Source organism: Heterodontus francisci, chromosome 22, assembly GCF_036365525.1.
Source record: "Heterodontus francisci isolate sHetFra1 chromosome 22, sHetFra1.hap1, whole genome shotgun sequence".
In the NCBI taxonomy this organism is placed as follows: domain Eukaryota; kingdom Metazoa; phylum Chordata; class Chondrichthyes; order Heterodontiformes; family Heterodontidae; genus Heterodontus; species Heterodontus francisci.
Window position 1 is genome coordinate 29,332,174 of NC_090392.1, and position 144,179 is coordinate 29,476,352.

The following is a 144,179-nucleotide window of genomic DNA, read 5'->3' on the forward strand; positions in this document are numbered from 1 at the left end:
CTCCACTGTCTCTCTCTACCTGTCATTCTCTTTGTTTCTGTATATCTGTCTCACTCACTCGCTCTCTCTCTTTCTCTCTCTCTCTCCCTGTCTCTATCCCTCTCCCTGTCTCTATCCATTTGTCACTGTCTCTTCTGCTCTTTGTATCCCTCTCCTCAAATGCTGTCTAGAATAAAAGTCCTCCCTCTGGGGCTGGTGAATTATATATTAAAGGTGAGATGGATAGATTTTTGGACTGTGAGGGAATCGAGTGATATGTGGACAGTGCGGACAGGTGGAGTTGACGTCAAAGATCATCCATAATCTTTTCGAATGGTGGTGCATGGCCAACTGTTGCTCCAATTTTAATTTATTCAGTAATTTTTTATAATTTTATAATTCAAAACAATGGTTAATTGTGATTTTAATGGAGCAACATTGCAGGCTGCAGACATTTTATTTGTAATGAATATTCAAGTTGGGAACTTACTGGATAACAGCAGAGCTGTCAATGTTTCAGGAATATTTTCTTGCAGCCAAAGCACACAACGCGAACTGTGTGATCATGAATCCTAAAGGCGAAACAATGATAAAAGGGCTGAACCTCCAGGTGGGTTGGAACCACCAACCTTTCAGTTAATAGCCAAACGTATGAACCAGTTGCATCACAAGCACTGCCACAGGCTGGTACTGCATGGTGTGAGTGAGTTAAAGCTTCAGATTGCTGTGTCCAGACTGGCAATTGTCTTCCATCCATTTTACCTTGACTGCCTCTGGTCAATTAGGCAGCTCACCCTAAATCCTCCTGATTTTGTTTCCCAAAGAATTTCTAAAGATACACAAAGCTGGAGACTGGGTTTTCTTTTTTGAGTCCTTTCAATTTTTCCCGCTTCCAAGTAGCAATATTTTCCAAAACCTCGTCACAATCCTTCACCTTGTATCATATCCAGGAATGAGGAAACTCAGTACTGTGGAGAGTCGATAGAACCTGGGATTGTTATCTTTGGAGCAAAGAATGTAAACGGAGATTTAATAGAGATGATCAAAATTTTAGACAGCAGAGCGGCTTGATAGAGCAGAGGGAGAAACTGTTGCCATTAACAAGAGGGTCGGTAACCAGAAGATAATTAATAAGAAAATTTAAAAAGCCGAGGTGGAGGACGTGCCGTGAGGAGTTTTTTTATTCAGCAAGTTGTGATCTGGAATGAACTGCTTGAAAGGGCAGTGAAAGCAGATTCAACAGTAAATTTCAACAGGAAGGTGTAAGATCATAATATTGCAAGGCAATGTGGAAAGAGCAGCCGAGTGAGATTAATTGGATAGCTATTTCAAAAGAGCTGACATAGACACTAAGGGCCGAATGGCTTCCTCCTGTGCTGTGTAATTCTATAATTCTACCTTCCATCCATGACAGCAACCCCACCCACTGGAAGCATTTCTCCACCTCATCCCCTACCCACTGGAAGCATTTCTCCACCTCAACCCCAACCCACTGGAAGCATTTCTCGACCTCAACCTCTACCCACTGGAAGCATTTCTCCACTTCAGCCCCTACCCACTGGAAACATTTCTCCACCTCAACCCCTACCCACTGGAAGCATTTCTCCACTTCAACCCCAACCCACTGGAAGTGTTTCCCCACCTCCCCCATGTCCTACCGTTGCCTCAATGACAATAACCTCGGCCTCATCCTCTGGAACACTCACACAGTCCAGGATGCTGGAAGTGCAACTAGAAAAAACCATTATAGAACTCAATGGGATTTTCAGCAATAATCGAGACAGTGATGCAGACTTTGAATGAAGTCAAATACAATCGAAAACCTTTATATAAAAAGGAGAAAAGGAAAGATAACATAAGGAACCCAAGGCCTTATGGAGTTAAGATACAAATCAGCCATGATCTAATTGAATGGTGGGACTCTCTCAATGGCCTGAATAGTCTACTCCTATCCTCCTAACAACAACAATAACTTGGATTTATATATTGCCTTGAACTTAGTAAAGGTCCCAAGATCCCTCGCAGAAGCGTTATTCGACCAAATTTGAGACTGAGCCATATAATGAGATATTCGGGCAAATGACCAAAAGCTTGGTCTAAGAGACAGGTTTTAAGGAGGAAAGAGAGGAGAGTTTTAGGGAGCCACAGCTTGTGTTCCAATTGAACCTCACTGACCATTTCCTATTCATGCCGGCCACACTCGGTGCTGTGACTGGCTGAGCAGGTTTTGTGTGTTCTAACTAAACTGCCATCTTGTAAATGAAACTTGCCTGTTGCTAACTTGCACTGACATGTCGTGGATTCCCTGGTGGTCCAGTGGTTTGGGCTCACCAGCCTCAGTACCTCAGGACAGGTTTGATGCCCGCTCAGGGAGTGAAACTGCCTCGCTGCTGTATGAACTGTCAGAGCTAACGTGACTGCCTTGCTAAATGAGCAGAAAATACAACCTATTATCGTGAAGAATGCTTGCTTGGCTGTGTCCTTCTCTTTGAAGTTATGACACTGAGCAAATTCAGCGAGAAATTTTCTTGTCATTTCTATTATGAGATTTGGAACTGAACTGAAACTGCTGAATGAAATTTTAAATAAGCCAATATTTAACTATAGCTCATGGTGTCAGAACAGTCATTGTTATCATCAGCCTATTTGTTTGTTCCTGCATTATATCAGTTTAGCAACATTAACTTATTGTAGCCAGAGAGAAAATATGCACAATTTAAAAGCTAAAAGTCTTCTATAAGCATCTAAATAGCAAAAGGGTGGTAAAAGGAGGAATGAGTCAGATTAGGGACTTAAAAGGAGATTTACACATGGAGGCAGAGGGCATGGCTGAGGTACCAAATGAGTGCTTTGTAACTCTCTATACCAAGGAAGAAGATACTGCCCAAGTCATTGTGAAAGAGGAAGTAGTTGAGACACTGGATGTGCTAAAAATTGATAGAGGAGGTATTAGATAGGTTGCCGATACTTAAAGTTGATAAGTCACCCGGACCAGATAGGATGTCTCCAAGGATACTGAAGGAAGTCAGGGAGGAAATTGTGGAAACACTGACCATAATCTTCCAATCCTCCTTAGATACAGAGGTCATGTCAGAGGACTGGAGAATTGCAGAAGTTACATCCTTCTTCAAAAAAGGGTTTAAGGACAAGCTGAACAATTACTGGCCAATCAGTTTAACCTCAGTGGTGGGAAAGCATTTAGAAACAATAATTCAGGACAAACTTGGAGAAATGTGAATTAATTAAGGAAAGCCAGCAGGGATTTTCTAAGGGCCAATCGTGTTTAACCAACTTGCTTGAGTTTTTGATGAGGTAATAGAGAGGGTTGATGAGGGTAAATGCTGTTGATGTGGTGTACATGGATTTCCAAAAGACATTTGATAAATGCCACATAACAGGCTTGTCAGCAGAGTTAGAGCCTATGGAATAAATGGGACAGTAGCAGCATGGATACGTAATTAGCTGAGTGACAGGAAACAGTTGAGAATGGTCGTTTATCAGACTGGAGGAAGATACTGAGTGGAATTCCCCAAGGGTCAGTATTGGGACCCCTGTTTTTCTTGATACATATTAATGACCTAAACTTGTGTCTACAGGGCACAATTTTAAAATTTGTAGATGACACTAAACTTGGAAATGTTGTGAACTGTGAGGAGGATAGTGATAAACTTCAAGAGAACATAGATAGGCTGGTTGAATGGCCAGACAAGTGGCAGATGATGTGTACATGGACTTCCAAAAGGCATTTGATGAAGTGCCGCATAACAAATTTGTCAGCAAAGGTAGAGCCCATGGAGTAAAGAGGTTAGTAGCAGCATGGATACAAAATTAGCTAGTGTCAGGAACCAGAGAGTAGTGGTGAATGATGTTTTCCAGACTGGAGGAAGGTGACGACTGCAGCCTCATTCAGTCTGTTCCTGCCCATCCCTGGGATGCAAGATACTGTAATGTGGGTCAAACCTCCCCATAGACTGAGCACAGGCTCAGGAAAACACAGACAGATTATATCCCGCTCACTAAACCTCCAAGCAGCATTTACAAAATACCCAAGTGAGTGAAACTTTTGTTGAGTTTCAATGGAGAAAAGTTCTGGGAACTTGCTCCTCATAAACATTTCTTCTCGTGCAAAAGAGGCGAAAATCCTTTTAAATTTAACAACAGCAGAAGAAGATTCTTTGCGTCTGAAGCACCTTTATAACCCAGCTCTTAAAATACAGATCGCAATATAAGGGGTAAAAGTTCATGACATGCAGAGCAGAAAAACGTATTGAGCTTGTAACTGTCACTCACAGACATATTAGCATTTTTTCATCACTAACAGAAATTCATGTGTCTATTAGAGTCATAGAGAGAGAGATACAGCACTGGAACAGGCCCTTCGGCCCACCGGGTCTGTGCCGACCAACAACTACCCATTTATACTAATCCTACACTAATCCCATATTCCTACCACATCCCCACCTGTCCCTACCACCTACCTATACTAGGGGCAATTTTTATAATGGCCAATTTGCCTATCAACCTGCAAGTCTTTGGCTGTGGGAGGAAACCGGAGCACCCGGCGGAAACCCACACGGTCACAGGGAGAACTTGCAAACTTCGCACAGGCAGTACACAGAATCGAGCCCAGGTCCCTGGAGCTGTGAGGCTGCGGTGCTAACCACTGCGCCACTGTTTATTGATGCAGATGAACATAATTATTCACCATCTCACAGAGTGGCTCAGAGTAATATGGGTCCCTTAAAAACAGACACAGGCAATACTGTAATTGAAGCTAATGAAATGGAAGACATGCTAAATAATCACTTTGTATCGTTCTTCATTGTAGAGAAACAGGAAAAACTAACGAGATGATGAAAACGCGATGCACTGCAGGTCTGGTCAACGTCAAACCGCTGCTTTCATATTCAATGGAGGAGGAAGAGACATGAGTGGGATTTAGGCACCGGAATGCTTCATAACTAGAACAAAGGAAAACTCAAATACCATTAACACCTGCCAAATCGATTTACTGTAAGATTCTTTCATTTTATTTAAAAGCTGTGAATCGGAAAATGAGCACCATGACATTTGTGTTACGAACTGACTTGTTTTCCTTTGTGTGTCCATCAGGTTTGTAATTCAATTTGTGTTGGATATTGACGAGAATCTCATTTCAAAATGAGAGCACAATTATTAAAATATTACTATTAAATATTGAATCCTGGAATAAATCCTGAGTAAAATGGATAGCAATGTTTGGAGGGAGGTGCAGCTAAGAACTGGAAGAAGGGAATTGTTATTGATGATTGAGTGAATGCATTGCACACTTGGGCTTTGTTGGGCGATTTCCTTCAACACCTTGAAATTCAGAAGAAGGTGAGACACCAGGTGGAAAGCAACAGTTGACTCGCTGTAATAAGACATGACCTGATAATCATGTATATCCTTTATAAAGTGCCATGTCCAGAACTATGCACAGTATTCCAGTAAACAGGACTTTGTATAGCTGTCGCAAAACTGCACGTCCTTTATATAATAGCCTCTGTAACAGATTGTACAAGGAGGGGAATTAGATTTTATGCAGTGACTCAGCAAAATAAGGACTTGTTTGGTCAGAAGAAATATTTTAAAATACTCGAATTTGAATGTATTAGAGGTATAAATATTTGGGGAAAATGCAGAACTGTCCAAGAATCCCAAGTCCAACTCTTGGTGTCATTGGGTCAGGGAATCTTTGTCAATGATCACACACTGTGCATCGACACTGCAGAAGCTCCTGCACCTCTTTCAATATTATCTTTCCTAAATCATGGTTCTGAAAAGGGATTTGGATAATTGCTTGAAAGGAAAAATTGCAGGGCTACGGACAAAGATTAGGGAAGTGGGACTACTTGGACAGGTCTTTGACAAAGCTGGTATAGGAACAATGGGCTGAATGGCCTCCTTCTGTGCTAAATTTCTATGATTCCGTTGCTGGATCAATTTCTCTAGAGCTTCTAAAATATAACACCGGAATTCTATTTCTGAAAATCAAACTCCTGAAGTGCAGCATGACTGCACAGTTTAACATTCTCGGCTGGCTCCTTTGAGCTTTCACAGTACAACATTTCGGTAGTGTAGTGGTTGTCACATTTGCCTCACCCACGAAAGGTCCCCATTTTGAAAGCAGGTTGAAACATTGACAAAACTTGTTCAATTAAGTATGAAAAAGAATTCACATTTGCTATTAAATGTCAGCTAATAAATAACTAACCGGTGGGTGAGGCTCCATGAACAGCCCCATTCTCAATGATGGGTGGAGCCCAGCAGCTCAGTCTGGAAGACCAGGATGAAGCATTTGCAACGATCTTCAGCCTGAAGTGCCAAGTGGATGATCCATCTTGTCCTCCTTCTGAGCACCCCAACATCTCAGATATCAGACTTCAGAAAAATGTATTCATTCCACGTGATATAAAAAAACAGCTGAAAGCTCTCTTTCATTCCCTTAGCAAATTATGTATCTGCGCTGCCACTGGTCCTTTAATTCCATCCACTTTAATTTTTCTAACAAGTTGATTATGCGATACTTCACCAGATATCTTTGAAAAGCCCCCACACACAACATCAATCACACTACCACTACCCTCATCAACTTTCCCCATTACTTCATCAAAGAACACATTTCATAGGTTTGCAGGATATTTCAAACATATAAGCCTGGAAGGCAAAGGTCGATTGAGTTTGACGACCACAGTTAAAATGAACTGGTTAGCTCAGTTGGTCAGAGTGTGGTGTTAATAATGCCAAGGTTCTGGGTTTGCTCCCTGCAGTCAGAATTTAGGGAGCTAGGCATAAAATTAGCAAGCAGGATCTCAAGAGTAGTAATCTCTGGATTGCTCCCAGTGCCACACGCATGGTAAGTACAGGAGTAGGAGGATAATACAGATGAATGCATGGCTGGAAAGTTAGTGCAGGAGGGAAGGCTTTAGATTGTTGGGGCATTGGGACCAGCTCTGGGGGAGATGGGATCTGTACAGGCCAGACGGGTTGCACCTGAACAGAGCCAGGACCGAGTTCCTTGGGGGAAGTTTTGCTAGTGTTTTGGGGAAGTTGGGAACTTGTTTGGCAGCGGGATGGGGTCCTGAGGGTTGGGACTCAGCTGGGACAAAATCAGAAATGAAAATAGAAGTTAGAGAATTAATGGATGAGGCTGAAAGACAGAGGAAAGGAAGGTTGGAAAATTTAAAAAAAGAGTTTGGCAGTGCTCAAGGGTATCTATTTCAATGCAAGGAGTATAGCAAATAAAGCAGATGAGCTGAGGGCACAGATAGATACGTGGCAGTATGATATCATAGCTATTACAGAAACATGGCTTAAGGAGTACAGGAATGGCGGCTCAATGTTCCTGGTTACAGGATTTTCAGACGCATTGGAGAGGGGGATGAGAAAGGAGGGGGAGTGGCAATTTTGGTCAAAGAAACAGTTACAGCTGTGAGGAAGGATGATATGTTGGAATCTTCAACAAATGAGGCCATATGGATTGAGCTAAGGAACAAAAAAGGGGAAATCACACTGCTGGGAGTGTACTATAGACACCCAAACAGTCAGAGGGAGATAGAAGAGCAAATATGTAGGTAAATCTCTGACACAAAAACAATTCAGCAGTAATAGTAGGGGATTTTAACTAACTGTGATAGTTTTAACGTGAAAGGAATTGAGGGAGCAGAATTCTTGAGGTGCATTCTGCAGAACTTTTTTGCCCAGTATGTAGCAAGTCCAATAAGAGAGGCTGCAGTTTTGGACTTAGTCTTGGAAATGAAGATGGGCAGAAGGAGTGGCAGTGGGAGAGCATTTTGGTGGTAGTGATCATAATTCAGTTAGTTTTAACATTATTATGGAAAAGGACAAGGATAGAACAGGAGCTAGAGTTCTTAGTTGAGGAAGGTCAATTTTACTAAGCAGAGGAGTAATTTAGCGAAAGTGGACTGGAAACAACTACTTGAAGGTAAATCAGTGTCAGAGCAGTGGGAGGCATTCAAAGCGGGGATTCAAGGTGTTCAGAGTAAACCCGTTCCCACAAAGAAAAAGGGTGGGACGGCCAAACATGGAGCCCCAGGGATGTCAAGGAGCTTACAGGGCGAGATAAGGCAGAAAAGGAAAGCTTTTGTCCAATACCGAGAACTCAATACTACAGAAAGCCGAGATGGGTATAGAAAGTGGAGAGATGAGATCAAAAAGGAAATTAGGAAAGCAAAGAGAGGGCATGAAAGAATATTGGCAAGCAAAATCAAGGTGAACCCAAAGATGTTTTATCAATACATTAGGAGTAAGAGGATAACTAAGGAAAGAGTAGGGCCCATAAAAGACCAAAAAGATATGTTTAGTTTAGTTTAGAGATACAGCACTAAAACAGGCCCTTCGGCCCACCGAGTCTGTGCCGACCATCAACCACCCATTTATACTAATCCTACACTAATTCCATATTCCAACCACATCCCCACCTGTCCCTATATTTCCCTACCATCTACCGAAACTAGGGGCAATTTATAATGGCCAATTTACCTACCAACCTGCAAATCTTTTGGCTTGTGGGAGGAAACCGGAGCACCCGGAGAAAACCCACGCAGACACAGGGAGAACTTGCAAACTCCACACAGGCAGTACCCAGAATTGAACCCGGGTCGCTGGAGCTGTGAGGCTGCGGTGCTAACCACTGCGCCACTGTGCCGCCCGTGTAGGGGAAGAAAATTTTGATTTGGCTCTTAAAGAATACTTTATGTTATCTTCTCAGAAAAGAGGGGGTAATGCAGACATTGTAGTTAAGGAGGAGGAGTGTGAAGTTTTGGATGTGATAAACATAGGGAGAGAGGAGGTATTAATGGGATTAGCATTCTTGAAAATTGATAAACCACCAGGGCCAGATGAAATGTACCTCAGGCTGTTAAAAGAAGCCAAGGAGGAAATAGCAGATACTCTGACCATCATTTTCTACTTCTCACTGGATACAGATGTGGTGCCGAGGATTGGAAGACTGCTAATGTTGTACCTCTGTTTAAAAAGGGAGCAAGTAATAGACCGAACAATTACAGGCCAATCAGTCTAACCTCAGTAGTGGGCAAATTATTGGAATCAATTCTGAGAAAAGAATAAACTGTCACTTAGAAGGGCACATATTAATCAAGGATAGTCAGCATGGATTTGTGAAGGGAAGATCATGTCTAACTTAGCGTCATAGATAGAGTCATACAGTTATACAGCACAGAAACAGGCCCTTTGGCCCATCGTGTCTGTGCCAGCCGTCAAGCACCTAACTATTCTAATCCCATTTTCTAGCACTTGGCATGTAGCCTTGTATGCTATGATGTTTCAAGTGCTCATTTAAATACTTCTTAAATGTTGTGAGGGTTCCTGCCTCTACCATCTCTTCAGGCAGAGCATTCCAGATTCCAACCACCCTCTCGGTGAAAAACTTTTCCTCAAATCCCCGCTAAACCTCCTGCTCCTTATCTTAAATCTATGCCCCTGGTTATTGACCCCTCTGTCAAGGGAAAAAGTTTCTTCCTATCTAACCTATCAATGCCCCTCATAATTTTGTATACCTCAATCATATCCCCCCCCTCAGCCTTTTCTGCTCCAAGGAAAACAACCCCAGCCTTTTCAGTCTCTCTTCATAACTGAAATGCTCCAGCCCAGGCAACATCCTGGTGAATCTCCTCTGCAACCTCTCCAGTGCAATCACATCCTTCCAATAGTGGCCCAGAACTGTACACAGTACTCCAGCTGTGGCCTAACTAGCATTTTATACAGCTCCAACATAAACTCCTTGCTCTTATATTCTATGCCTCGGCTAATAAAGGCAAGTATCCCATATGCTTTCCTAACCACCTTATCTATCAGTGCTGCTGTCTTCAGTGATCTATGGACAAGTACACCAAGGTCCCTCTGACCTTCTGTACTTCCTAGGGTCCTATCATCCATTGTATATTCCCTTGCCTTGTTAGTCCTCCCAAAATGCATCACCTCACACTTCTCAGAATTAAATTCCATTTGCCACAGCTCCGCCCATCTTACAGCCCATCTATATTGTCCTGTAATCTAAGGCTTTCCTCCTCACTATTTATGACACCACCAATTTTTGTGTCATCTGCGAACGTACTGATCATACCTCCTATATTCACGTCTAAATCATTAATGTACACTACAAACAGCAACGGTCCCAGCACCGATCCCTGCGGTACACCACTGGTCACAGGCTTCCACTAGCAAAAACAACCCTCGACCATTACCCTCTGCCTCCTGGCACTAAGCCAATGTTGGATCCAATTTGCCAAATTGCCCTGGATCCCATGGGCTGTTACCTTCTTAACCAATCTCCCATGTGGGACCTTATCAAAAGCCTTACTGAAGTCCATATAGACTACATCTACTGCTTTACCCTCATCTACACATTTCGTCACCACCTCAAAAAATTCGATCAAGTTAGTGAGACACGATCTCCCCCTGACACAGCTATGCTGACTATCCCTGATTAATCCCTGCCTCTCCAAGTGGATATTAATTCTGTCCCTCAGAAATGTTTCCAATAGTTTCCCTACCACTGATGTTAGACTCACCGGCCTGTAATTACCTGGTTTGTCCCTGCTACCCTTCTTAATAATGGTACCACATTCGCTGTCCTCTAATCCTCTGGTACCGCTCCTGTGGCCAGAGAGGATTTGAAAATTTGTGTCAGAGGCCCCGCAATCTCCTCCCTTGCCTCACATAGCAGCCTGGGATACATCTCATCTGGGCCTGGGGATTTATCTACTAAAACAGCTAATACTTCCTCCCTTTCAATGCTCATATGTTCAAGTATATCACAATCCCCCTCCCTGATCTCTACACCTACATCGTCCTTCTCCATAGTGAACACAGATGAAAAGTAATCATTTAAAACCTCACCTTTGTCCTCCAGCTCCACACACACACATTGCCACTTTGGTCCCTACTCTTTCCCTGGTTATCCTCTTGCCCTTAATATACTTATAAAACGCCTTAGGATTTTCCGTTATCTTGCCCGCCAGTGTTTTTTCATGTCCCCTCTACGCTCCTCTAATTACTTTTTTAAATACCCCCCTACACTTTCTATACTCCTCTAGTGCCTCCACTGTTTTCAGCACTCTGAATCTGCCATAAGCCTCCTTTTTTTACCTTATTCAGTCCTCTTTTTCCTTTGACATCCAGGGTTCCCTGGACTTGTTGGTCCTACCCTTCACCTTAATGGGTACATGTTGGCTCTGAACACTCACAATTTCCTCTTTGAATGACTCCCACTGATCTGATGTCGACTTTCCTACAAGTAGCTGCTCCCAGTCCGTAGAGTCATAGAGATACAGGCCCTTCAGCCCACCGAGTCTATGCTGACCATAAACCACCCATTTATACTAATCCTACATTAATCCCATATTCTCTACCACATCCCGACCTTCCCTCAATTCTCCTACCACCTACCTACACTAGGGGCAATTTACAGTGGCCAATTTGCCTATCAACCTGCAAGTTTTTGACTGTGGGAGGAAACTGGAGCACCCAGCGGAAACCCACGCGGTCACAGGGAGAACTTGCAAACTCCGCACAGGCAGTACCCAGAACCGAACCTGGGTCGCTGGAGCTGTGAGGCTGCAGTGCTAACCAGTGCGCCACTGTGCCGCCCACTCTTTTTCATCCCCTCCTGTGCAGCAGAGCCATCCGTGGTGCCACGATCTTGGCTGTTGCTGCTTTCTCCTGGGAGGCGATCTCCCCCAACAGTATCCAAAACGGTATATCTGTTTGAGAGAGGGATGGCCACAGTGGACTCCTGCACTACCTGCCTGCGCCTACTACTCCTGGTGGTCACCTATCTGCCTCTGCAGCCATTACCTGCGGTGTGACCACCTCGCTAAACGTGCTATCCACGACGTCCTCAGCATTGCGGATGCTCCACAGTGAGTTCATCCGCAGCTCCAGCTGTGCAATGCAATCAGCTAGTAGCTGCAGCTGGACACACTTCCTGCACACATGGTCGCCAGGGACGTTGGAAGTGTCCCTGATTTCTCACATAGTGCAGGAGGAGCATGCCACGGGGCTGAGCTCTCCTGCCATGACTTAGCCTTAGATTAAGCTCCTTAGTTACTCCCTTTAATTTAGAGTACTAATTACGATAGGGTCCTCATTCTACTCCAAACAGTACCTACTTCAATCTAAAGTTCCTACCTTTACTTTTACTTCGGCTATTGAAAGTAGTAAAAAAGGGTAGAAATACTCACCCATTCCTACTCACCAATCAGCTGCTTCCCCTTGCAACACATCACTTTCTGAACTGTGACATCAGTCCTGAAACCCGCTGTTCCTGTGAGAGTGTGTGAGAGTATGCCTCTTTTAAGCTGCTGGAACTCCCGCTTGCCGGTACCTGTCTCATCACAGGTCCACTCGGCCTGGCTCTTGATCAGATTTTTTGAAGATGTAACAAGGAGGACTGATAAGGGTAGTTGCTATGGTCTACATGGATTTTAGAAAGGCTTTTGACAAGGTCCCACATGGCAGACTGGTTAAAAAAAAGCCCATGGAATCCAAGGAAATGTAGCAAGCTGAATAGAAAATTGGCTCAGTGGCAGAAAACAAAGGGTAATTATTGACGGGTGTGTTTGCGACTTGAGGGTTGTTTCCGTGGCGTTCTGCAAGGCTTCGTACTTTTTGTGGTATATACTGATGATTTGGACATAAAATTAGGTGGCATGATCAAGAAGTTTGCAGACAACACAAAACTTGGCCATGTGGTTGATAGCGAGGATAGCTGTAGACTGCAGGAAGTTATCAATGGACTGGTCAGGTGGGCAAATCGAATTCAACTCGGAGAAGTGTGGAGTGATGCATTTGGGGGGGTCAAACAAGGCAAAGAAATACACAATTAAGGGAGAATGCCAAGAGGTGTAGAGGTTCAGGATGATATAGATGGGCTGGGAAGATGGGTGGAGCTGTGGAAAATGGGATTTAATTTTGAGAAGCGTGAGGTGATGCATTTTGGGAGGACTAACAAGGCAAGGGAATTTACAATGGATGGTAGGATCCTAGGAAGTACAGAAGGTCAGAGGGACCTTGGTGTACTTGTCCATAGATCACTAAAGGCAGCAGCATAGGTAGATAAGGTGGTTTGGAAGGCATATGGGATACTTGCCTTTATTAGCCGAAGCATAGAATATAAGAGCAAGGAGGTTATGATGGGGCTGTATAAAATGCTCATTCGGCTGGAGTACTGTGTACAGTTCTGGGCACCACACTATAGGAAGGATGTGATTGCACTGGAGAGGGTGCAGTGGAGATTCACCAGGATGTTGCCTAGGATGGAGCATTTCAGCTATGAAGCGAGACTGGAAAGGCTAGGGTTGTTTTCCTTGGAGCAGAGAAGGCTGAGGGGGGACCTGATTGAGGTATACAAAATTATGAGGGGCATTGATAAGTTAGATAGGAAGAAACTTTTTCCCTTAGCGGAGGGGTCAATAACCAGGGGCAATAGATTTAAGGTAAGGGACAGGAGGTTTAGAGGGGATTTGAGGAAAAATAATTTCGCCCAGACGGTGGTTGGAATCTGGAACACACTGCCTGAAGGGGTGGTGGAGGCAGGAACCCTCACAACATTTAAGAAGTATTTAGATGAGCACTTGATGGGCCGAAGGGCTTGTTTCTGTGCTGTATGACTCTCTGACTCGAAGTGAGGGACCTTGGTGTGAATGCCCACAGATCCCTGAAGGTAGCAGGACAGGTTGATAAGGTGGTGAAGAAGGCATATGGAATCCTTTCTTTTATTATCCGAGCTATAGAATACAAGAGCAGGAAGGTTATGCTGGAACTGTATAACTCATTGGTTAGGCCACAGCTTGAGTACTGTGTGCAGTTCTGGTCACCTCATTACAGAAAGGATGTAATTGCACTAGAGAGGGTACAGAGGAGATTTACAAACATGTTGCCAGGACTAGAAAATTGCAGCTATGAGGAAAGATTGGATAGGCTGGGGATGTTCTCCTTGGAACAGAGAAGGCTGAGGGGAGATCTGATTGAGATGTACAAAATTTTGAGGGGCCTGGATAGAGTGGAGGCAAAGGGACTATTCAGCTTAGCAGAGAGGTCAGTCACTAGGCAGCATAGATTTAAAGTGATTGGTAGAAGGATAAGAGGGGAGTTGAGGAAAGGATTTTGCACCCAGAAGGTGGTGGAGGTCTGTAACTCACTGGCTGACAGAGTAGTAGAGGCAGAAACCCTCAACTCATTTAAAAGGCAAATGGATATGCACCTCAAGTACCATAATCTGCAGGGCTATGGACCAAATGCTGGAAAGAGGGATTAGGCTGGGTGGGTCACTTTTTGGCCGGCGCAGACACGATGGGCCAAGTGGCCTCTTTCTGTGCCTTAAACTCTCCATGATCCTTTCTATGATTCTATGTGCCAATCCTTTTCTTAAAGATGATGTTAGTTTCATGTCCTCTGGTATTACCTGTGAAGAGCCTCAAAAAAGTTTGGAAAGGAACTCACAATATTTTGAATTTCTGCTGTCGAACTTCAGTTCTCATGAGCTTATTGACCCAAAATGTTATCCTTGTGTTTGTCTCTCCACAAGTGTTTCTGGGTCTGTGGAGTGTTTCCAGCATTTTTCCAATAATTCCATATACAGCACCAGCTGTAGTTTGCTTTTTATTTAATTGCAGTGTATCAAAATGGATAGACATGCGTTCGATTCCTGACCAATGCTAATTGCATATTCTAATAAAGCATCTCAAAAAAACAACATACCTGAAATTACATAAAACTTTTAAGTACAAGCTGTCAGTAATTTAAATAACAAATTCAAGCCCACGCCTAGTCGGAGAGTGGAGCCTTAATCCCGCACCTTTGACCGCTTGGCAACGCTGCAAGGGAATGTAATAAGGTCTAAATTAGGTTTACTATGCATGCATGTAAATGTGCAGAGTGTGGTAAATAAAGTTGATGAGCAGCAGGCACAGAATCCACTGCCTTAAACCTTGTGATACTGATGACTGGTAATTGAAAGTGAGCTTTCTTGCTGTGTGCTCTCTGAGTCCAGGGCTTCGAAATTAGAATGAAGGAAATAAGAAAGCTTTATGAGTTGTGTTTCCGGGACGATGTAGCCGAGAGGTTAAGTTGGCGAATCACCAATCCATTACACCCTGCACACATGGTTTTGAATTCTATCCTCATCGTCATTGAGTTTATGACTCAATGTGTTTTTCCTTTTATCAACGCACTGAAGAGTCCTGCATCTGAGTCCCATCCTTCCCCAAGTCGCAGTGGAGGTGTTATGCATTGCTGCTTTAATCTGTTTGCTCAAATTTGCACAGCTATAATTTCCACCTAAACTGTTCCTTGCACAGAGGTGCGGAGAGTGTAAGATCTGAGCCACATGAAGTATCAAAGTGGATAACTGCATCCTGGTGAAAGGAATATATCTCCATAGATGCTGCCTGACCTGCTGACTGTTTCCAGCATTGTCTGTTTTTAATTTTATGCTTTCACGATAACAGTTTTTTTTTACTTGCCTCAAGGGCGCAGCTCCAGGCACAACCTTTTTTGTGCTCTTCTCACACTCAAGTTTGCTCTTTATTTTCCTGCACATGCTGTAAAGTCAGCGTTTCTGCACACATCAGCCTGCGCCATGGCTTTCAAAAACTTTTTCTCACGGTTTCAAGGCGTCTAAGCATTTCTTAGTGAATTCGCAAGGGCACGGGGATCACAGAGGCTGTGAGGGAATATAAGGGGTTAATATGTTATCCAGTGGATTTGAAGGTGGTAAGCAGTGAGAGTAAGAGATTCTCAGTGTATATCGAAGAAATAGAGACAGAGCATATTAGAAAAGATCATGAGCTTGAAGAGAATCAAAGCATCTACGGATGTATCAGATAGGATAAGGAATGCTCAGAATGTATTAGACATGATAAAGAATGCTCAAGATGTATCAGAAACTGATATTGACCAAAAACTGAACAGGACCAACCACATAAATACTGTGGCGATTAGAGGTCAGGGGCTGGGTATTTTGTGGCAAGTAACTCACCTCCTGTCCATCATCTACAAGGCACAAGTCAGGAGTGTGATGGAATACTGTCCACTTGCCTGGATGGGTGCAGCTCCAACAACACTTAAGACGCTCGACACCATCCAAGACAAAGCAGCCCACTTGATTGGTACCCCATCCATCACCTTCAACATTCACTCCCTCTACCACCGATGCACAATGGCAGCAGTGTGCACCATCTACAAGATGCACTGCAGCAACGCACCAAGGCTCCTTAGACAGCACCATCCAAACCCGCAACTTCTAACACCAAGAAGTACAAGGGCAGCAAATGCAGGGGAACACCACCACCTGCAAGTTCCCCTCCAAGTCACACACCATCCTGACTTGGAACTATATCACCATTCCTTTGCTGTCACTGGATCAAAAGCCTAGAACTCCCTTCCTAACAGCACTGTGGGTGTACCTACACCCCAAGGACTGCAGCAGTTCAAGAAGGCAGCTTACCACCACCTTCTCAAGGGCAATTAGGGAGGGGCAATAATTGCTGGCCTAGCCAATGATGCCCACATCCCATGAACGAATAAAAAAAAGAGGATAAGAACGCTCACGATGTAGCAGAGGAGTAAGGAATAGTCAGGATGTATCAGAGAGGTAAGGGATGATCAGAATGTGTCAGACAGAGTACATTATGCTCAGGATATATCAGAGAATGTAAAGGATGCTGACATACCCGAATACTTAGCTCAGTCCCTTTGATACAGAACCTTCATTGAGGCATTTAAGATTTAATGGATTGATTGGATTGGTCGAGTGAAACTATCTGATTGTGGAGTTCTGAACAAGTGGGAATAACTGGAAATAATAAAGTGCTCTACATTTGAACAATATAGGAAAAATCAGGATAGGGAGAAGGCATGCACAGGATAAACTGACAGGTAATGGCAGCAATGGCATGCTTGCCTTCATCGGCCGAGGCATTGAGTACAAGAGTTGGGACGTCATGTTACAGTTGTACATGACGTTGGTTAGGCCGCATTTAGAGTACTGTGTGCAGTTCTGGTCGCCGCACTACAGGAAAGATGTGATTAAGCTAGAGAGGGTGCAGAAAAGATTCACAAGGATGTTGCCTAGTTTGGAGGGCTTGAGTTATAAAGAGAGATTGGATAGGCTGGGTCTGTTTTCCCTGGAGTGAAGGAGGCTGAGAGGGGACATGATAAAGACATGAAAATTATGAGAGGCATAAATAGGGTAGATAGCCAGAGTCTGTTTCCCATGGTAGGGGTGACTAAAACTAGAGGGCATAGATTTAAGGTGAGAGGGAGGAGGTTTAAAGGGGATCAAAGGGGTAAATTTGTCACACAAAGAATAGTGGGAATCTGGAATGAGCTGCCTGAGGAGGTGGTGGAGGCAGGAACAGTAGCGACATTTAAGAGGCATCTGAACAGGTACTTGAATGAGCAAGGCATAGAGGGATATGGAATTAATGTAGGCAGGTGGGATTAGTATAGATAGGCATTATGGTCAGCATGGACGCGGTGGGCCGAAGTGCCTGTTTCTATGCTTTACGACTCTATGACTCTATGACACTAACAGGGTGGACATGACATTAGAAGACGAGATCAGCAAAGAAATGAAGGCATTGAAGATAAAAAGGGAGAGTTTGTTGACAATTCAATAAAGTAGAGAAGATAAAACCTCTGTGCTCGATGGTGTAAGGGAGACGATGTCAGAGGCACGATATCGCGAGAGAGAGAGAGAGACTTGCATTTACATAGCGTCTTTTATGACATCAGGACATCCTAAGATGCTTTACAGCAAATTAAGTACTTTTAAATGTTGTAAATTAAGAAAAGTGACAGCCAACTTACGCACAGCAGGATCCCACAAACGGCAATGTGATAATGACCAGATAATCTGTTTCCTTTTTAAATGATGCTGATTAAGAGATAAATGACAAACTGTCACTTCTCACCATTTCTACAGGAGACAGACAATTAGACCAGTTTTACAAACCGGGCTGGACAGGTAGATCACAGATTTTGAAATATTTCACTTTGATAACTCAGAATTGACCAACTCCTTTTTCTGTTCAGTAAAGAGAGACCGGCAGGGGGCTCCCAGACACAGTTCAGGCCGGGACCGGCAGCTCTCCACTGGTAGTGGCTGGATTAGGGAGTAGGGATCCTGAGCTGTAGTTGAGGTGGTTTGGCTGCTGCTGCTTCCACCTCTCACTCCGAGAGCCCCGGCGGTGATCTGTACCGATCTCACTCCCAGGGTTGGGTTTTATCTTCTCAGTGTGGACCTCATGGTGCAGCAGTAGCGTGTCTCACTCCGGACAGAAACCATGTGTTAAAGTCACGTTAGGTGGGGGGGGTCACAGAGTTTCCACAGGGACTGGTTCCTGGATTCAGTGCCAGACATCAGTTGAGCACTAACTGAACCACTGAGAAAGGAACGGATTTATTGATGTGCCCAAAGGGGACCTGACTCATATTATAGCAATGGTGGATTCAAAACCACACGCATTGCAGAACAGCTTGCATTCTGCAGGGTGGAAAACCCATGGTATTTGGATTGAAGAACCTATCTCCAGCGCAAGCGAACTATTCCAATATAGAGCAGGAGACGTTAGCTTTAGTATTTGATATAACACGATTTCATACATATCTGTTTGGAAAGAAATTCATTATGGAAACAGACCAGAAATCCCTTGAAATGATATGGTGAAAAACCATTGGCGAGTTCACTGCCTAGATTGCGATGATTGTTGATCAGAATTCAAGGATACAATGGCAATGTTTTCTCCAAGCCAGGCAACTTGATGGTTACTTCAGATACCTTGAGCAGGTTGCAGAATCCAACAAAGAATGAGGATGTTTCATTGGATCTGCAAATTGATTCACTAGCTACAGAAGTCAAAGGTGTTATAAGTCAATCTGGTGAATTTTGGACAACACAAATGTCAACAATTGCAGGAAGAGACATTCAAAGACCCAGTATTCCAGGCACTATGGAAAACCATTATCGAAGGTTGGCCTGATGCACTACAAGAAGTCCAGGAAACCTTAAGACCATTTTGAGCCCAGCGAGAAATATTCGGAATATCCAGAGACGTTATATTCCAGGGTAGACAGGTTCTAATATATGAGTCACTCCAGTCAGACATTCTGATGCAATTACACCAGGCTCACATGGGCATTGAGTTCACTAGATGTCTGGTGAGGGAAACCATATACTGGCCAGGGATCAGCAGTGATATAGAGAAGACTGTGAGAATGTGTGAGGAGTGTCAGGCACACCAGCCACGCCAGCACAAGGAGCCATTGATACCTCACGAGATTTCATCACATCAGTGGACCATAAATGTAATAGACCTATTTCGTGTTCGTAGTGACGATTTTCTACCAGTGACAGACTATTTTTCCAAGTTTCTGATATTTCAACAATTACACAATACTCAGTGCTGCCATTGCCAGTACACTGAGTGCCATTTTCAGTTTGTTTGGGACACCACAAAAAGTTCTCTCAGACAACGGTCCTCAGTACACAGGCAAGCCATTTCGAGATGTGTGAAAAATAGGGTATTGATCACGTTGTCACCACATTATCCTTGATCAAAAGGCCTAGCAGAGCGTTTGGTTCATATGATAAGTCCTTGATTATTAAATGCTGGGAAACAAAGCAGGATTTCCAGGCCACAATGCTACATCTAAGGACAACAGCATTGAGTGTAAGTTTACCCTCACCTGCTGAGCTCATGTTTGGAAGGCAAGTTTGAACGACTCTTCCAAGTCACCATCTATTAAAGTTTACAGTTGCACGAGATGAGTTACTGGAAAACAGGGGAGGATGAAGGATATACATGACGAGCATGCAGGTAAATAATTGCCAAGTTTGACCACAGGACAAAAAGTTCAGGTTCTACATCCGACAGAGGGAACCGGGTTTCCGATGAAATAGCTCAGGTATGTCGAGAGCGGAAATTGTATGAAGTGGAAACATCAAATGGAGCGACATTACACAGAAATCAATGCCAACTCAGAGAGATGTCAAATTGTGCAACAACCAGCAGTCCTATCGCAAATAGAATACAGTTATAGGTGAGAGCTGAACACAGCACTGTGGAAAATCACGAAGACAACCAATCTAATGTCATTTTACAAGAAAGTGTAACAGCTACGAATCAAGACCACTGTGATAACAGTCAGATCTCAAAGAAGTTTCACTATGACCAGATCGGTTTGTATAAGCAAACCATCTTTGAACTTCAGAGACTTGTAAACTCGTAAAGTTCTGAACTCACAATGCACGAAAGTTTTACTGTAAATAGTGTTATCACATCTTTGTTAGTATCTGCTTAGTTATTATAGGTGTGTAATCTCAACATTAATAAAAAGGGCAATGTTGTAGTATGTCTTGAAGTGGCTATGTCCATAATCTGCATTCTTTCACAGGATATGATGTCATCTGTCACATGATAGTAGGGGCGTGGAACGCACTGCCTGCAACAGTAGTAGACTCGCCAACTTTAAGGGCATTTAAGTGGTCATTGGATAGACATATGGATGAAAATGGAATAGTTTAGGTCAGATGGTTTCACAGGTCGGCGCAACATCGAAGGCTGAAGGGCCTGTACTGCACTGTAATGTTCTATGTTCTATGATACAGTAGTTAGAACGTGTTAGTTTTTTTATTCATTCATGGGATGTGGGCGTCGCGGGCCCACATTTGTTGACCATCCCTAATTGCCCTTGAGAAGGTGGTGTAAATCTGAGTTCTTTTTGCCTTCAGTCTGGTTCAGTAAATATACCGAGTCGGATGTGTAGGTAAAATCAATTACTTTATTTGCGCAGTCGCCAGCGGACTTACTCTGAGAACAGCGGCACTGACTCCACCAGAGTCTGTCGGGTCCCCCCCCCCCAGAGTAAGTGAAGTTTGTGATACAGGTACTACTGTTTATACATTAAGATTCATGCTACACCTCCTTGTTTAACCAATCAGTGCGGTACAATTCGACTTCACCCACGTGGTGACATGCAGTACATCTGTTACTGAGGTTACAATACACTCCATTCTCAATACATACTTGTTACTAATAAAATATTGTTTTGTATCAGCAAGATTAAAAGAAAACAGACATTAAGACAATTAGCAAAGGAAGAGGAGTTAGACTGCTTTTGCTTCCCACAATTGTCATAAGTCCTGGGATCCTGTAATCTCTATCAAGTCACATCATGAAGTAACACCAAGCAGCAACAGTATACAGTGATAGTGTGGCCTTTCATTCCTTATCATCACTCACACAGGGATGGCCAGCATCTCTCACAGGAATCCATTTGTTCCAAACCACAAGGAGTTACACAATCAAGTCATGAATGAACAAATGTCCTTGCAATTACCAGTGCCTGTAAGTTTATACGATCTCACACTCTCAGCCTTTACTTTTAACTATTTCATTGCAGTTTCTCAAGCTTTAAATCATTTCATCAGAGCTCAGCAAAGTGACTACTTCTAACTTGGCTATATTTCCCATCTAGCATAGTGCCATGCCTTTCTGCTCACTTCCACATTCCCCCCTTTTATCATTCTATGATAACCTTCTCTCTCCTGATCAACTTATATATGATGATATATTTTCACTAGGATTATATGGATCTATTTACTCAAATAACATTTAAACAGTATAATATAAAAGCAAATATAAAAAACTCAGCAACTGCTGAATCTGAAGGGTAGGCTGAGCCACCCTCTAACAAGGGGGCGTGTATTAGCCTGGTCGGTATGTTTTTCATTCTAGCCTTTCCCTAGGATTGTCATGTCTGGGTGATAAGAAGAGTGCTGTTGAAGTACAATGTCTCTCTCTCTCGCTGTACCAGCTGCAAGGCCAAGTTGCCTCTGCAGCCCTGAAGTTATGAAGTCATTTCTGATAAGCTGTCCCTCCCTACAGCACTGAAGCTAGCTTGTTAGAAATACATGACTGATTAATTGTTTCATCTTAAATGTTCCCATGTAATTCTGTTCTTAAAAATTCTAAAATCTAAATTCTGTTCTTACAGTCCCCCCTTCGATTCTTCAAAACATTTTTAAAAGTCAATCCCTTGATCCCACCTAGGTGCCTTTAATGGTCTCTATTTGTCTAGAAACAGCCTTCAACACCCAGAGGGGTCGCACTCAATACGTTGCCTGCTTGTGCCATAAGAGGGGCCTGCGGGAACTCTGTAAAGGCATAAGTTTTGCAGGGGCTTCAACTACTTTCTTACAACATAAAAGGTGATACACTTGTACAATTACAATTTCATTTGCAAAGCAAAAGCATAAGCAGTGTAATATTGAAGAAAGCACAATTTAAACATCACTATTACATAATCAATCAATTGTGCGAACATAATACAGTCGCAATTTCATTCTTAGAGTATACTGATCTTTCACTAATTAATTTTCACAATATATGAATAGGTTATACATTTACCCTTGTGCGGCATAACTAATTGCCTATCCATTTATAGAGTAAGTTCGAATACAGATTGCTTTTTCGGGTAGCTGTCCAACCTGTGTTCATACATCCTCTTACAGCGCCTAATTAATTTCTAAAGTTGCCAATTTAAGTAGGTCACATATAACACCATGATACCCAAAACCACTATCAGGACATGGGAGATAATTCTAAACCAGGGGTGTATCTGCACGTCTGACCCCCAGTTCCATAAGTCCTCCTGCCATCCTGCCAGGTAGAATCATTTATCTTGTCAATCTCATCTTGTTGCATCTTCGACTGTTGTTCCAAATTGTATTACACTACAGCAATGACTTCTAGCTGCTGTCTCTCTTTACCCAAGCGTGTGGGCAATGGCTGAATAGTCAAATCCTCCTGAATACTTTCTGTCACAGTTATTGTTTCTGTCTTTTGCTTATGTATCTGTACCAACTCCATCTTCCCTACTCGGGTTGGTATTTGTGGGTTGAACCAAAATGTACTGTTGCTCACCGGACAAGTCCGTTTATGTCCATACTGGTACTCCTTCGCTGTGGTGGTTAAGCAATATCTCCCCTTTCCCATATAGGCCACATGGGTTAGCTCTGACAATGCTTTCCTAGTCTCCATGGTGTAATTTACAGTGGCATTAAACCCACATTTTGATTCTGCCATTTTATCTATAGGATGAGGACATATGACCACCTGGTTTTTCAGACTACACTCAGACAATGGACAATGTTGCTCCAATTACCTCTTTTCCAATTTCCATAACATAGGGTAAAATATCATTGTATTTTATGTAATCTTTCCCCTTATCACTCCTGTATTTTCTACTTTGTATAATTGCATCCCTAACTTATCTCTCAGAATTACAGGTATTCCCAACACTACTCCAATACTCATAGATCCTGTATTTACACATTCCTGATCTTTCCATACTTTAAATTTTCTGATTTGGCACCTGGTAATTTTATCATTTGTGTGACTAGTTAAGTATTCCAACTGGGTGTCATTGATCCAAACTGGCACCTGTCTTGCATCAATTTGCCTCGAATTTTCTCGAATTTGTTCTAACATTCACAAACTGTATGTACTACAAACACTCTCATTATTTGAAATGTCACTGTTCACTAATATTATATGTTACTGGTTACTAAAATAATATTTCTAGATAGACAAATTGTCTCCCTTGCCTTTGCTCTGGTTTTCATCCTCCTTCGCTGCACATAGCGCCTGTATGAATGGCAAGCTAGTATGCCCCATATTATGGCCAGTATTAACTGTATTTTACTATGGAGGCACCGGTATTGAATCTGGTAAGAGGAAGAACAAAGACCCGGTAATGGATGCACAATGGATTAATGAAAGGAGTATTAATATGGACTATATGAACTATGGGGCATTGCACAACATGTTGGATGGGAAGTGTGTACGGTGTTCCACAGATGACCGTGCTAACTGCGTGACCAGACAGAAAGGGGAAGGGGTAACTGAGAGCTGTGTCTTTGGAATTATTTGTGCCCCTCCCATTGGGCAACAGATCATAAGGAAAGTTGAAAGGAACATGGATGTGTGTGGGTACATCGAGCCCAGGGGAAGTGTTGTACGATAATGTTAAACATGCGATTGTGCCTGTCCTGGTCAATATCTCAAATGCCGGGATATTGTACGGAACAGGCAAGAAATATGTATAGTGTATTAAGTAAGATTGTAATTCAGCAGGCTGCCGATGCCATGGGTGCAACTAGATTTAGAGGCCAGGATCAGCTTTACAGAACAAAGAGGGGGATAGTTAATGACGTTGCTACCAGATTCAATACCGGTGCCTCCATTGTAAACTCATTAGATATACTTGAAAAGATGGAACACCTTAAAGGAGTAATGAAGGGACTCTTAAAGAGAGCAGAGAAAAATCAGGAAGATCAGACCAATCTGGGAGAAGAGGGCACGGAGATACAATTAGACGGAATTACGATATTAGAGGCACATGCCAGAACCGTCAACCACCTCATAGATAGAGAAAAGGAAGATGCCGCAAAGCTAAGGCAGGGACAACTCAGTCACGCTTATGGCTTGTGGATGGTGGGACAGACACAACACAACCTCGATCAGATCCAAAGGGGGGAGGTGCCCGATTGGATAGATACCCCACATCTGGCTCGGCTAGCCGGGAGAAAAGGGACACTGGACAATTGTACTCCGAAAGGACCCACCAGAGTATACCCAGTGATCCCAGATTGTGAAATGGGCAAAGCTTACCAGTTGGAAAATATTGGGGTCCTACGGGGTAATACCTCCCTCCGCTACTATTTAACTGAAACCTCTGCCATCCCTCATGGGATGCAAGCAGAGGGGAGACATTATCGAACCGACGGTTGTGTCATAGAGATCATACCTGCCCCAAAGCATTTTGCAAGAACAGGCTACGGAGGTAAAGGGAAATACTGCGTTTCCACCACAGGAAGTTCCTACCGCTACAATAATCTACAATGCCCTATCCCATTTTCTAATTTTTGCTTTACGCCCTTACGGCCAGTCAATATAGGACAAGCCCGAATTATCCAGGTTCGGCGTAGAGGTACCAAGATCATTAACGTCACTGATCATCTCCATGACCACCTACAGGATTACAAGGAACCAGAACCAGTCCACATCCCACACCTGGCCGAAGTGCTAAGGGAATTAAGGCTCAGGGTGAGCCAATCCGTAAAACTCTACTACCAACTGCAGACAAAAATCAACAAGCTAGAGAAAGATACGGACACAGAATTGCAGGACCGGAGTTGGTAGGAGAAGATTTGGGATTGGGGGATGAATGTGAATATCCACCCCTAGATTCGGATAGTTTCTCATGTGCTAGTCGGAGTACAGTTGATACTGGCCTGCCAATCATACAGGCGATATGTGCAGCGAAGGAGGGTGAAAACTAGAGCAAAAGCAAGACAGACAATTTGTCTATCCAGGGGAATAAGTCACATTAATTGGATCACATTAATGTTAAAAAAAAACAACAATAATAAATAGTGTCGGTTGGGAAAACTAGGGTTAGTCTCCTACCGAAAGGGGGGATTGTTGTAGGGTATTCCCAAGCGCAGAGGCACCTGCAGTAAGTATCATACTGTTTAAATATTATTTGAATAACCAGTAACATATAATATTAGTGAACAGTGACATTTCAAATAATGAGAGTGTTTGTAGTACATACAGTTTGTGAATGTTAGAACAAATTCGAGAAAATTCGAGGCAAATTGATGCAAGACAGGTGCCAGTTTGGATCAATGACGCCCAGTTGGAATACTTAACTGATATTTTACCCTATGTTATGGAAATTGGAAAAGAGGTAATTGGAACAATATTGTCCATTGTCTGAGTGTAGTCTGGAAAACCAGGTGGTCATACGTCCTCATCCTAAATATAAAACGGCAGAATCAAAATGTGGGTTTAATGCCACTGTAAATTACACCATGGAGACTAGGAAAGCATTGTCAGAGCTAACCCATGTGGCCTATATGGGAAAGGGGAGATATTGCTTAACCACCACAGCGAAGGAGTACCAGTATGGACATAAACGGACTTGTCCGGTGAGCAACAGTACATTTTGGTTCAATCCACAAATACCAACCCGAGTAGGGAAGATGGAGTTGGTACAGATACATAAGCAAAAGACAGAAACAATAACTGTGACAGAAAGTATTAAGGAGGATTTGACTATTCAGCCATTGCCCACAGGCTTGGGTAAAGAGAGACAGCAGCTAGACGTCATTGCTGTAGTGTAATACAATTTGGAACAACAGTCGAAGAGGCAACAAGATGAGATTGATGAGATAAATGATTCTACTTGGCAGGAGGACTTATGGAACTGGGGGTCAGACGTGCAGATACACCCCTGGTTTAGAATTATCTCCCATGTCCTGATAGTGGTTTTGGGTATCATGGTGTTATATGTGACCTACTTAAATTGGCAACTTTAGAAATTAATTAGGCGCTGTAAGAGGATGTATGAACACAGGTTGGACAGCTACCCGAAAAAGCAATCTGTATTCGAACTTACTCTATAAATGGATAGGCAATTAGTTATGCCACACAAGGGTAAATGTATAACCAATTCATATATTGTTAAAATGAATTAGTTGAAAGATCAGTATACTCTAAGAATGAAATTGCGACTGTATTATGTTCGCACAATTGATTGATTATGTAATAGTGATGTTTAAATTGTGCTTTCTTCAATATTACACTGCTTATGCTTTTGCTTTGCAAATGAAATTGTAATTGTACAAGTGTATCACCTTTTATGTTGTAAGAAAGTAGTTGAAGCCCCTGCAAAACTTATGCCTTTACAGAGTTCCCGCAGGCCCCTCTTATGGCACAAGCAGGCAACGTATTGAGTGCGACCCCTCTGGGTGTTGAAGGCTGTTTCTAGACAAATAGAGACCATTAAAGGCACCTAGGTGGGATCAAGGGATTGACTTTTAAAAATGTTTTGAAGAATCGAAGGGGGGACTGTAAGAACAGAATTTAGATTTTAGAATTTTTAAGAACAGAATTACATGGGAACATTTAAGATGAAACAATTAATCAGTCATGTATTTCTAACAAGCTAGCTTCAGTGCTGTAGGGAGGGACAGCTTATCAGAAATGACTTCATAACTTCAGGGCTGCAGAGGCAACTTGGCCTTGCAGCTGGTACAGCGAGAGAGAGAGACATTGTACTTCAACAGCACTCTTCTTATCACCCAGACATGACAATCCTAGGGAAAGGCTAGAATGAAAAACATACCGACCAGGCTAATACACGCCCCCTTGTTAGAGGGTGGCTCAGCCTACCCTTCAGATTCAGCAGTTGCTGAGTTTTTTATATTTGCTTTTATATTATACTGTTTAAATGTTATTTGAGTAAATAGATCCATATAATCCTAGTGAATATATATAATCATATATACGTTGATCAGTAGAGAGAAGGTTATCATAGAATGATAAAAGGGGGGAATGTGGAAGTGAGCAGAAAGGCATGGCACTATGCTAGATGGGAAATATAGCCAAGTTAGGAGTAGTCACTTTGCTGAGCTCTGATGAAATGATTTAAAGCTTGAGAAACTGCAATGAAATAGTTAAAAGTAAAGGCTGAGAGTGTGAGATCGTATAAACTTACAGGCACTGGTAATTGCAAGGACATTTATTCATTCATGACTTGATTGTGTGACTCCTTGTGGTTTGGAACAAATGGATTCCTGAGAGAGATGCTGGCCATCCCTGTGTGAGTGATGATAAGGAATGAAAGGCCACACTATCACTGTATACTGTTGCTGCTTGGTGTTACTTCATGATGTGACTTGATAGAGATTACAGGATCCCAGGACTTATGACAATTGTGGGAAGCAAAAGCAGTATCTGTGGGAATCAAAATCAGTATCTTGTTTCTAACTCCTCTTCCTTTGCTAATTGTCTTAATGTCTGTTTTCTTTTAATCTTGCTGATACAAAACGATATTTTATTAGTAACAAGTATGTATTGAGAATGGAGTGTATTGTATCCTCAGTAACAGATGTACTGCATGTCACCACGTGGGTGAAGTCGAATTGTACCGCACTGATTGGTTAAACAAGGAGGTGTAGCATGAATCTTAATGTATAAACAGTAGTACCTGTATCACAAACTTCACTTACTCTGGGGGGGGACCCGACAGACTCTGGTGGAGTCAGTGCCGCTGTTCTCAGAGTAAGTCCGCTGGCGACTGCGCAAATAAAGTAATTGATTTTACCTACACATCCGACTCGGTATATTTACTGAACCAGACTGAAGGCAAAAAGAACTCAGATTTACAGTAGCAACGTCATTAACTATCCCACTCTTTGTTCTATAAAGCTGATCCTGGCCTCTAAATCTGGTGGCACCCATGGCATCAGCAGCCTGCTGCATTACAATCTTACTTAATACACTATTATATTTCTTGCCTGTTCCGTACAATATCCCGGCATTTGAGATATTGGCCAGGGCAGGCACAATCTCATGTTTAACATCATCATACAACGCTTCCCCTGGGCTCGATGTACCCACACACATCCATGTTCCTTTCAACTTTCCTTATCATCTGTTGCCCAATGGGAGGGGCACAAATAATTCCAAAGACACAGCTCTCAGTTACCCCTTCCCCTTTCTGTCTGGTCACGCAGTTAGCACGGTCATCTGTGGAACACCGTACACACTTCCCATCCAACATGTTGTGCAATGCCCCATAGTTCATATAGTCCATATTAATACTCCTTTCATTAATCCGTTGTGCATCCATTACCGGGTCTTTGTTCTTCCTCTCCGAATATTAGCATCAGGCCCCACAGCCACTGCAGTCCGGTTCTTTCCCATTCGCCACTAGTGGTTATATCTGTAATTTAAACACACTGCCCTGGTGGTCACCAGGTGTTAGTACTTGTCCATGTTGTGAGTATCCTCCGATGAGGGATACATGTCTACCTGTGGGGACCAAACATGTCCTGGGGAATCCAGGAGTTAATTTATATTCTTATCATCTCTACTCTTTTGAAATTATCTATATGGTCCCGTTGTACTCAGGTTTCGTTCCCCACAATCCTTGCCCAGTTAGTAACCCATCTAATAATAGTCCAAATGCCTATTAATACTACCATTATTCCCTTGATTATACTTTTTTAGTTGGTACCATGTATTTCTATCGGCCCTTCCCTTTACCATTACTTTGTCTCCCACAACAGGCACCTTTGTCTGTTCCTCTATCATGTTTCTATAGAACCCCCTGCCTCACCTTATGCAATTGTCTGCACAGCTCCTTCACAAATCTTTAACTCTTTCTCTTGCGGGTCCTATTTCCTCACTACCTGCTACGTCATACCTTGGCAGTCTCATCACCCTTCCTGTCACCGTATTCATCAAGTCTTTCCTACTTTAGCTACACCACTCTGTCCTTTTTGTTCCTTTTTCAAAATATCCTTTACTAGCTGACTAAGGGTTCTCACATTCTGGTCCACATTTTCCAAATCTATAGTATTGACAATTGAAGTTCCCTTATTAAGGACTGCGTTATTCACTAAACTATGTTTATGTCTCTTTCCCTTTATTATTCCCTCATTACCAAATTCCTGTCTCAGCAATTGTTACAGTAATACCTTGTACAACTCTCGGTTCTTAGGGCACCAGCCAGGTAGCTGGATATCTGAGATATTCAATATTACCGGTACCAACTCAAGTTTTATGTTATCATATACAATTTTATTAGTTTTTATTATCGCAAGTCCATTCTGTAGTCAAGGCTGGGCAAGGGAGACCAGTCACTTGTGGCTGTTGGGTCGTAACCTTACTCGTTAGTAATTAAAATGTGGGGGTAATCGGGGTGATTGGAGCTTGTTGTCCGTTTGATAAATTTTGAATGCTGGTTTGATTGTTGGCTCCTTCCCTTGTACACCCCCCCAATGATTTTGACACAAAAGGTCCCTTGAGGGCCTTTGCTGTCAAAAGCTGACACACCTGGTAGATTAAATTGTCTACTAAAATAAAAGCAAAATACTGCAGATGTTGAAAATTGTGATATTTGATGTCTGCAATTAAGGTCTTAAATTCTCAACGCTGCTGGATCTTTTGCCGTGGCATCAATTCTCACATGGCCTGTCGTCACCTGCTTAAAAACAACCCACAAAGAATCCACTGTCGCTCTGCCCCTGAGCCCAATGGGTTAATTTGTCCAATTCTATCTGTCAATTTAGAAATTTAAAATTTAACAATGTCCAATATGTATAAATTTTACTCTCAGCAATGCAAAATTGTGTGGTGGATTAAATGGAAAAACAGCAGCTGCAGCGGGTTTTTTTTCCAAGGGGCGGAGCAAAATCGTCTCAGCTGCGTCACGTTACAAAACCTTTTCCTTCTCTGATCGGAAAAAACCACACTCCATTTTAATCTATTTTTTTTCAATCCTTTTGGTATCCTTAGGGTTGCTCGTCTTTGAAGTTGAAAATGCCACAAATGCTTCCGCTGCTTTCAAAATAACAAATCACATCTGCACACTTACACTGGTATTCCATTGTCATGCCACATATTCTGAACTCTCAGGTGATCTTATCAAAAGATCAAATATCAGCGGTGATGAAAAAGTGGGGGGGCTGGTGGTGTCTATCTGAGATCTTTGCTTACCTCCCCCTGCAGGGTCCTGATGTCTCTGGTTATGGCCAGACTTTCAAATGTAGCTCTCTTAAAAACTCATATCTCCAAGAGAAAACTATCAATTGCTAGTCTTATCTACACTTTCCTGACATTCACTGGAAAATTCGAGGCTTCTTGGAAATTAGCTGTTTATTTCAATATTTGTTTATCCCCAGAATTCCTTTATTAGCGCTTGCATCAGCCAGATCTGATTGCCAATTCCCATTAATTATAATTCTATTTCATTTTGAGCCCTGGAGAACCTTTACAATTAATATTCATAATTCCTTAAAACAGAAATCAAACATTTCCATTTGATTCCAGACATTAGTGTATATTGTTTATGTTTTGTTTTACCTTCGATGACATTTTAATTCCTTAAATAACTTGCCAAATTAAACTGGATTTTTGACATCTCAGATTATTCCAAATTCAAATAACAATAAATTTCCCTTTGAATGCTTTAAATAACCACTCATATCAATTTAATTTTGTTTATCGATTCCAATTTCTTATGCCCAGACTTGGTTGTACTTTTTGTACGTTAAAGACAGAAGTGCTTGCAACTATCTCTCCTTCTCAAGCACTTTGTCTCATTGATAAGGATGGTTGCAGCAGGGTTAATTTCTTGCTTGTCTCCAAGGGGGCGGAGCAAAGCATTCTCCGCTGCGTCGCTTTACGTAACCCTTTTTTTAATGGAAAAGAACTAAACTCCTTTTTAAATGTTTTTTTTTATCCTTAGGATTTTCAAACAACAAAATCTTCAGTAACATTATCAACTTCAAAGGAAACCATCTCCATCAGGAAAGACAGCATTTTAGATTAAACTCCAATTGTTTCCAAACTTATTTTTTTGGCATCTTTTATAAGAGGTTTCTAATCCAAGGATGATTATTTTTTTTAACAAAGATGATTCCAAATTCCAATTCACTGCAATAATATTTAAAATCAAAACTGCCAATGTTATATGAGTGAGTCCTCTGTCCGGAACTGAAGACTCCTCCAAAACATGACATAATAAACTTGAAAGTTCATTGTGGCAACAAATGAAATTTCCAGTTCTTCAACTTAAACAGGTCAATTAACCTTAATAGTATTAATTCAATTCAGACTTATTAACTTATACTACTTATTAACTACACACAGAACAGAATAGCATGTGCTTATTTTAAAAGATAGGTAAATTATGGCATTTTCTTGTTCTTTCTTCAGGCGCCTTTTCAAATGACTGTAATAAAACCAAAAACTAAAGTAAAAGTTATTTAACATTCTTAACACAAAATAGTCAACACCTGCTTCTTAAACAAACTTTAAACAGACAGAATCTTTCCTATATCTCCTTTGTTTATCCTTCTCTCCCTTAGACCAATATCCAATTCCTAACATTTGCTACTTAAAACAGTCAGTAAAACATGTCTTTAATTTAAACTCCAAAAAAAACTAGAACAGATTTTAAACTGGAACTCCAATTAAAGCAGGAGTTGTAAACTTCAAATTGGATTTCTGCCAAACATCTTCAGACCTTCAAGGCTGAAGCTTATCTCTTAGAAAATTGTTCATTGCCTTTTCACAGTTGCAAAACCAGCTTTTAAAATCAAAATAAAATTTTAACTTAAAATATAATTCAATTTTATATCCCATTCCTGGGTGCACAACACTAAATCGAAATGAACACACTCAACAATCACTTTTCACACTCATTCAATTCCAAACAACTTTGAAAATTGATTTCTGTAATGGGTTACGAATTCAAAATACCAAATCTCTTTCAAAATTCCCTTTCCCGATGTCAAGGAACACACACAGGTTCAACTAATTCACAACCAAAACATGACTCAAGGTTCCCACAAAATATACACTTGTAAAAATAGAAAAAGTAACAGACTCATTCTCTCATCATTAAGGCCAGACAACAAAGAGTTAACGACAGTCAGTTTTACAGAACACAAGTTGTACAGAGCAAAGACACAGTAACTTGTTTTTACTCTAAAACATACCTATCTTTAAAACACATATTTACCGTGGCGCTTCTGCGTCTTTCTCAAGGGGGCAAACGGACGTGGGTCGCCTTTCTCCAGAGGACATGATTTACTTGTCCCCGGGGGCAACCCTTCCTCCTTACAAGCCGTCAAGCCCATTCTTCCTCTACTTTCTCAAACCCTAGTTCTTTTCTATGAATCAAGCAGCATTAAAACGAAAGAAAACAAACGACACAAGAAAACGAATAGACACAGTAACACAAACAAAGGACGAACCACACACAAGGAGACGAACATGGGACAGAGAATTTTTAGAGTCTTTTGGTTTCCCCCTTCACTAATCGGTATTCCTAATTTGAGGGCGTTTTCGTGCCAACTTGATAGGAGGATTCTATTTTTTTTTCTCCTGACAATATTGTATCCATAATCCAATTAATTCTTTGGCCCTATTGCCTTTATTTTGTTTCCAGATTTTTTCTTGGGTTTTTTTTAGTCACTTCCAAATCTTTTGTCCCCCCTAAGGGCCATTGGTCTATTAATTTCTTATTTAAGGCTGCCGATAATTGTCTGAAGTCTTTCCCTTTATCCGGATATTTATCACACAGTACTTATAATGGGCAGGATCACTTGTATTATCTAAACAGTTTCCCATATTCACAACTATTATTACAAACTATTATTACTTACAAATTATCTAAACAGTTACTCACAATAAAAAATAAAACCTTAATCTCAGTCGTTCTAAAACAACCTCGCATAACCTTCAGTCGCGACCTACTTTAACCTTCAGTCGTAGTCAATACGACCTACTTTAATTCTACCTCAGTCCCCATCAGCCGTCCTCTAAAGAAACAGACTAAACCTGAGTGTCAGCCGTTCTAAAACGACACTGACTTCAATCACCCTTCAGTCGTAGTCAATACAACCTACTTTAATTCTACCTCAGTCCCCATCAGCCGTCCTCTAAAGAAACAGACTGAACCTGAGTGTCAGCCGTTCTAAAACGACACTGACTTTAATCACCCTTCAGTCGTAGTCAATACAATCTACTTTAATTCTACCTCAGTCCCCCATCAGCCGTCCTCTAAAGAAACAGACTGAACCTGAGCGTCAGCCGTTCTAAAACGACACTGACTTTAATCAACCTTCAGCCGTAGCTTAATACGACCTACTTTAACCTTAACCTCAGTCGTACCTACTTCGACTGACCCTTATCTTTTCTAATCCGCCAGACAGATCATTGATCTCGTCCAGACGATCTTACCTGACCATAAGCGAGTGATCAAACTTTTATCGGACTACGAGACAGGGGAAAACCGGCGTGGTCATTGTTCAACTACTCACGTCGGGGGCCCATTTCCTCTCTCTCCTTCCAACACTAGTCTGATTCTGATTTCGCTGATGATCGGCGGTCGTCTGTTGAGATCCCACTTCTGACACCAAAATGTAAATCTGAGTTCTTTTTGCCTTCAGTCTGGTTCAGTAAATATACCGAGTCGGATGTGTAGGTAAAATCAATTACTTTATTTGCGCAGTCGCCAGCGGACTTACTCTGAGAACAGCGGCACTGACTCCACCAGAGTCTGTCGGGTCCCCCCCCAGAGTAAGTAAAGTTTGTGATACAGGTACTACTGTTTATACATTAAGATTCATGCTGCACCTCCTTGTTTAACCAATCAGTGCGGTACAATTCGACTTCACCCACGTGGTGACATGCAGTACATCTGTTACTGAGGTTACAATACACTCCATTCTCAATACATACTTGTTACTAATAAAATATTGTTTTGTATCAGCAAGATTAAAAGAAAACAGACATTAAGACAATTAGCAAAGGAAGAGGAGTTAGACTGCTTTTGCTTCCCACAATTGTCATAAGTCCTGGCATCCTTCAATCTCTATCAAGTCACATCATGAAGTAACACCAAGCAGCAACAGTATACAGTGATAGTGTGGCCTTTCATTCCTTATCATCACTCACACAGGGATGGCCAGCATGTCTCACAGGAATCCATTTGTTCCAAACCACAAGGAGTTACACAATCAAGTCATGAATGAACAAATGTCCTTGCAATTACCAGTGCCTGTAAGTTTATACGATCTCACACTCTCAGCCTTTACTTTTAACTATTTCATTGCAGTTTCTCAAGCTTTAAATCATTTCATCAGAGCTCAGCAAAGTGACTACTCCTAACTTGGCTATATTTCCCATCTAGCATAGTGCCATGCCTTTCTGCTCACTTCCACAGTGGTGGTGAGCTGCAGTCCATGTGAGGTAGGTACACCCACAGTGCTGATAGGAAGGCAGTTCCAAGATTTTGACCCAGCGACAGTGAAGGAACGGCGATATAGTTCCAGGTCAGGATGGTGTGTGATTTGGAGGGGAACTTGCAGGTGGTGGTGTTCGTATGCATTTGCTGCCCTCGTCCTTCTAGTTGGTAGAGGTTGTGGGTCTGGAAGGTGCTGTTTAAGGAGTTGATCAAGTAAGATGTACTAGAAAGACCTCTCCAGCAATATGTATACACTAGTGTAATCCTCAAATTAAGAATTCACAATACAGTTTACCAGTCCTATCTGAGTGGTTGGTGTGTTTGTGTTTGAAGGATAGAAAGAAACACAACAGCGGGTCAGTTAGATAAGGTGGTCAAGAAGGCATATGGGATACTTGTCTTTATTAGCCGAGGCATAGAATATTATTGCAGGGAGGTTATGCTGGATCCATATAAAACACTGATAGGCCACAGCTGGAGTACTGCATGCAGTTCTGGTCACCACACTATCGGAAAGATGTGATTGCATTAGAGAGGGTACGGAGGAGATTCATGAGGATGTCACCTGGTCTGGAGAATTTTAGTTATGAGGAACGATTGGATAGGTGAGGGTTGTTTTCTTTGGAACAGAGGAGGCTAAGTGGGAGACCTAATTGAAGTGTATAAAACTATGAGGGGTCTAGAGTGGAAAGGAAGGCCCTGTTCCTCTTCGTTGAGGAGTCTATAACCAGACGGCAAAGATTTAGAGTAAGAGGTTTAAAGGGGGTTTGAGGGAAATGTTTTCACTCAGAGGGTGGTGGGGATCTGGAACTCACCGCCTGGGAAGGTGGTAGAGGCAGAAACTCTCATAACATTTAAAAAGTACTTGGATATGCACTTGAAGTGTCCTAATCTACAAGTCCACGGACCAAGAGCTGGAAAGTGGGATGAGGCTGGATGGCTCCTTGTCAACTGGCTCGGACACAATGGGTGAATGGCCTCCTTCCATGCTGTAATTTTCTATGATTTGGTGAAGATTCGAGTTCAGCAGTCATTTTCCACACAGAAATCTGGTTCAAATTAATGAAACCAAATGGTGTTCTCACTCATTTGCTGAAGTGCCATTTTCCTTCGAAATATTGAAAGAATCTTTATTAAAAAACATTTTTCTTGCTTTTTCAGTGTTTATTGCTCACTCATTTTTACTTCTAACAAATCCACAATATCTAATTGATGCCAATAAATTTTAATGTTTCCAATTAGAAAAAGGAGCTTAGCATCAATTGTGTTCATACAGCAAATGTTATTCTGTTCAGTTTGCAAGTCAGGGATCTCCCCAAGCAGCCGACTAAAGAAAAGCAGAATCAAATTCAGTGAGAGCAGAGTTTGAACCTACACAGGAAACACCCACTGGATTTCAAATCCAACACTTTAACCACTGGGCCCTCACAGCTCAGTAAATACTTTCCTCTTTAATTAAATCATCAGTACAAAGCATTAGAGAATTTCTTTCTTTCTTTTCTTTTGGGCCTCCTTATCTCGAGAGACAATGGATACGCGCCTGGAGGTGGTCAGTAGTTTGTGAAGCAGCGCCTGGAGTGGCTATAAAGGCCAATTCTGGAGTGACAGGCTCTTCCACAGGTGCTGCAGAGAAATTTGTTTGTTGGGGCTGTTGCACAGTTGGCTCTCCCCTTGCGCCTCTGTCTTTTTTCCTGCCAACTACTAAGTCTCTTCGACTCGCCACAATTTAGCCCTGTCTTTATGGCTGCCCGCCAGCTCTGGCGAATGCTGGCAACTGACTCCCACGACTTGTGATCAATGTCACACGATTTCATGTCGCGTTTGCAGACGTCTTTATAACGGAGACATGGACGGCCGGTGGGTCTGATACCAGTGGCGAGCTCGCTGTACAATGTGTCTTTGGGGATCCTGCCATCTTCCATGCGGCTCACATGGCCAAGCCATCTCAAGCGCCGCTGACTCAGTTGTGTGTATAAGCTGGGGATGTTGGCCGCTTCAAGGACTTCTGTGTTGGAGATATAGTCCTGCCACCTGATGCCAAGTATTCTCCGAAGGCAGCGAAGATGGAATGAATTGAGACGTCGCTCTTGGCTGGCATACGTTGTCCAGGCCTCGCTGCCGTAGAGCAAGGTACTGAGGACACAGGCCTGATACACTCGGACTTTTGTGTTCCGTGTCAGTGCGCCATTTTCCCACACTCTCTTGGCCAGTCTGGACATAGCAGTGGAAGCCTTACCCATGCGCTTGTTGATTTCTGCATCTAGAGACAGGTTACTGGTGATAGTTGAGCCTAGGTAGGTGAACTCTTGAACCACTTCCAGAGCGTGGTCGCCAATATTGATGGATGGAGCATTTCTGACATCCTGCCCCATGATGTTCGTTTTCTTGAGGCTGATGGTTAGGCCAAATTCATTGCAGGCAGACGCAAACCTGTCGATGAGACTCTGCAGGCATTCTTCAGTGTGAGATGTTAAAGCAGCATCGTCAGCAAAGAGGAGTTCTCTGATGAGGACTTTCCGTACTTTGGACTTCGCTCTTAGACGGGCAAGGTTGAACAACCTGCCCCCTGATCTTGTGTGGAGGAAAATTCCTTCTTCAGAGGATTTGAACGCATGTGAAAGCAGCAGGGAGAAGAAAATCCCAAAAAGTGTGGGTGCGAGAACACAGCCCTGTTTCACACCACTCAGGATAGGAAAGGGCTCTGATGAGGAGCCACCATGTTGAATTGTGCCTTTCATATTGTCATGGAATGAGGTGATGATACTTAGTAGCTTTGGTGGACATCCGATCTTTTCTAGTAGTCTGAAGAGACCACGTCTGCTGACGAGGTCAAAGGCTTTGGTGAGATCAATGAAAGCAATGTAGAGGGGCATCTGTTGTTCACGGCATTTCTCCTGTATCTGACGAAGGGAGAACAGCATGTCAATAGTCGATCTCTCTGCACGAAAGCCACACTGTGCCTCAGGGTAGACGCGCTCGGCCAGCTTCTGGAGCCTGTTCAGAGCGACTCGAGCAAAGACTTTCCCCACTATGCTGAGCAGGGAGATTCCACGGTAGTTGTTGCAGTCACCGCGGTCACCTTTGTTTTTATAGAGGGTGATGATGTTGGCATCGCGCATGTCCTGGGGTACTGCTCCCTCGTCCCAGCACAGGCATAGCAGTTCATGTAGTGCTGAGAGTATAGCAGGCTTGGCACTCTTGATTATTTCAGGGGTAATGCTGTCCTTCCCAGGGGCTTTTCCGCTGGCTAGGGAATCAATGGCATCACTGAGTTCCGATTTGGTTGGCTGTATGTCCAGCTCATCCATGACTGGTAGAGGCTGGGCTGCATTGAGGGCAGTCTCAGTGACAGCATTCTCCCTGGAGTACAGTTCTAGGTAGTGCTCAACCCAGCGGTCCATCTGTTTGCGTTGGTCAGTGATTTTGTCCCCCGATTTAGATTTGAGGGGGGTGATCTTCTTGATGGTTGGCCCAAGAGCTCTCTTCATGCCATCATACATTCCTCTGATGTTTCCGGTGTCTGAGGCCAGCTGAATATGACTGCATAGGTGTTGCCAGTAGTCGTTTGCGCAACGCCTAGCTGTTCTTTGTGCAGTACTTCTGGCTGCTTTAAGTGCTGCGGATGTTAAATCGCTGGGGGCTTTCTTGTAGTTCAAAAGTGCAATGCGCTTAGCGGCTATGACAGGTTCCAGCTCTTCATTATGAGATTGAAACCAGTCTGCATTTCTCTTCGCACTTTTGCCATTGGTGGTCAAAGCTGACTCATAGATGGCGTCTCTGATGTGGGCCCACTTGGTCTCAGCATCCCCTGTGGGAGTGTTTTGAAGGGCTGTTACAAGTGAATTTAGAAATTTTTGTAACAGCTGTGGGTGAGAAATTCTGCTCGTGTTGATGCGCGGGTGGCCCTTCTGCTTGGAATGATGCAACTTCTTTGGTCTGAGTCTAACCTTGCTGCACACCAGGGAGTGGTCGGTGTCGCAGTCCGCACTGTGGAAGCTGCGTGTGATTTGAACACTGTTTAAGGCGGCTCGCCTTGTGACAATGAGGTCTAGCTGGTGCCAACGACGTGATCTTGGGTGCCTCCATGAAACCTGGTGACAGGGTTTAGTGTGAAAGAACGAGTTGGTGATGCAGAGGTTATGATAGGTACACAACTCAAGCAGTCTCTGCCCGTTCTCATTCATCCTTCCAACGCCATAGCGCCCAAGGCAGGAGGGCCATGAGTCATGGTCGGCCCCAACCCTGGCATTAAAGTCCCCCAGCAGGAATAGGTGTTCGGTGTTGGGGATGCTGCTAATGATGTTATGGAGTTGTTCATAGAACTGGTCTTTAGCTTCAGGTGCGGAACAGAGTGTTGGAGCATAGATGCTGAGTAGGTGTACTGGACCAGAGGTGGTGAGCAGTCGGATGGACAGTATGCGTTCCGAGCCATTTGAGGGAGGCTCTATCATGCTGAGCAAGGAGTTTCTGATGGCGAAGCCCACTCCATGCTGTCTTGGTTCTTCAGGATCCCTGCCCTGCCAGAAGAAGGTGTAGTCTTGCTCTGCTAGAGAGCCACTCGCGGGGAGGCGAGTCTCCTGAAGTGCTGCAATGTCCACATTGAGTCTACTGAGCTCGTTGTTAATGATGCCGGTCTTCCGAGAATCATTGATTTGTGTAAGGTCTTCCGACAGGCCAGGACACATAGTTCTGACGTTCCAGCTTGCAAAGCGAAGGGCTGGTACCTTCTTTCCTTTTTTCATGTTGTTTGGTGCGGTGTATCAGTCCACCTTTCGGGCAATGACCCTGAGCTCCAAGCACCCATTGAAGCAGGCAGACTGTGGCGGGACAGAACCTTATTGACCGGGGGCTGCCCGGTTTGAGGCGGGCGGTAGCTGTCCAGTGAGGTGCAATGACCTCTCCCACCGACAAAGGCAACCCGTGGCGCCCAGTTTCTACGCCAATTTATCTGGACTTATAACCCGTAACTGCTGCCTTCCGTGTTGTTTCAGTCGCTGTGAGGCAACTATGGAGTGACCTCTCCATGGCGCATGCCTGGGCAAATTTATGGAGGTTGAGAGTTGCCCAGTCGTCAAAACCCCCCTCTCGGCCTTTCTGGTGGGGTCCAAAGGAGTGCAGGACACGACGTTTGGCACCAGTATGGCTGCAGGAACTGCCGGAAACATGCCAAAGGTGACACATGACCGCCTACGGGGTTCCGCTCCGGATTTTCTGTTAGGGTTTACTCCCTTAGCCTTGGTCTCTCCCGAGACGCCCACAAGGCAGTGGGGTTGTTGGGGCCCCTACACAGGTGTAGGATGGTGCCGGTGGGAGGAGGGGATGCAAGGGGGAGGGGTAGAGGGAGGGGGTGGGGGGGGGGTGCAGGGGAAGGGGGTGCGGGGTGAAGATGGTGCGAGGGGGGGGGCGGGCTGGGACGGGGTTGTGAGGGGGTGAGCTGAGAGGGTGGAGCAGGGAAGGGGACGGGGGTGGGGGGGGGGTGGAAGGGGGGTAAAGTGGGGGGGAGAGAATTAGAGAATTACCCTGAACATATTTTGGGGATTCATTGTCTTTGAGCCCTGAGTTGTGTTGTATCTCCCAGTTGATGTCTACATGAACATGATGGAATCAGTGAATTTTACAGCACAGAAGGAGGCCTGTCCACCCACCCACCCTGGGCCGCTCTTTGAAAGAACAAAGAACAGTACAGCACAGGAACAGGCCATTCAGCCTTCCAAGCCTGCGCCGATCTTGATGCCTGCCTAAAATAAAACCTCCTGCACTTCTGGGGTCCGTATCCCTCTATTCCCATCCTATTCATGTACTTGTCAAGATGCCTCTTAAACGTCTCTATGGTACCTGCTTCCACCACCTCCCCCGGCAACAAGTTCCAGGCACTCACCACCCTCTGTGTAAAAAGCTTGCCTCACACATCCCCTCTAAACTTTGCCCCTCTCACCTTAAACCTATGTCCCCCAGTAACTGACTCTTCCACCCTGGGAAAAAGCTTCTGACTATCCACTCTGTCCATGCCGCTTATAACTTTGTAAATCTCTATCATGTCGCCCTTCCACCTCCGTCGTTCCAGTGAAACCAATCCGAGTTTATCCAACCTCTCCTCATAGCTAATGCCCTCCAGAACAGGCAACATCCTGGTAAACCTCTTCTGTACCCTCTCCAAAGCCTCCACATCCTTCTGGTAGTGTGGCGACCAGAATTGCACGCAATATTCTAAGTGTGGCCTAACTAAAGTTCTGTACAGCTGCAGCATGACTTGCCTATTTTTATACTCTATGCCCCGACCGATGAAGGCAAGCATGCCGTATGCCTTCTTGACTACCTTATCCACCTGCGTTGCAACTTTCAGTGACCTGTGGACCTGTACGCCCAGATCTCTCTGCCCATCAATACTCCTAAGGGTTCTGCCATTTACTGTATACTTCCCGCCTGCATTAGACCTTCCAAAATGCATTACCTCACATTTGTCCGAATTAAACTCCATCTGCCATTTCTCCGCCGAAGTTTCCGATCTATATCTATATCCTGCTGTATCTTCTGACAATCCTCATCATTATCCGCAACTCCACCAACCTTTGTGTCGTCCGCAAACTTACTAATCAGGCCAGCTACATTTTCCTCCAAATCATTTATATATACTACAAACAGCAAAGGTCCCAGCACTGATCCCTGCGGAACACCACTAGTCACATCCCTCCATTCAGAAAAGCACCCTTCCACTGCTACCCTCCGTCTTCTATGACCGAGCCAGTTCTGTATCCATCTTGCCAGCTCCCCTCGGATCCCGTGTGACTTCACCTTTTGGACCAGTCTGCCATGAGGGACCTTGTCAAAGGCTTTACTGAAGTCCACATAGATAACATCCACTGCCCTTCCTTATCTTTGTCACTTCCTCAAAAAACTCAATCAAATTTGTGAGACACGACCTCCCCTTCACAAAACCATGCTGCCTCTCGCTAATAAGTCCATTTGTTTCCAAATGGGAGTAAATCCTGTGCCAAAGAATCCTCTCTAATAATTTCCCTACCACTGACGTAAGGCTCACCGGCCTATAATTTCCTGGATTATCCTTGCTACCCTTCTTAAACAAAGGAACAACATTGGCTATTCTCCAGTCCTCTGGGACCTCACCTGTAGCCAATGAGGATGCAAAGATTTCTGTCAAGGCCCCAGCAATTGCTTCCTTTGCCTCCCTCAGTATTCTGGGGTAGATCCCATCAGGCCCTGGGGACTTATCTACCTTAATGCTTTGCAAGACACCCAACACCTCCTTTTTGATAATGAGATGACTGAGACTATCTATACTCCCTTCCCTAGGCTCATCATCCACCAAGTCCTTCTCCTTGGTGAATACTGATGCAAAGTACTCATTTAGTACCTCGCCCATTTCCTCTGGCTCCACACATAGATTCCCTTCTCTGTCCTTGAGTGGGCCAACCCTTTCCCTGGTCACCCTCTTGCTCTTTATATACATATAAAAAGCCTTGGGATTTTCCTTAATCCTGTTTGCCAATAACTTCTCATTGGGGCGGCACAGTGGCGCAGTGGTTTGCACCGCAGCCTCACAGCTCCAGCGACCCGGGTTCAATTCTGGGTACTGCCTGTGTGGAGTTTGCAAGTTCTCCCTGTGTCTGCGTGGGTTTCCTCCGGGTGCTCCGGTTTCCTCCCACAGCCAAAAGACTTGCAGGTTTATAGGTAAATTGGCCATTATAAATTGCCCCTAATATAGGTAGGTGGTAGGGGAATATAGGGACAGGTGCGGATGTGGTAGGAATATGGAATTAGTGTAGGATTAGTATAAATGGGTGGTTAATGGTCGGCACAGACTCGGTGGGCTGAATGGCCTGTTTCAGTGCTGTGTCTCCAAATCAAATCAAACCCCTTTTCGCCCTTCTGACTCCTTGCTTAAGTTCCTTCCTACTGTCTTTATATTCCTCAAGGGATTCGTCTGTTCCTAGCCTTCCAGTCCTTACGAATGCTTCCTTTTTCTTTTTGACGAGGCTCACAATATCCCGCATTATCCAAGGTTCCCGAAACTTGCCAAATTTATCCTTCTTCCTCAGTTTAATCCCACAATCCAGCTTTTCCCCATCACCCTGGAAATTAGTCCTCTTCAAGGCCTTGACCTTGGCCTTCTGAAAGTTCCTATGGAGTCTGTTTGCACCATCCATTCAGACAATCCGTTCCAGATCTTAACAATCAGTCTGGATAAATTTCCCCTCAAGATCCTGCAGCTTCTTTTGGAACCATTTTCAATTCAGGCCGCATTTGCTCAATGTCACCTCTAGGTGGCGGATTTCCGGCACAAGCGCAAATGCCGCCTCAGCGACTGAAACGTCACCATCTGTGACATCACAAGCAGTTGCCAGTAATAAAGATGGCGCTGCTCAATTTGACAAAAATGTTAAATTGAAAACATACCCCAGAGGCTGTGATCGCCGCCGCATTCGGGTTCCCGCTCAATCACCGCTCCTGTTGCTCGCCGTTCATATTGGGACATTCAATGGCGGGGCTTTTACGGAACATTCAGCGCCGTTGATAAAGTTCACCACAGGAGACCGGTGCGCAGACGCAGTGCTGAGCTGCTGTTTGGAGTCGCGGATCTTGAGTCATGGTGGTGGAGAGATGTTTGTGAGTCGCATCTGCAGTCGGTAAGCGGCGCGGGAGCGATGGCGGTTGATGGAGAGGTTTCAGAAAAATCCGGTCTAGGCCCCCACACCCTCAATAAGAAGCTCCCGGTCCTGCGATTGCACCGAGTGGGGCGGCAGTTGTGAGGTTTCATCCGGTGACAGGCCCCAGTTAATGGCTGCCTGATTTTTAGCTCTTTTGAGGGAACTAAAAGGCCAAAACTTTAAAGGAAATTTATCTCAGTTATAAAGAGGCCTGGGGGAGGGAGGAAACATTTGGGACACAGCACAGGGCAGGAGGTCCCCCCTCCCTGGTTCCACAAAGATTCCCCTTGGACTGGGCCACACCTGGTGCAGGAAGCTGCTAGGCTGAGCTGTGGACGAGGAGGAGTGGAGGGTTTGACTGACAGGCCTGGGGAGGGGGATATCAGAGCAGGTACTCACACTGCTCCCCCTTTTCCTCCTGGAATGGTTTACTGGAGTCGTGTTGGTGACTGTTTCTAAACTATGTCTCCCTATACCAGTAATGTGGGTGGATTGTAGGTTGCTGTGAGTGTTGGACTAGATTGCCTCTCCTCATTCTTCCTCCTTCTGCCATTCTGAATTCCAGGCTGCAGGCTCTGGCGTCTCGATGTGCCTGAAACATTAACTCTGTTTCTCTCTTCACCGATGCTGATTGACCTGCTGAGTATTTCAAGCATTTCCTCCTTGTATTTGTAGCATCTGCAGTATTTTGCTTTTGCGGCACACTGGCGCAGTGGTTAGCACCGCAGCCTCACGGCTCCAGCGGTTCAATTCTGAGTACTGCCTGTGTGGAGTTTGCAAGTTCTCCCTGTGTCTGCGTGAGTTTTCTCCGGGTGCTCCGGTTTCCTCCCACGTGCCAAAGACTTGCAGGTTGATAGGTAAATTGGCTATTATAAATTGCCCCTAGTATAGGTAGGTGGTAGGGAAATATAGGGACAGATGGGGATGTGGTAGGAATACGGGATTCGTGTAGGATTAGTGTAAATGGGTGGTTGATGGTCGGCACAGACTCGGTTGGCTGAAGGGCCTGTTTCAGTGCTGTATCTCTAAACTAAACTAAACTATTGCAGGCGTTGCTCACAGAACTGGACCAATTAATTATTAGGTGGTTGTTGGATGCAGAAGTCGATCCCTGACCTGTGTAGATCTTTTTTGTTGCATCCGTAACTTTTAAAGGGAGTGGCACCAGTAATATGCAGTAACAAAAACTATAAAGGAAACTTAAATAAGTCAAACTAAAATATCATTCCAAGTAGTGATGATATACTGCACTCCCTCCGGTGCCCACCAATCACAGAAGGCCTCAAGCGTACCAGTGCACATTGGATGCTCCCTCTCCAGGGTCACCCGGGTGCAGACGTAGCTGAGGAAGAGAGGCAGTTAGTCTGGCTGGCTGACCCCTTCCACTGCCTGGACCTGTTGATGGCCACTTTGGCCAGGATCAGGAGCTGTGCCATGAGGAAGTCCCTCGACTTATTGCCATCTTTCTAATGGGCAATGCAGGGCACATGCTTGGACATCCTGGGCCAGGAAGCTGGAGTACAAAATTTGTTAATTTCTATCCCGGACTGACAAAGGTTTTTTTTAAACTCCGTTTACAGGTGCTTAGAAGAGCAGAATTTGCAGACAGGAAGCTCAAACCAAGCATCACATCAAGATTTGCCAGAGTCAATCGATTCAACAGGTCCTGAATATTATCGGCGTTTGAACGTGGAAGGAAAAAGGTTTGTCTGTTCTGTCTGTGGGATCAGTGTAACTAGAAAAGCACAGAGAAACACAAAGCCCTGGTTAGACCACACCTGGAATATTGTGTTCATTTCTGGATACCCGCCTTAGGAAAGATATATTGGCCTTGGAGGGAGGGAGGGAGTGCAGTGCAGATCTACCTGAATAACACCTGGACTCCAAGGGTTAAATTACAAGGGGAGATTACACAAATGGCATAGAAGGAGGCCATTTGGCTCCTTGAGTCCATGCCAGCTCTGCACAGCAATCCTATTCCCCATTCTCTCTCCTTAGCCCTGCAGGTTTATTTCCCTCAAGTGCTTCTCTATTTTCTTTTGAAATCATTGATCTTCTCCGTCTCCACTACCCTCATAGGTAGCGAGTTCCAGGACATTGCCTCATTCTGCATAAAAAAGTTCTGTCTCTTATTCCCTGTATCTCTGACCCAAAACCTTAAATCTGTGCTCCTAATCCTTGCATCATCAGCTAATGGGAACATCTTTTCTTTGTCTACCTTCTCTAAATCGGTCATAATCGTGTACCCTTCTATCAGATCTGAACTCAACCTCCTTTCCTCCAAGGAGAATAACACCAGTTTCTCCACCCAAACCTTGGAACTAAATTCCTTCATCCTTGGAATCATTCTGGGAAATCTCTGCACCCTCTCGAGGACTGTCATATTCACCCTAAAGTGTGGTGACCAGAATTGGATGCAGTACTTTAGCTGTGGCCTAACCAGAGCTTTATGAAGACTTTTGCGCTCAATACCTCTATTTAGGAAGTCCAAGATGCCATGCACTTTCCTAACTACTCACTCGATATGTCCTGCCACCTTCATGGATCTATGCACATGAACCCCCAGGTTCCTCTGTCCCTGCACATTCTAGAGCTGAGCCATTGAATATATATTTCCTCTCCTATCTCTTCTGCCAAAATGCATCATCTTTCAAAAGGCATTTGATACAATGCCACACAACAGACTTGTGAACAAACTTGTAGCTTATGGAATAAAAGGGACGGTCGCAACATGGATATGAAAATGGCTGAGTGACAGGAAACAAAGAGTAGTGGTTAATTGATGTTTTTCAGGCTGGAGGAAGGTTTGTAGTGGAGTTCCCCAGGGATCAGTGTTGGGACCCTTGCTTTTCCTGACATATATTAATGACCTAGACCTTGGTGTACAAGGCACAATTTCAAAGGTTGCGGATGATACGAAACTTCGAAGCATTGTGAACTTGAGGAGGAGAGTGTAGAACTTCAAAAGAACATAGACAAGTTGGTGGAATGGGCAGATGAAGTTCAGTGCAGAGAAATGTGAGGTGATTTTGACCTCACACTTTCCTACATCTGCCAAGTTTTTGCCCACTCACTCAACCTATCTATATCTCCTTGCAGATTCCTTATGGCCTTATCACAACATGCCCTCTCACCTATTTTTGTATCATCAGCAAATTTATATTACACTCTGCCCCCTGCTCCATGTCATTAATATAGATAGTAAATAATTGAGGTCCTTGGACTGATCCTTGTGCCACTCCACTAGTTATGTCTTTCCAACCTGAAAAAGACCCATTAATCCTGACTCTGTCTTCTGTGAGTTAACCAATCCTCAATCCATGCTAATACATTACCCCCAATACCGTGAGCTCCTATCTTGTGCAATAATCTTTTATGTGGCACCTTATCGAATGCCTTCTGGAAATCTAAATACACTACATCTACCAGTTCCCCTTTATCAACTCTGCTTGTTATATCCTCAAAGAACTCGAGCAAATTTGTCAAACATCATTTCCTTTTCACAAAACCATGTTGACTCTGATTGCATGAAGCTTTTCTAAATGTCCTGCTATTTCTTCCTTAATAATGGACTCTAGCATTTTCCCAATGACCGATGTTAGGCTGACTGGCCTATAGTTTCCTGCTTTTTGTCTCCCTCCCTTCTTGAACAGGGGCGTCACAGTAGCGGTTTTCCAATCCACTGGGACCCTCCCGGAATCCAGTGAGTTCTGGAAAATTTCGACCAATGTCTCCACTATCTCTGCAGTCACTTCCTTTAAAACCCTTGGATGCAGGCCATCAGGTCCTGGCAACTTGTCTGCCTTTAGTCCCATTAGTTTGTCAAATACTTTGTCCCTCGTGATAGAGACTGTTACAAGATCTTTCCTCCCATTAGCTCCTTGCTTATCTGATATCTGTGAGATGTTTATAGTGTCCTCCACCATGAAGACTGATGCAAAATATTGGTTTAAATTATCTGCCATTTCCCTGTTCCCCATTATTAATTCTCCAGTGGCATCCTCCAAGGGTCCCACTCTCACTTTAGCTACTCTCTTTTTATATACCCGTAGAAGCCAGTTTGTTTTTATATTTCTTGCCAATTTAATTTCATCAATTTTATTTGCTTTTTAGTCATCCGCTGCTGGTTCCTAAAAAAAAAAAAAAAAAAAAAATTTCCAATCCTCTGCCCAACCACTATTTTTCGCCGCTTTGTATGCCTTAGTGTTCGATTGGATACTTTCCCTGACCACCTTTGTTAACTACAGGTGGTTCATCCTTCTTATCGAGAAAGTTGAGCTATCCCCCGGACTAGATGAGCCACATCCCAGAGTATTGAACAAGGTAGTTATAGCGATAGTGGACACATTAGTGGTTATCTTTCAAAATTCTGTGGATACTGGAAGGGTTCCTGCAGACTGAAAAGTAGCAAATGTAATGCCGTTATTTAAGAAGGGAAGAAGAGAAAAAACGGAGAACTACAGACCTGTTAGTTTGACTTCAGTAGTAGGGAAAATGCTGGAATCTATTATAAAGGATGAGATAACTGGACACTTGGAAAATAATTATATAATTTGGCAGAGTCAGCATGAATTTATTAAAAGGAAATCATATTTGACAAACCTGTTGGGGTTTTTTGAGGATGTTACTTGTAGCATAGATAAAGGAGAACCAGTGGATGTGGTGTATTTGGATTTTCAGAAGGCTTTTGATAAGGTTAGTAAACAAAATTAGAGCACTTGGGATTGGGAGTAATATACTGATATGGATTAAGAATTAGTTCACGGACAGAAAGCAGAGAGTAGGAATCTCAGGATGGCAGGCTGTTACTGGTGGGATAGCACAAGGTACAGTGCTTGGGCCACAGCTGTTCACAATCTATATAAATGATTTGAATGTGGGGACCAATGGTAATTTTTCCAAATTTGCTGATGACGCAAAACTAGGTGGGAATGTAAGTTGTGAGGAGGATGTAAGGAGGCTTTATGGGGAATTGGACAGGCTAAGTGAAAGGGAAAGAACATGGCAGATGGAATACAAGTGTGAAATGATCCACTTGGCAGAAAAATAGAAAGGCAGAGTATTTCTTAAATGGGAGAGTTTGGGAAGAGTTGTTATCCTTGTCCTTGAACAGGATGTCCTTGTTCATGAGTCACTAAAGTTAGTATGCAACTATGCAAGCAATTAAGAAGGCAAATGGTATGTTGGCATTCATTGCAAGGGGATGAGAGTATAGGAGTAAAGATGTCTTGCTGCAGTTGTATAAAGCCTTGGTGAGACCACACCTAGAGTATTGTGTACAGTTTTGGTCTCCTTATCTAAGGAAGGATATACTTGCCATAGAGGGAGTGGAATGGAGGTTCACCAGACTAATCCTGGGATGGCAGGATTGTGTTATGAGGAGAGATTGCAGAAACTGAGCCTGTATTCTCTAGAGTTTCGAAGAATGAGAGGTGATCTCATTGAAACCTACAGGGCTCGACAGGTAGATAATTGACCTAATAGCCCAACATCTGGCTTGTGAGTCTAGAACAAGGGGGCACAGTCTCCGAATAAGGGACAGGCCATTTCAGACTGAGATGAGGAGGAATTTCTTTACTCCGAGGATGGTGAATCTTTGGAATTCTCTACCCCAGAGGGCTGTAGAAGCTCAATCAAGAAAGAAATCGATAGATTTCTGGACACTAATGATGTCAAGGGGTATAAGGATAGTGGGTAAAAATGGCGTAGAGGTAGATGATCAGCCATGATCTGTTGCAATGGCAAAGCAGGCTCGACTGGCTGAATGGCCTACTCTTGTTCCTATTTCCTATGTTCCTATCATATTATGGTCACTCTTCCCCAGAGGCCCCGTTACTACAGGGTTATTAATTAACCTTTTCTCATTGCACAATGCTACATCTAAAATAGCCTGATTTCTAGTTGGTTCCTCTACATGGTGATCTAGAAAACTATCTAGTATACGTTCCATGAACTCGTCCTCGACACGTTTCCCCTCTAAACCTTTTACCGCTTACCCTAAATCTATGTCCCCTGGTTATGTACGCCACAACCAAGGAGAATAGGGTCTTCTTATCCACTCTATCTGGACCCCTCAAAATTTTATACACTTCAATTAGGTCTCCCCTCAGCTTTCTCTGTTCAAAGGAGAACAACCTCAGCTTATCCAATCTTTCCTCATAGCTGCATTTTTCCAGTGCTGGCAACATCCTCGTAAATCTCCTCTTTACCCCCTCTAGTGCAATTACATCCTTTCTGTAATGAAGTGACCAGAACTGCACACCGTACTCAAGTTGTGGCCGAAGCAATGAGTTTTACAGTTCCAGCACATCCTCCCTGCTCTTATATTCTATACCTTATATCCTATACCCATCGGATCATGGGAAATGCAGAAAGGTGGATACAAAATTGGCTCAGTGGCAGGAAACAAAGGGTAATTGTTGACGGGTGTTTTTGCAACTGGAGGGCTGTTTCCAGTGGCGTTCCGCAGGGCTCAGTACAGGGTCCCCTTTTTGTGGTATATATTAACGATTTGGACATAAATGTAGGGGGCATGATCAAGAAGTTTGCAGACGACACAGAGATTGGCCGTGTGATAGATAGCGAGGAGGCTAGCTGTAGACTGCAGGAAGATATTGTTGGTCTGGTCAGATGGGCAGAAAAGTGGCAAATGGAATTCAACGTAGAGAAGTGGGAGATGATGCACTTGGGGAGGTCAAACAAGACAAAGGAATACACGATTAATGGGAAAATACTGTGAAGTGTAGAGGAAGTGAGGGACCTTGGAGTGAATGTACACAAATCCCTGAAGGTAGCAGGACAGATTGATAAGGTGGTTAAGAAGGCATATGGAATCCTTTCCTTTATTAGCCGAGGGATAGAATGTAAGAGCAGGGAGGATGTGCTGGAACTGTATAACTCATTGCTTAGGCCACAACTTGAGTACTGCGTGCAGTTCTGGTCACCTCATTACAGAAAGGATGTAATTGCACTAGAAAGGGTACAGAGGAGATTTACGAGGATGTTGCCAGGACTGGAAAATTACAGCTATGAGGAAAGATTGGATAGGCTGGGGTTGTTTTTCTCCTTGGAACAGAGAAGGCTGAGGAGTGATCTGATAGAAATGTACAAAACTTTGAAGGGCCTGGATAGAGTGGAGGTGAAGGGTCTATTCACCTTAGGAGAGAGGTTCGTGACGAGGGGGCTTAGATTTAAAGTGATTGGCAGAAAAATTAGAGGGGCGAAGAGAAAAAATGTTTTCATTCAGAGGGTGGTGGGAGTCTGGAACTCACTGCCTGAAAGGGTAGTTGAGGCAGAAAAGCAAAGCTTATGTCTGACACTGAGAACTGAATACTGCAGAAGGCCGCAAGGAGTATGGAAAGTGGAGAGGTGAAATCAAAAAGGAAATTAGGAAAGCAAAGAGAGGACATGAAAGAATATTGGCAAGCAAAATCAAGTTGAACCCAACGGTGTTTTATCAATACATTAAGAGCAAGAGAATAACTAAGGAAAGAGTAGGGCCCATAAAAGATCAAAGATCAAAAAGGTTACCAATGTGTAAGGGCGGAAGATGTTGGTACAGTTCTTCATATTTAATTGGGGGAAGGGGAATTACAATGCTATTAGGCAGGAACTGGGGAGCATAAACTGGGAACAGATGTTCTCGGGGAAAGGCACGACAAAAATGTGGAGGTTGTTCAGGGAGCACTTGCTGCGACTGCTGGATAGGTTTGTCCCGATGAGGCAGGGAAGGGATGGTAGGGTGAAGGAACCTTGGATGACGAGATGTGGAACAGCTAGTCAAGAGGAAGAAGGAAGCTTACTTATGGTTGAGGAAGCAAGGATCAGACAGGGCTCCAGAGGGTTACAAGGTAGCCAGGAAGGAACTGAAGAATGGACTTAGAGCTAGAAGGGGACATGAAAAAGTCTTGGCGGGTAGGATTAAGGAAAATCCCAAGGCATTCTACACTTATGTGAGGAACAAGAGGATGGCCAGAGTGAGGGTAGGGCCGATCAGGGATAGTGGAGGGAACTTGTGCCTGGAGTCGGAGGAGGTAGGGGAGGTCCTAAATGAATACTTTGCTTCAGTATTCACTAGTGAGAGGGACCTGGTCGTTTGTGAGGACAGCGTGGAACAGGCTGATATGCTCGAACAGGTTGCGGTTAAGAGGGAGGATGTGCTGGAAATTTTGAATGATATGAGGACAGATAAGTCCCCGGGGCCAGACGGGATATACCCAAGGATATTACGGGAAGCGAGGGAAGAGATTGCTGCGCCTTTGGCGATGATCTTTGCGTCCTCACTGTCCACTGGAGTAGTACCGGATGATTGGAGGGTGGCAAATGTTGTTCCCTTGTTCAAGAAAGGGAATAGGGATAACCCTGGGAATTATAGACCAGTCAGTCTTCCGTCGGTAGTGGCCAAATTATTGGAGAGGATTCTGAGAGACAGGATTTATGATTATTTGGAAAAGCATGGTTTGATTAGAGACAGTCAGCACGGCTTTGTGAGGGGCAGCTCATGCCTCACACGCCTTATTGAATTCTTTGAAGATGTGACAAAACACATTGATGAAGGAAGAGCAGTGGATGTGGTGTATATGGATATAAGCAAGGCGTTTGATAAGGTTCCCCTTGGGAGGCTCATTCAGAAAGTGAGGAGGCGTGGGATACAGGGGAAGTTGGCTGTGTGGATACAAAATTGGCTGGCCCATAGAAGTCAGAGGGTGGTAGTAGATGGAAAGTATTCAGCATGGAGCTCGGTGACCAGTGGTATTCCGCAGGGATCTGTTCTGGGGCCTCTGCTCTTTGTGATTTTTATAAATGACTTGGATGAGGAAGTGGAAGGCTGGGTTAGCAAGTTTGCCGATGACACGAAGGTTGCTGGAGTTGTGGATAGTGTGGAAGGCTGTTGCAGGTTGCAACGGGACATTGACAGGATGCAGAGCTGGGCTGAGAAGTGGCAGATGGAGTTCAACCTGGAAAAGTGTCAAGTGATTCATTTTGGAAGGTCGAATTTGAATACACAATACAGGCTGAAAGACAGGATTCTTGGTCGTGTGGAGGAACAGAGGGATCTTGGGTTCCATGTCCATAGTTCACTCAAAGTTGCCACCCAAGTTGATAGGGTTGTTAAGAAGGCGTATGGTGTGTTGGCTTTCATTAACAGGGGGATTGAGTTTAAGAGCCGCGAGGTTATGCTGCAGCTCTATAAGGCCCTGGTTCGACCGCACTTGGAATATTGTCTTCAGTTCTGGTCACCTCATTATAGGAAGGATGTGGAAGCTTTAGAGAGGGTGCAGAGGAGATTTACCAGGATGCTGCCTGGACTGGAGGGCATGTTTTACAAAGAAAGATTGAGGGAGCTCGGGCTTTTCTCATTGGAGCGTAGAAGGATGAGAGGTGACTTGATAGAGGGGTACAAGATGATGAGAGGCATAGATAGAGTGGATAGTCAGAGACTTTTTCCCAGGGCGGAAAGGGCTATCACCAGGGGGCATAATTTTTTTTTTAGTATTAGAACATGACAGCGCAGTACAGGCCCTTTGGCCCTCAATGTTGCGCCGATCTGTGAAACCATCTGACCTACACTATTCCATTTTCATCCACATGTCTATCCAATGACCACTTAAATGCCCTTAAAGTTGGCGAGTCTACTACTGTTGCAGGCAGGGCGTTCCACGCCCCTACTACTCTCTGAGTAAAGAAACTACCTCTAACATCTGTCCTATATCTATCACCCCTCAACTTAAAGCTATGTCCCCTCGTGTTTGCCATCACCATCCGAGGAAAAAGACTTTCACTATCCACCCTATCTAACCCTCTGATTATCTTATATGTCTCTATTAAGTCACCTCTCCTCCTTCTCTCCAACGAAAACAACCTCAAGTCCCTCAGCCTTTCCTCGTAAGACCTTCCCTCCATACCAGGCAACATCCTAGTAAATCTCCTCTGCACCCTTTCCAAAGCTTCCACATCCTTCCTATAATGCGGTGACCAGAACTGCACGCAATACTCCAGGTGCGGCCTCACCAGAGTTTTGTACAGCTGCAGCATGACCTCGTGGCTCCGAAACTCGATCCCCCTACTAATAAAAGCTAACACACCATATGCCTTCTTAACAGCCCTATTAACCTGGGTGGCAACTTTCAGGGATTTATGTACCTGGACACCAAGATCTCTCTGCTCATCTACACTACCAAGAATCTTCCCATTAGCCCAGTACTCTGCATTCCTGTTACTCCTTCCAAAGTGAATCACCTCACACTTCTCCGCATTAAACTCCATTTGCCATCTCTCAGCCCAGCTCTGCAGCCTATCTATGTCCCTCTGTAACCTACAACATCCGTCGGCACTATCCACAACTTCACCGACCTTCGTGTCATCTGCAAATTTACTATCCCACCCTTCTACACCCTCATCCAGGTCATTTATAAAAATGACAAACAGCAGTGGCCTCAAAACAGATCCTTGCGGTACACCACTAGTAACTAAACTCCAGGATGAACATTTGCCATCAACCTCCACCCTCTGTCTTCTTTCAGCTAGCCAATTTCTGATCCAAAGCTCTAAATCACCTTCAACCCCATACTTCCGTATTTTCTGCAATAGCCTACCGTGGGGAACCTTATCAAACGCCTTACTGAAATCCATATACACCACATCCACTGCTTTACCCTCATCCACCTGTTTGGTCACCTTCTCGAAAAACTCAGTAAGGTTTGTGAGGCACGACCTACCCTTCACAAAACCGTGCTGACTATCGCTAATGAACTTATTCTTTTCAAGATGATTATAAATCCTATCTCTCATAACCTTTTCCAACATTTTACCCACAACCGAAGTAAGGCTCACAGGTCTATAATTACCAGGGCTGTCTCTACTCCCCTTCTTGAACAAGGGGACAACACTTGCTATCCTCCAGTCTTCCGGCTCTGCAATCTTCTCCCTGGCTTCCCAGGGAATCCTAGGATAAATCCCATCTGGCCCAGGGGAGTTATCTATTTTCACACTTTCCAAAATTGCTAACACCTCCTCCTTGTGAACCTCAATCCCATCTAGCCTAGTAGTCTGTATCTCAGTATTCTCCTCAACAACATTTTCTTTCTCTACTGTAAATACTGACGAAAAATATTCATTTAACGCTTCCCCTATCTCCTCTGATTCCACACACAACTTCCCACTACTATCCTTGATTGGCCCTAATCTAACTCTAGTCATTCTTTTATTCCTGATATACCTATAGAAAGCCTTAGGGTTTTCCTTGATCCTATCCGCCAGTGACTTCTCGTGTCCTCTCCTTGCTCTTCTTAGCTCTCCCTTTAGATCCTTCCTGGCAAGCTTGTAACTCTCAAGCGCCCTAACTGAGCCTTCACGTCTCATCCTAACATAAGCCGCCTTCTTCCTCTTGACAAGCACTTCAACTTCTTTAGTAAACCACGGCTCCCTCGCTCGACAACTTCCTCCCTGCCTGACAGGTACATACTTATCAAGGACACGCAGTAGCTGCTCCTTGAATAAGCTCCACATTTCGATTGTGCCCATCCCCTGCAGTTTCCTTCCCCATCCTACGCATCCTAAATCGCATCATAATCTCCTGTTTCTAACCTCGGCCCATACTTCCTCAGTAGACGAGTCCTCAAACGTCCTTTCTGCCGCTGTAATACTCTCCTTGATTAACAATGCCCCACCCCCCCCCTCTTTTACCATCTTCTCTGTTCTTACTGAAACATCTAAATCCCGGAACCTGCAACATCCATTCCTGCCCCTGCTCTACCCATGTCTCCGAAATGGCCACAACATTGAGATCCCAGGTACCAACCCATGCTGCAAGCTCACCCACCTTATTCCGGATGCTCCTGGCGTTGAAGTAGACACACTTTAAACCAAGTTCTTGCTTGCCAGTGCCCTCTTGCGTCCTTGTAATCTTATCCCTGACCTCACTACTCTCAACATCCTGTACACTGGCACTACAATTTAGGTTCCCATTCCCCTGCTGAATTAGTTTAAACCCCCCCCGAAGATCACTAGCAAATCTACCCCCCCCCCCCAGGATATTGGTACCCCTCTGGTTCAGGTGAAGACCATCCTGTTTGTAGAGGTCCCACCTACCCCAGAAAGAGCCCCAATTATCCAGGAAACCAAAACCCTCCCTCCTACACCATCCCTGCAGCCACGTGTTCAACTCCTCTCTCACCATATTCCTCGCTTCGCTAGCACGTGGCACGGGCAACAACCCAGAGATAACAACTCTGTTTGTTCTCGCTCTAAGCTTCCACCCTAGCTCCCTGAATTTCTGCCTTAAATCCCCATCTCTCTTCCTACCTATGTCGTTGATGCCTATGTGGACCACGACTTGGGGCTGCTCCCCCTCCCCCTTAAGGATCCCAAAAACACGATCCGAGACATCACGAACCCTGGCACCTGGGAGGCAACACACCAACCGTGAGTCTCTCTCGTTCCCACAGAACCTCCTATCTGTTCCCCCTAACTATGGAGTCCCCAATGACTAATGCTCTGCTCCTCTTCCCCCTTCCCTTCTGAGCAACAGGGACAGACTCTGTGCCAGAGACCTGTACCCCATTGCTTACCCCTGGTAAGTCGTCCCCCGCAACAGTATCCAAAACGGTATACCTGTTGTTGAGGGAAACGGCCACAGGGGATCCCTGCACTGCCTGCTGGTTCCCTCTCCTTCCCCTGACGGTAACCCATCTACCTACTTCTTTTACCTGAGGTGTGACTACCTCCCCATAACTCCTCTCAATAACCCCCTCCGCCTCCCGAATGATCCGAAATTCATCCAGCTCCAGTTCCCTAACGTGGTTCTCGAGGAGCTGGAGTTGGGTGCACTTCCCACAGATGCAGTCAGCAGGGACACTCTTGGCGACCCTTACCTCCCACATTCTGCAGGAGGAACATACAACTGCCTTAACCTCCATTCCCATTATTCTAAATTCCCAACAAATCTACTGAAAAACCAAAAAAAAAGTCAAAACTTGTTAGCTTAGCAATCCGACGGACAGAACTTTTTAAATAACAAGCTTACCTTATCAACACACCAGAGTCCTTTTTTTTTGGTTAGAGGAGGAGGAGGGTGGGTGGGAGACACTACACGTGTAGTGTCTCGGGTACAGCCACCACCCAAATATATAGTTCGCTGCGCACCTCCGCTTCTGTCAAAGCTGCTGCACCAAAAGAAATTGATTTTAAACTGCCCAAATATATAGTTTTTACTTACCCAGCAGTCCCCTGGTCCTCCGAAAACAAAAGGGAATTAACTTTAACTTACACTGAAACTGACCTCCCAGCTGCAAGTTCGGTCTGCAGCTCTGCTTCTGTCAAAGCTGCTGCACCAAAAGCTTTAAGGTGATTGGAGGAAGGTTTCGGGGAGATTTCAGAGTTAGGTTCTTTACACAAAGAGTGGTGGGTGCGTGGAATGCGCTGCCAGCGGTGGTAGTAGAAGCAGATACATTAGGGACATTTAAGTGACTCTTGGATAGGTACATGGATGATAGTAGAATGAAGGGTAGGTAGTTCGTTTGATCTTAGAGTAGGTTAAAGGTTCGGCACAACATCGTGGGCTGAAGGGCCTGTACTGTGCTGTACTGTTCTATGTTCATGAATACTTTGCATTGGTCTTCACAAAAGAGGAGGACAATGCAGATGTTACAGAGGAGGAGTGTGAAGTTTTGGATGTGCTAAACATAGGGAGAAAGGAAGTATTAATGGAATTAGCATCCTTGAAAGTGGATAAATCACCAGGTCCAGGTGAAATGTACTCCCGGCTGTTAAAAGAAGCCAGGGGGGAAATAGCAGATGCTCTGACCATCATTTTCCAGTCCTCACTGGATACAGGTGTTGTGCCAGAGGAGTGGAGGACTGATAATGTTGTACCTTTGTTTAAAAACAGAGCAAGAGATACAGTGAATAATTACAGGCCAGTCATTCGAACCTCGTAGTGGGCAAATTATTGGAATCAGTTCTGAGAGACGGGATAAACTGTCACTTAGAGGGGCACAATAAGGAGGATTGGCGAGGGTAGGGCAGTTGATGTGGTCTACATTTTAACAAGGCTTTTGACAAGGTCCCACATGGCAGATTGGTTTCAAAAAACAAAAGCCCATAGGATCAAGGGAAATGTAGCAAGCTGGATACAAAATTGGCTCTGTGGTAGGAATCGAAGGGTGATTGTTGACAGGTGATTTTGTGACTGGAAGGCTGTTTCCAGTGGCGTTCCGCATGGCTCAGTACTAGGTCCCCTGCATTTTGTGGTGTATGTTAATGATTTGGACGTAAACGGAAGGGGAATGAACAAGAGCTTTGCAGACGACACAAAAAGTGGCTGTGTGGTTGATGGTGAGGAGGATAGCTGTTGACTGCAGGAAGATATCAATGGACTGGTTAGGTGGCTAGAAAAGTGGCAAATGGAATTCAACTTGGAGAAATGTGAGGTGATGCATTTGGGGAGGTAAAACAAGGCAAAGGAATACACAATGGGAGAATACTGAGAGGTGTAGAGGGAGTGAGGGACCTTTGAGTGAATGACCACAGATCCCTGAAGGACAGGCCGATAAGGTGGTGAAGAAGGCATACGGAATCCTTTCCTTTTATTAGCCGAGGTATAGAATATAAGAGCAGGGAGGTTATGCTGGAACTGTATAACTCATTGGTTAGGCTACAAATTGAGTTCTGTGAGCAGTTCTGGTCACCTCATTACAGAAAAGATGTAATTGCACTAGAAAGAGTACAGAGGAGATTGACAAGGATGTTGCCAGGGCTGGAAAAATGCAGCTATGAGGAAAGATTGGATAGGCTCAGGTGGTTCTCTTTGGAATAAAGGAGGCTGTGGGAAGAACAACAAAGAACAGTACAGCACAGGAACAGGCCATTTGGCCCTCCAAGCCTGCACCGATCTTCATGCCTGTGTAAACTAAAACCTTCTGCACTTCCGGGGACCGTATCCCTCTATTCCCATCCTATTCATGTATTTGTCAAGATGCCTCTTCAACGTCTCTATCGTAATCTGCTTCCACCATCTCCCCCGGCAGCAAGTTCCAGTCACTCGCCACCCTCTGTGTAAAGAACTTGCCTCGCACAACCCCTCTAAACTTTGCCCCTTTCACCTTAAACCTATGTCCCCGAGTAACTGACTCTTCCACCCTGGGAAAAAGCTTCTGGCTATCCACTTTGTCCACGCCACTGATAACTTTGTAAACCTCTATCATGTCGCCCTCCACCTATGTCGTTCCAGTGAAAACAATCCGAGTTTTTCCAACCTTTTCTCATAGCTAATGCCCTCCAGAGGTCAGTGACTGGGGGCATAGATTTAAAGTGATTGGGAGAAAGATTAGAGGAGAGTTGAGGAAACGTTTATTCACCCAGAGGGTTGTGGGGGTCTGGAACTCTCTGCCTGAAAGGGTAGTAGAGGCAGAAACCCTCAACTCATTTAAAAGGTGTCTGGAAATGCATCTCAAGTGCCATAACCTGCAGAGCTATGGTCCAAATGCTGGAAAGTGGGTTTAGGCTGTATGCTTGTTGTTCGGCTGACGCAGACATGCCGTAAACCTATGATTTACATCATATATCCTCATGGCTATTTATACCTGTAGTTTACCAACCTTATTGACCACACTTTGTGCATTCACATTCTTTCTTTTTTTCTTTTGGGCCTCCTTATCTCGAGAGACAATGGATACGCGCCTGGAGGTGGTCAGTGGTTTGTGAAGCAGCGCCTGGAGTGGCTATAAAGGCCAATTCTAGAGTGACAGGCTCTTCCACAGGTGCTGCAGAGAAATTTGTTTGTCGGGGCTGTTGCACAGTTGGCTCTCCCCTTGCGCCTCTGTCTTTTTTCCTGCCAACTACTAAGTCTCTTCGACTCGCCACATTTTAGCCCTGTCTTTATGGCTGCCCGCCAGCTCTGGCGATCACTGGCAACTGACTCCCACGACTTGTGATCAATGTCACAGGACTTCATGTCGCGTTTGCAGACGTCTTTAAAGTGGAGACATGGACGGCCGATGGGTCTGATACCAGTGGCGAGCTCGCTGTACAATGTGTCTTTGGGGATCCTGCCATCTTCCATGCGGCTCACATGGCCAAGCCATCTCAAGCGCCGCTGACTCAGTAGTGTGTGCAAGCTGGGGATGTTAGCCGCCTCGAGGACTTCTGTGTTGGAGATACGGTCCTGCCACCTGATGCCAAGTATTCTCCGGAGGCAGCGAAGATGGAATGAATTGAGACGTCGCTCTTGGCTGACATACGTTGTCCAGGCCTCGCTGCCATAGAGCAAGGTACTGAGGACACAGGCCTGATACACTCGGACTTGTGTGTTCCGTGTCAGTGCGCCATTTTCCCACACTCTCTTGTCCAGTCTGGACATAGCAGTGGAAGCCTTTCCCATGCGCTTGTTGATTTCTGCATCTAGAGACAGGTTACTGGTGATAGTTGAGCCTAGGTAGGTGAACTCTTCAACCACTTCCAGAGCATGGTCGCCAATATTGATGGAGCATTTCTGACATCCTGCCCCATGATGTTCGTTTTCTTGAGGCTGATGGTTAGGCCAAATTCATTGCAGGCAGCCGCAAACCTGTCGATGAGACTCTGCAGGCACTCTTCAGTGTGAGATGTTAAAGCAGCATCGTCAGCAAAGAGGAGTTCCCTGATGAGGACTTTCCGTACTTTGGATTTCGCTCTTCGACGGGCAAGGTTGAACAACCTTCCCCCTGATCTTGTGTGGAGGAAAATTCCTTCTTCAGAGGACTTGAACGCATGTGAAAGCAGCAGGGAGAAGAAAATCCCAACAAGTGTGGGTGCGAGAACACAGCCCTGTTTCACGCCACTCAGGATAGGAAAGGGCTCTGATGAGGAGCCACCATGTTGAATTGTGCCTTTCATATTGTCATGGAATGAGGTGATGATACTTAGTAGCTTTGGTGGGCATCCGATCTTTTCTAGTAGTCTGAAGAGACCACGTCTGCTGACGAGGTCAAAGGCTTTGGTGAGATCAATGAAAGCAATGTAGAGGGCATCTGTTGTTCACGGCATTTCTCCTGTATCTGACGAAGGGAGAACAGCATGTCAACCGTCGATCTCTCTGCACGAAAGCCACACTGTGCCTCAGGGTAGACCCGCTCGGCCAGCTTCTGGAGCCTGTTCAGAGCGACTCGCACTGGCCAAGAGAGTGTGGGAAAATGGCGCACTGACACGGAACACAAAAGTCCGAGTGTATCAAGTCTGTGTCCTCAGTACCTTGCTCTACGGCAGCGAGGCCTGGACAATGTATGTCAGCCAAGAGCAACGTCTCAATTCATTCCATCTTCGCTGCCTCCGGAGAATCCTTGGCATCAGGTGACAGGACCGTATCTCCAGCGCAGAGGTCCTTTAGGTGGCCAACATCCCCAGCATATACACACTACTGAGCCAGCGGCGCTTGAGATAGCTTGGCCATGTGAGCCGCATGGAAGATGGCAGGATCCCCAAGGACACATCGTACAACCAGCTGTTCATGTCTCCGCTTTAAAGATGTTTGCAAACGCGACATGAAGTCCTGTGACATTGACCACAAGTCGTTGGAGTCAGTTGCCAGTGATTGCCAGAGGTGGCGGGCAGCCATAAAGGCGGGGCTAAAGTGTGGCGAGTCGAAGAGACTTAGCATTTGTCAGGAAAAAAGACAGAAGCGCAAGGAGAGCCAACTGTGTAACAGCCCCGACAACCAATTTTATCTGCAGCACCTGTAAAGAGTCTGTCGCTCTAGAATTGGCCTTTATAATCACTGCAGGCACTGCTCCACAAACCACTGACCACCTCCAGGTGCTTACCCATTGTCTCTTGAGACAAGGAGGCCAAAGAAAAAAAGAATTTTAGTCATGTTATCTTAACACTCCTAATACCTACAAGGGATTCAGAGACACAAACCCCTAAAAGTGGGAGGACAGATTGATTAAGTGGTTAAAAAAGCACATGGGATCCTCGGTTTTATAATTAGGCTGTCGAGTACAAAAGGACAGACGTCATGTAAACCTATACAAATAATTGCTTAGGCTGCACTTGGGGTATCGGGTCAAGTTTTGGGGACCTTGCACCAGAAAGGATATCAAGGCCATGGAGAGGGTGGAGAAGAGATTCACTTAGATGATACCAGGGAACAGAAGCTTTTGTTATTGCGTGCCTCTACTACCCCTTCAGGCAGAGAGTTCCAGACCCCCACAACCCTCTGGGTGAATAAACTTTTCCTCAACTCTCCTCTAATCTTTCTACCAATCACTTTAAATCTATGCCCCCAGTCACTGACCTCTCTAAGGTAAATAGGCCCTTCCTATCCACACTATCCAGTCCCCTCACAATTTTGTACATCGCAATCAGATCTTCCTTTGCTGTTTGTAGTATATATAAATGATTTGGAGGAAAATGTAGCTAGTCTGATTAGTTAGTTTGCGGACGACACAAAGGTTGGTGGAGTTGCGGACAGTGACGAGGATTGTCAGAGGATACAGATCGGTTGGAGACTTGGGTGGAGAAATGACAGATGGAGTTTAATGCATTTTGGAAGATCTAATACAGGGGGGAAGTATACAGTAAATGGCAGAACCCTTAGGAGTATTGACAGGCAAAGAGATCTGAGCGTACAGGTCCACAGATGACTGAAAGTGGCAACACGTGGATAAGGTAAGAAGGCATACGGCATGCTTGCCTTCATCGGTGGAGCAAAGAGTATAACAATTGGCAAGTCATGCTGCAGCTGTACAGAACCTTAGTTAGGCCACACTTGGAATATTGCATGCAATACTGGTCGCCGCACTACCAGAAGGACGTGGAGGCTTTGGAAAGGGTACAGAGGAGGTTTACCAGGATGTTGCCTGGTCTGGAGAGCATTAGCTATGAGAAAAGGTTGGAAAAACTCGGATTATTTTCACTGGAACGACATAGGTGGAGGGGCGACATGATAGAGGTTTACAAAGTTATGAGCGGCATGGACAGAGTGGATAGTCAGAAGCTTTTTCCCAGGGTGGAAGAGTCAGTTACTAGGGGACATAGGTTTAAGGTGTGAGGGGCAAAGTTTAGAGGGGATGTGTGAGGCGAGTTTATTTTTACACAGAGGGTGGTAAGTGCCTGGAACTTGCTGCCAGGGGAGGTGGTGGAAGCAGGTACGATAGTGACGTTTAAGAGACATCTTGACAAATATATGAAAAGGAAGGGAATAGAGGGATATGGGCCCCGGAAGTGCAGAAGGTATTAGTTTAGACAGGCATCAAGATCGGCGCAGGCTTGGACGGCCGAATGGCCTGTTCCTGTGCTGTACTGTTCTTTGTTCTCAAGAGAGATTAGAGAAACTGGGGCTCTTTTCATTAGAACAAAGGGTCACTGAAGATCTGAGGGAGGGGTTCAGAATTTCATTTGGTAAATGCGAAAAAATTATTTCCACTAGTTGGTAAGTCAGTAACTAGAGGACATCAAATTCAAAGCACCACCAAAAGTCTCAGACGCAGGGATGAAAATCCGAGCAGAATGCACAAAAATGTTTGGGACAACTCAATGAACCTGCTATCCCACCTCCGTCAGGATTGCACCCCCAGGATCAATGGTGGAGCAGTCCTGACTCTGTTCTTCTAGGGAACCTGAGCCTATAGGTGCCAGCAGTTCAGGACCCCTCCCCAACTTCAAGCCCATCTCACCCCTGTTCCTGGGCCAGTGAGCGGCCCAAGGGAGACAGTTCCCAACTCCAGAAATCCAGCTGGAGCCGAGACCGGAGCAGGACAGTGGAGGCCATCTCCCGTCCCATCAACAACCACAGGCCCAGCAGGCAGGGCACTATTTACAGTGTTCAAAATGCCTTTTGGGTCAAGTACATCCTGGGAAGCAGTAACAAGCGGCTGGGAGGATTGACCCTCACAGGTCCCGTCCTCACCTCCAACCAGGAAACCCCACCCAGCGGCAGATGGAATGAATTCTCCTGGGGAGTCCACAGGTTCCCTCAACACGGGTCGGTCCCCTCGTCCCTCCCCAGGAATTACCAAATTAACAAGGGCTACGCCCTCCCCTCCATCTTGAGGGATAGAGGGTTCCCGCTCAGGGCATGAGGCCCTGATGGTGCTGGTGATGGGGGGAGCCCGAGGACCCGCGCAAGGAGACAGACCCTGTTCCTCAAAGTCCTCTTCAGAGGAGGGCGCCTCCTCCTTTTATTCCAAGAAGGGCACGGAGGTTCAGAGACTCCCATTTCAGTAGAGGTCTCTGCTTCCACCTCGAAAGCGGCATGAGTTTCAATACAGCGTAAAGCTCCCTCGACACTGTCCCATCAAACAATTCTAGTTTCTATGCAACATTCTTTCATCTCATAGTCATACAGCACAGAAACAGGCCCTTTGGCCTGTTCCCCCAAACATGTGGTCCAATTAAACTAAATTAAGCCAAAACAAAACAACAAAGTCACAAAAGCAAAGAGAATTATTGCAACTAAACCAGAATGTTGTTCCCACTATGAGACACTCTGGTGCTCACCGGTCGTGGAAGGTATCAAGCATGCTCCCTCTCCAGAGTAACCCGAGCAATGACAAGGCCATGGATGTGAGACCAGTAACCTGTGAGCACCCCCCCACCCCCCTATCTTGGGCCCATCTATCCTGGATCTACACATTGCTGTTTTAGCTAGGCCCAAGAACAGGTCCAGGCAAAAGACAGGTTTAGAATGCAGGTAATAAGCCAAATGGCTTATTACCTGCACCCGCTTTTTCCCCCGCCCCCATCCCCTTCCCTGCTCCACCCTCTCAGCTCACCCCGCCCCCCCCCCCCCCCCCTCACACCATCTTCCCCCCGTACCTCCCTCTACCCCTCGCATCCCCTCCTCCCACCGGCACCATCCTACACCTGTGTAGGGGCCCCAACAACCCCACTGCCTTGTGGGCGTCTCGGGAGAGACCAAGGCTAAGGGAGTAAACCCTAACAGAAAATCCGGAGCGGAACTCCGTATGCGGTCATGTGTCACCTTTGGCATGTTTCCGGCAGTTCCTGCAGCCATACTGGTGCCAAACGTCGTGCCCTGCACTCCTTTGGACCCCACCAGAAAGGCCGAGAGGGGGCTTTTGGCGATTGGGCAACTCTCAACCTCCATAAACTTGCCCAGGCATGCGCCATGGAGAGGTCACTCCATAGTTGCTTCACACCGACTGACACAACAGGGAAGGCAGCAGTTACGGGTTATAAGTCCAGATAAATTGGCGTAGAAACTGGGCGCCACGGGTTGCCTTTGTCAGTGGGAGAGGTCATTGCACCTCACTGGACAGCTACTGCCCGCCTCAAACCGGGCAGCCCCCGGTCAATAAGGTTCTGTCCCGCCACAGTCTGCCTGCTTCAATGGGTGCTTGGAGCTCAGGGTCATTGCCCGAAAGGTGGACTGATACACCGCACCAAACAACACGAAAAATGGAAAGAAGGTACCAGCCCTTCGCTTTGCAAGCTGGAACGTCAGAACTATGTGTCCTGCCTGTCGGAAGACCTTGCACAAATCAACGATTCTCGGAAGACCGCCATCATTTACAACGAGCTCAGTAGACTCAATGTAGACATTGCAGCAGTTAAGGAGACTCGCCTCCCCGCGAGTGGATCTCTTAGAGAGCAAGACTACACCTTCTTCTGGCAGGGCAGGGATCCTGAAGAACCAAGACAGTATGGAGTGGGCTTCGCCATCAGAAACCCCTTGCTCAGCATGATAGAGCCTCCCTCAAATGGCTCAGAACGCATACTGTCCATCCGACTGCTCACCACCTCTGGTCCAATACATCTACTCAGCATCTATGCTCCAACACTCTGCTCCTGAAGCTAAAGACCAGTTCTACGAGCAACTCCATAACATCATTAGCAGCATCCCCAACACCGAACACCTATTCCTGCTGGGGAACTTTAATGCCAGGGTTGGGGCCGGCCATGACTCATGGCCCTCCTGCCTTGGGTGCTATGGCATTGGAAGGATGAATGAGAACGGGCAGAGACTGCTGGAGTTGTATACCTATTGTAACCTCTGCATCACCAACTCGTTCTTTCACACTAAACCCTGTCACCAGGTTTCATGGAGGCACCCAAGATCGCGTCGTTGGCACCAGCTAGACCTCATTGTCACAAGGCGAGCCGCCTTAAACAGTGTTCAAATCACACGCAGCTTCCACAGTGCGGACTGCGACACCGACCACTCCCTGGTGTGCAGCAAGGTTAGACTCAGACCAAAGAAGTTGCATCATTCCAAGCAGAAACATCAACACGAGCAGAATTTCTCACCCACAGCTGTTACAAAAATTTCTAAATTCACTTGTAACAGCCCTTCAAAACACTCCCACAGGGGATGCTGAGACCAAGTGGGCCCACATCAGAGACGCCATCTATGAGTCAGCTTTGACCACCTACGGCAAAAGTGCGAAGAGAAATGCAGACTGGTTTCAATCTCATAATGAAGAGCTGGAACCTGTCATAGCCGCTAAGCGCACTGCACTGTTGAACTACAAGAAAGCCCCCAGCGATTTAACATCCGCAGCACTTAAAGCAGCCAGAAGCACTGCACGAAGAACAGCCAGGCGCTGCGCAAAAGACTACTGGCAACACCTATGCAGTCATATTCAGCTGGCCTCTGACACTGGAAACATCAGAGGAATGTATGATGGCATAAAGAGAGCTCTTGGGCCAACCATCAAGAAGATCGCCCCCCTCAAATCTAAATCAGGGGACATAATCACTGACCAACACAAACAAATGGACCGCTGGGTTGAGCATTACCTCGAACTGTATTCCAGGGAGAATGCTGTCACTGAGACTGCCCTCAATGCAGCCCAGCCTCTACCAGTCATGGATGAGCTGGACATACAGCCAACCAAATCGGAACTCAGTGATGCCATTGATTCTCGAGCCAGCGGAAAAGCCCCTGGGAAGGACAGCATACCCCTGAAATAGTCAAGAGTGCCAAGCCTGCTATACTCTCAGCACTCCATGAACTGCTATGCCTGTGCTGGGACGAGGGAGCAGTACCACAGGACATGCGCGATGCCAATATCATCACCCTCTATAAAAACAAAGGTGACCGCGGTGACTGCAACAACTACCGTGGAATCTCCCTGCTCAGCATAGTGGGGAAAGTCTTTGCTCAAGTCGCGCTGAACAGGCTCCAGAAGCTGGCCGAGCACATCTACCCTGAGGCACAGTGTGGCTTTCGAGCAGAGAGATCGACCATTGACATGATGTTCTCCCTTCGTCAGATACAGGAGAAATGCCGTGAACAACAGATGCCCTCTACATTGCTTTCATTGATCTCACCAAAGCCTTTGACCTCGTCAGCAGACGTGGTCTCTTCAGACTATTAGAAAAGATTGGATGCTCACCAAAGCTACTAAGTATCATCACCTCATTCCATGACAATATGAAAGGCACAATTCAACATGGTGGCTCCTCATCAGAGCCCTTTCCTATCCTGAGTGGCGTGAAACAGGGCTGTGTTCTCGCACCCACACTTTTTGGGATTTTCTTCTCCCTGCTGCTTTCACATGCGTTCAAGTCCTCTGAAGAAGGAATTTTCCTCCACACAAGATCAGGGGGCAGGTTGTTCAACCTTGCCCGTCTAAGAGCGAAGTCCAAAGTACGGAAAGTCCTCATCAGAGAACTCCTCTTTGCTGACGATGCTGCTTTAACATCTCACACTGAAGAATGCCTGCAGAGTCTCATCGACAGGTTTGCGGCTGCCTGCAATGAATTTGGCCTAACCATCAGCCTCAAGAAAACTAACATCATGGGGCAGGATGTCAGAAATGCTCCATCCATCAATATTGGCGACCACGCTCTGGAAGTGGTTCAAGAGTTCACCTACCTAGGCTCAACTATCACCAGTAACCTGTCTCTAGATGCAGAAATCAACAAGTGCATGGGAAAGGCTTCCACTGCTATGTCCAGACTGGACAAGAGATTGTGGGAAAATGGCGCACTGACACGGAACACACAAGTCCGAGTGTATCAGGCCTGTGTCCTCAGTACCTTGCTCTATGGCAGCGAGGCCTGGACAACGTATGTCAGCCAAGAGCGACGTCTCAATTCATTCCATCTTCGCTCCCTCCGGAGAATACTTGGCATCAGGTGGCAGGACCGTATCTCCAACACAGAAGTCCTCGAGGCGGCCAACATCCCCAGGTTGTACACACTACTGAGTCAGCGGCGCTTGAGATGGCTTGGCCATGTGAGCCGCATGGAAGATGGCAGGATCCCCAAAGACACATTGTACAGCGAGCTCGCCACTGGTATCAGACCCACTGGCCGTCCATGGTTCCGCTTCAAAGACGTCTGCAAACGCGACATGAAATCCTGTGACATTGATCACAAGTCATGGGAGTCAGTTGCCAGCGTTCGCCAGAGCTGGCGGGCAGCCATAAAGACGGGGCTAAAATGTGGCGAGTCGAAGAGACTTAGTAGTTGGCAGGAAAAAAGACAGAGGCGCAAGGGGAGAACCAACTGTGCAACAGCCCCGACAAACAAATTTCTCTGCAGCACCTGTGGAAGAGCCTGTCACTCTAGAATTGGCCTTTATAGCCACTCCAGGCGCTGCTTCACAAACTACTGACCACCTCCAGGCGTGTATCCATTGTCTCTCGAGATAAGGAGGCCCAAAGAAGACTTGGCCAGTCTGGACATAGCAGCGGATGCCATTCCCATGCGATTGTTGATTTCTGCATCTGGTTGCTGGTGATAGTTGAGCCCAGGTAGATGAACTCTTGAACCACTTTCAGAGCATGGTCGCCGATGCTGATGGATGGAGCATTTCTGACATCCTGTCCCATGATGTTCGTTTTCTTGAGGCTGACGGTTAGGCCAAATTCATTGCAGGCAGCCGCAGTCCTGTCGATGAGTCTCTGCAGACACTCTTCTGTGTGGGATGTTAATGCAGCATCGTCAGCAAAGAGGAGTTCCCTGATGAGGACCTTCCATACTTTAGTCTTCGCTCCAAGATGGGCACGGTTGAGCAACCTGCCATCTGATCTTGTATGGAGGAAAATTCCTTCTTCTGAAGACTTGCACGCATGTGAAAGTAGCAGGGAGAAGAAGATCCCAAACAGTGTCGGTGTGAGAACACAGCCCTGTTTCACGCCACTCAGGATAGGAAAGGGGTCTGATGAGGCACCGTTATGCTGTATTATGCCTTTCATGTTGTCATGGAATGAGGTGATGATACTTAGTAGCTTTGGTGGACGTCCGTTCTTTGCTAGTAGTCTGAAGAGACCACGTCTGCTGACGAGGTCAGAGGCTTTGGTGAGATCTGTGAAAGCAACGTAGAGGGGCATCTGTTGTTCGAGGCATTTCTCCTGTAGCTGGCGAAGGGAGAACAGCATGTCAATGGTGGATCTCTCTGCTCGAAAGCCACACTGTGCCTCAGGGTAGACATGCTCAGCCAGCTTCTGGAGTCTGTTTAAAATGACTCGAGCGAAGACTTTCCCCACTGTGCTGAGCAGGGAGATTTCACGGTAGTTGTTGCAGTTACTGTGGTCACCCTTGTTCTTATAGAAGGTGATGATATTGGCATCGCGCATGTCCTGTGGTACTGCTCCTTCGTCCCACCAACAGGCAAAGCAGTTCATGGAGTGCTGAGAGTATAGCAGGCTTGGCACACTTGATTATTTCAGGGGTAATGCCGTCCTTCCCGCGGGCTTTTCCACTGGCTAGAAAATCAATGGCATCACTGAATTCCGATTTTGTTGGCTGTTCATCCAGCTCATCCACGACTGGCAGAGACTGGGCTGCATTGAGGGCGGTCTCAGTGACAACATTTTCCCTGGAGTACAGTTCTAGGTAGTGCTCCACCCAGCGGTCCATTTGCTTGTGTCCCCTGATTTAGATTTGAGGGGGGCGATTTTCTTGATGGTTGGCCCAAAAGCTCTCTTCATGCCATCATATATTCCTCTGATGTTTCCGGTGTCAGAGGCCAGCTGCATACGACTGCATAGTTGTTGTCAGTAGTCATTTGCACAGCGCCTGGCTGTTCTTTATGCAGCGCTTCTGGCTACTTTTAAGTGCTATGGTTGTTAACTCACTGGAGGCTTTCTTGGAGTTCAACAGTGCAATGCGCTTAGCGGCTATGACAGGTTCCAGCTCTTCAAAGTGAGATTGAAACCAGTCTGCATTCCGCTTCACATGTTTGCCATAGGTGGTCATTGCTGAGTCATAGATGATGTGGACCCACTTGGTCTCTGCATCCCCTGTAGGAGTGTTTTGAAGGGCTTTTTCAAGTGAATTTAGATAACATTTAGATAACGTGACTAAAATACAGTTTACATAAAAAGCTCATTAACAAAATTACCACATAAAAGGCTGGTTAACAAAACTGAAGTTCATGGAATAGGAGAGTCGGTGTCCAATTCTATATTTAAAAAAAAAATTGGCTTGTGGATAGAAAACAGTGAGTCGTAGTAAATGGTTGCTTTTCACACAGCAGCATGGTAGACAGTGGGTTTTTTTTAATTCATTCATGGGATGCGGGCGTCGCTGGCCAGGCCAGCATTTATTGCCTCTCCCTAATTGCCCTTGAGAAGGTGGTGGTGAGCTGCCTTCTTGAACCGCTGCAGTCCATGTGGGGTAAGTACACCCACCGTGCTGTTAGGAAAGGAGTTCCAGGATTTTGACCCAGCGACTGTGAAGGAATGACGATATAGTTCCAAGTCAGGAGGGTGTGTGGCTTGGAGGGGTACTTGCAGGTGGTGGTGTTCCCATGCATTTGCTGCCCTTGTCCTTCTAGTTGGTAGAGGTTGTGGGTTTGGCAGGTGCGTTGCTGCAGTGCATCTTGTAGATGGAACACACTGCTGCCACTGTGCGTCGTTGGTGCAGGGAGCAAATGTTTGTAGATGGGGTGCCAATCAAGCGGGCTGCTTTGTCCTGGATGGTGTCGAGCTTCTTTAGTGTTGTTGGAGCTGCACCCATCCAGGCAAGTGGAGAGTATTCCATCACACTCCTGACTTGTGCCTTGTAGATGGTGGACAGGCTTTGGGGAGTCAGGAGGTGAGTTACTCGTCGCAGGATTCCTAGCCTTTGACCTGCTGTTATCGCCACAGTATTTATATGGCTACTCCAGTTCAGTTTCTGGTCAATGGTGGCCCCTAGGATGTTGATAGTGGGGGATTCAGCGATGGTACTGCCATTGATTGTCATGGGGAGATGGTTAGATTCTGTCTTGTTGGGGATGGTCATTACCTGGCACTTGTGTGGCGCGAATGTTACTTGCCACTTATCAGCCTAAGCCTGGATATTGTCCAAGTCTTTCTGCATTTCTGCACGGACTGCTTCATTATCTGAGCAGTCACGAATGGTGCTGAACATTGTGTAATCATCCATGAACATCCCCACTTCTGAACTTATGATTGAAGGAAGGTCATTGATGAAGCAGCTGAAGATGGTTGGGCCTACGACACTACCCTGAGGAACTCCTGCAGTGATGTCCTGGAGCTGAGATGATTGACCTCCAACAACCACAAACATCTTCCTTTGTGCTAGGTATGATTCCAGATCATTTCTCTATATTGAGAAGAGCAATGTTCCCAACACTGACCCTGGGGGACACCACTGTTTCCATCCCTCCAGTCTGAAGAACATCTGTTAACCACTACTCTCTGTTTTCTGTCCTTTATCCAACTTCCTATCCACGTTGCCCCACTCCCTTTAAGACTGTGAGCTTTAATTTTATCAACAAGCCTCCTGTCCAGCACTTTATCAAACACCTTTTGACAATCCATCTACACAACGGCACAGTGGCGCAGTGGTTAGCACTGCAGTCTTACAGCACCAACGACCCAGGTTCAGTTCTGGGTACTGCCTGTGCGGAGTTTGCAAGTTCTCCCTGTGACCGTGTGGGTTTCCGCCGGGTGCTCCAGTTTCCTCCCACAGCCAAAGACTTGCAGGTTGATAGGTAAATTGGCCATTGTAAATTGCCCCCAGTGTAGGTAGGTGGTAGGAGAATTGAGGGAAGGTGGGGATGTGGTAGGGAATATGGGATTAATGTAGGATTAGGAGAAATGAAACCCTATGGACCTCTTCTGCCTGCTCCATGATCACACTTTGTTTGATGACAGAGATTTGCAGCATTGTCATGATTTTGGTAACCTTGACTGGACTGCAGAATAACACCCCACCTGTGTGATCGGGAATTCACCGCAGAGAGAGGGTGAACGGCTGGCATTCCAGTAAAGGAATGCTGATGAAGACCCTGCCAGTGGTTGCCAAGCTTGGTCAACTGGACAGGAAGGCCACATGGCTGTGTTCGGGGAGGCCGTCCACGGCGGCGATCAGGAGGAAGATTTTTCCCGGTCTTTTCTGTTTAAATCCATCCGTAAACAACACAACAACGTCGCAACCAAGCCAACTGTTTTACTTCCAGGGCCAATGGTGGGAGCTGATGAAATGTTTTATTACCTGCACCCCCTCCCTGCCCCACCCCCGCTCCCCCTCACACCCCTCCTCCTCCCACCGGCATCCACGTACCCCTGTGTAGGGGCCCTAACAACCACACTGCCTTGTGGGCGTCTCGGGAGAGACCAAGGCTAAGGGAGTAAACCCTAACAGAAAATCCGGAGCGGAACCCTGAAGGCGGTCATGTGTCACCTTTGGCATGTTTCTGGCAGTTCCTGCAGCCATACCGGTGCCAAACGTCGTGCTCTGTACTCCTTTGGACCCCACCTTAAAGGCCGAGAGGGGGGTTTTGATGCTTGGGCAACTCACAACCTCCATACATCCGCCCAGGCATGCACCATGGAGAGGTCACTCCATAGTCGCCTCACAGCGACCAAATCAACATGGAAGGCAGCAGTTACGGGTTATAAGTCCAGCTCAATTGGCGTAGTGATTGGGCGCCACGGGTTGCCTTTGTCGGTGGGAGAGGTCATCGCATCTCACTGGACAGCTACCGCTTGCCTCAAACCTGGCAGCCCCTGGTCAGTAAGGTTCTGTCCCGCCACAGTCTACCTGCTTCAATGGGTGCTTGGAGCTCAGGGTCATTGCCCGACAAGTGGACTGTAACACCGCACCAAACAGCACGACCAAAAAAGGTACCAGCCCTTCGTTTTGCAAGCTGGAACGTCAGAACTATGTGTCCTCGCCTGTCAGAAGACCTTACACAAATCAACGATTCTCTGAAGCCTGCCATCATTAACAACGAGCTCAGTAGACTCAATGTAGACATTGCAGCACTTCAGGAGACACGCCTCCCTGCAAGTGGATCTCTCAGAGAGCAGGACTACACCTTCTGGCAGGGTAGGGATCCTGAAGAACCAAGACAGCATGGAGTGGGCTTCGCCATCAGAAACTCTTTGCACAGCATGATAGAGCCACCCTCAAATGGCTTGGAACGCATACTGTCCATCCGACTGTTCACCACCTCTGGTCTAGTACACCTACTCAGCATCTATGCTCCAACACTCTGCTCCCCACCTGAAGCGAAAGACCAGTTCTACGAGGAACTCCATAATATCATTAGTAGCATCCCGAACATCTGTTCCTGCTGGGGGACTTCAATGCCAGGGTTGGTGCCGACCATGACTCATGGCCCTCCTGCCTTGGGCGCTATGGCATTGGAAGGATGAATGAGAATGGCTAGAGACTGCTTGAGTTGTGTACCTATCATAACCTCTGCATCACCAACTCGTTCTTTCACACTAAACCCTGTCACCAGGTTTCATGGAGGCACCCACGATCGCGTCGTTGGCACCAGCTGGACCTCATCGTCACAAGACGAGCCTCTTTAAACAGCGTTCAAATCACACGCAGCTTCCACAGTGCGGACTGCAACACCGACCACTCCCTGGTGTGCAGCAAGGTTAGACTCAGACCAAAGAATTTGCATCACTCCAAGCAGAAGGGCCGCCCGCGCATCAACATTAGCAGAATCTCTCATCCACAGCTTTTTTTTTTTTTAGAGATACAGCACTGAAACAGGCCCTTCGGCCCACCGAGTCTGTGCCGACCATCAACCACCCATTTATACTAACCCTACACTAATCCCATATTCCTACCAAACATCCCCACCTGTCCCTATATTTCCCTACCACCTACCTATACTAGTGACAATCTATAATGGCCAATTTACCTATCAACCTGCAAGTCTTTTGGCTTGTGGGAGGAAACCGGAGCACCCGGAGAAAACCCACGCAGACACAGGGAGAACTTGCAAACTCCACACAGGCAGTACCCGGAATCGAACCCGGGTCCCTGGAGTTGCTAACCACTGCGCCACTGTGCCGCTGTAACATAAGTTTCTAAATTCACTTGAAAAAGCCCTTCAAAACACTCCCACAGGGGATGCAGAGACCAAGTGGGGCCACATCAGAGACGCCATCCATGACTCAGCAATGACCACCAATGGCAAACGTGTGAAGCAGAATGCAGACTGGTTTCAATCTCATAATGAAGAGCTGGAACCTGTCATAGCCGCAAAGCGCACTGCACTGCTGAACTACAAGAAAGCCCCCAGCGAGTTAACATCCGTAGCACTTAAAGCAGCCAGAAGCGCTGCACAAAGAACAGCCAGGCGCTCCGCAAATGACTACTGGCAATACCTATGCAGTCATATTCAGCTAGCCTCCGACACCGGAAATATCAAAGAACAAAGAACAAAGAAAATTACAGCTCAGGAACAGGCACTTCGACCCTCCAAGCCTACGCCGATCCAAATCCTCTATCTAAACCTGTCGCCTATTTTCTAAGGGTCTGTATCTCTTTACTTCCTGCCCATTCATGTATCTATCTAGATACATCTTAAAAGACGCTATCGTGCCCGCATCTACCACCTCCGCTGGCAATGCGTTCCAGGCACCTACCACCCTCTGCGTAAAGAACTTTCCACGCATATCCCCCCTAAACTTTTCCTCTTTCCTGGTGAACCTTCTCTGCACCCTCTCCAAAGCATCCACATCCTTTTGGTAATGTGGCGACCAGAACTACACGCAGTATTCCAAATGTATGATGGCCTGAAGAGAGCTTTTGGGCCAACCATCAAGAAGATTGCCCCCCTCAAATCTAAATCAGGGGACACAATCACTGACCAACAAAAGCAAATGGACCACTGGGTGGAACACCAGGGAAAATGTTGTCACTGAGACCGCCCTCAATGCAGCCCAGTCTCTGCCAGTCATGGATGAGCTGGACGAACAGCCAACAAAATCGGAACTCGGTGATGCCATTGATTCTCTAGCCAGCGGAAAGGCCCCTGGGAAGGACGGCATTACCCCTGAAATCATCAGGAGTGCCAAGCCTGCTATACTTTCAGCACTGTACGAACTGCTTTGCCTGTGCTGGGACGAGGGAGCAGTACCACAGGACATGCGCAATGCCAATATCATCACCCTCTATAAGAACAAGGGTGACTGCGGTGACTGCAACAACTACCGTGGAATCTCCCTGCTCAGCATAGAGGGGAAAGTCTTCGCTCGAGTCGTTTTAAACAGTCTCCAGAAGCTGGCTGAGCGTGTCTACCCTGAGGCACAGTGTAGTTTTCGAGCAGAGAGATCCACCATTGACATGCTGTTCTCCCTTCGCCAGCTACAGGAGAAATCCGTGAACAACAGATCCCCCTCTACGTTGCTTTCATTGATCTCGCCAAAGCCTTTGACCTTGTCACCAGACGTGGGCTCTTCAGACTACTAGAAAAGATTGGATGCCCACCAAAGCTACTAAGTATCATCACCTCATTCCATGACAATATGAAAGGCACAATTCAGCATAGCGGCGCCTCATCAGACTCCTTACCTATCCTGAGTGACGTGAAACAGGGCTGTGTTCTCGCACCTACACTGTTTGGGATCATCATCTCCCTGCTGCTCTCGCATGCATTCACGTTTTCAGAAGAAGGAATTTTCCTCCACACAAGATCAGGTGGCAGGTTGTTCAACCTTGCCCGTCGAAGAGCGAAGTCCAAAGTATGGAAGATCCTCATCAGGGAACTCCTCTTTGCTGACGATGCTGCATTAACATCTCACACTGAAGAGTGTCTGCAGAGACTCATCGACCGGATTGTGGCTGCCTGCAACAAATTTGGCCTAACCATCAGCCTCTAGAAAACGAACATCATGGGGCAGGACGTCAGAAATGCCCCATCCATCCAGATCGGCAACCACACTCAGGAAGTGGTTCAAGAGTTCACCTGCCTAGGCTCAGCTGTCACCAGTAACCTGTCTCTCGATGGAGAATTCAACAAGCGCATGGGAAAGGCTTCCTCTGCTATGTCCAGACTGGCCAAGAGAGTGTGGGAAAATGGCGCACTGACACAGAACACAAAAGTCCAAGTGTATCAAGCCTGTGTCCTCAGTACCTTGCTCTACGGCAGCGAGGCCTGGACAATGTACGTCAGCCAAGAGCGACGTCTCAATTCGTTCCATCTTCGCTGCCTTCGGAGAATCCTTGGCATCAGGTGGCAGGACCGCATCTCCAACACAGAAGTCCTCGAGGCGGCCAACATCCCCAGCATATGCACCCTACTAAGCCAGCGGCGCCTGAGATGGCTTGGCCATGTGAGCCGCATGGAAGATGGCAGAATCCCCAAGGACACATTGTACAACGAGCTCGTCGCTGGTATCAGACCCACCGGCTGTCTCCGCTTTAAAGACGTCTGCAAACACGACATGAAGTCCTGTGACATTGATCACAAGTCGTGGGAGTCAGTTGCTAGCAATCGCCAGAGCTGGCGGGCAACCATAAAGGTGGGGCTAAAGCGTGGCGAGTCGAAGAGACTTAGCAGTTGGCAGGAAAAAAGACAGAAGCGCAAGGAGAGCGCCAACTGTGTAACAGCCCCGACAACCAATTTCTCTGCAGCACCTGTGGAAGAGCCTGTCACTCTAGAATTGGCCTTTATAGCCACTCCAGGCGCTGCTTCACAAATCACTGACCACCTCCAGGCCCTTGCCCATTGTCTTTCTTGACCAGGAGGCCGAAGAAGAAGTATAAATGGGTGGTTGATGGTTGGCACAGACTTGGTGGGCTGAAGAGCATGTTTCAGTGCTGTATCTCTCTATGACAACATCCACTGCATTTCTTTTCTCACTACACTCTTATTTCCTCAAATAATCCCTGCTGTCGGTCCTGAATGAATCCATTTCGCTAGCGAATGTTCAAATGTTTGCTCCACACCCACAGGGTTTCATCTGTTTAAAACCACAACAGAAAGGGCCAGTTTACTCCTGGAGTTTGAGACAAATCAGCTTTCAAAATGGTAGAGTTTCAGCCAATGAGGGAGATCCGGGCTCAGCCCCGCCCACTCAGTGCCACAGGCCCTGCCCCTCACTCTCTGGTTGGAAGAAAAACTGTCCACCTGGTGCTCCTGCTCCCTTCTGCTCTTCCTATTGGTCGGAGCTCCCGTCAATCACCCGGGCAGTAGGCGTGTCTAAACGAAGGGGAAATAACTCTGTATTTTTGGGAGGTTAGTTTGTGTGAACAAATATCTCCCTGATTTTACTGAGACTCTTTTCCCTGTCCCAGCTCCTGTAAATACTGGGTGTAAAGGGAGCAGTCTCAGGAGGCTCCACACTGCTGGCTGCTCGTGTGTCATAAAGAGATACAGCACTGAAACAGGCCCTTCGGCCCACCAAGTCTGTGCCGACCAACAACCACCCATTTATACTATATCCTACATTTGCTTCCTGCCTCTGAGCCAATTTTGGATCCAACTTTCCACTTTGCCATGGATTACATGGGCTTTTACTTTTGTGACCAGTTGTGACCACCCATGTATATACTAATCCTACATTAATCCCATATTCCTTACCACACCCCCACCATTCTCCTACCACCTACCTACACGAGGGGCAATTTACAATGGCCGATTTACCTATCAACCTGCAAGTCTTTGGCTGTGGGAGGAAACCGGAGCACCCGGCGGAAACCCACGCGCTCACAGGGAGAACTTGCAAACTCCGCACAGGCAGTACCCAGAACCAAACCCGGGTCACTGGAGCTGTGAGGCTGCGGTGCTAACCACTGTGCCGCCCTGTAAGTGATCTATCAGATTAATGTGCTTCTGCTGTGTGTGTGTTTAATAAAGTGCCTGAAAGCCTCACTGTAACACTCTCACATATCCCAGCTGCAGTGGAATGTCCGTGCTGTCTGCTTCCTCTCCAATATCCCCCTGATTAAACTCAATGAACAATCCCATCTCCAAAGAGAAATGTCTCCTTAAAGCTGACCGTGTTGGCAGTTCTGCAGCTCATTTCACACTGAGTGTGACAGAATGAAAAGCTTTAATAACAGCTGATGTTTCACAAAGGGCGACCTTACCAGACCAAAGTACATTGCTGGAGTTTATTGGGCTGTTTGTGTCACTGGGCTACAGGAGACTTTTTAACAGAAGGAAAACTGGTCACAGCAAACAGATGGTTTAACAGACTCTTCATGATCCACTATATATAGACACTTCTGCAGTAATTGTACCTCTGACCTTTCCTCTCTTGTCCCTCCTACACCCCTAATACACAGCCCAACACAATCTCCCTCCCCCTACATCCTCACTGTGCCGGAATCCACACCTATCTTCCCATCTGTACCTTGTTCTCTCTCTGGATCCTAAAACTACTGAACTCATTCTTCCTCTCCTGAAGTCTACAGGCTCTGAAACTGAAGCCTGGCATCCCTCACCCTTGATTTACCTCCTATTCTCTCCTCTCCCGCCCCCCCACCTTGGTTTTGTTCCATACTCTGGCCTTGGTGCTTCCCCTTGGGATTCTCAGTATGAACAGGGTGGGATGTGTTTTGAGACAGAATGTCCCAGCTCTCCACCTTTAAAGGTACAAGGAGGGGACCAGCTGGGCTGAAAATTGCTGCTTTATGACATCACTTCCAGTGCCTCATAACCAAACTGCCAGAGCCCTGCTCATTATGGGCTGAGAGTATTTGATGGGCATAGTGTAGAGTAAGCTTTGCTCTCTATCCCAGAAAGGCATCTGCTGCTATGTCCAGACTGGCCAAGAGGGTGTGGGAAAATGGCGCACTGTCACAAAACACAAAAGAATGAGTGTTTCAAGCGTGCGTCCTCAATACCTTGCTCTACGGCAGCGAGGCCTGGACAACATATGTCAGTCAAGAGCAACGTCTCAATTCATTCCATCTTCGCTGTCTTCGGAGAATCCTTGGCATCAGGTGGTAGGACCGTATCTCCAGCGCTGAAATCCTCGAGGCAGCCAACATCCCCAGCATGTATGCCCGGCTGAGCCAGTGGCACTTGAGATGGCTTGGCCGTGTGAGCCGCATGGAAGATGGCAGGATCCCCAAGCATGTATTGCACAGCGAGCTCGTCACTGGTATTAGACACACCAGCCATCTCCGCTTTAAAGACGTTTGCAAACGTGACATGAAGTCTTGCAACATTGACCACAAGTCATGGGAACCAGTTGCCAGCGATTGCCAGAGCTTGCGGACAGCGATAAAGGCGGGGCAGAAGAGAGGCGAGTCGAAGAGACTTAGCTGTTGGCAGGAAAAGAGACAGCAGTGTAAGGAGAGAGCCAACTGTGCAACAGCCCCAACAACTAATTGTATCTGCAGCGCCTGTGGAAGAGTCTGTCACTCGAGAATTGGCCTTTATAGCCACTGCAGGCACTGCTGCACAAACCACTGACCACCTCTAGGCTCTTACCCATTGTCTCACACAAGAAGGCCAAAAGGAAGGATTAATCAATCCAGGTCTGAATCTTCACAGGAGGTCCATACATTTGAGATTCTCTATGGGTTATTTAATAATTTCATCACAATCTGACCAGAGTCTCACTTTTTGCACTAATTAGGGCTGCAGATGGCAAGACTCTTACCCACCATTTCCTGTGCAACTGAAAGTCCTCTATTTAGTCTAAAGGAGACCAGTGCACAGGCGCAGTGCTGGCCTGTATCTGCAGCATGCGCAGTGTAACTGTGCTGAAAGATATGCGAGTGCTGGAGACTCTTTTGCAGTGGGTGAGAGTCGTGGGGTGCAGGAGAAGAATGGGGTGGGCGGGGAGGCTTCAGAAACACCGGGTGTAGGCCGCAAGCCCCAAATAAGAAGCTCCAGGTCCCGCGTTTGCACCAAGCGGGGCGGCAGCTTTGGGGCTTCTCCCAGTGACAGGCCCTGTTTAAAACTAATAATAAATGAAAAGAAGGGACTGGGTTCCTCAACTGAAGGGAGACCAGGAATATCTGGGAACAAAAACCAAAAACACTGACGGACTGAGGTGGAACAGGTGGCGCGGGAGGAGATTGTGTGCGCAGGGGAGGAATTGGAGCCGTGGGTGGGCTGGGAAGCTTCATAAACTTCTGGGGTAGGCCTGAGGCCTTGAATAAGAGCCCTGTGTTGACCCCGAGGTGACAGGCCCGGGGGCACTGGCAGCCATCTTGGAGAGGATGATGTCAGGGTGCCTGCGTGGCCATCTTGGTGAGGGCACAGAGAGTGGGCGTGGCTTGAGTGGCTCTGTTCCCAACCGGGCCCTGGTGCCCGGGAGATGAACGATCCTGGACAACAAGCTTTTGAAGAAGGGTCACTGACCTGAAACATTAATTCTGCTTCTCTCTCCACAGATGCTGCCTGACCTGCTGAGTATTTCCAGCACTTTTTTTATTTCAGTTTTCCAGCATCCGCAGTATTTTGCTTTTAATCTCTTTGCTTTTGTTGGGACTTTGTTGCTTATTTTAGTTTGAATGGATCACATGTTTGGGGGGGGGGGTGGGAAACAAGAGAGGAATGAATGTTCTATAGAAACTAGAATTATCTGTTCTGAATTCCTATCCTGTGCTTAGTGTGATGACTTTTGTAAACTCCTTTTACAGGGTATTAGAAGGGGAGGATTTGCTGACGGGAAACTCAAACCAAACCAAGATCTGACTCGATTCATCAGGACCTGAATATCATTGGCCTTTGAATATGGAAGGGGAAATGTTTGCCTGTTTTGTCTGTGGAAAAACATTTCAAACATCAGTGTGACTGGAAAAGCACCAAGACAAGGCACACACACCTGAGAGAGAGTGTTCCAGTGCACTGACTGTGGAAAGAGCTTTAACCAGTTAGACAGGCAGAAAAAGCATCCCACCGTTCACAGTGGGGAGAAACCCTATACGTATTCTGTATGTTGATGAGGCTTCAACTGATCATCAAACCTGGAGAGACACAAGGCCACCCGCACCATGGAGAAACCATGGAAATGTGAGGACTGTGGGAAGGGATTCAATTACCCATCCCTGCTGGAAACCCATCGACGCAGTCACACGGGGGAGAGGCCATTCACCTGCTCTGTGTGTGGGAAGAGATTCTCACGTTCATCTGCCCTGCTGACACACAGGAACATTCACAGTGATAGACATTTTAAATGTTCCGAATGTGAGAAGACCTTTAAAAGCAAACGCGAAATGATGACACACCAACGACTTCACACTGGGGAGAGGCCGTTCACCTGCACTGGGTGTGGGAAGGGATTCACCCGTTCATCTACCTTGCAGAAACACCAACGAGTTCACACTGGGGAGAGGCCATTCACCTGCTCTGTGTGTGGGAAGGGATTCACTCAGTCATCAACCCTGCTGACACACCAGCGATTTCACACAGGGGAGAAGCCTTTCACTTGCACTGTGTGTGGAAACAGATTCACCTTGTCATCTACCCTGCAGAAACACCAGCGAGTACACACTGGGGAGAGGCCGTTCACCTGCTCCGTGTGTGGGAAGGGATTCACTCAGTCATCCACCCTGCAGAAACACCAGCGTGTTCACACTGGGGAGAGGCCGTTCACCTGCTCTTACTGCGGGACTGGGTTCAGGCAATCATTTGACCTCACTATACATCAGCGTACACACACTGGAGAGAGGCCATTTACCTGCACTGAGTGTGGGAAGGGATTTACCTGTTCATCCACCCTGCTGACACACCAGCGACTTCATACTGATGAGAGACCTTTCAAGTGCTCTTACTGCGGGACTGGGTTCAGGCAATCATCGACCCTCACTGTACACCAGCGCACTCACACTGGGGAGAGGCGGTTCACCTGCTCCGAGTGTGGGAAGGGATTCGCTCATTCATCCACCCTGCTGACACACCAGCGAGTTCACACTGGGGAGAGGCCATTCACCTGCTCTGTATGTGGGAACAGATTCAGTCGTTCATCCAACCTCCTGGCACATCAGCGAGTTCACACTGGGGAGAGACCGTTCACCTGCTCTGTGTGTGGGAAGGGATTTGCTCGTTCATCCAACCTACTGACACACCAGCGAGTTCACAACTGACTGCAGGGGTTGGATCTTGCTGTTACTGCTGCTGTTAATCACATCCAGGTCTGAACCATGTTCGTTCTGATGATTAAAGAAAGATCTGCACGTATGCAACACCTTCCACTACCTCAGGACATGCCAAAGCGCTTTACAGTCGATGAAATACGATCGAAGTATAGTTACTGTTGTAATGTAGGAAACACAGCAGCGAATTGAACACAGCAAGCTCTCTGGAGTGGGACCTGAACCCACAACCTTCTGACTCAGAGGTGACAATGGCACCAACTGAATCAACAGTCACAGTTCATTTCTGTTGATGTGAACTGGTGTTAAGAACATTGGACCTTGCAACATGATTATGTCTTATAGATTGTGATTCTTTTTAAAGTTCAAGATGGAATCCAGGAGACCAGCTGACATCACTTCCACTCTGCAAAAGGTTACCAGGACAACAGAAAGAACAGATGAAAGTCTGTTTTCTGAAGAACAGAGACTACAGCACTAACACCTGAAGAACAATGGGCTTCACCCTCCCAGACCTTTGGGTTGTAAAACAAAGAGTCAGCCATTGAGAACATGAAATCGAACTGGCAGGTGGTAACACCTGGGGGCAATGGAAAGGCCGAGTAGATTTTTGAAACTGGATTTCTGGTCTTTGTATTTTGGGGAAGAGCAATAAACTATTGAATTCTAGGACCAGATAAATTTAACAGACTTTCTGGAGAAAAACAGGCTGTAAGGAATGAAGCATCATGTCGTGGCCTCAATCAGGCTGTAAGAAGAGAACCCATCGGGGTGAGGCCTTAAGGGAAGCTGTAAGAGAAGGCACCCAGCAGAGGCAGCTAGAGAAAGAAGAGAGAGGGAATGAGCGCTGTGAAAACTTGAACGTTTTTTTGAGAGTTAAAGTTTGCGGAGGAGCAAAGCACCCACAGGATCACCGGAAATCACATTATCCACAGATGTCCAGGTCAGAAATGTTTGGAGAAGTGAGCAAAGGGAAATATAGATTTTTTTTTTAGGAGCCTGGGAGATCCAGCCCCGTGAACTGGGAGGAATTTGGGATTTTTAACTGCAAAGGATTTGATCATCAAAATGGACCGTGTAATGCAGAGTTGACCAACATATGGCCCAGAATCCATTCGGCCCGCCAGCCCTCTGTGATTGACAGCGGGCTGCCCATGGTTCTCTTGTACGTGTACGTCAGGTGGAGGGATAGGTGGGACCTGCGGTGGAGGGATGGTGGATGCCTGTCTGTGATTGGTCACTGTCTCTGACTGACAGTGGGCTGCCTGGGCAAGGTGAACACTATTGGTGGTTTGTGCCACAGGCACACTAGGATCTTCTGTTCTTGCGTGGTTCAAGGAGTGGGCGGGATGGGAGTGAGGAGCAGAGAACAAGGAGCAGGGGGTAGGGAATCATGTGCAGGGAGCAGGGGACCATGAGCGGGGTCAGGAAGCAGGGAACCATGAGTGGGGAGTGAGAGAGACACACAAAGAAAGAGGGGACGGGTGATGCAGAGAAGGAATGGGGAGGGAGAGAGAGAGAGAGGGAGGGTGAGAGTGACATGGGAGGGGTAGAAGAGAGAGAGAGCAAGCGAGCTCAGGGAGACAGAGGGGAGAGAAAGAGATCAAGATTGCTCCTCACAGATGGACATCTATCTGGAATACTCCACATCGCTACATCAAGTGTGCGGGCAGAGATTGAGTACTAATATAAGCAAAAACACAGTCAGGTATATCACTAATTCAGTGTTCAACATAACAATGAGAATGTAAGTTAATAAATTAGTCATTTTATTTAAAGCTTCACAAAAATGTGCATTAGTTTTAATTAATAGGAAGATAAATTTTTAATGCCTTTATATTTCTGAAATTTTCTCACTGGCCCCCTGTGTAGGACAAAAGTATAATGTGGCCCCATGCATGTAAAAGTTGGACACCCCTGGTGTAATGTGTAAGTATGGTGTGAGATATTCAAGTGTTGAACAAATTTTTTTTAAAACCTTTGATTGTAATTTAAGGTATCAGCTGTTTACAAAGTGCTATTTAGTTAATTGGGGGTTTCTTTTAGTTCAGATGTTATAACAAAAGACTTAAAATGTTAAATCATGTGTCATTTGTTAAATTGGTCTGGGGGTTCATATCTCATACTTTTCATGTTAACTTCTCTGAAGTCGTAATAACTGGAAAGTGGGCTTAAGCTGGATACTTATTTTTCAGCTGACACAGAAACAATGGGCTGAATGGCCTCCTTCTGTGCCATAAATTTTCTGTTTCTATTCTGAAGTTGAGGTTTGTTTTGCCGATATTAATAACCTTATAACTTGGTTGAAGTTAAATAATCTGGATAAATGTCAAATAAATAAGCTTTGTTTTAAACACATTATTGTAGATTTTTGTCTTTCCCACCTGAGTGTTTTGCATCACCTGGCTGGAGCTCAAAAAGGACAATCTGGGGGAGGATCGTATGGCAGGAACAGAACTTCAACCCGGACACAGTGCTTCAGGGGCACACCGAGAGGGACAAACAGCACTTTGGTCTTTCTCGTCTCTCTTCACTGAATGGGTTAATCCTGAGGCCTGTAAGAAATGTGTCCCAGCCGTTCTCTTCCTTAGTTCAGAAATCCTGGGCATGGAACAGAAGACTCCTTTACAACTATGTTTACAGTCAGGAAGAACAATGGTGAATGCTGGAAACATGCTGTAAAATCAGAGATTGGTGTAAAGCTGGGATCTGATCCTGACTGAAAGTGAAATAGCGGGTTTAAGTTTCCAGACTGAAAATGACTGGTAATCCTTCTACAAAAGTTTGTATGATAGTCTAGAGTCTACCATTTTAAGGCAGGCATTAACTCATTTAAGATAATCCTATTGAAAATAAATTGGTTAAATTCTGCATGGTAGCCACAGGTGGAATAATACAATAGTCATTTACTCTCCACATAAAGAAGGATCTGCAGTGTATTTCCAGGAATTCCCTATTGATGCGTTAATTCTGACGGCAGATGGTGGAAAGGCTTTGCAGAGTTGGGCAGTGAGTGAGTGGCCCCTAATTTCCCAGTCTCTGACCTGGTATTGTATTCACTAGTCCTGTTAAATTTATGATAATGGTAACCCTAAGATATTGCTGGTAGGGAAGTTGATGATGGTAATGCTGTTGAATGTCAAGGGCAGGTGGTTATTCTCCCTTTCTGGACCATAAGAACTTGGAGTAGGCAATTCAACCCCTCGAGCCTGCTCTGCCATTCAATACGATCATGGCTGATCTCATCTTGGCCTCAACTCCACTTTCCTGCCTGTTCTCTATAACCCGTTACTAATTAAAAATCTGTCTATCTCCTCAAATTTACTCAATGTCCCGGCATCCACCACACTCTGGAGTAGTGAATTCCACAGACACACGACTCTTTGAGAGAAGTAATTTTTCCCTCATCTCTGTTTTAAAACTGCTACCCCTTATCCTAAAACTATGACCTCTCGTTCTAGATTGCCCCACCAGAGGAAACATCCTCTCTACGTCTACTTTGTCAATCCCCTTAATCATCTTATATACCTCAATTAAATCTCCTCTCATTCTTCTAAACTCTAGACAGTAAAGGCCTAAACTGCTCAATCTTTCTTCATAAGACAAACCTCCTCTGAACCGCCTTCAATGCAACTACATCCCTCCTCAAGTAAGGGGACCAAAACTCTACGCAATACTCCAGGTGCGGTCTCACTAATGCCTTGTACATTTGCAGCAACACTTCCCTACTTTTATACTCTCTTCCTTACTTTTATACTCTCTTCCTTTAGCAATAAATGCCAAAATTCCATTTGCCTTCCTTATTATCTGCTGCACCTGCAGACTAGTTTTCTGCAATTCATGCACGAGGACACAAAGCAATCTGAAGTTTCTCTCCATTTCGATAATAATTTGCCTTTCTATTCCAGCCAAAATGAATAACCTCACACTTATCTACGTTAAACTCCATCTGCCAAATTTTGGCCCATTCGCCTAACCTATCCATATCCATTTGTAAATTTCTTATTTATTGCAACTTACTATCCCAACTATTTTAGTGTCATCAGCAAATTTAGCTATAGTACCTTCTATCCCTGCATCTAAGTCATCAATATAGATTGTAAATAGTTGAGGCCCGAGGACCGAACCCTGTGGCACCCCACTAGTTACAGCTTGCCAGCCAGAAAAGGACCCATTTATCCCGACACTCTATTTTCTGTTGGTTAGCCAATCCTCTATCCACGCTAATAAATTGCCCCTAACCCCATGTGATCTTACCTTGTGTAGTACCCTTTTGTGCAGCACCTTATCAAATTCCTTCTGGAAGTCCAGATATACTACATCTACAGGATCCCCATTATCCACTTTACTTGTTACATCTTTGAAGAACTCTTAACAAAATTAGTTAAACATGATTTACCCTTCATAAAACCATGCTGACTCTGATGGATTGCATTTTGACTTTCTAGATGTCCTGTTATTACTTCCGTAATAATGTCATGGTTTGTTCTTTCCACCGCTTTTGCTTTTCCTCTTCATTTTTTCATTGTTGGGTCTCAAAATGCTGGGATCCTTCCCACAGACTCTGCCTCCATCTAGTCCAGTCCAGGGCGATGGTCTCCCAGGAGTTGATGTAAATGTTGCCTTTCTTCATGCTGGCTTTCAGCACATCCTTGAAGTGCTTCTTTTGTCCTCCTCTGGTGCGTCTGCCCTGCCTGAGCTGGGAGAAGACGACCTGCTTTGGGAGCCTGGTATCTGACATCCGAACTATATGACAAGCCCAATGACACTGATGACGGATGATTATAGCCTCAATGCTTTTGCTGCCTGCTTGTGAGAGGGCACTGATGTTGGTGCACCTGTCCTCCCACTTGATATGTAGGATTTTCCACAGGCAGCGTTGATGAAATGACTCCAGAGTTTTGAGGTGCCTCCTGTACATTGTCCCTGTTTCAGCTCCATACTGTAAGGTAGGGATCATGACTGCATAGTAGACCATGAGCTTGGTTTCAATTTTGATTTTGTGATCTTCAAATACTCGCTTCCTCAGGTTGCCAAAGGCTGCAGCAGCAGATCTCCGGTAATGCTGGATTTCTTTGTCAATATTCGTGAAAGAAAACTTCCAAGATACTGGAAGTGTTCCACATTTTCCAGGCAATCATCATGAATTGTAATCAATGGAGCTAGGGAGTGTGTATTTGGAGCTTGCTGATGGAGGACTTTTGTTTTCTAAATGTTGAGTGTAAGTCCCATCTTTTCATATGCCTCAGTAAATTCGTTGATGATTCTCTGAAGATCTGTTTCCGACGCAGCTCTTACTGCAGCATCATCAGCATGTTGGATGGAGCTTAATGACTAAAGTCAGGGTGTTCTCAGTTTTTGATTGGAATTTTCTGAGATTAAATAGTTTACTCGATAAATAAGCTGCGGTCCAGTAGGGAGTTCGTCTCTCGTCGGACGGTGCATGGCTGCGAGGAAGATCAAAAAAAGAGTTGGGGCAATGATGCAACCTTGTTAAACTCCTGTCTTGACCTCAAAGGGATCTGTAATGGATCAGTTGCTCAGGATCATCGCTTGCAAATCATCATGAAGCAGGCGAAGGATGGTGATGTATTTGGAGGACGTCCATACTTCAACAGAATCTTCCACAGTGCCTCACAATTTACAGAGACAAAGGCAATTTCAAGTCAAAAAATGCTACGTAGACAAGTTGCTGTTTCTCGTGACATTTTTCTTGTAGTTGGCGAGCTGTGAAAATTATGTCACTAGTGCCTTTTTTTTATTCATTCATGGGATGTGGGCATCGCTGGCCAGGCCAGCATTTATTGCCCATCCCTAACTGCCGTTGAGAAGGTTGTGGTGAGCTGTCTTCTGAACCGCTGCTCTCTTCCTAACAGCACTGTGGGTGTACTGACCTCACATAGACTGCAGCAGTTCAAGAAGGCAACTCACCACCACCTTCTTGAGGGCAATTAGGGATGGGCAATAAATGCTGGCTTAGCCAGCAATGCCCACATCCCGTGAATGAATTTTAAAAAAAGTCCATGTGGGGTAGGTACACCAACAGTGCTGTTAGGAAGGGAGTTCCAGGATTTTGACCCAGTGACAGTGAAGAAACAGCAATATAGTTCTAAGTTAGGATGATGTGTGGCTTGGAGGGTAATTTGCAGGTGTTGGTATTCCCATGCATCTGCTGCCCTTATCCTTCGAGGTGATGGAGGTCGCAGGTTTGGAAGGTGCTAAGGAGCCTTGGTGCGTTGCTGCAGTGCATCCTGTAGATGGTACACACTGTTGCCACTGTGCATTGGTGGTGGAGGAGGGAGTGAATATTTGTGGATGGGGTGCTAATCAAGTGGGCTGCTTTGTCCTGGATGGTGTCAAGCTTCCTGAGTGTTGTTGGAGCTGCACCCATCCAGGCAAATGGAGAGTATGCCATCCCACTCTTGACTTGTGCCTTGCAGATGGTGGACAGGCTTTGGGGAGTCAGGAGGTGAGTTACTCACTGCAGGATTCCTAGCCTCTGACCTGCTCTCGTAGCCACAGTACTCCAGTTCAGTTTCTGGTCAATGGTAACCCCCAGGATGTTGATAGTGGGTGATTAAGCACTCCTAATGCCATTGAATGTCAAGGGGAGATGGTTAGATTCTCTCTTGTTGGAGATGGTCATTGCCTGGCACTTGTGTGGCACAAATGTTGCTTGCCACTTATCAGCCCAAGCCTGGATATTGTCCAGGTCTTGCTACATTTCTACATGGACTGCTTCAGTATCTGAGGAGTTGCAAATGGTGCTGAATATTGTGCAATAATCAGCAAGCCTTATGATTGAAGGAAGGCCGTTGATGAAGCAGCTGAAGATGGTTGCGCCTATGACATCACCCTGAGGAACTCCTGCAGAGATATCCTGGAGCTGAGATGATTGACCTCCAATAACCAAAACCACCTTCCTTTGCGCTAGGGGAGTCTCCAACCAGCGGAGAGTTTTCCCCGTGATTCCCATTGACTTCAGTTTTGCTAGGCTCCTTGATGCCATACTTGGTCAAATACTGCCTTGATGTCAAGGGCAGTCACTCTCACCTCAGCTCTCGAGTTCAGCTCTTTGATGGTCTAAACCCTCATTGATATTCAGGAAGTAGCTCTTCAGCGAGTATAATGAATCATTTCTGAAGGGTTCTTGTAAAGGATCTTTCCTACAATGGAGAGTAGGGCGATGCCTCTGTAATTTCCACAGTCGGATTTGTCCCCTTGAAGATTGTCACAATCATTGCAGCCTTGAGATCATTTAGGACTTCCTCTTCATTCCAGATCTGTAAGATGAGGGTGTGGAGCTGTAATGTTAGTTCCTCTCCTCTATGCTTAAAGATTCCATCACCTCCTGCCGCTTTGTTGTTCTTCATCTGTGTGATGGCTTTCTTCCCCTCCATAGGCGTTGACGGAATTCTCCAACTGGATGTTGTACGATGGAATTGCAAACATTCTCATCAACAATGGATTCTTGGTTGAAAAGGTCTTCAAAATGCTCCCTCCAAGGCATTGACAGCTTGGAAGGGAAGGAATTGGAAATGTCAACTCCAATGGCATTCTTCTCCTTACCAAATGTGTGGAACATGGGCTTATCAATACCATGTTCCACCAGAAGAACAAATACAAAATGCCACGGCAACATCCACATTCCAAACCTGATCCATGAGGTCATCATCCGTCCTCGGAATTGCAAAGATGTCCGCAGCACCAGAACAATGGCGAGAGCTGATGACTGCTGGACCGATCACCAACTTATTTGTTCAATCATGTCTATCAAACTGGCTCCCAAATGACGGATGCAACAGAAGAGATGTCCCCAAAAGATCAAAGCAAAGCTGTGAAGGATCCAATCAAGAGACCAATTCCCAACGATGCCTTAGAGAAAAACTTTCACACTTCGATCAAGAACAGAGGAAGAGTGTCCACAATGCTTGGGATGTCCTTAAGTCCAATATTATCAATGCCTGCAAAGGTACACTTGGATTTTCTGTCATAGGACCATAGGAGCAGGAGTAGGCCATTCAGCCCATCGAACCTGCTCCACCATTCGATACAATCATGGCTGATCATCCACTTCAATGCCATTTTCCCATACTATCCTTATATCCCCTGATGTCATTTGTATTTAGAAATCTGTCAATCTCTGCTTTAAACATACCCAATGACTGAGCTTCCACAGCCCTCTGGGGTAGAGAATTCCAAAGATACACAACCCACTGAATAAAGACATTTCCCCTCATCTCTGTCCGAAGTGACTTGCCCCTTATTTTGGAATTATGTCCCCTAGTTCTAGACTCCCCTACCAGGGGAAACATCTTCTCTGCATCTACCCTGTCTATCTCTAAGTATTTTGTCGGTTTAAATTAGATCAGCTCGCATTCTTCGAAACGCTAGAGAATACAGGCCAGTTTCCCCCAATCTCTCTTCATTGGACAGGTAACATCAGGACTGGTTTGATGAAAATGATCAGGATAGCAATGATCTGATTGATCGCAAGACCTTCGGTGCCTGGCGGAATGATCTAAACTCTCAGCAAAAGAAACTGGCTTAACAACAAGCAAAGGCAGAGGTTCAAAGGAACACTCGCATCATGAAGGACAGGTGGTGGGCAGACGAGGCAAAGGAAATTCAACATCTCATTGACATGAATGATATCTGTGGCTTCTTCACTGCCACAAAGACCATTTATGGCCCAGGTACTCAAGGACCAGTTCCTTTGAGGCCTAAGGATGGGGGAGATCTAATCAAAAAAAGGGAAGTTGTCAACGCCCATTGAAGGGAGCTCCCACACTGTCCCCATGGAGATGCACATTTTCTGATACTTATGTGGTATGAATATTACTCGCCACTTATCAGCCCAAGCCTGAAAACTGTCCAGGTTTTGCTGCATGTGAGAACAGACTACTTTATCATCTGAGGAATTATGAATAGAAATGAACACTGCAAGCCTCAGTGAACATTCCCCATTCTGACCCTATGATAAAGGGAAGACCATTTATGAAACCGCTGAAGTTGGTTGGGCCTAGGACATTACCCTGAGGAACTCCTGCAGCGATATCCTGGGTTCATTGACTTCTAACAATGACAACCATCTTCCTTTGTGCTAGGTATGTCTTCAACCAGCGGACAGTTTTCCCCCTGATTCCCATTGACTTCAATTTTGCTAGAGCTCCTTGATGCCATACTCAGTCAAATGCTGCCTTGATGTCAAGGGCAGTCACTGTCACCTCACACTGGAATTCAGCATTGTCGTTCATGCTTGGACTAAGACTGTAATGAGGTCTGGAGATGAGTGGTCCTGGGAGAACCACAACTGAGCATTGATGAGTAGGTTATTGGTGACGCTTGACAGCTCTGTCGATGATACCTTCTTGCACTTTGCTGTTGATTGGTAGGATGATTGGACGGTAACTGGCCAAATTGTTTTTTGGTGGACAGAACACGCTTGGGAGCTTTTCCGCGTTATTGGATAGACGCCAGAGTTGTAACTGTACTGGAATAGCTTGACAAGAGACGTGGGTAATTCTGAAGCACAATTGTTCAGCGCTACAGCCCATAGCCTTTTACTGTAACCAGTGTGCTTAAATGCTTCTTGATATCACAAGGAATAAATTGAATTGACTGGGGACTGGCATCTGTGATGCTCTTGAACTTAGAAGGAGGCCGAGAGGGATCATCCACTTAGTGGTTTTGGCTGAAGATGTTGCAAATGATTCAGCCTTGTCTTTTGCACTGAAGTTCTAGCCTCTTCCATCGTTGAGGATGGGGATATTTGTGGAACCTCCTCCTCCTGTTAGTTGCTTAATTGTCAATTATGGACAAATGATCCCCATCTGGAGTGCATTTTGAGACTTTGTTATCACCAGTGCGGTTGGACATGGAGGAATATCAATTTATTAGTTAAGGGGGGGAGGGGGGGGCGCGGTAGGTGGCAATCAGCAGGGGATTTCCTTGTGCATGTTTGACCTGATGCCATGAGACTTCATGGGATCCGAAGTAGACTGACTGGCCTGTAATTATTCAGTCTATCCTTCGCTCCCTTTTTAAACAGAGGTACAACATTAGCAATTCTCCAATCCTCTGGCACCACACCTGTATCCAGTGAGGACTGGAAAATGATGGTCAAACATTCTGCTATTTCTTGTCTTGCTACTTTTAACAGCCTGGGGTACATTATATCTGGCCCTGGTGATTTATCAACTTTCAAGGATGCTAATCCCATTAATACTTCCTCTCTCCCGATGTTTTTAAATCCAATACTTCACACTCCTCCTCCTTAACTAAAATATTTGCATCGTCCCCCTCTTTTGTGAAGATGGACAATAAGTATTCATTAACAACAGTGCTGTATCTCTAATCTAAAAACCATCACAACATCTTCTGTCACTACACATAGGTTATACCCTTTTGGTTTTTTATGGGCCCTACTCTCTCCTTAGTTATCCTCTTACTCTTAATGTATTGAAAAAACATCTTTGGGTTCACCTTGATTTTGCTTGCCAATATTCTTTCAGGCCCTCTCTTTGCTTTCATAATTTCCTTTTTGATTTCACTCCTCCACTTTCTATACTCCTCTCAGGTTTCTGTAGTATTGAGTTCTCGGTGTCGGACATAAGCTTTCGTTTTCTGCCTTATCATACCCTGTAAGCTCCTTGACATCCATGGGGCTCTAGATTTGGCCGTCTCACCCTTTTTTTTTGTGGGATCATGTTTACTCTGCACCCCTTGAATCTCCCCTTTGAAAGCCTCCCATTGCTCTGACACTGATTTACCTTCAAGTAGCTGTTTCCAGTCCACTTTCACTAAATCACTCCTCAGTTTAGTAAAATTGGCCTTGCCCCAATTGAGAACTCTTAATTAAAAGCAAAATACTGCAGATTCTGGAAATCTGAAATAAAAACAAGAAATGCTGGAAATACTCAGCAGGTCTGGCAGCATCTGTGGAGAGAGAAGCAGAGTTAATGTTTCAAGTCAGTGACTGGCAGAGGCTAGAAATGTAATAGGTATTAAGCAAGTAAAGCAGGGATGGGGCAAGAGATAACAAAAGATAAGGTGTTGCTAGGACAAGGTCACAGAGAATAACTGACCAGGAGGTCACGGAGCAAAGGTATGTTAATGGTGTGGTGAAAGACATAGCGTTAGTACAGAGAGGGTGTTAGTTGACAGAAAAAAGAACAGCCCTGGCCCCGAGCACAAACATGAAAAAAACAGTGGGTAGGCACAGTACAAACAAACTAAAATAAAATAAACACATGAACAAGAAAAAATAACTAAAAATAAAAAGGGGGGCCCGTCATGCTCTGAAATTATTGAACTCAATGTTCAGTCTGGCAGGCTGTAGTGTGCCTAATCGGTAAATGAGGTGCTGTTCCTCGAGCTTGCTTTGATGTTTACTGGAACACTGCAGCAATCCCAGGACAGAGATGTGGGCATGAGAGCAGGGGGGAGTGTTGAACTCTTAACTCCTGTTCTACCACTGTCTTTTTCCATAATTATGTTAAAACTGACTGAATTACGATCACTATCACCAAAATGCTCTCCCGCTGCCACTCCTTCCACCTGCCCATCTCATTTCCTAACACTAACTCTAAAACCGCACCCTCTCTTGTTGGACTTGCTACATACTGGGCAAAAAAGTTCTCCTGAATGCACCTCAAGAATTCTGCTCCCTCAAGAAATTCAGACATTTGATTTGATTTTTTTTTTGATTTAGAGATACAGCACTGTAACAGGCCCTTCGGCCCACCGAGTCTGTGCCGACCATTAACCACCCATTTTATACTAATCCTACACTAATCCCATATTCCTACCACATCCTCACCTGTCCCTATATTCCCCTACCACCTACCTATACTAGGGGCAATTTATAATGGCCCTGTTTCACGCCACTCAGGATAGAAAAGGGGTCTGATGAGGCGCTGCTATGCTGAACTGTGCCTTTCATATTGTTATGGAATGAGGTGATGATACTTAGTAGCTTTGGTGGGCATCCAATCTTTGTTAGTAGTCTGAAGAGACCACGTCTGCTGACGAGGTCAAAGGCTTTGGTGAGATCGATGAAAGCAACATAGAGGGGCATCTGTTGTTCATGGCATTTCTCCTGTAGCTGACGAAGGGAGAACAGCATGTCAATGGTGGATCTCTCTGCTCGAAAGTCACACTGTGCCTCAGGGTAGACACGCTCAGCCAGCTTCTGGAGTCTGTTTAAAGCAACTCGAGCGAAGACTTTCCCCACTATGCTGAGCAGGGAAATTCCACGATAGTTGTTGCTGTCACCACGGTCGCCCTTGTTCTTATAGAGGGTGATGATATTGGCATCGTGCATGTCCTGTGGTACTGCTCCCTCGGCCCAGCACTGGCAAAGCAGTTCGTGCAGTGCTGAAAGTATAGCAGGCTTGGCACTCTTGATTATTTCAGGGATAATGCCATCCTTCCCAGGGGCTTTTCTGCTGGCTAGAGAATCAATGGCATCACTGAGTTCCGATTTTGATGGCTGTACATCCAGCTCATCCATGACAGGCAGAGGCTGCATTGAGGGCGGTCTCAGTGACAACATTTTCCCTGAAGTACAGTTCCAGGTAGTGCTCAACCCAGCGGTCCATTTGCTTGCATTGGTCAGTGATTGTGTCCCCTGATTTAGATTTGAGGGGAGGCGATGTTCTTGATGGTTGGCCCAAAAGCTCTCTTAATGCCATCATACATTCCTCTGATGTTTCCGGTGTCAGAGGCCAGCTGAATATGACTGCATAGGTGTTGCCAGTAGTCATTTGCGCAGCGTCTGGCTGTTATTTGTGCAGCTTATCTGGCTGCTTTAAGTGCTACGGATGTTAACTCGCTGGGGGCTTTCTTGCAATTCAGCAGTGCAATGCGCTTAGCGGCTATGACAAATTCCAGCTCTTCAAAGTGAGATTGAAACCAGTCTGCATTTTGCTTTGCAAGTTTGCCAAAGGTGGTCATTGCTGAGTCATAGATGGCATCTCTGATGTGGGCAACTTGGTCTCTGCATCCCCTGTGGGAGTGTTTTGAAGGGCTTTTTCAAGTGAATTTAGAAACTTATGTAACAGTTGTGGATGAGAAATTCTACTAGTGTTGATGCGTGGGCGGCCCTTCTGCTTGGAGTGATGCAGCTTCTTTGGTTTGAGTCTAACCTTGCTGCACACCAGGGAGTGGTCGGTGTCGCAGTCCGCACTGTGGAAACTGCGTGTGATTTGAACGCTGTTTAAAGGGGTTCGCCTTGTGACGATGAGGTCCAGCTGGTGCCAACGACGTGATCTTGGGTGCCTCCAAGAAACTTGGCAGGATTTAGTATGAAAGAACGAGTTGGTGATGCAGAGGTTATGATAGGTACACAACTCAAGCAGTCTCTGTCCATTCTCATTCATCCTTCCAATGCCATAGCGCCCAAGGCAGGAGGGCCATGAGTCATGGTCGGCCCCAACCCTGGCATTAAAGTCCCCCAGCAGGAACAGGTGTTCGGTATTGGGGATGCTACTAATGATATTATGGAGTTCCTCGTAGAACTGGTCTTTAGCTTCAGGTGGGGAGCAGAGTGTTGGAGCAGAGATGCTGAGTAGGTGTACTGGACAACGGTGGTGAACAGTCGGATGGACAATATGCGTTCCGAGCCATTTGAGGGTGGCTCTATCATGCTGAGCAAGGAGTTTCTGATGGCGAAACCATGCTGTCTTGGTTCTTCAGGATCCCTACCCTGCCAGAAAAAGGTGTAGTCTTGCTGTCTTAGAGATCCGCTCGCAGGGAGGCGTGTCTCCTGAAGTGCTGCAATGTCTACATTGAGTCTACTGAGCTCGTTGCTTGTACATACAGCCACAGAAAGGGCACAGACCTACCTGAATTTTATCAGAATACTGTTAAGTAATCAGAGCAAAAATTGAAGAAATTGAACCAAGGGACAAATGGGATTTGCTCTTTTGCTGCTAATTTTGTCACTGTACCTGACACTAATTGGGAAGAAATGCTGAAATCAGGAAGGTCTGCTGACAACCTGCCTTCCAGAAATCATTCCCCTGTATTAGACACTCATATTTTGCTGGTTGGGGAATCCATGTATTGATCACCGAAAGTTTGCTCCAGCCTTCAGCAAACCTTTAAGTGTGAATGAGTGAATGAAAACTTCTTTACTTCTTTATTTCATTTTTCTAATGAGAGACATGCAAAGAAAAAAATGAAGTAGAATTCATTTTTTTTTCTTAGGGGTAAAGGTGTCACAAATAGATGAGCATCCACTGTAAATGTATTTTGTGCATTCGAGTATTAATGTCAACCACCATTTTATACAGCATGTTAAGTTTTAGCTGGTTTCCACTTGTTAAAATAGAGGAGATAAATCTTGGGACAGCAACTTGAAAAGAGTCTAGTTTTAGGACCCAGGAAACTCATACCCAACCTGCCTGGACTTGAAACTGTAACACTTTGAGGGTACAGCCTGTTTTCAATCCACAGCTGCCTTTTGCTCAGATTAATCCAGCTGCCTGAAGATGCACACCAGTCTGCAAGAAGCCAGAAAAATTAAAGAAGACCCAGACTACAAACAGCTAAGAAGATTAAAGACACAGTCTGCAAAAATAGCAAGAAACCCTGCTTTCTGCTAGCTTCTCTATCTAAGAAAAAGGGGACTTCAGCAACATTAAGCTGCCTCCATTTAGATCTGAAGGTGCAAAGAGAAAAATTTGTCAGAGATATTTCCAACATCGCCCCTAATTGGCATTTCTAATCGGTGATCTCCAATTTTTGGACATGTTTTGACAATTTAAATGGACACTAGTCTTAACTGAAATTCATGTTAGTTTATAGTTCTATTTAGGAAATGTCCTTGTCTTTTTATGCCTTTAATCTTACCCTGTATGTTTGTAAATGTGCGTGGCAAAGTTAAACCCCTTCCTGAGTTTAAGAGTATGTAAATAAACCCTAATTCTTTGATATAACTCTAACAACCGTGTTGTTGTTGTGGTCATTTATTATCAGGGTTTAAGGGGGGGGGGAAGAAATTCAATCACAAATCTATTTATGGCCAAGTGGTTGGAAAAACTGAGAAATTTGTTCCGAGAAAAAAAAAGATTAACTACCTGTTTGTAACAGATACACATTTGATCAATAATCTTCTGAGCAAGGCTTGCTACACATTTGATCAATAAACTACTGGGCCAGACTGTGTTATTGTTGTGAAAACCCATCCAGTTCACTAATGTCCTTTAGGGAAGGAAATCTGCTGTCCTTACTTGGTCTGTCCTACATGTGACTCCAGACCCACAGTAATGTGGCTGACTCTTAAATGCCCTTTGAAATGGTCTAGCAAGCCACTGTGTTGAGTCAAACCGCTACAAAGTCTAAGAAGCAGAATGAAAATGGATGGACTACCCGACATCTACCTAGGCACCGGAAATGACAATGGCAAACTCAGCCTTGTCGACCCTGCAAAGTGCTCCTTATTAACATGCAAGTGATTGTGCCAAAATTGGGAGAGCTGTCCCACAGACTAGTCAAGCAAGAGCCTGACATAGTCATACTCACTGAATCATACCTTACAGACAATGTCCAGACATCACCATCCCTGGGTATGTCCTGTCCCACCGGCAGGACAGACCAGCAGAGGTGATAGCACCTTTACTGACTGAGTCCTAAAGAATCTAGCTGCTAGACTGGATCTGGGCAGGTTGTGAGGGAAACAAGAGGGAAAAACCTACTTGACCTCGTCCTCACCAGCTACCTGTCGCAGATACATCTGTCCATGACAGCATTGGTAGGAGTGACTACTGTACAGTCCTTACCGAGATAAAGTCCCGTCTTCACATTGAGGATACCCACCATCGTATTCTGTGGCACAACCACCATGCTAAATGGGATACATTTTGAACAGATTTAGCAACTCAAAATTGGGCATCCATGAGGTGCTGTAGGCTATCATCAGCAACAGAATTGTATTCAACCACAATCTGTAACCTCATTGTCCAGCATATCCCCCATTCTACCATGACCATCAATCCAGGGATCAACCCAACTGTGGTTCAATGAAGAGTGCAGGAGGGCATGCCAGGAGCAGCACCAGGCATACCTCAAAATGAGGTATCAAGCTGCTAAACAGCGGAAGCAGCATGCGATAGACAGGGCTAAGCGATTCCACAACCAACGGATCAGATCTAAGCTGTACAGTCCTGTCACATCCAGTCATGAATGGTGGTGGACAATTAAACAACTAACAGGAGGAGGAGGTTCTACAAATATTCCCATCCTCAACGATGGGGGAGCCCAACATATCAGTGCAAAAGAAAAGGCTGAAGCATTTGCACCCATCAGTCAGAAATGCCATGTGGATGATTCATCTCAGCCTCCTTCTGAGTTCCCCAGCTACAGCCTGATCTGTCATACTCTCAGTCAGGACCCCTTCCTCTGCAATGGGCTATGTGCCCCAATAAGTCTAATGGGTTTGCCCCGTAACTTCCAGCATTCTGCATGAAGGTGTCACACCTTGTGGCAATGGCAACACTAAGGCTTTCAGACCTCACTTCCACCCTCAGCATCTTCCTTTTTGGCCCGAAGAGATCACGGATGCCAGTCTTCAGCCAATCCGATTTACTCCATGTGATAGCAAGAAACGGCTGAATATGCGGGATATGCATAGGCTATGGGCCCTGACAACATTCCAGCAGTAGTACTGAAGACTTGTGCTTCAGAACTAGCTGCGCCCCTAGCCAATCTGTTCCAGTACAGCTACAGCACTGGCATCTACCACACCAATGTGAAAAATTGCCCAGGTATGTCCTGTACACAAAAAGCAGGACGGATCCAACCCGGCCAATTATTGTCTCATCAGCAAAGTGATGGAAGGGGTCATTGACAGTGCTATCAAGCAGCTCACTACCACCTTCCCAATGGCAATTAGGGATGGGCAATAAATGCTGTCCTAGCTAGAGACACCCCATCCCATGAATAAATAATAAAAAAAGCTGAGGCCTAACTACTGTCTTATACAGGTTCAACATAACATCCTTGCTCTTGTACGCTATGTCCCTATTTATAAGGCCGAGGATACTGTTTACTTTATTAACCACTCTCAACCTGTCCTGACACCTTCAATGACATTCACATATTCCCCCATGTACCTCTGCTCTTGCACCCCCTTTAGAGTTGTACCCTTTATTTTGTAATGTCTCTTCCATGTTCTTCCTACCAAAATGAATCACTTCACATTTCTCTGCATTGAACGTCATCTGCCATTTGTCCATCCAAACGTATTGGGAGTTGAGGATACAGTCAAATCAGCCATGATCGTATTGAATGGCGGAGCAGGCTCAAGGGGCCGAGTGGCCTACTGCTGCTCCTAATTCGTATGTTCGTTCCAACAATTTGTCTATGTCCTTTTGAAGTTTTACACCATCCTCCTCACAGTTCACAATTCTTTCAAGTTTTGTATCATCTGCAAATTCTGAAATCGTGCCCTATAGACATTGCCAAGGTCTGGGTCATTTATATATATCAGGAAGAGCAAAGGTCCCAACACTGACCCTTGGGAAACTCCACTACAAACCTTCCTCCAGCCCAAAGAACATCCATTAACCACTACTCTCTGTTTCCCGTCCCTCAGCCAATTTTATATCCAAGTTTCTACTGTCCCTTTTATTCCATGAGCTATAACTTTGCTCACAAGTCTGTTGTGTGGCACTGTATCAAATGCCTTTTGAAGTCCATGTACACATCAGCAGCATTACCCACATCAACCCTCTCTGTTACCTCTTCAAAAAATTCCAGAAAATTAGTTTAAACATGATTTTCCCTTAATGAATCCGTGCTGGCTTTCCTTAATTAACATGTATTTGTCCACGTTTTATTTAGGTTTTTTTAAATTTGATCCCAAATTATTGTTTCTAGAAGTTTCCCCACCACCTAAGTTAAATCTCCTACATGTGTAAATTCCTCTTTTGGTGCCTAATCAGCACGACTTCACCTTTTACTATTTATATGCCTACAGAAGACTTTGGGATCCCATTTTATGTTAGCTGCTAGTCTCTTTTCATAATTCTCTTATTTGCTTTTTCGCTTACCCGCTGAATGTTCTATATTCAAACTGGTTCTCCATTGTATTAGCTGCTATGATCCTGTAGTTTTTTTTTTCAGGAAGAATGTGGTGTGCCTTTAAGGCTGGAAAGGGAGCAGTACTGCTTTAAGACAGCAAGCTGCAAAAAAATGAGTCAAAGAATGCATTCTCGTTGCCCGGGATGCAACCATTCAGGACCAGAGATGGAGAGATACATTGTTACAATTTAATTTTGAACTGGCTTATAGTGGAAACAGACTGTTCTAATTCAAAGACACAGACAGACAGCTGGACCAGCAGGAACAGAACAGAGATTTCTGATAATTTAAACTGAATGAAAGTTAGACTGTGATAATCTTTTATTCCTCAAACTTTCTAAAGCCAAATTGATTCATTAATAAGTATTTGCAAGTTGTTAATTGTCAAAATCCATCACTGGAGGAGGAAAGCATCACTTACTGCTGAATTAGACTACGGACTGTTCTACTGTTGAAGAACCTTTTTCTTTTTTCCCCAGCGGACAGCTTTGAGGACTTCAAGCAACCTTGGACTATTCCACATTGAAAGATTTCACTTCAGCAGGAGAGTAATATGCAATGACTCTAATTTTTCTATTTTAACTGTTGTTAATATATTAGTAGTGTTTAAGAATTTAGTTTCTCTAATTAATATGTTGATTTAAAGACACTTGGTTTGGTTTGCCTCACTTGGGGTTAATAGATGGCACAATTTGCCTGGGTCTTTCTTTAATTTGTAAAGTTTAAAATGATACATTAGGCGATCTGTGGAGGGACAGGACTGAATTAACAGTGCGTTTCTCTCACCACAATCAGAATCGTATATTTTGATTGGGGGCTTTGACTGGAGCAGTGGGTCAAAACATAGCTACCTGACGTGGAATCATAGAATCATAGAAAGTTTAAGGCACAGCCGTGTCTGTGCCAGCTAATAAAATGATCCACCTATTCTAATCCCACCATCCAGCATTTGGTCCGTAGCCCTGCAGATTACAGCACTTGAGGTGCATATCCAGACTCCTTTTGAATGAGTTGTGGGTCTCTGCCTCAACTACCCTTTCAGGCAGTGAGTTCCACTTGAAATCTATGCCCACTCATCACTGACCTCTCTGCTAAGGTGAATAGACCCTTCACCTCCACTCTAACCAGGCCCCTCAAAATTTTGTACATTTCAATCTGATCTCCCCTCAGCCTTCTCTGTTCCAAGGAGAACAACTCCAGCCGATCCAATCTTTCCTCATAGCTGCATTTTTCCAGTCCTGGCAACATCCTCGTAAATCTCCTCTGTACCCTCTCTAGTGCAATTACATCCTTTCTGTAATGAGGTGACCAGAACTGCACACAGTACCCAAGTTGTGGCCTAACCAATGAGCTATACAGTTCCAGTATAACCTCCCTCCTCTTATATTCTATACCTCGGCTAATAAAGGAAAGGATTCCATATGCCTTCTTAACCACCTTATCGACCTGTCCTTCAGGGATCTGTGGTCATTCACTCCAAGGTCCCTCACTTCCTCTACACTTCTCAGTATTTTCCCATTAATCGTGTATCCCTTTGCCTTGTTTGACCCCCCCCCCCCCCCCCCAACTTATCAGAACTGAAACTCATCTGATGAAAGGTCACCGACCTGAAACGTTAACATTGCTTCTCTCTCCACAGTTGCTGCCAGACCTGTTGAGTATTTTCAGCACTTTTTGTTTTTATTTCTCTCCTTAGTTATCCTCTTCCTCTTAATGTATGAATAAAACATCTTTGGGTTCACCTTGATTTTTCTTGCCAATATTCTTTCATGTACTCTCTTTGCTTTCCTAATTTCCTTTTTGATTTTACCCCTCCACTTTCTATATTCCTCTCAGCTTTCTGTAGCATTGAATTCTCGGTGTCGGACATAAGCTTTCCTTTTCTGCCTTATTTTACCCTGTAGGCTCCTTGACATCCATGGGGCTCTAAATTTGGCCGTCCCACCCTTTTCCTTTGTGGGAACATGTTTACTCTGAACCCCTTGAATCTCCCCTTTGAATGCCTCCCACTGCTCTGACACATATTTACCTTCAAGTAGCTGTTTCCAGTCCACTTTTGCCAAATCACTCCTCAGTTCAGTAAAATTCCGAAGAAGGGTCACTGACCTGAAACATTAACTCTGCTTCTCTTTCCACAGATGCTGCCAGACCTGCTGAGTGGTTCCAGCATTTCTTGTTTTTATTATATTAGTAAAATTGGCCTTGCCCCAATTGAGAATTCTAACTCCTGTTCTATCTCTGTCCTTTTCCATAATTATGTTAAAACTGACTGAATTATGATCACTATCACCAAAATGCTCTCCCACTGCCACTCCTTCCACCCGCCCATCCTCATTTCCTAAGACGAAGTGTAAAACTGCGCCCTCTGTTGTTGAACTTGCTACATACTGGGCACAAAAGGTCTCCTGAATGCACCTCAAGAATTCTGCTCCCTCAATTCCTTTCATACTGAAACTATGCCAGCTAATGTTGGGGTAGTTAAAATCCCCTAATATTACATAGAAACATAGAAAAATAGGAGCAGGAGTAGGCCATTCAGCCCTTCGAGCCTGCACTGCCATTCAATACGATCATGGCTGATCATCCAAACTCAATACCCTGTTCCCGCTTTCTCCCCATATCCCTTGATCCCTTTAGCCCGAAGAACTATAACTAACTCTTTCTTGAATATATTTAATGATTTGGCCTCAACTGCTTTCCGTGGTAGAGAATTCCACAGGTTCACCACTCTCTGGGTGAACCAATCTCTCCTCATCTCAGTCCTAAATGGCTTATCCCTTATCCTTAGACTGTGGCCTCTGGTCCTGGACTCCCCCGCCATCGGGAACATCCTACCTGCACCTGTCCAGTCCTGTTAGAATTTTGTGGGTTTCTATGAGATCCCCTCTCATTCTTCTAAACTCTAGCGAATAAAAGCCTAATCGACCCAATCTCTCTTCATACATCAGACCCGCCATCCCAGGAATCAGTCTGGTGAACCTTCACTGCACTCCCCTCCATAGCAAGAACATCCTTCCTCAGATAAGGAGACCAAAACTGCACACAATACTCAAGGCTTTATATATTTGCAGCAAGACATCCCTGCTCCTGTACTCGAATCCTCTCGCTATGAAGGCCAACATACCATTTGCCTATAATAATACCATTTGCCTTCTTAACTGCCTGCTGCACCTGCATGCTTACTTTTTGCCACCGAAATGGATAACCTCACATTTATCCACATTATGCTGCATCTGCCATGTATTTGCCCACTCACTCAACCTGCCCAAATCACACTGGAGCTTCTCTGCATACTCCTCACAGTACACACTCCCACCCAGCTTTGTGTCATTGGCAAACTTGGATATATTACACTTAATTCCCTCATCTATATCATGAATATATATTGTGAATAGCTGGGGTCCTAGCACTGATCCCTGTGGTACCCCACTAGTCACTGCCTGCCACTCGGAAAAAGACCCATTTATTCCTACTGTTTGTTTCCTGTCTGCCAACCAGTTCTCTGTCCATGTCAGTACCTTACCCCCAATCCCATGTGCTTTAATTTTGTACACTAATCTCTTATGTGGGACCTTATCAAAAGCCTTCTGAAAGTCCAAATACACCACATCCACTGGTTCTCCCTTATCTATTCTACTAGTTACATCCTTTGTCAAGCATGATTTCCCTTTCGTAAATCCATGTTGACTTTGTCCGATCCTGTCACTGTTTTCCAAGTGCTCTGCTATTGCATCTTTTATAATGGACTCTAGCATTTTCCCTACTACTGATGTCAGGCCAACCGGTCTAGAGTTCCCTGTTTTCTCTCTACCTCCTTTTTTAAATAATGGGGTTACATTAGCTACCCTCCAATCCGTTGGAACTGTTCCAGAGTCTTTAGAATTTTGAAAAATGGCCAGCAATGCATCCACTATTTCTAGGGCCACTTCCTTAAGTACTCTGGGATATAGATTATCAGACCCTGGGGATTTATCGGTCTTCAATCCCAGCAATTTCCCTAACACCATTTCCTTACTAATACTGATTTCATACAGTTCCTCCTTCTCACTAGACCCTATGTTTCCCAACATTTCTGGGAAGTAATTTGTGTCCTCCTTTGTGAAGACAGAACCAAAGTATGTATTTAAATGGTCTGCCATTTCTTTGTTCCCCATTATAAATTCCCCCGTTTCTGATTGTAATGGACATACATTTGTCTTCACTCATCTTTTTCGCTTCACCTATCTATAGAAGCTTTTGCAGTCAGCTTTTATGTTTTCTGCAATCTTACTCTCATACTCAATTTTCCCCTTCTTAATCAATCCCTTTGTCCTCTTTTGCTGAATTCTAAACTGCTCCCAATCCTCAGGTTTTCTGCTTGTTCTGGCCATTTTATATTTCTCCTCCTTGGATCCAATACTACCCTTAATTATTTTTGTAAACCATGTTTGAGCCACCCTTCCCGTTTTATTTTTGCGCCAGACAGGAATGAACAATTGTTATAATTCATCCATGCACTCTTTAAATGCTAGCCGTTGTCTAACCACTGTCAACCCTTTAAGGAACATTCCCCAATCTATCATATCCAACTCACGCCTCATACTTTCATAGTTTCCTTTATTTAGATTCAGGACCCTAGTCTCGGAATCAACTCTCTCACTCTCCATCTTAATGAAGAATTCTGTCATGTTATGGTTGCTCTTCCCCAAGGGACCCCACACAAGATTGTTAACTAATCCTTTCTCATTACACAATACCCAGTCTAGAATGGCCTGTTCTCTAGTTGGTTCCTCAACATATTGGTCCAAAAAACCATCACATATGTACTCCAGGAATTCCTCCTCTGCAGTATCATTGCTAATTTGGTTTGCCCAATCTATATGTAAATGAAAGTCACCCATAATTACAGTTGTACCCTGATAGCATGCATCTCTATTTTCCTGTTTAATGCCATCCTCTACATCACCACTGCTGTTTGGGGCTCTATATACAACCCCCACCAATGTTTTCTGCCCCTTGGTGTTTCTTAGCTTCACCCATACAGATTCCACATCAGGATTCTCTAAGCTAATATCCTTCCTCACTATTGTATTGATTTCCTCTTTTACTAACAATGCTACTCCACCTCCTTTCCCTTTTTGCCTGTCCTTCCTAAATATTGAATACCCCTGGATGTTCAGTTCCCATCCTTGGTCACCCTGCAGCCATGTCTCCGTAATCGCAACTATATCATGTCCATTTACATCTATTTGCGCGGTTAATTCGCCTACCTTATTGCGAATACTCCACGCATTGAGACACAATTCCTTTAGGCTTGTCTTTTTAACATTCCTAGTCATCTTAGCATGATTTCGCACTATGGCCCTATTTGTTTCTTGCCCTTGATTTCTATGCCTTCTACTTTTGCCTTTTTGTTTCCTGTCTTTCGTTTCTATCCTTGTTCTATCCTCCTCCTCAGTCTCCCCGCTCAGGTTCCCATCCCCTGCCATTCTAGTTTAAATCATCCCCAACAGCACTAGCAAACACCCCCACGAGGACATCAGTTTCGGTCCTGCCTCGGTGTAACCCGTCCCACTTGTAGAGGTTCCACCTTCCCCAGAACCGGTCCCAATGTCCCAGGCATCTAAATCCCTCCCTCCTGCACCATTTCTCCAGCTACGCATTCATCTGGTCTATTCTCCTACTCCTATACTCCCTAACACATGGCACAGGAAGTAATCCTGAGATTACTACCTTTGAGGTCCTGCTTTTTAATTCCTTAAATTCATCTTATGGGACCGCATCCCTTTTTCTACCTATGTCATTGGTACTGACATGTACCACGACCCCTGGATGTTCACCCTTCCCTTTCAGAATGTCCTGCAGCCACTCCGAGACATCCTTGACCCTCGCACCAGGGAGGTAACATACCATCCTGGAGTCTCGTTTGCGGCCACAGAAACGCCTGCCTGTTCCCCTTACAATTGAATCTTCTATCAGTATGGCTCTCCCAGTCTTTCCCTCCCCTCTTGTGCAGCAGAGCCATCCGTGGTGCCACGAACTTGGCTGTTGCTGCTTTCCCCTGGAAAGCCATTCCCCCCCCAACTGTATTCAAAGAGAGGGGGATGGCCAAAGTGGACTCCTGCACTACGTGCCTGCGCCTACGACTTCTCCTGGTGGTCACACATCCCTTTTCTGCCTCTGCAGCCATTACCTGCGGTGTGACCACCTCGCAAAACGTGCTATCCACGACGTCCTCAGCATTGCGGATGCTCCACAGTGAGTTCATCCGCAGCTCCAGCTGCACAATGTGGTCAGCTAGTAGCTGCACCTGGACACATTTCCTGCACACATGGTCGCCAGGGACACTGGAAGTGTCCCTGATTTCCCACATCGTGCAGGAGGAGCATGCCATGGGACTGAGCTCTCCTGCCATGACTTACCCTTAGATCAAGCTCCTTTGTTACTCTCTTTAATTTAGAGTACTAATTACGATATGAACCTTATTCCACTCCAAACACTGCCTACTATAATCTGAAGTCCCTAGCTTTACTTTTACTTCAGCTACTGAAAGTCGTAAAAAAGGCAGAAATACTCACCTGTTCCTACTTATCAATCAGCTGCCTCCCCTTGCAACACGTCACTTTCTGAACTATGACATCAGTCATGGAACTCTCTCGCTTTCCCTGTGAGAATGTGTGAGAGTATGTCCGCCTTGGTCTCGCTCTTTCTCAGGCCTCTCATAGCCTCTTTTAAGCCGCTGGAACTCCCGCTCGCCGGTGCTTGTCCCTCGCAGGTCCGCCTCGGTCAAATACTGCCTTATTGCTCTTTCACTTCTCAGAGATTTTCTTATATATTTGCTCTTCTATCTCCCTCTGACTGTTTGGGGATCTATAGTACACTCCCAGCAGTGTGATTGCCCCTATTTTGTTCCTTAACTCAATCCCTATGGCCTTGATGAGCCTTCCAATATATCATCCCTCCTCGTAGCTGGAATAATTTCCTTGACCAGAATTGCCATTTCCTCTCCTTTCTTATCCCCCACCCTATCGTGTCTGAAAACCCTGTAACCAGGAACGTTGAGCTGCCATTCCTGTCCCTCCTGAAGCCATGTTTCTGTAATAGCTATGATATCATACTGCCGCGTGTCTATCTGTGCCCTCAGCTTATCTGCTTTATTTGCTGTACTCCTTGAATTGAAATAGATACCCTTGAGCACTGCCAAACTCTTTTTTTAATTTTCTAAACTTTGTTTCCTCTGTCTTCCAGACTCATCCATTAATTTTCTGCCTTCCATTTTCATTTCTGATTTTGTCCCAACTGAGTCTACTCTCAGGTCCCCATCCCCCTGCCAAACTAGTTTAAACCCTCCCCAACAGCACTAGCAAAACGTCCCGCAAGGAACTCAGTTCTGGCTCTGTTCAGGTGTAACCCGTGCAGCCTGTACAGGTCCCATCTCCCCCAGAGCCGGTCCCAATTCCCAGGAATGTAAAGCCATCCCTCCTGCACCATCTTTCTAGCCACACAGTCATCTGTCTTATCCTTCTATTTCTATACTCACTTGCTTGTGGCACCGGGAGTAATCTGGAGATTACTACTACTTTTGAGGTCCTATTTGCTAATTTCTTACCTAGCTCCCTAAATTCTGACTGCAGGACCACATCCCTCTTTCTGCCTATGTTGTTGGTTCTGATGTGGACCACGATTGCTGGCTGTTCACCCTCTTCAGGATGCTCTGCAGCCACTCAGTGACATCCTTGACCCTGACACCAGGGAGGCAACACACCATCCTGGATTCACGTCTGCAGCCACAGAAACACCTCTCTGTTCCCCTGACTGTTGAATCACCTATCACTATGGCTCTTCCAGTCTTCCCTGTACCCCTCTGTGCAGCTGAGCCACCTGTGGTGCCACGGACTTGGCTCTGGCTGTACTCCCCAGGTGAAGCATCACTTTCCTCAGTATTCAGAACTGGATACTGGAGAATGAGATGCACTCAGGGGTCTCCTGCACTACCTGCCTGATTCTTTTTGACTGCCTGGTGGTCACCCATTCCCTCTCTCCCTGCATACTCTTAGGCTGTGGGGTGACCACATCTATAACCGTGCTATCCATGTAGCTCTTATCCTCATGAATGCACCGCAGTGTCGCCAGCTGCTGCTCAAGTTCCAAAACCTAGAGCTCAAGCTGCTGCAATTGACGACACTTCCTGCACAAATGGTTCTCCAGGATACAGGAAGCATCCTGGAATTTCCACATAGCACAGGAGATGTACTCTCGAGAGTGAAACACCCCTGCCATTCCGTTATTTATTAGTTGACCCTTTGCTACTGCTAAAAAAACCATTACCAAACCATTAATAAAATCTTACTAGTACTGATAAATCCTACTAAAAATCAATACTAGTTAAATACTAGTTAAAATAAACCTTACTCAAAAATAATACTCACCATCTACTCACTTGTTCCTTATTATTAATACTTAATTTTTTACTCTTTATTTGTCTGTTAATTGTTTTGACACTATAACCCAGCTATTTACACACGCACCCTAACAGTAATGTACTAACTCAGCTATTTACTGATACTCCCTCTTAGCAGTTACTCACCAACCAATCACCTTGTAGCTTTCCTGTGACGTCACTGCTCACTTTGTTTTCAAACTCCGATGTGCCTGAACTCCTCTCTGCTGCTCTCCCAGAATGTAAGTGCTCTAGGCCGCGATCCCTGGTGACATAACTCGAGCATTTAGCCGTGAGGAGTGACTAGCTCTGCTGCACAGGTCTTCAGCACTTCCCAGCGATATTGTCAGGACCAACAGCAGTCACTGTTTCCAATTGGTTCAGGTTTAACACCACGTGGAATGAAGCGAAATGGCTGGATGCTGTTCACTGTGTTGGGGCGGCACAGTGGCGCAGTGGTTAGCACCGCAGCCTCGCAGCTCCAGGAACCCGGATTCAATTCTGGGTACTGCCTGTGCGTGGGTTTTTGCCGGGTGCTCCAGTTTCCTCCCACCGCCAAAGACTTGCAGGTTGATAGGTAAATTGGCCGTTGTAAATTGCCCCTAGTGTAGGTAGGTGGTAGGGAATATGGGATTACTGTAGGGTTAGTATAAATGGGTGGTTTTTGGTCGGCACAGACTCGGTGGGCCGAAGGGCCTGTTTCAGTGCTGTATCTCTAAACAAAAATAAATTAAAAAAATTTAAAAATGATGGTAGAGATCTCAGGAGGACTGACTAGGGCTATCTATTCAGCACCTTTGACTGAAAAGACAGGCAATCACTTCAAACTATATTCCTGCAACAAGTGCAGCGCCTGCCCCTATTTTTGAGGATGGAGTTGTTTATTTTTCCTCCTTCCCCCTATTCATTACTAAAGTGTCCACCACCAATCTTTGCTGGATATGACTGAGCTACAGAGTTTTCTTTGATCCAGTTGTTGTGGGACTACATAGCTCAGTTCACAGTCTGCTACTTTTGATCTTAGTATGCAGATATTCCTGTGTGATACCTTCATTAAATTTATACTTATTTACTTGATACTTAATTATACTTTAAATTTATTTAAATCTCAGGAATGTCAGGTTCTGTTCCCGGCACGGCCTCCTGCATTCCATGCTGAGCTCGGATTGGTCTCATGGCTCAGACCAGCTTTCTCTCTCCACAGATGCTGCCTGGCCTACTGAGTCATAGTCATTTATGGCACAGAAGGAGGCCATTTGGCCCATTGAGTCCATGTCAGCTCTCAGCAGAGCAATCCAGTCAATCCCATTCCCCCGCTTTATCCTTGCAGCTTTGTATTTTTTCAAATGTCCATCCAATTTTCTTTTGAAATCATTGATTGTCTCTGCCTCCAGTCATTACCACTCGCTGTGTAAAAAAGTTCTTCCTCACATCCCCTCTGCATCTCTTGCCCAAAATCTTGTATCTGTGTCCCTATTCTTTGTGTTTCCATTTTATTTCTATTTACTTCCTTGGGTTCATGGCATATTGATAATAATGCAGTGTAGATGGGTCAAACTATTAGGTTACAGATTGTGATGTTTACAATCTTGCTCCTGCTGATCTACAGTGCCCGATGAGGCCCACATTGGGTTACAGAGCTGTCCCACTGGCCTCGGATGTTCCACTACATTTGGTAAAGAGTAGATGTTCTTACAAGGTCTGTGTGGCCATTATATATATTACAATGAACAGTCGTGTGTGCGGCAGGTAGCCTGGTGAAGATAAGTAGGTTACTCTCCTTTGATGGTTCCCTCACCATCGAACACAAGCCCAGTCAGAAACTGTGTCCTTCTAGTCTCCACTAGCTCAAGCAGTAGTGCTCTCCTCAAGACAGCCTTGGTGCTGGACATTGAAGTCCCATCCAGAATGCATTCTGTGCATTTAATACCCGAAGTATGTCTTCCAAGTAAAATTCTAGTTAAGTTACGGTAGATAGTGATCGGCAGGTAGTTTTCACTTCATTTGACCTGAAGCTTCAAGATGTCACTGGCTACAGAGCCGAAGCTGAGGTTTTGCAGGGGATTCTTACCAGACACTATAACTGTGCCCTTCACTGCACAAAGTGCCACTCTCCCCTCATCACCAGCTGCAGAGCATTGACTCCCAGTGCCCCAAATCCTCAAATTAACTGGTCACATTGTTATGTTTAAATGCCTTTTTGGCCTTACCCCTCTTTTTCTCTGTAACTTCCTCTTGTGATACAACCACCATTCACCCCATGAACTCCCCATTCCTGTGACTCCATCCATCTCTCTCTCCCTCTCTGCTTCCCAGTGATGGCCATGAACAAAGAACTGTACAGCACAGGAACAGGCCATTTGGCCCTCCAAGCCTGCGCCGATCTTGATGCCTGTCCAAACTAAAACCTTCTGCAATTCCGGGCTCCATATCCCTCTATTCCCATCCTATTCATGTATTTGTCAAGATGCCTCCGAAGCGTCGCTATCGTACCTGCTTCCACCACCTCCCCCGGCAGCAGGTTCCAGGCACTCACCACCCTCTGTGTAAAAAACTCGCACATCCCCTCTAAACTTTGCCCCTCGCACCTTAAACCTATGTCCCCTAGTAACTGACTCTTCCACCCTGGGAAAAAGCTTCTGACTATCCACTCTGTCCATGCCGCTCATAACTTTGTAAACCTCTATCATGTCGCCCCTCCACCTCCGTCGTTCCAGTGAAAACAATCCGAGTTTACCCAACCTCTCCTCATAGCTAATGCCCTCCAGACCAGGCAACATCCTGGTAAACCTCTTCTGTACCCTCTCCAAAGCCTCCACATCCTTCTGGTAGTTCGGCGACCAGAATTGCACACAATATCCCAAGTGTGGCCTAACTAAGGTTCTGTACAGCTGCAGCATGACTTGCCAATTTTTATACTCTATGCCCCGACCGATGAAGGCAAGCATGCCGTATGCCTTCTTGACTACCTTATCCACATGCGTTGCCACTTTCAGTGACCTGTGGACCTGTACGCCCAGATCACTCTGCCTGTCAATACTCCTAAGGGTTCTGCCATTTACTGTATACTTCCCACCTGCATTAGATCTTCCAAAATGCATTACCTCACATTTGTCCAGATTAAACTCCATCTGCCATTTCTCCGCCCAAGTCTCCAACCGAACTATATCCTGCTGTATCCTCTGACAATCCTCATCACTATCCGCAACTCCACCAACCTTTGTGTCGTCCACAAACTTACTAATCAAACCAGCTACATTTTCCTCCAAATCATTTCTATATACTACAAACAGCAAAGGTCCCAGCGCTGATCCCTGCGGAAAACCACTAGTCACAGCCCTCCATTCAGAAAAACACCCATCCACTGTTACCCTCTGTCTTCTATGACTGAGCCAGTTCTGTATCCATCTTGCCAGTTCACCTCTGATCCCAGCTTCTTGGTCCATCTTCCTCTCCCTCCGCTCCACCTGCGTTGGCCATGACTCTGGCCTCTTATCCAGCCTCCTCGCCCTCTTCTCCATCATTGCTGACTGTGACTCCAGCCTTTTACTGACTCTCCAATCCTTTCACTTTCACTTTCGCTCCAGCCCCTTGTCCATCCTCCTCTCCATTCACTCCACCAATGCTGCCCATGGCTCTTGCGGCGGAGAAGTCACACTCGGCAATTTCCTCCTTAAAGCCTTTTTCCTCTCTACCTTACTTTGTTCCTTTGAGAACATTCTTAAGTTTTTATTCACTTCTCCTGACCACTCCTTATTTGGCTTGGTGCCTTTTGCATTTTCTGGGCTGGATTTAGTGGAGCCAGCAGAGCTCCTGACACTGAGCCAAAAAGACAGTGGGAACCCTGCCTCAGCCATTTGGAGCCTCCCTCCACACAGGCTCTATTTAATGGCACTAGGTCAATTAACAGCCCCTTAAAAGATGGAAATCCCGCCTCCAAGAGCTGCTGGTCAATTAGGGAGACAGCAGCTCAGTAGTATTGGCAGCGCCATTGGGAGTGGTGGCCACTACCAGTACTGCAGGAGACCTTGGAACCATGCCAGTGCTGGGCTCCTGGACCTCAGGTAAGTGAGGTGGGGTCACCAGGACCAGTATGGCAGGCCCTGGTGAGGGGGGAGAAAGGGTGGGCAATGATTGCAGGTTTAAGGGGGTTCAGGAAAGTAGGTGGTTTTCCACTGGGGGCCCTCCACGGGTCACAGATTGCCCACAGAAGAGGGCCACCCTCAGCCCCCAGGGAGGTTGCCTCATTTTACTGGGCGACATCCCCGCATGACAGAGGACACCACCACCACTAACAGCCCCTCCCCCCCCCCCACCACCACAGGCACACTTCCAGCAGTGGCAGGAAGAGGCCCTTAAATGCCTGATAATAGGCCTTCTCGGGAACTCAATTGGCCTCTAGGCACGAAGGCCATCTTTGGCCTATCCTGCCTCCGACTAAATTCCGGTATGACGGGAAGGCGATGGGCTCTCCGCCCTGGCCTCCCATCGCGATTCTATAGGCCACCCGCCTCCTAGCCCATCTCCAGGGGTGCATTAAATTCAGCACCCTGTGTGTTTTCCCTTTGTGTTAAAGCCACTCTACAGAGCAAGTTAGTATGAAATTATTTGCTGACTGAATAATTATTTTTACAGATTATTTCCAGCATTAGTTTATTTAAAATACTGGCCAAAATTTTATGTCCCCCCCCAAAAAAGCTCTTCCCGACCCACTCCTGCCTCCGCTGCCAACTTATGCGGTGCAACGGCAGCGAGAAGTGGCCCGCTCACCCCAGGCCAATCAAGGCCCTTAAGTGACCAATTAACTGCCACTTAAGGGCCTCCACCCACTTCCACAGAGATTTTACTTTGGCTGGTGGATAGCTGAGGCCTCAGAAAACCCGCCTGATAAAACTAGGTGGCCTTCTGGCGGGCTGGGGGTGGGGGGGGGTAGGCCCTCCTGATCGGGCACCCTGTACCCCATGGAGGGCCGCCCCCAAATCCCCAACACACAACACGCCCTCCAGCCCCTAACTGACCCCCCTTGCCTCTCCGGGGCTGACCAATTGCCCCCGACAAGGCCCCAAAAACGTATCTCTTTTCCGGGACCTTCTCTCATCTTCCTCCTGCAGCTGGGTGTAGTCTCAGCAGTAGCCACCGCTCTTGGTGGCACTGCTGGGACTAAGAGTTGCCGGATTCAATTATGGACTTCTTGCCTCAATGTAGTGGAAGCCCTGCCCGAGACCAATTAAGGTCCTGGGGACCGTAAAATCCGGTCTGGACCCCTAGGCCTAGCAGAGGCGGGATCACCACCGACTTTTCGGTGCCCCTCATCACCCACTGTAAAATCCAGGCCACTGTCTCTCCACCTCTCATCACCTTTTTTGGCACTGTCCTGGGTTACGGTTCCACAGGCATCATCTGTCTCTCTGACAGAGTAACACAATTGTGTTTCATTCAGCCGTGACACAACATTTTAAACAATAACAAACTAGCAAATGTTGGCATTCAGAGGAATTCTGGGGTTCTTGTTCACAAATCAGGGAAAGTTAACATGAGATATATCAAACAATTAGGAAAGCAAATGTTATGTTAACCATTATTCCAAGGGTTGGAATATGGGAGTAAGTTCTTGCTGCAATTACAGAGGGTTTTGGAGTGACCACACCTGCAGTACTATGTAGAGTTTGTCACTCCTTATCTGAAAAAAAATATACTTGCCTTAGAGGAGATGCAATTGAGGTTCAATAGATTGATTCCTGGGGTGAGAGGGTTGTCCTTTGGGGAGAAATTCAGCAGAATGAGCCTATCCTTTCTGGAGTTTAGAAGAATTATGGATGATTCCTTTTAAACCTTTAACACTCTTGGAGGGTTGATAGGGTAGATGCTGAGAAGTGATTTCGCCTGGCTGGAGATTCTAGAACTGGAGGCCATAGATTCAAGATAAAGGATCTGAACTGAGGAGGAATTTTGTCACTCAGGCGGTTATGAATCTTTGGAATTGTCTACCCCAGAGGTCTGTGGTTTCTCTGTGTTGAGTGTATGCAAGACTGAGATCAATAAACTTTTGGGCACACACATTATCAATGGATAAGGAAATAGGACAGGAAAATGGAGTTAAAGTAGAAATTCAACCATCAACATATTGAATGTTGGAGCAAGCTCGATGGGCCATATGGTCTATTCTCGCTCCTAGTTCTTATGTTCTTCTGTAACAGCCATCTGCAGGTTCATTCAGTCCTGACCCAAAACCCACACATCCCATCCACTGGTTCATTGTCCCACTGCTTTTCCAGACTGCCGTTGGTGGGTTGCTCACTCTGTCTGTTGCTCCAGTGTCGTGTTTGGATTTATTGACTAATGGCTTTCCATTCATTTTATCCATTTCCTCTCCTCTCCTTTTCTTCTGAGATAGATATTTTGCTTGTTACTGAGAGATAGTCCCATGTTTTCCCTGTCTTCCCAAATTTTTGAAAATCGCTTTGGAACATTCTGAGGATGTTAAATCTGCTATATAAATGTAACTTTTGCTTTGTTTCTTTCTACAACCGACTTCTGATATTGCACCCAGGTGACCTGTTTAAAAATTAAAACATTACCCTTCTGCAAATCACACGCCATCCCAAATAATCTTATTCAAGGACTACAGATGTGCAGTTTGCAGCAGGGTCACAGGATAGTGATCAGGACTAGAAATGATGGGTTACTTTTGCTCTGAACCCAAGGTAATTGAGTCCACTGTATCTTCCAACTTCAAACCCAGTACAGACCAGGAATTGAAAGAATTGGAACTGGGGAGGCAATGGCGTTGTGGTAATATCACTGGACTAGTAACTCAGAGGTAATAGATAATGCTTTGGGGACATGGGTTTGAATCCCAGCATGGCAGATGGTGAAATTTGAATTCAATTAATAAATACAAATCTGGAATTAAATGCTCGTCTAATGGTGATCATGAAACCATTGTCAATTGTTGTAAAAACCCATCTGGTTCACTAATTCAGGAAGGAAATCTGTCATCTTTACCTGGTTTGGCCTACATTTGATTCCAGACCCACTACAATGTGGTTGCCTCTGAAATGGCCAAGCAAGCCATTCAGTTCAAGGGCAATAAATGCTGGCCTAGCCAGTGATGCCCATATCCCACAAATGAATTTTAAAAAATGGTGGGTTTGGTCCCCTGCTACACCAAGATGGCACATTCATATAAATCCTCTCTCCAGCAAAAAGATCCATCACGAGTAAAGTAATTCTATTATTATTAATAATAGTGCACATTTCATAGAGTCATAGAGTTATACAGCACAGAAACAGGCCCTTCAGCCCATCGTGTCTGTGCCAGCCATCAAGCACCTATCTATTCTAATCACACTTTTCAGCCCGTAGCCTTATATGCGATGGCGTTTCAAATGCACATCTAAATAACTGTTGTGAGGGTTCCTATCTCTACCACCCTTCATTCAGGTAGTGTGTTCCAGATTCCAACCACCCTCTGGGTGAAATTTGTTTCCTCAAATCCCCTCTAAACCTCCTGCCCCTGACCTTAAATCTATGCCCCCTGGTTATTGATCTCTCTGCTAAGGGAAAAAGTTTCTTCCTATCTAACCTATCAATGCCACTCATAATTTTGTATAGCTCAATCAGGTCTCCCCTCAGCCTTCTCTGCTCTAAAGTAAACAGCCCTAGACTATCCAGTCTCTCTTCATAGCTGAAATGCTCCATCTAGGCAACATCCTGGTGAATCTCCTCTGCACCCTCTCCAGTGCAATCACATCCTTCCTATAGTGTGGTGCCCAGAACTGTACTCAGTACTCCAGCTGTGTCCTAACTAGCATTTTATACAGCAAATAATTCTATCAGAATGCCGCTGTTGCTCTCAATCTGAAATATAAATTTCCCGTTTTTCTCTTCCTTGCAGTGAATTTACTGATGATTGTGATCTTGTCTCAAAGACGATGCGGTCTCTCCAAATGTGTCACCCACTACCTGGTATCCATGGCAGCCGCAGATCTACTGGTCGTTATCACTGATCTAATACTCAGGCAAATTCCTATGATTTATCCGGACCAGTTTCAATTCAGATGGAATATTGAAGTGTGTAATTTTTTTTTTATTATTCGTTCATGGGATGTGGGCATCACTGGCCAGGCCAGCATTTATTGCCCATCCCTAATTGCCCTTGAGAAGGCAGTGAGCTGCCTTCTTGAACTGCTGCAGCAGTTAGATACAACTGAGTGGCTTGTTAGGCCATTTCAGAGGGCATGGAAGAGTCAACCACATTGCTGTGGGTCTGGAGTCACATGTAGGCCAGACCAGGTAAGGACAGCAGATTTCCTTCCCTAAAGGACATTAGTGAATCAGATGGGTTTTTACAACAATCGACAATGGTTTCATGGCCATCATTAGACTAGCTTTTTAATTCCAGGTTTGTTAATTGAATTCAAATTCCACCTTCTGCTGTGGTGGGATTTGAACCCATGTCCCCAGAGCAATACTCTGGGTCTCTAGGTTACTAGTCCAGTGATAATACCATTACGCCACCGCCTCCCCTTTATGCCATCCAGCTTTATGCAGTCACAGACTGTTCTGTCTGGTTCACAGTCACTTTCACCTTTGACTGATTTGTGGCCATTTGTTGTCAGAAGCTGAAAATAAAATATTGTGCTGAGAAAACGGCTTCTGTGGTTCTAGGAACAGTGAGCATGCTGTTCTGTGTAAAGAATACTTTCTGGTACTTTATGTATGAAGATGAATATGTATTTTCCAATAATCCCTGGTTCTGTTATGTAAGACATGATGTCACTTATTCACCAGTATGGACTGTAGTTGAATCTCTCCACTATATTTTAACCCCATTTATTCCTTTTGTTTTAATTCTGCTGCTCAATGCTTTAACTGTCAGACACATTTGAGTTTCGAGCACAAACCGCAGGAGACTCCGGACCTACAGCAGTGGGGAGAGTCCCAGTGACCCGGAGATGCAGAAGAGAAGGAACGCCATCATTTTACTGTTTGTTATATCGGGGAATTTTATCATGTTGTGGGCCATGTTGGATTCTGTATGTAACCGATTGTTTGTGCTCGGCTTTATTCGTGGACGTCTACCTGAATTTGTGCAGGAACTGGGATTTATGTTTCAGCTCCTGAGTACTTATGCAGTGACCCAGACTAAATTCAGAGAGGAGTTGAAGAATGTGGTGAAATATACCTTTACTGTAGTTGTTAAATTCACTAAATAAGGGGGAGCGTTTTCATCATCACAGAGTGTTGATCTGGAGTTCTACCCAATCCTCTCATCTCTATGATACACACACAGTGAGACCAGTTTTCATCTTTCACTGCTCGATTTAGCAACCGAAAGGAACGGTATAGGTGAGAAGTCTGCAGAGATCAGTCCTATTAAATTTCTGCTGATTGTTAACCCTGTTAAGTCCTCTGGTGCAGCCTGGGGTGTGTTTATGAAGCTCCCTCCGATAGATTCAATTTTAATGGGTAGAAATTAGTTTCTGGCAGCGAGGAAAAATGGGTTTTATTGGACTGGCCATTGGCTATACAGAGTACACGACGTTCAGTTCCATTACAGTCAATTCCACAACCTGCAGTGGAGAAGGGTGGCATTAAATGCTTAAAAGGTCTGTGGTTTCAGCCTTTTAAAGGATCTCCATCTAATACTCCCAGGGACATTTATGCTGAGTATTCCCAGGGCTCCCACTGGAGCAGTGTCCTTGTCCTTGTTATTCATCGTTGGCATTAATGGTTCTCTTGTAGCAGATTGTGCCCTTGTGAAATTCATCAAATCATATGTTGACTTCAACCTAGCTGGAGTCAGCAACATCAGGGGAGGAGAGAGAGGAGAACTAGGAGTGTAGAACTGAATGCAACACCTTTAGGGGAGGAGAGGGAACAGAATTATGGATGTTGACCGACACGATAAACTATCTTCATGATCTCCCAATGTCCTAGCCCTTTCTTCAATTTAAAGAATAGGTGATTTTGTGATGTGGCAATGGAATTGTTCATTTTAAACTGAATGAGAAGCAGGGAGGGGAATTAGATGTCTAAAGTGTATTCCAGAATTTAGTGCCTCCTCCTGTTGAGGAAACTCTAACTGTATCTCAGTGAGATTGTATTAATGCACTGGTAACTACACTTTCCCTCCTACGCTAAAGGTCCCTCGTGGGAAAAGACAGAACATTGTAGTGTTGATGGGACTTGACACCCCCACCATGATATTTGTGCAAGGCTCTTGTAATACCGTATTGCCCTTTCCCCACATAGGCCACACTTACTTGGTCATGGCTCCCCTCACTAATGATCACTGTACAATTGGGAGAATGCTCATCTAAGATGAAGCCAGACGCCAAGTTAATACAAAAACAGAAGAATTAGGAGCAGCAGTAGGCCATTTGGCCGCTTGAGCCTGCTCCACCATTTGATAAGATCCAATTGTGGCCTCAACTCCAATTTCCTGCCTGCCCCCCATAACCCTCGATTCCCTTGTCCATCAAAAGTCTGTCGAACTCAGCCTTGAATATATTCAACGACCCAGCCTCCCCTGCTCTCTAGGGAAGAGAATTCCACAGACTAACGACCCTCTGAGAGAAAAAAATTCTCTCTCCACAGATGCTGCCAGACCTGCTGAGTATTTCCAGCACTTTCTGTTCTTATGTCAGAGTTCCAGCATCCGCAGTATTTTGCTCTTATTTTAGACCATGTTGAAGTTTGTCAAACGCTTAACTATTTTTGTCCTTATCACAGCTTGCTTAACCACATTATTTAACAATCACAGTTGGCTTAACCATCACATCTTGACAATCTTAATAATCATGTCTTAATAATCATATCTTGACATTTTCCAGGCAAGATTAAGTCATACTTTGCAATTTGGCCTTGGCATAAAAAGACAACTAACATAAAAAGATCATAAAAACATTATAAAAAGATGAATAAACCCTACAGAAGTCTTAATATAATTATACAGGGAATTGGTGAGGCCCCACCTGGAGTACTCTGTGCAGATTTGGTCTCCTTTCCTAAGGAAAAACATACTTTCACTTAGGGGAATGTAATGAAGGTTCACTAGTCTGGTTCCTGGGATGAGGCGATTGTTCTATTTATTCATGGAATGTGGACATTGCTGGCTCGGTGAGCTGGTGCCTCCTTGAATATAACTGAATAGCTTTCTAGGCTGATTCACTGGGCAGTTAAGAGTTAACCACATTGGAGTCACATATAGGCCAGATCGGGTAAAGACAGTCGATTTCCTTCCCTAAAGGAAATTAGTGAACCAAGTAGGTTGTTAATACAATGTGGTAGTTTTGTGGTCATCATTACTGATACTAGCCTTTTTAAAATCCTAGATTTATTTAAATAATTGAGTTTAAATCCCTGAACTGCCAGGGAGGGATTTGAATTCATGTCTCTGGTATCATTAGTCCCAGCTTCTGGATTACTAGTTCAATAACATAACCACTAATCTCCATCTCCTCATATGAGGCGAGATTCAATAGACTAGACCTATATTATCTGGAATTTAGAAGAATGAGGTTATCTAACAAATATCATAAATTCTTAAGGGATTTGACAGGGTAGATGCTGAGAAAATGTATCCCCCTGGCTGGGGAGTCTAGAACACCAGGTCACAGTCTCAGGATAAGGGATCAGCCATTTAGGACTGAGATAAGGGGAAATTTCTTCACTCAAAAGGTTGTGAATCTTTGGAATTGTCTACCCCTGGGAACCGTGGCTGCTCAGTTTTTGAGTATATTTAAGACAAAGATTGATAGATCTTTGGGTACTAAGGGAATTAAGGGATATGGGGATAGTTCCGGGAGGTAGAAGATCAGCCATGATCTGGGTGAATTGCAGAGCAGTTTCGAAGGGCCAAATAGCCTCTTCCAGCTCTCATTTCTTATCTTCATTAAACCTCAGTCTGGTTCCTCTCAAGCTGCTGAGTGAGTGAATTAAATCTTTCTTGAGAAATCACCAAGATACCAGACTACAGGTCATGCCCTAAACATCATTTATTGGTTACAAATCATAACTGAGTTAAATCTGGGCTCACAGACACTTTATAGATACGTATAAATGTAATCAGAGTTATCTAGCAGTTGAGCACTAATAGGGAGAGTATTTCACAAAACAGTTAACAAAGGTTAAACAGGCTGTTCAGTGATTCACTGTTAATTAGCAGTAATGCACACTGTATGTTAATTACAGCAGGGACCAGAGTCTGAGGTTATAAATTGGACAGTTTACTTTCAGAGTAATTCCTTCTGTATCTGACATTTTAACAGCTTTGAACAGCCTGTCTGTCAAACAGCACAAGTCTGCTCATGCTTACAAACATTCAGAGCTTACATGATCTTGTTCTTGGTTAGAGAACAGACTTTTGCCTGTCAATACGGAGCTGCAGGAATGGTCTGTGATCTTTTTATTGTTCATCATTTGTTCAGTACATGCTCTGAATGGATTTAAATTTAAAATGAGGTTTGCAGACATCATGGTTTATTCACACATGACTCAGAGATGCTGTGGGAACACACCTTGTCCAAGAATCATAGAATGTTTATGGCACAGAAAGAGGCCACTTGGCTTAAGGGGAGGTAATGGCATAGTGGTAATGTCACTGGGCTAACAATCCAGAGGCCCAGGCTAATGTTCTGGGGACGTGGGTTCAAATCACACCACAACAGATGGTGGAATTTAAATTCAATTAATAAGTCTGGAATTAAAAAGCTAGTCATGAAAACCAACGTTGATTGTCGTAAAAACCCACCTGGTTCACTAATGTCCTTTAAAGAACCATGACTGACAGAGCTGGCAAAGTCTTCAAGGACACAGCTACTAGACTAGGTCTGAGGCAGGTGGCGAGGGAGCCAACAAGAAGGAAAACATACTTGACCTCGTCCTCACCAATCTACCTGTCGTCCTTACCTGGTCTGACCTACATGTGACTCCAGACCCACAGCAATGTGGCTGACTCTTAAATGCCCTCTGAAATGGCCTAGCAAGCCACTCAGTTGTACCAAACTACTAGAGAGACGTCTAAAAGGAATGAAACCAGACGGACCACCCAGCATCGACCTAGGCACCAGAAATGACACCGAGCCTTGTTAATACTGCAAAGTTCTCCTTACTAACATGTGGAGGCTTGTGCCAAAATTGGGAGAGTTATCCCACAGACTAGTCAAGCAACAGTCTGACATAGTCATACCCACAGAATCATACCATGCAGAAAATGCCCCAGACACCACCATCACCATCCCTGGGTATGTCCTATCCCACCGACAGTACAGACCCGCCAGAGGTGGTGGCACAGTGGTGTGCAGCCAGGAGGGAGTTGCCCTGGGAGTCCTCAACATTGGTTCCGGACCCCATGATGTCTCATGGCATCAGGTCAAATATGGGCAAGTAAACCTTCTGCTGATTACCACCTACCACCCCCCACCCCTTTGGTTGTTTAATCAGTACTACTCCGTGTAGAATACCACTTAGAGGAAGCACTGAGGGTGGAAAGGGCACAGAATATACTCTGGGTGGGGGACTTCATTGTCCATCACCAAGAGTGGTTCGGTAGCACCACGACTGACAGAGCTGGCAAAGTCCTAAAGGACATAGCTGCTAGACTAGATCTGCGGTAGTGGGTGAGGGAGCCAACAAGAGGGAAAAACTTACTTGACCTCACCCTCAGCAAACTACCTGTTGCAGATGCATCTGTCCATGACAGTATTGGTAGGAGTGACCACCGTACAGTCCTTCTTGCGACAAAGTCCCACCTTCACATTGAGGATTTCCTCTATCGCGTTGTGTGCCATTACCACCATGCTAAATGGGATATATTTCAAACTGATCTAGCAATGCAAAACTGGGCATCCATGAGGCACTGTGGCCCATCAGCAGCAGTAGAATTTCATTCAACCACAATCTGTAACCTCGTAACCCGGCATATCCCTCACTCTATCATTAGCATCAAGCCAGGAGACCAACCCTGGTTCAACGAAGAGTGCAGGAGGGCATGTCAGGAGCAGCAGCAGGCATACCTCAAAATGAGGTGTCAACCTGTTGAAGCTAAAACCCAGGGCTACATGCATGCCAAACAGTGGAAGCAGCATGTGAGAGACAGAGCTAAGCGATCCCACAACCAACAGATTAGATCTAAGCTCTGCAGTCCTGCCACATCCAGTCGTGAATGGTGGCGGACAATTAAACATCCAACAGGAGGGGGAGGCTCCACAAATATCCCCATCCTCAATGATTATGAAGGCAAATGGAATGTTAGCATTTATTGCAATGGAGTTGGATTTAAACACAGGGAAGTTTTGCTACAGCTGTACAGGGCATTGGTGAGACCACACCTAGAGTACTGCATTCAGATTTGGTCTCCTTCCTCAAAGAGGGATATACTTGCATTGGAAGCAGTTTTGAGAAGGTCAACTAGGCTGATTCATGGGATGAAGGGATTGTGTGATGAGGAATGGTTGAGCACGTTGGGGCTATACTCATTGGAGTTTAGAGGAGTGAGAAGTGGTTTTACTGAAACATGCAAGATTCTGAGGGGGCTTGACAGGGTAGATGCTGAGAGGATGTTTTCCCCCATGGGGGTATTTAGAGCTAAGGGGCACAATTTCAAAATAAGGGATCTCCCATATAAGATGGAGATGAGGAGGAATTAACCTTTGGAATTCTTTTCCCAAAAGAGCACTGGAGGCTGGGTTATGGAGTATATTCAAAGCTGAGTTAGACAGATGTTTGATCCACAAGGGAGTCAAGGGTTATGTGGGGGTGTGGGTTCGCAGGAAAGTGGCTATGACGGCCTACTCCTGCTCCAATTTCTTATCTTATGAACTTCTTATGATCTTATGTTCCTGCCCTGTGAGTCTTGATACTGACAACAGCTGCTCTGATTGATAAAAAGTCCTGTCCCCCAGAACTGACATCAATCACTTCAATAGAGCACAAAGTGGCACAGTGGTTAGCATCACAGCTCCAGAGACCCGGGTTCAATTCTGGGTACTGCCTGTGCGGAGTTTGCAAGTTCTCCCTGTGACCGCGTGGGTTTTCTGCCGGGTGCTCCGGTTTCCTCCCACAGCCAAAGACTTGCAGGTGATAGGTAAATTGGCCATTGTAAATTGCCCCTAGTGTAGGTAGGTGGTAGGGAATATGGGATTACTGTAGGCTTAGTATAAATGGGTGGTTGTTGGTCGGCACAGACTCGGTGGCCGAAGGACCTGTTTCAGTGCTGTATCTCTAAATAAATAAAATAAAGGGAACACAAACCTATCAGATTCTCCCCCAGACACAGATACTGAGGAACAGGAAGTGTCCAGGACAATGAAATCTCTCACTCAATATGGTAGAAACTGATCCTGTATCTCTCTCCATCAATCCTGGGCTCCACACGGCTCGAATCCTGCTCCTGTTTTCCTTCCTGTAACAGCACTGAGCTAAACCCAGCCCGTAATGAGCAGGGCTCTAGGAGGTTGGTTACTAGGCAATGCAATGATGTCATAAAGCAGCAACATTCAGCCCAGCTGGTCTCCTCCTTATCCCTTTAAAGTTGGAGAGCTGGGACAACCTGTCTCAAAACACATCCCACTCTGTTCATACCGAGAACCCTGAATGGAGTGATATATCTTTCTGCCTGAATACACATTCCATCCTGTTCATACTGAGAATCCCAGGGTGGAGAGCCGGGACATCCTGTCTCAAAACACATCCCACCCTGTTCATACTGAGAATCCCAGGTTGGCGAGTTGGGACATCCTGTCTCAAAACACATCCCACCTTGTTCATACTGAGAATCCCAGGGTTGAATTTTCTATTCCTGCCGGAGGGAGTGGCAGCAGATGCCCATAATGGTGGCTGCCGCGCACCTGACCCGCATGCCCATGCCACCGCGTTTACATGGCGGGTGGCCACTTAACATGCTGACGGCAGCTGCCCCCCACCACCCCAAACATGTGGCAGTGGCAGCCTTGGCGATGCCGTGAATGGCGTCACCTGATATGGGAGCAGGCGCTGGTACCATCTTTAAATGGCAGCCAGCCCTGCGTTCAAGCTCTGCTTGCAATGCACTGAAGCTCACTGGAGCAACAAGTCAGGAGTGGTACAGAAATCTAACTGTTAACAAGCGGCACCACTGGGCACCTCTGGTCATGGCAGAGATCCAAGCACGGTTGGCCCCACGGTTCAGTGATGCCTCCCTGCTTATTCTCCTCTAGGCTGCAAGGGAATGGCTGGAGGTCCTTTTCCCCAGAGATGGTAAGAGGTTGTCCTCCAGTCTGACCAAGCAAGCCTGGACAGAGATCACAGAGGAGGTCACAGCAGTGGTCACCCCACAAGACCGGGTCCACTACTGGAAGAGGGTCAAGGACCTCCTGCATTCAGCAAAGTTAAGTGGCATGTTTCAAAATTGCTTTTTGTGATTTTTTTGCCTCTACACAGTAAAGCACATGGCTGCCACTGCAATATCAGAGACAGGAAGGTCAGGGAGGATTGATGGCGCATGGCTGGCTGCATGTGTGAATCAAGTTTTCTATAGACCCCCCAATAGCAACAGAGACACGTAGGAACAGATTGGAAGGCTTTTGTTGGAAAGGTGCAGAAGTAACAGGGTTGTTGTCATGGGTGACTTCAACTTCCCTAATATTGATTGGAACCTCCTTGGTGCAAATAGTTTGGATGGAGCAGATTTTGTCAGGTGTGTCCAGGAACGTTTCCTGACTCAATATGTAGATAGGCCGACTAGAGGGGAGGCTATGTTGGATTTGGTGCTTGGCAACGAACCAGGCCAGGCGGCAGATCTCTCGGTGGGAGAGCATTTTGGTGATAGTGGTCACAACTCCCTGACCTTTACTATAGTCATGGAGTGGGATCGGAGCAGACGGGATGGGAAACTATTTAATTGGGGGAGGGGGAATTACAATGCTATTAGACAGGAACTGGGGAGCTTAAATTGGGAACAGATGTTCTCAGGGAAATGCACGACAGAAATGTGGAGGTTGTTTAGGGAGCACTTGCTGCGACTGCTGGATAGGTTTGTCCCGATGAGGCAAGGAAGGGATGGTAGGGTGAAGGAACCTTGGATGACAAGAGATGACCCTGGAAATTACAGACTAGTCAGTCTTACGTCGGTGGTGGGCAAATTATTGGAGAGGATTCTGAGAGACAGGATTGATGATTATTTAGAAAAGCATAGTTTGATTAGAGACAGTCAGCATGGCTTTGTGAGGGGCAGGTCATGCCTCACAAGTCTGATTGAATTCTTTGAGGATGTGACAAAACACATTGATGAAGGAAGAGCAGTGGATGTGGTGTATATGGATTTTAGCAAGGCGTTTGATAAGGTTCCCCATGGTAGGCTCATTCAGAAAGTAAGGAAGCATGGGATACAGGGAAATTTAGCTGTCTGGATACAGAATTGGCTGGCCCATAGAAGACAGAGGGTGGTAGTAGATGGAAAGTATTCAGCCTGGAGCTCGGTGACCAGTGGTGTTCCGCAGGGATCTGTTCTGGGACCTCTGCTCTTTGTGATTTTTATAAATGACTTGGATGAGGAAGTGGTTAGTAAGTTTGCCGATGACATGAAGGTTGCTGGAGTTGTGGATAGTGTGGAGGGCTGTTGTAGGTTGCAACGGGACATTGACAGGATGCAGAGCTGGGCTGAGAAGTGGCAGATGGAGTTCAACCTGGAAAAGTGTGAAGTGATTCATTTTGGAAGGTCAAATTTGAATGCCGAATACAGGCTTAAAGACAGGATTCTTGGCAGTGTGGAGGAACAGAGGGATCTTGGGGTCCACGTCCATAGATCCCTTAAAGTTGCCACCCAAGTTGTTAGGGTTGTTAAGAAGGCGTATGGTGTGTTGGCTTTCATTAACAGGGGGATTGAGTTTAAGAGCCGCGAGGTTATGCTGCAGCTCTATAAAGCCCTGGTTGGACCACACATGAAATATTGTATTCAGTTCTGGTCGCCTCATTATAGGAAGGATGTGGAAGCTTTCGAGAGGGTGCAGAGGAGATTTACCAGGATGCTGCCTGGACTGGAGGGCATGTCTTATGAAGAAAGATTGAGGGAGCTAGGGCTTTTCTCATTGGAGCGAAGAAGGATGAGAGGTGACTTGATAGAGGGGTACAAGATGATGAGAGGCATAAATAAAGTGGATAGCCAGAGACTTTTTCCCAGGGCGGAAAGGGCAATCACCAGGGGGCATAATTTTAAGGTGATTGGAGGAAGGTTTCGGGGAGATGTCAGAGGTGTTCTTTACACAGGTGGGTGCGTGGAATGCACTGCCAGCGGTCGTAGTAGAAGCAGATACATTAGGGACATTTAAGCGACTCTTGGATAGGTACATGGATGATAGTAGAATGAAGGGTATGTAGGTAGTTTGATCTTAGAGTAGATTCAAGGGTCGGCACAACATCGTGGGCCGAAGGGCCTGTACTGTGCTGTACTGTTCTATGTTCTAAGTCTCTCTCATTGGTACCTCAGAGCATGTCAGATTCATGACAGGGTGAGTCCGTATGCCAAACAAAGCATCCCCCAGTTGTTGATGAAGCACCCATGTTGGTACAACTGTGATGTTAACGTTTGGCAATGTTCAATATCTGCATTCTTTGTCTTTCAGAAGACGGCCCACAACAATAGAATTTTTTTTTTAGAACATTACAGCTTAGTACAGGCCCTTCGGCCCTCGATGTTGCGCCGACCTGTGAAACCATCTGACCTACACTATTCCATTTTCATCCATATGTCTATCCAATGACCACTTAAATGCCCTTAAAGTTGGCGAATCTACTACTGCTGCAGGCAGGGCGTTCCACGCCCCTACTACTCTCTGTGTAAAGAAACTACCTCTGACATCTGTCCTATATCTATCACCCCTCAACTTGAAGCTATGTCCCCTCGTGTTTGCCATCACCATCCGAGGAAAAAGACGCTCACTATCCACCCTATCTAACCCTCTGATTATCTTATATGTCTCTATTAAGTCACCTCTCCTCCTCCTTCTCTCCAACGAAAACAACCTCAAGTCCCTCAGCCTTTCCTCGTAAGACCTTCCCTCCATACCAGGCAACATCCTAGTAAATCTCCTCTGCACCCTTTCCATAGCTTCCACATCCTTCCTATAATGCGGTGACCAGAACTGCACGCAATACTCCAGGTGCGGTCTCACCAGAGATTTGTACAGCTGCAGCATGACCTCGTGGCTCCGAAACTCGATCCCCCTACTAATAAAAGCTAACACACCATATGCCTTCTTAACAGCCCTATTAACCTGGGTAGCAACCTTCAGGGATTTATGCACCTGGACACCAAGATCTCTCTGTACATCTACACTAACAAGAATCTTCCCATTAGCCCAGTACTCTGCATTCCTGTTACTCCTTCCAAAGTGAATCACCTCACACTTTTCCGCATTAAACTCCATTTGCCATCTCTCAGCCCAGCTCTGCAGCCTATCTATGTCCCTCTGCACCCTACAACATCCTTCGGCACTATCCACAACTCCACCGACCTTAGTGTCATCTGCAAATTTACTAACCCACCCTTCTACACCCTCTTCCAGGTCATTTATAAAAATGACAAACAGCTGTGGCCCCAAAACAGATCCTTGCGGTACACCACTAGTAACTAAACTCCAGGATGAACATTTGCCATCAACCACCACCCTCTGTCTTCTTTCAGCTAGCCAATTTCTGATCAAAAGTTCTAAATCACCTTCAACCCCATACTTCCGTATTTTCTGCAATAGCCTACCGTGGGGAACCTTATCAAACGCCTTACTGAAATCCATATACACCACATCCACTGCTTTACCCTCATCCACCTGTTTGGTCACCTTCTCGAAAAACTCAATAAGGTTTGTGAGGCACGACCTACCAGTCACAAAACCGTGCTGACTATCTCTAATGAACTTATTCTTTTCAAGATGATTATAAATCCTGTCTCTTATAACCTTTTCCAACATTTTACCCACAACTGAAGTAAGGCTCACAGGTCTATAATTACCAGGGCTGTCTTTACTCCCCTTCTTGAACAAGGGGACAACATTTGCTATCCTCCAGTCTTCCGGCACTATTCCTGTCGACAATGACGACATAAAGATCAAGGACAAAGGCTCTGCAATCTCCTCCCTAGCTTCCCAGAGAATCCTAGGATAAATCCCATCTGGCCCAGGGGACTTATCTATTTTCACACTTTCCAAAATTGATAACACCTCCTCCTTGTGAACCTCAATCCCATCTAGCCTAGTAGCCTGAATCTCAGTATTCTCAACAACATTTTCTTTCTCTACTGTAAATACTGACGCAAAATATTCATTTAACACTTCCCCTATCTCCTCTGATTCCACACACAACTTCCCACTACTATCCTTGATTGGCCCTAATCTAACTCTCGTCATTCTTTTATTCCTGATATACCTATAGAAAGCCTTAGGGTTTTCCCTGATCCTATCCACCAATGAGATCTCGTGTCCTCTCCTTGCTCTTCTTAGCTCTCCCTTTAGATCCTTCCTGGCTAGCTTGTAGCTCTCAAGCGCCCTAACTGAGCCTTCACGTCTCATCCTAACATAAGCCTTCTTCTTCCTCTTGACAAGCGCTTCAACTTCTTTAGTAAACCACGGCTCCCTCGCTCGACAACTTCCTCCCTGCCTCACAGGTACATACTTATCAAGGACACGCAGTAGCTGCTCCTTGAATAAGCTCCACATTTCGATTGTTCCCATCCCCTGCAATTTCCTTCCCCATCCTACGCATCCTAAATCTTGCCTAATCGCATCATAATTTCCTTTCCCCCAGCTATAATTCTTGCCCTGCGGTATATACCTGTCCCTGCCCATCGCTAAGGTAAACCTAACCGAATTGTGATCACGATCACCAAAGTGCTCACCTACATCTAAATCTAACACCTGGCCGGGTTCATTTCCCAGTACCAAATCCAATGTGGCATCGCCCCTGGTTGGCCTGTCTACATACTGTGTCAGAAAACCCTCTTGCACACACTGGACAAAAACTGACCCATCTAAAGTACTCGAACTATAGTATTTCCAGTCGATATTTGGAAAGTTAAAGTCCCCCATAACAACTACCCTGTTACTCTCGCCCCTGTCGAGAATCATCTTCGCTATCCTTTCCTCTACATCTCTGGAACTATTCGGAGGTCTATAAAAGACTCCCAACAGGGTAACCTCACCTTTCCTGTTTCTAACCTCGGCCCATACTACCTCAGTAGACGAGTCCTCAAACGTCCTTTCTGTCGCTGTAATACTCTCCTTGATTAACAATGCCACACCCCCCCCCTCTTTTACCATCTTCTCTGTTCTTACTGAAACATCTAATACCCGGAATCTGCAACATCTATTCCTGCCCCTGCTCTACCCATGTCTCCGAAATGGCCACTACATCGAGATCCCAGGTACCAACCCATGCTGCAAGCTCACCCACCTTATTCCGGATGCTCCTGGCGTTGAAGTAGACACACTTTAAACCAGGTTCTTGCTTGCCAGTGCCCTCTTGCGTCCTTGTAACCATATCCCTGACCTCACTACTCTCAACATCCTGTACACTGGCACTACAATTTAGGTTCCCATTCCCCTGCTGAATTAGTTTAAACCCCCCCGAAGAGCACTAGCAAATCTCCCCCCCAGGATATTGGTACCCCTCTGGTTCAGGTGAAGACCATCCTGTTTGTAGAGGTCCCACCTACTCCAGAAAGAGCCCCAATTATCCAGGAAACCAAAACCCTCCCTCCTGCACCATCCCTGCAGCCACGTGTTCAACTCCTCTCTCTCCCTATTCCTCGCTTCGCTATCACGTGGCACGGGCAACAACCCAGAGATAACAACTCTGTTTGTTCTCGCTCTAAGCTTCCACCCTAGCTCCCTGAATTTCTGTCTTAAATCCCCATCTCTCTTCCTACCTATGTCGTTGGTGCCTATGTGGACCACGACTTGGGGCTGCTCCCCCTCCCCCTTAAGGATCCCAAAAACACGATCCGAGACATCACGAACCCTGGCACCTGGGAGGCAACATACCAACCGTGAGTCTCTCTCGTTCCCACAGAACATCCTATCTGTTCCCCTAACTATGGAGTCCCCAATGACTAATGTTCTGCTCCTCTTCCCCCTTCCCTTCTGAGCAACAGGGACAGACTCTGTGCCAGATACCTGTACCCCATTGCTTACCCCTGGTAAGTCGTCCCCCGCAACAGTATCCAAAACGGTATACCTGTTGTTGAGGGAAACGGCCACAGGGGATCCCTGCACTGCCTGCTGGTTCCCTCTCCTTCCCCTGACGGTAACCCATCTACCTACTTCTTTTACCTGAGGTGTGACTACCTCCCCATAACTCCTCTCAATAACCTCCTCCGCCTCCCGAATGATCCGAAGTTCATCCAACTCCAGCTCCAGTTCCCTAACGCGGTTCTCGAGGAGCTAGAGTTGGGTGCACTTCCCACAGATGCAGTCAGCAGGGACACTTGTGGCGACCCTTACCTCCCACATTCTGCAGGAGGAACATACAACTGCCTTAACCTCCATTCCCACTATTCTAAATTCCCAACAAATCTACTGAGAAACCAAAAACAAAAAGTCAAAACTTGTTAGGTTAGCAATCCAACGGACAGAACTTCTTAAATAAAAAGCTTACCTTATCAACACACCAGAGTCCTTTTTTTTGGTTTGAGGAGGAGGGTGGTTGGGAGACACTACACGTGTAGTGTCTCGGGTACAGCCACCACACAAATATATACTTTTTACTTACCCAGCAGTCCCCTGGTCCTCCAAAAACAAAAGGGAATTCACTTTTAAACTTACACAGAAATTGACTTCCCAGCTGTAAGCCCGCTCACGCACCTCCGTTACTATCAAAGCTGCAGTCACCGAAACTAAAAGAAAGAGATTTTACACCACACAAATATATACTTTTTACTTACCCAGCAGTCCCCTGGTCCTCCGAAAACAAAAGGGAATTCACTTTTAAACTTACACAGAAATTGACTTCACAGCTGTAAGCCCGCTCACGCACCTCCGTTACTATCAAAGCTGCAGTCACCGAAACTAAAAATAGGGAGGCTTCCAGATTGGAGGTGGGTTGCCCGATCCGAGGCCGCTGTCACAGGCTGAAGAGAAGGTGCTGGAGTTAGCAGGGAGCTAAGGAGCCAGTGCCATCTCGGACATGGAGCTTGGGGTCCCAGATGAAGAGTGTGATTATTTAGAAACACAATGATTCCAAATGACATCTCTTCTGCAGGCGATATGCTGTCATTATTGCGACATGTGTACCATACCACAACTTTTAAATAAGTGCGAGCCACCATGATCATCAGAATATCATTTGAGTTGCCTGCACTGCACCCCCACAAAAGCAACCTATACAGTTTCCCAGTCCTCCTCCCCCACCCCCAACAGCATACCCACTTGCAGAGTTCCCCCCTTCACCCCCCCTCAACAGTATCCACTTGCAGAGTTCCACCCCCCCTTTGTAGAGGGGGAATCTTTGAGTGAGGAAGAGAATTCCCTACAGCCTGTCTGAGGCTTGCTTTCTCAAGCTCTCTACTTCCTGTTGGAGTTTAATGTTTTTGCACTGATCTTTACGGTGTTGATGGTCGTATCCATGCGGCCACAAGGCTTTTTCTACCCTCAACCTGTCCTAACGGATCCTCTGAGCTAGCTAGCTCTCTTAGTCAGGCTTTGCTTGGCTTTAACTTCTCAAAGATATACTTCTGTAACCTCACTTCCATAGTTACAGGAAGATCACTTGAGAAGTCTGCTTGAGTTGTGTACCTATCACAACCTCTGCATCACCAATTCGTTCTTTCATACTAAACCCTGTCACCAGGTTTCTTGGAGGCACTCAAGATCACGTCATTGGCACCAGCTGGACCTCATCGTCACAAGGCGAGCTTCTTTAAACAGCGTTCAAATCGCACGCAGCTTCCACAGTGCAGACTGTGACAACGACCACTCCCTGGTGTGCAGCAAGATTAGACTCAAACCAAAGAAGCTGCATCACTCCAAGCAGAAGGGCCACCCGCGCATCAACACAAGCAGAATTTCTTATCCACAGCTGTCACATAAGTTTCAAAATTTACTTGAAAAAGCCCTTCAAAACACTCCTACAGGGGATGCAGAGACCAAGTGGGCCCACATCAGAGATGCCATCTATGACTCAGCAATGACCACCTATGGCAAACGTGTAAAGCAGAATGCAGACTGGTTTCAATCTCACTTTGAAGAGCTGGAACCTGTCATAGCCGCTAAGCGCATTGCACTGTTGAAAGCCCCCAGTGAGTTAATGTCCGTAGCACTTAAAGCAGCCAGAAGCGCTGCACAAAGAACAGCCAGGTGCTGCGCAAATGACTACTGGCAACACCTATGCAGTCATATTCAGCTGGCTTCTGACACCGGAAACATCAGAGGAATGTATAATGGCATTAAGAGAGCTTTTGGGCCAACCATCAAGAAGATCGCCCCCCCTCAAATCTAAATCAGGGGACACGATCACTGACCAACGAAAGCAAATGGACCGCTGGGTGGAGCACTACCTAGAACTGTACTCCAGCGAAAATGTTGTCACTGAGACCGCCCTCAATGCAGCCCAGTCTCTGCCAGTCATGGATGAGCTGGACGTACAGCCATCAAAATCGGAACTCAGTTGATTTTCTAGCCAGCGGCAAAGCCCCTGGGAAGGACAGCATTACCCCTGAAATAATCAAGAGTGCCAAGCCTACTATACTTTCAGCACTCCACAAACTGCTTTGCCTGTGCTGGGACGAGGGAGCAGTACCACAGGACATGCGCGATGCCAATATCATCACCCTCTATAAGAACAAGGGTGACCACGGTGACTGCAACAACTACCGTGGAATCTCCCTGCTCAGCATAGTGGGGAAAGTATTCGCTCGAGTCGTTTTGAACAGGCTCAAGAAGCTGGCCGAGCGTGTCTACCCTTAGGCACAGTGTGGCTTTCGAGCAGAGAGATCCACCCTTGACATGCTGTTCTCCCTTCGCCAGCTACAGGAGAAATGCCGTGAACAACAGATGCCCCTCTACGTTGCTTTCATTGATCTCACCAAAGCCTTTGACCTCGTCAGCAGACGTGGTCTCTTCAGACTACTAGCAAAGATCGGACGTCCACCAAAGCGACTAAGTATCATCACCTCATTCCATGACAATATGAAAGGCACAATTCAGCATAGCGGCACCTCATCAGACCCCTTTCCTATCCTGAGTGGTGTGAAACAGGACTGTGTTCTCGCACCTACACTGTTTGGGATCTTCTTCTCCCTACTGCTCTCACATGCGTTCAAGTCTTCAGAAGAAGGAATTTTCCTCCACACAAGATCAGGTGGCAGGTTGTTCATGCTTGCCCTTCTAAGAGCGAAGACCAAAGTACGGAAAGTCCTCATCAGGGATCTCCTCTTTGCTGACGATGCTGCATTAACATCTCACACTGAAGAGTGTCTGCAGAGTCTCATCGACAGGATTGTGGCTGCCTGCAATGAATTTGGCCTAACCATCAGCCTCAAGAAAACGAACATCATGGGACAGGACGTCAGAAATGCTCCATCCATCAATATCGGCAACCACGCACTGGAAGTGGTTCAAGAGCTCACCTACCTGGGCTGAACTATCACCAGTAACCTGTCTCTTGATGCAGAAATCAACAAGCACATAGGAAAGGCTTCCACTGCTATGTCCAGACTGGCCAAGAGAGTGTGGGAAAATGGCGCACTGACACGGAACACAAAAGTCCGAGTGTATCAAGCCTGTGTCCTCAGTACATTGCTCTCCGGCAGCGAGGCCTGGACAATGTATGTCAGCCAAGAGTGACGTCTCAACTCATTCCATCTTCGCTGCCTCTGGAGAATCCTTGGCATCAGGTGGCAGGACCGTATCTCCAACACAGAAGTCCTCGAGGCGGCCAACATCCCCAGCATATACACCCTACTGAGCCAGTGGTGCTTGAGATGGCTTTGCCATGTGAGCCACATGGAAGATGGCAGGATCCCCAAAGACACATTGTACAGCGAGCTCGTCACTGGTATCAGACCCACCGGCCGTCCATATCTCCGCTTTAAAGACATCTGCAAACGTGACATGAAGTCCTGTGACATTGATCACAAGTCGTGGGAGTCAGTTGCCAGTGATCGTCAGAGCTGGCGGGCAGCCATAAAGGCAGGGCTAAAGAGTGGCAAGTCGAAGAGACTTTGCAGTTGGCAGGAATAAAGACAGAAGCGCAAGGGGAGAGCCAACTGTGTAACAGCCCCAACAACCAATTTTATCTGCAGCACCTGTGGAAGAGTCTGTCACTCTAGAATTGGCCTTTATAGCCACTCTAGGTGCTGCTTCACAAACCACTGACCACCTCTAGGTGCTTACCCATTGTCTCTCAAGACAAGGAGGCCTAAGAAGAAGACTTGTCCTTCCCTACTTTGTGGTGCCGTCTGTTCAGCCATATCACCTACTGGTGTCCCTCATCATGGTCGCCAGGAAACTGTCGGTGATTCTTTTCCTCACTCAAAGACCTCCCCTACATTCGAGTCCGTGACGCCAGAATCATAAATGTATGACTTGAACAGAATAACCAGCGAGACAAGTTTCTTCTGATAACTCACAATTGCTTTATTGAATTATCCATAATCCTTAGGGAAGAGTTACATTCAGCAAGTTACAGTTGCATGACCCAGGACCCTGTCCTGCTAGAGGCTAAACATAGGTTAAACCCCCTACTCCTAACTTAATGTCCTTACTTAATACTTACAATCACCCCCCAGTTGGTCTGCCGATGGTGGTCGTAGGTCTCTCAGTGGAGTCGACCAAGCTCTAACATCTTCCTTGACTGCCTGCAGGAACAAACCCAGATCTCCATGTTACATTTATACATTCCTTGCTGCTGGCTGGGCCATCTCGTTTCCAAATTTGGCAACACTCCAATCCATCCACTTGCAGAGCTCGAAATTCCGCTCACACCTGCGGATTATCCTTAGTGGCAATGACGGATTTTGAAACAAATTCAACAGCATAACTTACCTAACCTTTGCAGGCACTTAGGACCCTCACCTCGGTGGTGCCAGCTATTCAGGAAAGTGAAGGCAAGTGAGTGCCACACGTCAAACAGGAGATTGCAAACAGATGATAGGATCGCGACAAATTACATTCTAATTAATGCAAAACGCTATTTAACATATTTAGATTACAGTCCCATCGCAGACTGGCGGAGGTGCTGCCAAGGAACTTCGCCACCTCCGGGAAGATCGAAATCCGGAATCACAGTGCCAGGTTCCGTGGTGGACGATTCTGCTCCAATTTTACAGTCCTTTAGGCTGAACATAAAATCCAGCCCTTGACTGCCTGGTTATTGGCGTGATGCCGGACTGGTAGGAAGAGTGGGGTGGGGCTGGAGGACCGAGCACGGGAGTGGGCGGGGCTGGGCCTGGATCTCCTGCATTGGCTGAAACTCTGTATCAATTTGAAAGCGGATTTGTCTCAAACTCCAGGAGCAAACTGGTCCTTTCTGTTGTAGCTTTAAACAGAGGTAACCCTGTGGGTGTAGAGCAAACATTTCAACATTTGTTCAGGGCAGACAGAAGGGATAATTTCAGTTTAAGGGAGAGTGAGTTTGAGTGGGTCTAAGACTAGTATTTTAAACTTAAATAAGGGCAATTATGAGGGCATGAAAGCAGAGCTCACAAAAGTGAACTGGCAAATTCTTTTTCTTTTCTTTCTTTTGGGCCTCCTTATCTCGAGAGACAATGGCTATGCGCCTGGAAGTGGTCAGTGGTTTGTGAAGCCGGTGGGTCTGATACCAGTGGCGAGCTCGCTGTACAATGTGTCTTTGGGGATCCTGCCATCTTCCATGCGGCTCACATGGCCAAGCCATCTCAAGCGCCGCTGACTCAGTAGCGTGTACAAACTGGGGATGTAGGCCGCCTCGAGGACTTCTGTGTTGGAGATACGGTCCTGCCACCTGATGCCAAGTATTCTCCGGAGGCAACGAAGATGGAATGAATTGAGACGTCGCTCTTGGCAGACATATGTTGTCCAGGCCTCGCTGCCATAGAGCAAGGTACTGAGGACACAGGCCTGATACACTCGGACTTTTGTGTTCCGTGTCAGTGCACCATTTTCCCACACTCTCTTGGCCAGTCTGGACATAGCAGTGGAAGCCTTACCCATGCGCTTGTTGATTTCTGCATCTTGAGATAGGTTACTGGTGATAGTTGAGCCTAGGTAGGTGAACTCTTGAACCACTTCCAGAGCGTGGTCGCCAATATTGATGGATGGAGCATTTCTGACGTCCTGCCCCATGATGTTCATTTTTTTGAGGCTGATGGTTAGGCCAAATTCATTGCAGGCAGCCGCAAACCTGTCGATGAGACTCTGCAGGCACTCTTCAGTGTGAGATGTTAATGCAGCATCGTCAGCAAAGAGGAGATCCCTGATGAGGACTTTCCGTACTTTGGACTTCGCTCTTAGACGGGCAAGGTTGAACAACCTGCCCCCTGATCTTGTGTGGAGGAAAATTCCTTCTTCAGAGGACTTGAACGCATGTGAAAGCAGCAGGGAGAAGAAAATCCCAAAAAGTGTGGGTGCGAGAACACAGCCCCGTTTCACGCCACTCAGGATAGGAAAGGGCTCTGATGAGGAGCCACCATGTTGAATTGTGCCTTTCATATTGTCATGGAATGAGGTGATGATACTTAGTAGCTTTGGTGGGCATCCGATCTTTTCTAGTAGTCTGAAGAGACCACGTCTGCTGACGAGGTCAAAGGCTTTGGTGAGATCAATGAAAGCAATGTAGAGGGGCATCTGTTGTTCACGGCATTTCTCCTGTATCTGACGAAGGGAGAACAGCATGTCAACGGTCGATCTCTCTGCACGAAAGCCAGACTGTGCCTCAGGGTAGACGCGCTCGGCCAGCTTCTGGAGCCTGTTCAGAGCGACTCGAGCAAAGACTTTCCCCACTATGCTGAGCAGGGAGATTCCACGGTAGTTGTTGCAGTCACCGTGGTCACCTTTGTTTTTATAGAGGGTGATGATATTGGCATCGCGCATGTCCTGGGTACTGCTCCCTCGTCCCAGCACAGGCATAGCAGTTCATGGAGTGCTGAGAGTATAGCAGGCTTGGCACTCTTGATTATTTCAGGGGTAATGCTGTCCTTTCCAGGTTAAGGGATAGGCCAAAAGAGATGCAGTGGTAGAAATCTAAGGGGCTATTTCAGAACACACAGAATAGATACATTCCAATGAGAAAGAAAAATTCCAATGGGGAGGACCCACCATCCGTGGTTAAATAAAAATGTTAAAGATAGTATCAAACTTAAAGAAAAAGCACAAAGATGGGAGTCAGGACAGAAGATTGGACAGAATATAAAAAGCAGCAAAGAATGGCTGAAAGATTAATAAGGAGGGAAAAATTAGAGTACGAGAGAAAGCTGGCGAGAAATATAAAGACAGATAGTAAGAGTTTCTGTGGACATTTGAAAAAGAAAGGTGTTAACAAAGTGAGCTTTGCTCCATAAGAAAGTGGGCTGCATTCTATAGAGCCCTCGATGCCGGAATCCGTGGTGGGGGGGCTGGAGGGGATGGGGGGAGGGGGAGCAGCATGAAGATTGCCCTGCATGAGGCCGGGCACGGACCTCGACACCGGCTGGGCCTGTCCCAATCTTGCCGGCGACAGCGAGGCCTCGTGGCTGGCCTCCCCCCCCACCCACCCCCTCCCGCCGCTTGGCGATGGGACCACAATAACCATATTCAAATTACAGAAATTAACACATTGACATATACTAACCCATGATCTTAAGGGCCCGTCGCAATCTTCATCCTGGCAGCTGGCACTTGCATGCCTTCAGTTCTCCATTTGGCGAAACGAGGCACGACACCTGTGGGGGTGGGGGAGGAGAGTGAAATCTTCAGGTCGGGAGGGGTGTGGAAGTGGGGAAAACTGCTCCGATTGGTTGTGGGGATCGAGGGAAGGGGTTAAGGGTCAAATGTTGTGAAGGTGGGGGGGTGGTTAAAGGTTGTTATTGGAAACATTGGTTTTCCCAGGTTATATGTAATTTTATTTATTGTGAACTCATTGGGGAGATAGGATGCAACGTTTGGATAAAATTTTATTCCAAATATAAGTCCAGCAGGACCTTTAAACATTTCAATTTACATGACGGGCTTGAAGCCCTTGAAAAATGGCACCACACGCCATTGCTGGGGATGGCTCGTCCGCCCCTCCACATCATTGTGGGGGGGGGGAGACGGCTGCTCCGGCCATGTTAATGAGCTGCCGCGTATAATATCACGGCGGCTCCACAGAACAAAAGCCGTGTGAGGGCCGCCAATTTTTACGGCACCACATAAAATGCAGCCCAGTGAGTTTGGGGAATTAGTAAGGGAAAATAAGGAGATGGCAGATGAATTGAACAGATATTTTGCATTGGTATTCATCGTAGACATTATAAGTAACATCCCAGTATTAGCTGTAAATCAGGAAATGGAAGGGAGGGAGGAACTCAACAAAATTACAATCACTAGGGAAGTGGTACTGAGCAAATTGTTGGAGCTGTGGGCTGACAAGTTCCCGGGTCCTGATGGACTTCATCCTAGGGTGTTAAAAGAAGTGGCTAGTGAGATAGTTGCTGTGTTTTAATTTTCCAAAATTTCCTAGATTCGGGGAAGGTTCCATTAGATTGGAAAATAGTGAATGTAACTCCTTTATTCAAAAAGGGAGGGAGACAGAAAGCAGGCCAGTTAGCTTAACATCTGTCATAGGAAAATGTTAGAAGCTATTATTAGAGATGCTATAGCAGGGCACTTAGAAAAATTAAAGGTAATCAGGCAGAGTCAACATGGTTTTGATAAAGGGAAATTACGTTCAACCAATTTACTGGAGTTCTTTAAGGGTGTTAAATGTGCTGTGGATGAAGGGGAACCAGTGGATGTATTGTAATTAGATTTCCAGAAGGCATTTGATAAAGTGCCACATCAAAGGTTATTGCAGAAAATAAAAGCTCATGGTGTGGGGGGTAATATATTGGCATGGATAGAAGATTGGCTAGCTAACAGGAAACAGAGTGTTAACATAAATGGGTCAATCTCTGGTTTGCAAGATGTTAAGAATAGTGTACCACAGGGATCACTGCTGGGACCTCAACTTTTTACAGTTTATTTTGTTACGACCAGGTGAGAAAGGGGTCTTGGGGTTCCCTCTCAGCCTTTGCCTCGTTTGACCATAACAGGGTTTAATTTTTAAAACACCGTCCCCCTCGGTGAATCCTTGTCCACTGCTCTCCAATTGTACGGCAAAGAAATGAACCAGTCAGGTTTTCTTAGATTTTAACAAGAAAGCGGCACAGTGGTGCAGTGGTTAGCACCGCAGCCTCACAGCTCCAGCGACCCAAGTTCAATTCTGGGTACTGCCTGTGTCGAGTTTGCAAGTTCTCCCTGTATCTGCGTGGGTTTCCGCCGGGTGCTCCAGTTTCCTCCCACATGCCAAAGACTTGCAGGTTGATAGGTAAATTGGCTATTATAAAATTGCCCCTAGTATAGGTAGATGGTAGGGAAATATAGGGACAGGTGGGGATGTGGTAGGAATATGGAATTAGTGTAGGATTAGTATAAATGGGTGGTTGATGGTCGGCACAGACTTGGTGGGCCAAAGGGCCTGTTTCAGTGCTGTATCTCTAAAATAAAAATAAATAAATAAAATAAAGGTGCAAGTTTATTAACCTTAACCAGTAGAATCTGGACATATACTTGGAAGCAGGAGTGTCCCAGAGGACAAAGGGAAGATTAGCAGAGAATCCACCCCCACAGTCAGGAGAAAAGGGAACCAACCATCCTCTAAGGTGAAAAGCCCTTGTATGACTCATCAAAGCACTGAAAGAGATTTCAGAATGGATCCACCCACTACTGATTCTCCTCAGTAGAACTCCAACATAGGCTTAATTAAATCTAACCCTCCACCTGCAGACCTCAACAGGAACAAAGAGATCCTTGGCAATCATAGAAATGAGCAAAGTGAAAAAACTTCCCCAAAATCACATGTTTATTGGGATGCCAGAAAGGGCAGTTTAAAGCAGCACGGCTACCAGGAGAAGACGGCAGTAACAGTTTTTAGGATTTCTGAATGAATGTGAGAGATGCATGTGTGTTTTCCTATACTTACTCTTCTCTCTAGTCTTTTCAAAAAATGCTCTTCTAAAAATCACATTTCATTCTGCTGGGGTGGAGGTGTCACGAAGACCCCACCTGCCACGAATGAGGCATATTAATTCTGACATTTAAACTACAACAAGTACACAACATGACCATGCTAGCATGCATACGCGATAAACACACACGCAGATAGAGACAGAAAAGGAGAAAGAATAAAGGGGAAACGTTTGAAGCAATAGCTGAAGTTCATTTGCTGTCCTTTGAGTTCAATGTAGAATCTTTGATTGCAGTTAAATCTTGCCCTTTTGTTGGGGCCCAGTGCACGCTTTCAAACTTGTTTTGATGTAGGAATCTTTTCTCTTCAGGTTTAAGTAGCTTCAGTGGATCTGGAAATTCATGAGAGAGAGAGCCAGGGACAGAGACCTTCCTTCTCTTTTGTCTACAAAGCAGTCTCTGTCTTCAAACTGTCCTGTGAACACAATTCAAAAACCCTGGGCCAGCAGGTTAGTCATGTGACTAGTTGTTTTTTAACAAACTCTCCTGCATTTTTGTGGATTCCTTTCATTTTAGCAGACACCTGCAAGGGGGCGGGGGGGGGGGGGTGTTAGTGGGGGGAGAATGGAATGCTGGCTTGTTCCACATTCTGGTGATCAAAATCCATTTGGGTTAATTGGATCAGGGAGCAGTTCCATTGTCTTTTCCTCGGCAACTGTCTCTTGAAATGCAAATTTTTCCAGTCACTGTTGAACTCTTTAAACAATTCATCTCTTCAATCCAGCAACAGTTTAATATGTCTCATTCATAGCAGGTGGGGTTTTCATGACACCTCCACCCCCAGCAGAATGAAATGTGATTTTTAGAAGAGCATTTCATTAAAGGACTAGAGTAAGTACAGGAAAACACACATGCATCTCTTTCATTCTTTCAGAAATCCTAAAAATTTTACCACCTGTCTTTTTTTGGTAGCAGTGCTGCTTTAAACTGCCCTTTTTGGCATCCCAATAAACATGTGATTTTGGGGAAGTTTTTCAGTTTGCTCATTTCCATGACAGCCGAGGGTGTCTTTGTTCCTGTTGCGGTCGGCAGGTGGAGGGTTAGATTTAATCAGCCCTAGGTTGGAGTTCTGTTCAGGAGGGTTAGCAGTGGGTGGATCCATTCTGAAATCTCTTTCAGTGCTTTGATAAGTCATGCAAGGGCTTTTCACCTTAGAGGATGGTTGGTTCCTTTTTCTCCTGACTGTGAGAGTGGATTCTCTGCTAATCTTCCCTTTGTCCTCTGGGACACTCCTGCTTCCAGGTATATGCCCAGATTCTACTGCAATCCCCTGCAGCACTTTGACTAGGTGAGGCATCACCCTCATGGCTTCTCTGCCCTCTTGAGGACTTTCTTTGTCTCTGCATGTTCTTGTAAATGCTGTGAGTAACTCTGGTGGGGTGCTTCTGGTGTCGGCATTTATATAGGAGGATATGGGGTCGAACATTTCAAACATTTTAGGGTTGGCTGGCCAGACAGTAGAGGTTTTCATCTGGGATTCCTCCCTGACTTCCTTTAACCTGCCCTCTTTATCCTCTTTCCCCCATTTCCTCTCTAACTTGTGCTTGCCTGTCCCCTTTTGTTCTCGGCAGGGGTCCCTTACAGTTCACCAGCCCACTACTGAAGGGTCCTCCAAACACCGATATAGGAGATATGGGTACAGGTTTCACTGTAGGTTAGGGTTTCCCCTCAACCTGGCACATGTGGCAATTCCTACAGTACTCCACCACATCTTTGTGGAGTTTTGGCCAGTCAATCTGCTGTTTTATGCGGGCTTTGGTTTACTGTGTCCTGACCTGTACAGGCACTGTGATCTCATGGGCCACTCTTAATATTTCTCTCCGGTACCTCTGCGGCACCACTAACTGGCGAATCACTGTCCACTGTTTGTCCTCAGGTCTGTGAGGAGAATTCCACTTCCTCATCAGTACCTCATTCTTTAAATAGTAGCAATCAGGGACTCCCTCTACTTCAATTTCAGACTGGACAGCCTGTGCTAACTCTCTCAGTACTGGGTTGGCTCACTGAGCCTCAGCTAGGGAAGATCCATTTAACTCATTCCCTGGGTCTTCTAACTTTCCAAAGAAAGTCTCAGACAAACAGGCCACATAGTCATCTGCCTGCAGTGCCAATGCAGTCTCTTTTGGGGTAGCTGGTTTGATCATGGCCTGATTCACTACACAGGCAGGGAAACTGCAGGGAACTGTCTCCCGCCACTACCCTGTCTCTCTCACCTCCTGCAATCTCTCTTTCACTACTAGGGAAGCTACCATCTTCACCCCTCCCCCCCTCCCCCAGATCATTACCGAGGAGGAGGTCAACCCTCTCCACAGGCAAACTAGGGACAATCCCAATGGTCAGCGGTCCCGAAACTAGGTGGCATTCTAGGTGCACCCGACGTAAATGTACAGGCGTACACTGCCGTCCAATACCAGTTACCACCATTCTGGTATTTACTGCACTCTCTGGGGGAAAGGTCAGGCCTTTTCCCAGTAAAAGAGATCTAGTGGCCCCTGTCTCCCTAAGGCTACTATGGGCTTGCTTGCCCCACTCGAGGGGTATGTGGTCACTCTCCCTTCAGACACAAAATACTGATAACTATTACATTTTCCTGCACTTGCAGCAGTAGGCGTCCTGGGTCTTACCATTACTGCAGTTAAAGCCACAGCTTGTGCTGCTGTGCTTTCCATCAGGGTCCCTTCTCCTTCACGGAGCGGGTGTGCCCTGATTGACCCTACAGGTTTCCCTTTAGTTTCCAGAAGTCAGCTCTTAGATGCCCTGCTTTATTACAATGGAAGCCCACAGGTCTCCAGGTCTCACTCCTACTTACAGCACCTTCCTTTTTGGCTGGAGGGCCCCCTGTGTCTACTGCTTTTCTTTCTCCCCCAGGATTGCTTGGGCTTCTATCACCATCCCATCCTTTGTCATTTTCGGATTTGTGGGAGTGACTTGGAAAGGTTTTCCCCTGGGTAACCGACTCATAGATGAGAGCAAAAACATCAGCCAGAACTGCAGCTTGCCGGGCTCTATGACCTTTTTGTTCCTCTACATTGTCTTTATGGAGAGTGGGAGAGAGTTTTTAAATTCCTCGAGCAAAATTACCTCTCTGAGATTTTCATAGCTGAGCTGCACTTTAAGAGCCCTCAGCCACTGGTCAAAAACCAGTTGCTTACTTCTCTCAAACTCTAAATAAGTTTGATCAATTTGCTTCTTGAGGGTTCTAAACTTTTGGCGATAGGCCTCTGCTACTAACTCAAATGCCCCGAGGATAGCATTTTTTGTCAGTCCATAATTGGATGAACTCTCATCTGGCAACAGGGAATAAACCTCATGGGCTTTTCCTGTTAGCTTGCTTTGTAGCAGGAGAGTCTAAGCTTCAGCTGGCCACCTGAACTACCTTGCAAGTTTTTCAAAAAATGCTTCCAAGTCTCCCTCATTGAATTTTGGATTCAATTGGGAAAATGTTAACAATTCTGTACCCAGTCCTGAATTACGACCCTCCATATTGGCCATGCTTTCACTGGGGTTACTCTGTCGCCCCCGTGTTAACTCAAACCACCTCAGCTCTCTCTCCTCGCATTCCTTCTGGAAGGCTCTCTCTTTCTCTCTTTCTCTTCACGTTCCTGCTGGAAGGTTCGTTCTGTTTCTACTGTCTCTCTGTTTCTTTCTCCTGTCTCTCTCTTTCTCTGTCTTCTAATTCAAGTTTCCTCTGTTCCAGTTGTATCTTTGCCAGCAATACCCTGTCGGAGTCTATTT

The 144,179-nt window shown here is 45.7% G+C and overlaps 1 protein-coding gene across 7 annotated transcripts; it reads left to right on the forward strand.

The window, feature by feature from the left end:
• Nucleotides 1-43,217: 43,217 nt before the first annotated feature.
• On the forward strand, nt 43,218-84,413 carry LOC137381282 (zinc finger protein 229-like). 7 transcript variants are annotated; one of them, XM_068053616.1, is made up of 3 exons: nt 43,218-43,523; nt 45,125-45,247; nt 80,295-84,413. In XM_068053616.1, exon 3 carries the CDS (start codon nt 80,649-80,651, stop codon nt 81,738-81,740), a length of 1,092 nt encoding a protein of 363 aa, XP_067909717.1. In that variant the 5' UTR covers nt 43,218-43,523; nt 45,125-45,247; nt 80,295-80,648; the 3' UTR covers nt 81,741-84,413. The 7 variants fall into 7 exon arrangements, with proteins under 7 accessions (XP_067909717.1, XP_067909724.1, XP_067909718.1 ...); XM_068053623.1 differs by having other exon boundaries at nt 43,218-43,503; XM_068053617.1 differs by lacking the exon at nt 43,218-43,523 and adding an exon at nt 43,533-43,935.
• The last annotated feature ends 59,766 nt before the right edge of the window (nt 84,414-144,179 follow it).

Bases quoted from the DNA above. Each gene is read 5' to 3' on its own strand.
- LOC137381282 (XM_068053616.1), top strand. From the start codon at position 80,649: ATGGAGAAACCATGGAAATGTGAGGACTGTGGGAAGGGATTCAATTAC.